Raw genomic sequence first — 144,179 nt, forward strand, 5'->3', positions numbered from 1 at the left:
GAAATCTCCCCATTTTGCCCTATGGTTTGGGAGATACGCCCAATTTTGTGCTAAGAGGTACTATGGGACAGGCAATAGTCCTACACAGTCAGCCCACAAAAGTCAATTACAACAAAGCCCTGATCATTTAGTGTCAAATATATTTTTACATAACCTTGTAGAGGGGATTAAGATCTTTAATTTGAATTAGAAATTTTGGCAATTGGAGCTTCCTAGTTCAAGATATTGCCATCTCTATAACAGGGGGTCTAGTGGACTTTACTTAGAATGGCATGCCACAAGGGAAAAGCAAAGGCCCAAGAGGACTTCCAACGTGAAATAAGGGACTCCCTTGCCTCAATGAATGGTCCTAGCTCAGCCCAAGAGAATCATGAAGACATGTTTGAAGATGTTGCCCCCAAGATGGACCGTTTGGCTATGCTTAACCATACTCTATGCGACCCGTCATGCTGACCGGCATCGAGAGTTGGAACAATGCCATAAGGAGATGGAAACCCGCCAAGATCAGTGTCATTCTGAGATGATGGCTAAGATGAACTTACCCATTGAGTGCATGGGCGCCCTCATCCCTGCCATCGCAGCCTCCTCGGCTCAGCCCAAGGAGCATGTTCCTCCCCGTGATGCCAACCTCCCTCCTCCCTTGGAGACCGAGCATAGCCCACAAGGTTTTGGTGGCACCCATGGCTTTCCCCATAGCATTTATGAGATGGGCGAGCCCTCCACTTGACATGATGAACCCATCCTTCCCTCCCCTATTACAAACCCTTCAAGCCCATCCTTGGGACAGCAGCTCCCCCATAATGGAAGCTATATGCATTCTCATGGGAATGGCCAGCAAGGGCCTAATGCAAATTTTGGGTAGTATGTTTATGGGCGACAATATGACCAAAGTTTTAGTAATAGTCAACAGATCAAATACATGTACATGAGCAGTAAGGCTATTATCACCATACGCAATATGGATAATATGAGTATCATTATGAGCAAGAGCCACATTGGTATGACCCTCCATATGGACAGCATGAGCATTATGGTCATAAGTAGCCATCTATTGTATATGAGGAGCAAGCTGACTATCAGCAGCATGTTAGAACTTTTAGTGAGCTAACCAATGGTGATGAGCATGTGTGTAGATTGCTATCTAAGGCTAAACGCATTAGACACCTTACTAGTGATACGATACGGGAACTACATGCTGCAGGCTTATGCTATCGATGTGCTAAGCGAATATCTTGTGTGTTACAACTATATATATCATCTCTCACTTGACTTGGGTATCACCTATATATACTAACTCTACATCAATATGAATCATTCTTTGGGAGCATGCCTTGTGTATCTCTCTCGTACTCTCTCTCTCTCTCAACATGGTATCAGAGCCAACAAACAAACCAAGATCAACTAGACGAGCAACAGAAAGAAGATTTCTTTGCAAATCTGGAACATAAAGAACTCCTCTTAATATTCTAGTGGATGAAACAGTCCCGAGATATAAATCACCCACTCCTTTGACTTGACAAGTCGTATCATCCGCAAGGTAAACAAACTTCTTGACATGAAGAGAATGATAATTGTGAAGCCACTGCGATTGGTATGTCATGTTTCCAGTGGCACCTGAATCAACGATGAATAGAGAACCATCATGAACATGAAGTACCTTTTCTGGAGAGATATCATAATGGACGAAATTGAGCTCCTGATGAGTATGATCATCATCAGTTGTAGTTTGTTGAACAATATAAGCTCGAGAACGTTCTTCATCATATCTGCGTTTATAACAATGACGAGATGGATGATCTGTATGTGCACAATAATCACAAGGAGGAAAAATTTTGGACGAGCGAGGTTTCTTTGTAGTAACTCCATGCTCCTCATCATATTGACGTGCCCAACAATCAGAAGCCATATGACCTTTCTTATCACAATAAGAACAATGTTTGTTAGGATAAGCAAGACGAGAAGATTTACTACCTTGATTAGGGCGTCCACCCTGCTGAAAACGTGAAGCGGGACGCTTGCGAGCAATAGCATTTCCTTACTTGCTTTGTGATTCTACTAATTCTGATGATCATAAACCTCCTTCACCTCCAAAGAAGATTGATGAAAATTTGGAGATCTATGTTGATCTTCCTATTGAGATAGAGCATGGATTCTATTCTATTGAATATGATGTCTTTGATGATGCTATGTCTGTCCAAGAGGATCCAATATCGTATATGGAAGCTATCAATTCGTCTCAAAGGGATCAATGGCAAGAATCTATGTAAGCTGAGTACGATTCTTTAATCTCCAAAGGTACATGGATTCTTACTGAACTCCCCCCAAATCATGTTCCTATCAAATGTAAATGGGTTTATAAAACCAAGACCAAAGCTGATGGCTCGTTTGATAAGTTCAAAGCACGACTTGTTGCAAAAGGTTACTCACAGATTGCAAGAGTAGATTATCAAGAAACATTTTCTCTCGTTGTGCGCTCCACAACTGTTCGTATGATTTTGGCTTTTGCAACACTATTTGATCTAGAAATTCACCAGATGGATGTTAAAACGGCTTTTCTCAATGGAGATCTTGAAGAAGAAATCTATATGGAGCAACTTGAAGGTTTTATGATTGCAGGAAAGGAGCATCTTGTATGCTAGCTTCATCGTGCATTATATGGATTGAAGCAAGCCTCTCGTGGTTGGTATATTAAGATTGATCAGTTCCTCACATCTAAAGGTTTTGTTGCATGTTTTGCTGACCCAAATCTTTACATCAAAAGGGAGGAAAAATATTTTATTATTCTTGCTCTATATGTTGATGATACTATTCTTGTGTCAAATAATATTGCTTTCTTGGATGCTATGAAGAAGCTTTTATCGACTGCATTTGAAATGGTGGATCTTGGTGAGATACATTCTTGTTTGGGTATTCAAGTTCAACGACACCGACAATAAGGCATTCTTCTTCTTCGCCAGACAAAGTTTATTAATGATATTGTTAAGAAGTGTGCACACTCCCATTCTTTCAAGCTCTACCAAGGGTACATCTACAACACGCAATGAAGAATTAGCCATTCATCAACCTTTTGCTAATCTTGTTGGTTGTCTTCAATTTATTGGTTTAAACACAAGACCAGATATTTTATTTGCAGCTAACTTTTTGGGACAGTATCTTTCTTCCCCTTCCACTATTCATTGGAGTGCTGCAAAACGTATTCTTAAGTACCTCAAGGGTACTAAGGAATTTGGTCTTATTTATCGTCGTCGAGAGGATTCTTCTTTATCTTCTTCAACTTCTCTTGACCTTATTGGATATACAGACGCTGATTGGGCAAGTTCACACTTATCCATGCGATCTACAAGTGGGAATTGTTTCTTTGTAAATGGATGTTTGGTTTCTTGGTCCAGCAAGAAACAACGATGTGTTGCGGTTTCTACAACTGAAGCCGAATATGTTGCTGCATCATTAGCAGCTCGCGAGCTAGTTTGGCTTCGACAACTACTTGCAGATTTGGGACATCCTTCATCATCTAGTACACCTCTTCGATGCGATAACCAAAGTGCTATTAGTCTTACCAAAGACTATATACAACATAGTAAATCAAAGCATATTGCTATTCATTATCATTATGTTTGACATGAAGTCAAGAAAGGTTCCATTATGGTGGAACATTGTCCCAGTGATCAAATGGTTGCAGACATCTTCACAAAAGCTCTTAGTGAAGCTCTCTTTAGCTCATTAAGACATTCACTTGGTATTTTTCCAAGTTCTTGTCTCACTGATTGAGGCATGTATCATTGTATTCAAGAAAACTTTATAGTAAATCATTTTTGTATCATAGGTATGTGTAGGGCTCGGGTTTTTCCCTTGTTCTCCCCAAGGGTTTTTTTCACTCGCAGCCAGAGACCTTTGTTTGAGTGGGGATGTTACAACTATATATATCATCTCTCAGTTGACTTGGGTCTCACCTATATATACTAACTCTACATCAATATGAATCATTCTTTGGGAGCATGTCTTGTGTATCTCTCTCGTACTCTCTCTCTCTCTCTCAACATTGTGATCATCAAGACAAATGTAGAGCACAGAATGCAAAACTTCTATTTGTATTTGAATATCATTATGCGAAGGATAGGATAGATCTTGCTGAAGACCATTTTGATGTGGGTCCAAAGAAAAACAAACTTTCATTCAAGAAAGAAGATCATGTAGATCTTAAAGATCATGCTCATATTACGGATCAAGAAAACATGTCCTTTCAAGAGACCGTTTAGCCTATACACATGTCACATATAAGGGTTGATGCAGTACATTTTTCAACTTATGCAACCCCATGTGTTATTGATAGCATCCAAGTGCAGACCGAGCTTAATCATATGATGCTTATGGCAGACTCAATGCAACAGCTAGTGGTACTAACCATTCTAGCTTTACTTGTGGATGGTAACCCAACGCATGGAAAGGATAACCACTTTCCATTTGACCCCAGTGGTAGTGCAAAGAACCATGCTTGCATGTATGACCTGTATGCTGGTGATGCTTACCATGCAGGTTATCCATTTGACTTACCATGTCGCTCTAACTTGATTGATCCTTTGCTTACTAAGCAAAACATAACTTACCCTAACTTGGCAAATCCGCCCAAGAAAGGTGATGTAACAGGATGTCTACTCATCCTCTTGCAAGTTAGACTTGCGTTAGAACCTGCCAACCCCATTCCAAGGAGTGGCAAACCTCCCTTGTGATTAAACCACAAAGCCATATGACGTTGCAACTTGTTGCACAAGTGTTGCACCTAACTCATGGGATAATTTCACCCATTGAATGGTGTTTCTTGGTCAAGGAATTATGTTTAGTTAAGATGTAGGGTTTGGGGTGTCTTCTTACCCAACCCAACCCTAATTGTACTAGGCCGACAACGTTTGGTCCCAGGGTTTCCAAACTCAATCTTAGTTTTAGTATTAGGTCGATTGATCCTTAGGGTAGAAACCCTAGATTGTTAGTGTATGGGCATTCACCTAACCCAACCATTCCGTGCATGTGGGTAGGATCCTTTAGGTTTGAGGCTCTCGACTTGGCAACCAAGTTTGATACTGGGTAGAAATTCTAACATGCTAAACCCTAGCTAGTACTTGAGGTGTTTATCATATGGACTAAATTATGCCTACACGAATCCCTTGAGGGTTAGGTGATTTAACTAAATTGGGCTACTTGTCTTGCGAGAAGGAACGATCCTTTCCCAGAGATGATAAACTTTTTCTAAAGGTGTAAATAGTTGCAAGACATCACAATACATGTAAACATGTGATTCATTACTTCTACGCACCAAAAGGTTTGCAGTAACCCTAGCTTTGCTTGCTAAAGTCATTACACATGATAATTTGGAGAATAGCTTACATAGGACCTACTAGGATTTACATCAAGGAATTATACCTACAACCTTTTGTCTAAGCATTTGAATTTCATGCTTTTGATAAGCCATGCAACCTTTCCTAAATGCAACTCTTGATGAAATGAATTTTTCACTTGACAAATATGTAACATGCAACCCTTTTCTAGATATAACATTGTTAATGAAGTTCATGTGACATGCAACATTTAATCCGTTCGACAAACATCTTCGCATGTAATGTGCAAGTCTGGTCCCATTTCCATGCTATGCAATGGACGTTAACAATTATTTCCATGTGAGTCATAACAAGGAAGTTATTGACTAAAAGCAAGATACACTTGTTCTTTCACGGGCCAAACAAGGATGCACTTAACAACTTCATCTTTTAACCCTAGGCAATATGCGTTTAGGCTTTTCACCTCGAAATGCACGAAAAGGAAACATGCTACTAAGCTCCTAAGATGGATAGGTAATTTACATTCATAACATTGGAAACACAAATCACCCAATTGCATGTCATGCATTAATTCTAGTAAATCATTCGAGTAGGAAATTTTCCACAAATGCATTTTAACTAGGCTAGGTGAAAAACATGCATAAGTGCTTCCTTTCCATGAAAGTTATCGTGCTTAACACATTTCTTTTACATGGAATTAAAACTCGTGGAACCTGGGCTTAAGGGCTTGTGGGAATGTTGAGAGCGGAATTTTGATGTCGAGCAGTGCTTAAAAATAGCCCCAAGCAGTGCTTAAAAATAGCCAAAAATTACGAATATCAAGGGAAAAATATTCAACGTCGAAGGCGGCGGCTCGATCTAGGACGATTTTAAGCGCCAAAGTGCTTTAAAGGCGCCCGAGCGACACTTGTTGATTTTTCATAATTTTTCAGACTGTCGTGCGGATTGACAAGATTTACTGGCCAATGTGGGATGTCAAGCCGGACGCCCAGGATTTTTCAGAGCTCAATTCAGAGTCCGGACGGGGAAATGGCCACGAAACCGGTCAAGATGCGAAGGGGTGGACTTATTTTTGGCCAAAGTGGGCATGACCTTTGGGAGCCCAACTTTAAATGTCACATGAAAGGAAGATGAATGAGGATGATCAAATCGTGGAGAGAGAACACACTGAGAGGCGCCGAAATTTGCGCCATCATCATGGGAGATCAAACATGGAGGCTGCAAACAATCATACTAACTGATCATACCCCCGATCTTCCCTCTCTCTGCTGATCATATTGCTTGTCTTCGCTCCTCCAATGGTGGCCTGAATGCAAAGATTGAAATCTAGTCTTTCTCTCTCCTCCCTCTCTCTCTTCTAAGGGCAGATTCATGTGGAGAAGAAGAAGAAGAAGAATGGATGGCGGATGCTTGTCCAATGAAGACCGGATTGCTCTGTGGTTCAAGAGGAATGAAGATTACTGATTGTGGGCTATCACGAGCATTAATGGCTGCTGGGAATCAGTCCCGAGACATGGCAAATAAAAACCCGCAACCCACAAAGAACGATAATCTCATTTTTACAAAGGAAATTGATGTTTTATGCAAGTGGCTTCATGAATATTTGTTCCCATGGGATGATTATGCATTATAATGTTGCTTGCTATGAGTTTGATCAGTTTATGCTCAGAAAATCAAAAAATTATGAATGTTGTGATTCGAATTAATGGTGTAAAACCTGTAAAACACGCAAAATATGGGGAAATTGGGTGTTCTTGATATATAAATGGAAAATATAATAAGACACACCAACTAAATTTGTGTTTTTGCTGAAAATGAACCTAAGGGCCACATCCCACAACTCATTTTGTATTTTCAGTCATTTAATATTGCAAAAAATATAAGAAAAATAGAGAAAATGGGAAAAAATAGGAAAAAATGGATATTGAGTGCCGAAAATTAAGGAAAAATAAGAACCATGGTTGTGGATGTATGGAGGGTCTAAAGTATGAGATTTAGCCTCATTTCGGCACTACCTTTACGTTTTAATGAGTTTTTATTGCTTTTCATACAATAAAAACATGGAAAATATTACCCTAAACCTATGCACCATGCACAACCTAAACGAGTGAGGGGGTAGAGTGTATAAAAGGTGTTTAAATGTTGAATGAAATGATGAAAAGCTTGCCGATTTTTATGTATATCATATAGATCGGTCGTTAATTAAAAATTAAGAACCTAGTAGCACGGGGTTTTCTCGGTGCTAGGTTCATGCAACGCCGCATACAAGCGATGGTCAAAATCATTGAAAGAATGCTTTTGCACTAAACATAAATGCTGATTTTTAATTGCTTGAGCACATGGGCATTCACAATTTGCATGAATCATAAAGAAGTTTAAAAGGTATCAGACAATACCTCCTGGATGCATGGCAATTGCTTTCTAGAGGAATATAACCAACGTTGAGTGAGTAAGGTTGTTCGAGCTGTAGGCTAGGCATTGGGTCTAAGGGGAAAGAAAGTGAGGAATGGTACATTCCTGGATACAATCAATTGGTACTGTGAGTGGAAATGTGTGCGAAGTGTTATATATGTTTAGCGACGCATCGAGGGGCCAATCCCCAAGATGTAGGAGAGTCGCAGTGAGGTAGCGGCAGTCAGCTGTGGGAGGACCTTCTATGTTTGTACTTCGTGCTATTTGGCAATGTGTTGGGACTCCCTCTGAGGAGTGTTAATTGGGTTAGAGTTGGACTACGAGACGTGATACAAACGCAAGATGTTTAGGAAGATGACGTGTGTGTCATCAACGCTCCTGGCCGCGAGGCCGTGGGGTTGTTGAGCGCATGATAGAGGTCCAGCAAGTGCATGAGCCAGTGCCGGCCCGTTTTAGGTCCCATCAAATGTCCACATGTATGTTCGGGGAAGAACCTCCCATGGGTGCACCTTGCATCTTCTTGGGAGCCATCATAGACGTAGTAAGTTTGGACTCCGGGTTTGCCTTCGCCCTTACACAGGAACACCCTTTTCAGAAGTGGGTTTGTTAGCTAGAATAATTGACAGTCTGCATGATAAATCACATTGATTCAAGTGCAAAAGTATGGTTAGAACTCAAGGAAAATGCCAAAAGTCCACTAGGTTCATGGGGGACCTGAAGTAATAGACTAATGTGACCAGCAAGTGACCTGAGTAGGTCAAAAAGTGACCTGGGTCTGAGCAGGAAGCAGCCTGCATTTTTCGACGCAAAATGCGGGCTGCACAACCTGACTGCAACTAGAGAGAGCTGAAGCCATGGTGCATGCTTTGGAGCATGCAAACTGAAGATTAACAGGAGCTGAAGATGAGCATGCAAACACGGTGAGAGCTCCACTTATCTGTCCATTTGGTCTGACAAAAGTGCATGGTATGACAGTCTATAAAAGGGGAAAATCTGAGAGAAAAGTATTCAGCCTGCTCTTATGCACGTCTTCTCTCATTTTGTCTACCTTATTCATGGTCCAATGAAGCCCAACTTGTACCCAAGTACTTGAGTGACTTTGGGGCAAGCAAAGGGTGAGGATTTTGAAGGTGTATGGGCTGTTATGGGCTGAAATAACTAGTCATAAATAGGGTAGCCCACTGTTCTTGTCCATTTTTATGAGCAAACAAGATATTTATGTGGTTGTAATAGAAGAAAATGACCTCTTTTCATCAGAACCTTACTCATTAATGATTAGAGGAACTTATTTATGAGTTATGCATTCTTTTTGAGCTTGATTATGGGCTAGAATTTTCCGTTTTAAAACAGGGCTGAAGTAAAGATTATGCTTCTTCAATGCATTTCATGTACCATTGGCCCAAATCTTGAATGTATTTGAAGTCTACCAACATTATACTTATTCCCTAGAGTTGAAATCCATCCATGTACTTGAAATAAAAGCCATTAGAGCTTGCATTTGATATTCATATTTGGATTAAGAATCTGAGTATATCCTTTATGTTATGGAATATGTATCCAAAAGCATTTGATGTAATCAAGATAGAGTTATTTATTCCATTCATGTATGCTAAATACATAGAAAAAGCTTGAATTCTTCTTCCACATCTGAATCATTTCTAAAACCCGGATCTTATTAAACCCTATCTTTTTCCTTTTCCTGAAATTTGAATCCCATACTCCTCTTCTGCACTAAGCCCCAGTGGTAGACCTTCAACCCTTAACACGACGACAGTGGTGAACCTGACGTAAAGGTCCACTACGGAAGAAGTCCAATGGGAGAGTCATCAAGTTCAAGAGGAGATGCCTTGCAACAGTTGGTTCGTCTAATGCAAGAAAGCCAACAACAACAATTGCAATTTTAGCAACAGTTGCAATTGCAACAATGGAGACACGAAGAAGAGCGGATTGATGCTGCTACCATTAAAGCTTTGGAAGCAATTGAAGCAATTTAAGGGGCAAAATGTGTCCTCTTTTATCCGCTTCTATACTCACAAGATGGTCTTCTTTGGAGTTCCTCAACATGCCTGGAGCCGTTATTTTGCCCGTCTGGCTGTGCATGGTCTCCAGGACCAAATTCATGGTCTTTTCCAAAAAGGCGCGTGATGGTCCATGTTCAAGAAGGCTCTTCGAGAAGAATTGTGGGAGCTTTCACTCAACTGCCAAGACCCTCGGAGCGCTTATTTTTTCAAGCGTTCCAAGCCGAGCACTAATGGCTACCTCTCACATAGCCGACGCGCCATCCATATCTACGGGTGTAGTGAGCTTACCTCCGTGCCGTTCGAGTTACCTCGTCTCCCGCACACTCCGGTAGCTCCACGATCCAAGTGCAAGCTTCAAGCAAGCTCCATCCTCAAGCTCCATGCTCCAAGCTCCATTGCCGCGAGCAAGACAAGAGAAGAGAAGAGAAGAGAAGAAGAGAGGAGAAGATGGAGAGCTTCTCCTCCTCGGTCCCTCACCCTCACACACTCACTCCCTCACACTCTCACACTCCCTCTCTCAAGCACAAGCTCAAGCAAGCAAGAACAAGAAGAAGAAGAAGAAGAGGAGAGCTACTTTTGGCCACACACAAGAATGAGCTTCTCATTCACTTTTCAACTTTATATACAAAACCCTAAATCCCTTTTGGGCGGTCATCCCCTTTTTCCCCTTTTTACATAGCCGGTCATAGCCTAGGCCCTTTTTCCCATTGTCCTTCTATCTTCCTAGCTTCCTTTCCACTGCCCGTCTACATTTACAAATTGCACGGGTGAGAGCCCGGCGCTCTTTTACAAGATTTCAGGGTGCGCCTTTTTATTTTAAAATGCGCATTTCCCCTTTTGCCTTTGCCTTGGACTTTTAAGGTTGCCCTTGCGCTTTTGGCCTTTTCTCCTTTTCTTTCTTCAGTCGAGCTACCTTTTTTCCGCCTTTGCCCTACGTCTTTTCCACTTCTTTTTGCTTTCTTTGTGTTGGGGTTAACATTACCCCCCTCCTAGACAAGTGCCAGTCCCATGGCACTCACCGTCGTAGGTAGCAGGCTGTAGCATGCACCGAAGACGTGGGTGACAAGGACGCCTGTGGTTTCCGTGGAGGAGTGTTGGTGGTGGTGTGGCAGAATGTCCTGAAGGCCTGTTGGTGGCCCAGGTGGCTGGTGGAAGGTTGTTGGAGTTGGTGGTAGGGCTATGCTGTGTTGGGGATTGCATTGATGGCCAGCACAAGTGTTGGTTTGTTGGGGATTCTGCACATGACGATTCTTCGCGGGCTTGTTGGATGGTAAGGGACAAGTATCAAAGTTGAGCGTTGATGAAGAGAAAACAACACCTTATACCTGCAATTGGAAAACCTCACCTGTGATCTCTCCTTAAGGGGTAGTGCTAGGCTTCTCATCATGCACAAGACATATTTTGATTAGTTTGGGAGACAGGTCGAACGCTAAGCAAGCCTAGAGTATTGTCCTGCACTTGAGGACCCAAACTGTGGATATATTTCGGTGCAAATATTATGTGAGTGCTCGTGCATACTTAGATATTACATAGTTAGAAGACCGCAGGCTAGTTTCTCATAACAATTCGTGGATGAAGCAAAGTTGCCCATGTGGAGAAGGAGTACGCGTGAAGGCATATGAGACATCCTTTGCATTGTGACTGCACGATGTAGCATAATGGAATACAAGGACACCATACTTTCAGTAAGCTGGAAACTATTGGACTTGCTTGATGAGTACAGTGTTTTTTTTTTCATGGCCAATCGTGCGGTGCTTATCACCACTGATTGCAATGGTACTAAGGCACAGTGCAAAAGAAAATTGTGCAAGTGGGTCAAGGTGACAGGTCTAACCCTAGGCGAGACAAGCTCCCCAGGTATGTCCTGCCCTTGATGTGCCCTGAACAATTGTGGGTGATTGTAAGGGGCTAGGGGACTAGGGACGAAGCCGGTCGACCAAGGTCACCAGACATACCTAATTTGAGGACCCCTAGGTGCTGTGCTGTGATCGTGGGTGCTTCTTATTTTTCCAGTCTTTTTTTCTTTCTTTCTTTCTTTCTTTCTTTCTTTCTTTCTTTCTTTCTTTTTCTTTTCTTTTTCTTTTCTTTTCTCTTTTTTTTTTTTTTTTTGCCTGAGTACAACCATTACAATATGTTGAGGCTATCAGCCTTTCAATGGGTTGGAAAATGTCAAGCTTTGAAGGCTCAGAAAATGAATAGGACAATGAGGATGGTGCCCTAGCCTCGCTGTTAGAGAAGCAGTTGGCGAAAGGGGGAGATACACTTGAGATATTGCAACCCTCCTTGCGGCACATGCGATGTGGGTACAATTGAGGTAACGACTGCCGTGAGCCAACTATAGAGCCTGACCCAAAAAGGGGGCGTGGCAATGTGGGCGATTGGCAAGGGTGCTTTCGGCAACGTGGCTTTGCCGCGGCTTGCTGTGGGGTTGTGGGTGTTGCGGTGATTGGCATTGAGCATTTTCGCACAGGGACCTGTATTATCCTGCATCTACTTGTCGCTTCATGAGAGCATATGCATTGTGTATGCTGTAACTATAATAAACCAGTGCAATGCAAGGAGACATCACTTATTTGAATTCTATGGTGTTGACTAGATATTTCTCACATGCGCTTGATTAGCTTTTTCTTTTGCTAAAGGCGTAGCATATATTAAACGCAGATATGATAAGTTCATACAAGTCAGGAACATGTCAACACTTAACAAGTCGGGAACACTCAACCATTTAAAACAAAAAGTCCTGGCTAGTTATCATTTGATAAGCCCCTTATGCATTATAGGCTACTCGATTTGTATGAGGCGGGGCGAGTCTGGATGGCCGGGTGATTGGGGCTCTGCTGGTGTGGGACTCCCGTGGGGGTGAGCAGGGAACATGTCGGCCAGGACATGAATGGTGTAATCTCGGCCCGCTACCGTCTCTAGAATATCTTTAAATAACTCATTAAATTCTTCTCTTTCCCGAGCTGCCCTTTCTGCCTTTGAGCATCTAGGGCCCAAGCGGGAGCTGGGAGTGCGCACCACTAGTGCTGCCACCTGTTGCACATTTCGAGCCTCAACTTTCTTGACTCGAGGATTCTTCGGCCTTAGCCCTAGGCAATTGCGCTTAGGGCCTCGCTTCTTGGCATACCTCTTGATGGTGGGCACATAGCGCTCCGGTGGAGGGGCGCGTGCCACATGCTCCCGCCTTGTGCGCAAAGCGTCTTTGCATGCTAGATCTCCATGATCCTCCATGCGTTCCGTAGCAAAAGGAAACCTGCAAGACGCACTTCAAGGGTTAAACCTTGATACAGGGTACAACTGTTTGCATGGAAGGGATTTTATTGTGGTTTATGAAGCGCATATGACAAGAAGGGGAGGGGTGAGGCATGCGGTGATTGTTGTAGAGGAATGGTCTCCATGCTGATGTTCGCGTTGCCTCCAGTCATTAGTGGATATTAGTTTATGCTAAGTCGCATGGACTGGTTATCATGGAGTGGGACAGGGTACATCCTCGGAAGGATAGACCAAAAAGGAAAGAAGGTGTATAGGAAGGGGCTACACCCTGTCTACACCATCAGAGTTGTTGGTCAAGGCCTCCTATGGCGGCAATATGGGTTGCACGCCCTTCACTTGGAGGTGGGGCTGGTCACACGACTTTCAAAAAGTGTGATGAGAGGAGGACCTGAGGAGCTTAGCCTGTCCAACCCGACTCTTCTCCCTGTGCTTGACTATCATTGCTTGTGTGTGTTGCTATTGTTTATACATGGTAACACAAAAATCAGTGTTTATTTATATACATATCTATGAATCCATGTCACTTCACGAGGATAAGAACCAATTGTAGAACTCGGGATTATACTGGAGCGTGGCACACGCATCTAGTATTCGTGGCAGCTTACTCAATACTGATAGATATTTTGCCACATCGAGTAGCATGGAACCTTGTCCGAGTCTACTGGCTATATGTAACTCCTCCTCAGTGAGAACCTTATCAAACAGAGCATTCTCTTGGCTAGTTCCAGCTAAGTCCGTACCCCGGATGGCAGTTAGCACTCGAAGGGAGGTAGGTGCCACATAGGTTGGGTCCCTCTGGGATTGCCATTTGGCCAATCGCTCCTCTGAGACTGTCATGATCTGAGCCCCTAGTTCGGCCATTACAACGCGGCTTTCGCACCAATGCGGCTCAAATTGACTCTGGCCTACTGACAGTCGCTTTAGTAGCTCTATGTCTACGAGATTCGGTCGGTAGAGCACTTCATTGAACGTGACGGTTAAGCGCAGTTCGTCAGCCTCCTCGTCAGGGATGAGTCGCATATGTTCATGCAGGAGCCTGTCGTAGTGCCTGTTAAGATGTTCTTGTTCTTCCCATGATAGAGGAAAGGTCAAGTAATCTCCAAGCTGCTCCTTGGGGATCGTGCCCACGTCCACAAGGACATAGACACGCGCGACCACTTTGAGCTTAGCCTCCAACTCAGTTAAGCATTCTGCGACACTTCTATGTTCAACGAGGGCTTGCTCGGTTGCTATCTCATGCAGAGTTCTAAGAGTTTCCTTAGGCTTTAGCATGGCTGGGGGCTCAGGCTTAGATGAGCAAGATTGGTCCACGCTAGGTTTTCTTATGCTCTTGGGGTTCTCACGTTTCTCCTGAGGTTTTGCTATTATTTCATCATGGTTCTTCTCGAATGTGACTGGTATAGATTTGTCACCCTGTTGTGACAGCGTTATATCCACTCTTGATCGATCAATGTGAGTTCTATTGTCAGTGGATAGAGTGTTGCAAGCAACTGTTGATGGCAACGGTTGCTTTGGTTTCTCAGAACACACGGATGTGTCTGGGGTTTCACCGCTATTAGGAGAGGCATCAGTGGGTTCATTGGTGGATGGACTCAATGCTTTATTCATCAGCTCTCCAATGCCCTTCATCTCCATGTTCTTGGGGTCCACAACCACCTGCATCTGTTGTTGTTTTCTCTACTTTCTCCTCTTTTTCTTGGTCAATGAAGGTGCCTCTCTCGATGACTCAGGACCCTGGGCTATATCGACCGTTGATGTGCTTGGTCGGGCCTCAGCATTTCCCTTCTCTGGTGTGTCCTTATGGGACATTGCCGTGGTTTGCTGAATAGCCTTGCCCGGTTGTGAGGGCACAACTGCTGCTCTTTTCGGGGAGTCTAGCTTTTCAACCAACTCCCTTGCGTTTGACTCCTCCGTCCTAGGCTTTAGGCACTTTGGAAGTGCTAGAGTTGCCGAGGGATTTGTTTGCGACACCTCCTCCACAGGTAAACTACTAAGGACACGTTCCACAAGGGGCATTGACACATCCAAGGGCTGTGACTGCTGTGATCCCTGATTAGAAGTAGTGGCAGCTAGTTTAGTCGGCTAGCCACCCTTGGTGGATTGCGGTGTCAGGTCCTTAGGACGATCGGAAGTGGTCGCATCCTCTGTTGCCCTTTGAGCGTTTGTAAGTGTAGATCGGGCATGAGTTGATCTGGTCACATTGGGTTGCACAGGCATATCCTTGGGCTGAGAGCTACAGATGGTGTTATGTCCCACCTCTTGGACATTTGGAAGCTTAGATAGAGATGGAGATTGGGATTGAGTAGCCACCCTTGACGACTACTGTTGTGCTTCCTGTGTCCGTTTGGCAGAAGAGGATGTAGGAGATCTAGGACTCTTAGGTGGGCTTGGCACTGGTTGAATGATTTGCTCGAGGCTATTAGACAATTGTGCCATTTGCTTTGTTGAGTGATCAGCCTTGCCTTGAGCAATGTGTCACTCCAATATTTTTGGTTCGAAACTTGGCCTTTCCTTTAGTTTTCCTCCTACGCCTCTTTGCTTTGGACATAATTTGGGCTTCTGATAGAGGTGGCTTAGCAGGGAGTTTGGGTACCCAAATCCAATGATTGCATGCATAATACCCTTGAGCACGAAGCAACGCCTTGGATATCCATCGCGGCATTGTGCTGACCCTCCATCGATGCCTGCGTCTATAAGGCTTGGACTTCTTTCGTGGTCTTCTACGATATCTGTAAGTCCAAAGCCCATCCTTGGCATTGTCTCTTGACCTTTTTGTTTCAAGCATGGCCTCACTCACTGGTCCTCGTTGTTCGACCTGTGCTTGTATCAACTCTTCCAACAAGTCCTTGCCCTCGTTAGTAGGCTTGACTGTTACGTCAGCACCTTCCTTGCCTTTCCCTCGAGGTTTGATGAGGTCACCCTTGCTAAAGGTTGTGACTATCCTCACACCCGGTAGTGTCAGGTGTATCCTCTGTACTACATAGTGAGCCTCACACTTGGTCGCCCTTTTGAAGGGTCTTCCTAGGAGGGTTTCTTTCCCGCAGCTAGCACTATTTGGAGGAACATGAAATAGGATAGGCAAGCTTTCTGTTTCAATTGTCGCAAGGATTTTTCACTTCCCCATGAGTGCTTGTGGTTGTCCCCCATAAGGGCTAATAGTTGCACTAGTCGGTGTGAGCTCCGGTTGGCCCAGTAGGGTCCATGATTCATAGGTCAAGATATTGAAATCTGCTCCTTCATCAATCAGAGCATCGATAGTATGCTCTCTTTTCGCGGTGAGTTTGACCCTAAGATAAGCAGGTGGTACTATGTCTTCATCTTCCGGGTCCTGGCTTGTAAATTTAAGCCTTCTGACAGATGCCCTTGAGTTCTCGACTGCACGACGAGATGTGGATTCTCCACTGCTGTCTTGGATCGTCAATGCAGTGCTATTCAAGGTACATCTCTCGTCAAGAGTGTCATGCCTAGTCATCTTCGCATTTGTAGCTTGCTGAAGTTGCATTCTGCTCTGACTAGACACGGTTTGAACACAATGTCTTTGTGTTCTCGTGGTGTGGCCTTTTTGCCCTTGATGGCTAGATTGGCCCATTGATGTTCTAGGGTCTCTGTTTCTCTCTGTTCGGGTATGGGCTTTTGGCTGCTCTTTTGCAAGTGAGAATCCATGCTCATGTAGAGCCATTACTTCACTAGGGTCCAATTTGGAAGACCTATCACGGCGCGTGTTTTCTCTCCAACCTACTCGGGGGAGGTGCGGAGGGGGCAGAGCCCCCTCTGTGGGGGTCCGGGGGGGCAGTCCCCACAGGGCCGTTACGGTAAAAGCCAGTTACAATTTGGAGAACCGTTTATAGCCAAATTTTGAACTAAGTGCTCTAAATTTTAGCCCAGTGAGGGATCTATCATGTGCCTTTAGCTCTACATAGCCTTCGCGGTCAATCTCGGGGTTTAGATGTGTCAAAATTTGTGTTCTAGATACCTGTTCGATTTTGACACTTTTCTGTCCGATTTTGAGATGTCCGATTTTCAGGAGTCCGATTATCAGAATCGGACGTCCGATTATGGGTTGGTCCGATCGGCCCAGTGGTCCGATTTTGGTCATGTCCGATTCTGGGAATCGGATGGCCTGGTCCGATTGTGAGTGGTCCGATTATGGACTCATCCGAGTGTCCGAGTCGGACGGATTGGTCCGAGCGGTCCGATCGGACAGGATGGTGCGATCGGACGAGCATCTGAGTCCGAGTGGTCCGAGTGTCCGATTCTCAAAATCGGACGGGTTGGTCCGAGTGCCACGTGGCACGTCCGATCGGGCTGGTCCGATTCTGGGAATCGGACGGTCCGACTCCCGAACTCGGGTGGTCCGATTCTCGGAATCGGCCCACAGCGAGTTGGTCCAAGTGCGTCGGCGGCGGGCGCGATTCCAGTGCGTTTGACCCCTCCTCACTGTCTGGTGCACACAATCACCACAAACTTTTTAAATCTGATCAGGGCACTTGTTGGAAAATATCAGACTCACCTGGAGCAGCACGAATCACCGATGCCTAGGAATTGAGGCAGCGCTTCCTCGTCCTGTGAACCAGAAGTTCTCTCTCTCTCTCACACACACACAAGGCAAACCAAGGAAATGAGGTCTGTCCTAGCCTCCCATGCCTCTTAAGGTCCTTTCCGAGCACTGCAGAACCTCACAGCTAGTTCCTTGTCCCCATCTTACCCAGAAACTTGAATCTGGTCCCCTGTTTCCCTGTTTTAGCCTGTTATACAGCAACAGAAAACCCCACTGTTTGCCTGTTTTTTTCTTCTTTTTCTTTGTTTTTTCCTACCCTAAATGCATCCAAATCACAAAATAAATACCTACACTACTCCATTCCACAATACAAATCTCAAAAAGCAACAAACCTACTTGCCAAGGAGATCGAATACCATCTTCAACCCCCTCGCTTCCTACCTATCTATCTCAAGCACCGGTTCGGAGGAAACCCCTTACTTTGATGCTCGATTCGAAGCGCGTAAGCACTCAAGGCTTGAATCCATTTGTCCCGGCAATAGAACCAAAATGTGGGAGCTTTCACTCAACCGCCAAGACCCTCGGACCACTTATTGTTTCAAGCGTTCCAAGCCGAGCACTAATGGCTACCTCTCACATAGCCGACGCACCATCCATATCTACGGGTGTAGTGAGCTTACCTCCGTGCCGTTCGAGTTACCTCCTCTCCCGCACACTCCGGTAGCTCCACGATCCAAGTGCAAGCTTCAAGCAAGCTCCATCCTCAAGCTCCACGCTCCAAGCTCCATTGCCGCGAGCAAGACAAGAGAAGAGAAGAGAAGAGAAGAAGAGAGGAGAAGATGGAGAGCTTCTCCTCCTCGGTCCCTCACCCTCACACACTCACTCCCTCACACTCTCACACTCCCTCTCTCAAGCACAAGCTCAAGCAAGCAAGAACAAGAAGAAGAAGAAGAAGAAGAGGAGAGCTACTTTTGGCCACACACAAGAATGAGCTTCTCATTCACTTTTCAACTTTATATACAAAACCCTAAATCCCTTTTGGACGGTCATCCCCTTTTTACATAGCCGGTCATAGCCTAGGCCCTTTTTTCCATTGTCCTTTTATCTTCCTAGCTTCCTTTCCACTGCACGTCTACATTTACAAATTGCACGGGTGAGAGCCCGGCGCTCTTTTACAAGATTTCAGGGTGCGCCTTTTTATTTTAAAATGCGCCTTTCCCCTTTTGCCTTTGCCTTGGACTTTTAAGGCTGCCCTTGCGCTTTTGGCCTTTTCTCCTTTTCTTTCTTCAATCGAGCTACCTTTTTTCCGCCTTTGCCCTGCGTCTTTTCCACTTCTTTTTGCTTTCTTCATGTTGGGGTTAACAAGAATTTTTTCTTGAAGTTTCTAGCCTTATGACAAAGAAAGTCTTCATTGAATGGGTCGAAAGGCCCAATAAGGGTCTAATCGCCACTGCTCTTCATCGAGAATTTGAAAGTAAATTTGCTCAACTAGATCCTAACGATCAACAAGGTATGGAAAGCCAAAAGATTGAATTATTTCTAAAAGTTGCAAATTCTTCTCTTCAAGAGAAGCTAACTGATCGACTTGAAGACCCTGGTTCTAAGATGGGATTGAAGACTGCTTGGAGTGATGTCACTGAAGTAGTTAATATCATTGCTCGAAGAGAGCCATTGCGCCTAAGATGGGGATCAACCCCTGCATCAACTGAATCCATTAAGGAGCCTGTTCTAGTTTCTCGACCTCCTGTCTCTATGGCCGAGCAACCAAGAAATTTTGATGTTCCATCTCCAAAGAAGGATATCATGGATGAGCTAATTAAAAGCATGCGGAATCTCCATCTTAATCTAACGGAGATTAATTCTAAAGTGGAAAGGCTTGATGTAAAAGTGGAAGAAAGGGAATGATCAACTGCCCAAAGTCATGTACGAGAAGGCTTCAAAAGATGCTCTATCTGGTGTCATAGCCTACAGCATGACAAGAGGGAGTGCGGTGCATTCCGTGAAGCTGAAGCATAAAAATTAGTCTTTTGGAAGGATGGTAAAATTCATGCAACCGAAACCGGGCTTCCTCTTGAGCCAAATTTTGGCAACGGTGGCATGAAGAAAAGATTGGAGGATTTGGCAACAAGAACAGCCTATGCAGTTGTTGATGCAGCAACCTATGGGCTACAAATTGAGCCAACTAATGAAATTGTTAAAGCATGTAAAACTAATGCAAAATCTAAAGTGTGGATGCAGGCCTTGGATCGCATGGAGCAAGGCAAGGAAACCAAAGATGATTTAACCACTACCAGTCAATGTATCCTAGGAAGAACCGATTGGACCAAGCCTGTTGATTCATTTTCAGCTTTTGCCCAGTTAGCTAAAATTAATAATCATGAAGCCATGATAGAAGAAAACAGAAGAAGAGATGAAGATGTTGCCGGTCCTTCTTCTTCAGGGCCAACTAAACGCGTGACAAGAAGTAAACTAGAAGGCTACTGAAAATCCATCATCGCCGGAGCTTGATATGGGAGATGCTGTTGAGATATCGAGCTCCACTCGTGATATGCGAGGGTGACCGTTGTGCATTTATGTCACCGACGTGTCAGTTGCATATGCGATTGGTACACCGCCCATGAATAATAGCTAGATGACAACTATCCTTATCTACTCTAGTTCGTGGCTCAGTTTGTATGCCACCTTAGTTAGTTGAGTTTGGTTTTGAGACCCATATATAGGGTTCTTCTATTTCTTTGTACTTGAGTTTTTTTGGCTTACACAACTAAGAAGAGAAAAACTGTTTTCAGCCTCCACCCTTGTGTGTATTCCCCCATTGTGCAAGCAAGAAAGCTACAAGTGAGACTCCTTCCTTCTCTCCCACAATCTTGACATGGTATCAGAGCCTTGTTCGTGGTAAGGAGCTCAAGAAAGCAAGCCAAGCTCGCGGTGTTCTGGTAAGAGGAGCAGTGTTGCTTTCATTTTCTGTTTTGGGAGCAGATCTCTGCAGGTAACACAGCCGAAAATTGCAAGAGTGCATTGTCTCAGGTTGAAACGCCCTTCGCGGTGAAGCAAGAGCTATGCTGCGGGAGAGGCCTTTAGCCCTTGGCGACCCTGTTTTTTTTATTTGAGGCCATTTCGGGGCCTGTTTTGGAGGCGGAAGTTTTCTGCACGCACTCAGGAAAAGGCCCAGTTTTATGCTGTGCGACACTGTTCTACAGGTCGGTGAAAAGTTACTGTAGAAATTACATCGTATGCTTGTGTGCAGAGACATTGGGAGTTACAGAACCACCCTTGTTGCCTGTTGTGCAAAATCGTCACTAGGAAGTGGCTGTGTGGTCAAATACCACTTTCTCAGTTTTGCATATTAGCCCTTGTGAGGCTGAAGCTGTGTTCTTTGCAGTGACAGAACTTTTTGCAGTGTTCTGTAATGGCGTCTGATTCTCTCTCACAGATTGTCACTGAAAAGCTTGACAAGAATAACTTCCAAGCATGAAAGTTTAGAATGACGAATTTCCTTATGGGAAAAGGATATTGGGAATTTGTTGCAGGAAATGAAGAAGAACTAGTTCTTCCTGATGTTCCCAATCAACAGCAAATGCAGGCATTTAAAGCATGGCATGAGAGAGCTAGGAAAGTTATGTACTGGCTGTCTATCAGTATTTCAGACTCTATGATTGTGCATATTCAGGATGCAAGTACGCCAAAGGAGGCATGAGATACTTTGTCAAAAATGTATAGCACAAATACGCAAGCTAGGAAAATGCAGCTCAAGCAAGAGTTGCATAATGTGCAAAGAGAAAATATGAGCATCAATGACTACCACATGAAGGTGAAGAAGATTGCAGATGCACTTGCTTCCATTGGGTCGCCAGTGGAAGATGATGATTTAGTTTCTGTGACCTTGAATGGTCTAGGAAAGGATTATGCACAGTTTCGAACATCCATTTCAGTTCGTGAAATATTTCCTGATTTTGAGGAGTTGATTGCTCTTCTAATTTTTGAGGAGCAGAGAAATGGTGGTGCATCTTCTTCAGGAGGAACTTCAAAAGAAACTGTCTTCTACTCAAATGCTGGAAGAGGTAGAGGCAGAGGTAGAGGAGGCCGATTTGGAGGCCGTGGTAGAAATCAGAATATGTAGCAAACTCAAGAAAACCAGTCCTATGGAGGAGGACATGGTAACTTTAGAGGCAGGGGGAGCCAAAGAGGTCGTGGTGGATGGCAAAGAGGCCAAAATACAAACAGTAATGTTGAATGCTACTACTGTGGTAAAATGGGTCATATGGCTAAAGACTGCTATAAAAAGCAGAATGACATCATGAATGGAAAACTGCAACAAGGGAATTATGCATCTTCTAGTAGACAGGGTGATAACAGAAATGAGCATTTGTTTATGGTGCAGCACATGAACAATTCTGTGACAAGTGTAGAAGAAAGCAATGATGTATGGTATGTTGACTCAGGTGCATCAAACCACATGACAGGTCATGCAGAATGGATGGAGGATGCAAGGAAAATGGAAAAACCAGGATTTGTGGACACTGGTGATGATACTGCACATCCTATTGTGAAAATTGAAAAAATTCCTTTGTCTATGCAGGATGGGAAAAAGAAATACATGTCCGATGTATTTCATGTCCCGAATATCACCAAGAATCTAGTTTCTATTGGTCAAATGGTTGAGCAGGGCTTGCAGGTCAGATTTAATCCTCATGGATGCTTTGTTGAGGATACGAAAAATAAAGGTCGCTTGATAGCAAAAGGAAAGAAGAAGGGCAGAATGTTTACATTGGATGCAGACATGCCTGAATTGAGTGCATCAATGTTTGCACATGGGACCGGTGTAGTTGCAGATATTGATATCTGACATAAACGCATTGGTCATGTTAATGTACAGCGACTTAAATCAATGCAAGCCCAAAACATTGTTGCAGGATTGCCTAAATTCAAGGTTGCAGAAATGCATAAGGTATGTGAAGCCTGTCAGTTTGGAAAACAGGCAAGGAAACCATTTCCTAGACATGTTCAAGAGAGTAAGAAGCCATTGGAATTAATCCACTCTGATGTGTAGACTACTAAAGCTGCATCTCTTGGAGGCTGTCATTATTTTGTTAGTTTTATTGATGACTGTAGCAGAAAAGTTTGGGTGTATTTTATGAAAAAGAAAAGTGAAGTTTTTGGACATTTCAAAACTCTTAAAGCTATGGCTGAAAAAGAAACAGGTCTGCAAATAAAATGCCTAAGGTCAGATGGAGGGGGAGAGTACCTCTCAAATGAGTTTGCAAGGTTCTTGCAGGAGCATGGCAAAAAGCAGCAATATTCATGCAGTCATACCCCACAACAAAATGGAATTGCAGAAAGGAAAAACAGGCATATTGGAGAGGTATCTCGTGCCATGCTCAACGAAAAAGACTTGCCAGATTTTTACTGGGCTGAAGCAGTTGCTACAGTAGTCTATATAATGAACAGGACTCCCACTGCAGCAATACATGGGATGACTCCAGAGGAGAGGTATACTGGTAGGAAACCAGATATTTCTCATTTGAAAATTTTTGGTTGCATTGCCTATGTACATGTGCCAGATGAGTTGAGATCCAAGTTGGATCCAAAAGCTGAGAAGTGCATCTTTATTGGTTACTCTCTGCAAGCAGAAAGGGTATAGATGCTATAACCCTTCTACTCGTAAGTTTACAGTGAGCAGAGATGTTGTTTTTTATGAGATGAGTAGCTAGTATAAACCAGTAAATGTGATTGATGATGTAGATGCACAAAATGGTAATGCTGCATAGAATTCACATCAGCAGTCACAAAATATTAGTGGACCTGGAGTGTCCTCTAGCAGTGGTTCATATTCTTTGCCATGGACAGGCAGATTGAGATCAGGAGAATCTTCTCAAAGCAATGCAGATAATGGTATGCAGGTATCACGAAAAGGAAAAGAGAAGGTTGATCAGCCCATGTTTGATGTGAATGCAGGTCACTCTTATGTGGATGGTGAATCCAGTGGCTCAGAACAGAGCATTGATGATGAGTTGGGTATCCCCTCTATTGTTACACCTGGAGTAAGGAAGACCAGGGATGTTTTGAGAGCACCTGGAAGTGAGCCTACTTTGCGTAGGTCTACCAGAGCTAGGTATCCTGTGGATAGGCTGAAATATGATGGATTTACAGCCATTCACTATGCATATATGGTCAAAGTGATACAGGAACCAGAGCCCACTTCTTTTGAGCAAGCCATGGGAAAGAAAAATGGGAGAAAGCCATGGATGAAGAAATGGATGCCTTGGAAGCAAATGCTACATGGGAATTGGTACCTTTGCCTAAAGGTAAGAATGCAATTGGCTGTAAGTGGGTTTATAAGGTGAAGCACAATGCAGATGGTTCTATGAACAGATACAAGGCAAGATTAGTAGTCAAGGGGTATGCACAAACATATGGCATTGACTATGAAGAAACATTCAGTCCGGTTGCAAGGATGGCAACCGTAAGAGCAGTCATTGCTATGGCTGCATCAAAGGAATGGTCTTTACATCAGATGGATGTAAAGAATGTCTTCTTGCATGGTGATTTGCAAGAAGAGGTATATATGGAGCAGCCACCAAGTTATGTGCATGCTGTTCATCCTGAGTTTGTTTGCAGGTTGAAGAAAGCCTTGTATGGCTTGAAGCAAGCAGCTAGAGCATGGTCTGACAAGATAGGACAGTATCTTGTCACTATTGGCTTTCAGATTTCCAAGGCAGATTTCTCACTCTATGTGAGAAAAACAGAGAAATGTATTATTCTACTTGTCATTTATGTTGATGATTTGATTATGACAGGTGACAGTGATGAAGATATCCTTCATGTGAAAATGCTATTGAAGCAAAAGTTTGAGATGAAGGATTTGGGAGAGCTACGTTATTTCTTGGGCATTGAGGTGATTAGATCACCAAGTGGGATACAGCTCTTGCAGAGGCAGTATGGATTGGACATGCTGTCCAAATATGGGATGACAGGCTGTAAGCCTATTTCAGTTCCTTTGGAGCAGAATGTGAAGTTGAGCACAGATGCAGGTGAGCTTCTGGAAGACCCTATTATGTACAGACGCATAGTAGGAAGCTTGATTTATATGACTATTACCAGGCCAGATTTGAGCTATGTTGTTGGATTGGTAAGTCAGTTTATGCAGGCTCCAAGAAAACCGTATTTGGATGCGACTAGACGCATACTCAGGTATGTGAAGTCCACATTGCAGTATGGACTATTTTATGAGACTGGGGTTCAGATACAATTGCATGGATACATTGATGCTGATTGGGCTGGTAGCATTTCTGATAGACGATCTACCAGTGGATATGTGTTCTCTTTTGGGAGTGCTGCAGTCACTTGGAGCAGCAAGAAAGAGCCTACAGTTGCCTTGTCGAGCACAGAGGCTGAGTACAGGGGTGCAGCAATGGCTGCATGTGAGGTAGCTTGGTTGCATAAGCTACTTTATGACATGCATCAGCCTACAAATGGGCCAGTTGTCATTTATTGTGACAACATGAGCAGCATACACTTGGTAAATAACCCAGTCTATCATGCTAGAACAAAGCACATTGAGGTGCATTATCTCTATGTGCGGGAGAGGGTTTTACTAGGTCTTATTGATCTAGTTTATGTCAGCACAGAGGATCAGGTAGCTGACACATTTACGAAGGCATTGGACGTAGAGAAGCTGCGCAAGTTCAGAGACCTTCTTGGTGTGCAGGAATTGGGATTGAGCTCGAGGGGGAGTGTTGAGATATCGAGCTCCACTCGTGATATGCGAGGGTGACCGTTGTGCATTTATGTCACCGACGTGTCAGTTTGCAGATGCGGTTGGTACACCGCCCATGAATAATAGCTAGATGACAGCTATCCTTATCTACTCGAGTTCGTGGCTCAGTTTGTATGCCACCTTAGTTAGTTGAGTTTGGTTTTGAGACCCATATATAGGGTTCTTCTATTTCTTTGTACTTGAGTTTTTTTTGGCTTACACAACTAAGAAGAGGAAAACTGTTTTTCAGCCTCCACCCTTGTGTGTATTCCCCCATTGTGCAAGCAAGAAAGCTACAAGTGAGACTCCTTCCTTCTCTCCCACAATCTTGACAGATGCCCCTCAGGAAAAAAAGACAGAAGAAAAAAAAAAAAGCAAACACCCCAGTTACAAGTTGCAGTCAGACATAGAGACCGCAACGGATCTTAAACGGATCCTAGAAGAAAGGATTCTTGGAAGTAGAATTGAATTTACATTAGATGAAATTCTCAGAATTGCAGAACAAGGATTTCATGATGTAATAATTGATGTAATTAATTTTTGCAAGCACTTCATGTGTATTTGCAGGATGAAGAGAAGCTGAAAACTCAAGGGATTCGATTGGAGGCAATCAAAGAATCGATTGTAGCCATAGAAGACAAAGATGAAGACATTTTATGAAGCAAAAATTGAAGAAGCCATTATAGTGGGGACTTCTCAATCTAAAGTGTAGCCCATGCTTAAGAAAGAAGCTCATCTTCACAACATGCAAGAAGAAAGTGATGCTCACTTTATTCCTAGTAGTCACTACTCCCGTACCCATTGGGCAAGGGCGACTACTGAAATCGTTATTAAGATTGGAGAAAAAGAGACTCCATACATTGCCCTTATAGACCATGGCTTGGAGATTAATGTCATGTCAAGAAGTCTCTACGAGAATGGCGAATGGCTCATTGATGTGGACCTAGGATGGCGTATGAAGGCAGCCAATAACTCTTTTGGCGATCTTTATGTAGCATGTCCTTATGTACAAGTTACTATTGGTAATGTAAAAGATGAATTTCATTTCTTTGTTCAAGATTCCTGTAGAGCTGTCCTATCATTCTTGGACAACCATTTATTTTTTAGTCTCGTTTAGAGACAAAGGCCCTTGATGATGGTTCATCATATGCTCGGATAAGAAGTAAGGATAATGACAAAGCTGTCCTTCTGTGTAAATCATCACCGGAATAGGGATCGATTGAGAGATCATCCTGTTCCTCCTAATGCCCGAGAATTTAACGGTTTTCGAGTAGCGCTGCTATAAATGGAGGCTATAGCAGTGTATCATGTCATAAAAATTTGCCTCCACATATAAAGGAGGCAAGGCCAAAAGCTGACTTGCAGGTTTTTACAGCCAATAGTGTGGGCTGTTATAAATAGTTTTCAGCCATGAATAGGGCTGAAAGAAAGTATTTGTGTCATATGGAACAAGAGTTGAAGCAAATTGATGTTTTACCTAAAGATGAAGAAATTTCAGGGCTATTTTATAGGCTGAATTATAATGATACAATGGCTGAAATTTTTACAGCCATTCATGCTGAAAATCAAGCTGAAAATCAGTCCATACAAGTATGTACATTGGATATATATGACATAATTCAAGAATTTGCAGTTTATGAAGCTTTTGGATAGCCAAACAAGGATGAAGTAAGAGTAGAAACAAAGTATAAAACAGATGATAAAAAGGTCAAGCCAATGGCTACTCCTCTACCACCTAAAAGCAAAGGACTGGCAGAAAGGGTATCCAAACAGCCAAGCCTTCGTGATCCTAAAGATATTGGTCACCAATTTACACGAGAGTCTGCAAAAGTTGAAAATTGGTGAAGACTCTTTCCTCTTGCCAGTTGAAAAGCAAATCTTCATGTAGATGTTAAAGAATCATGGCAAATCTTTTTCATTTCAGCCACATGAAATTGGTTGTGTGGATCCAAGCATTGCGGCACCAATGGTGATTTTTACGGTCCCACACATTCCTTGGAATCTTAAACCAATTCCGGTACCAAGGGCTCATTTGCCTAACTTATTGGAACTTCTAAATGAAAAGATAAAAATGTGAATATTGGAGCCATCCTCAGCTCCATAATCCAATTGATGGTTTACCATGCCTAAGAAGAATGGATCTTTGTGATTCGTTCAAGATTTACAGCCTGCCAATAAAGTCACTATTAGAAATGTTGGATCAGGGCCAATTGTTGATGAATTTGCTGAAGCTTTTGCAAGTAGAGCAATCTATTCCATGGGAGATTTATATTCAGTCTATGAACAATTTCAGCTTGCTTTGGAAAGTCGAGACATTACCACAATGAAGACGCCTCTTGGCTTAGTCCCCATGTGTACTCTACCTCAAGGGGCTACGAATTCAATAGCTCACATGATGAATGCCATGCATAAAGTATTGAGGGATTATATTCCTCAATTATCTCTTCCTTTCCTTGATGATGTTCCAACCAAAGGATGTGAAGTTCATGAGAAGAATGAAGAACTCAATGAACTTGGATGTCACAAGTTTGTTTCCGATCATATTAATGATTGTGCTCAAATCTTGTCCAAATTAGAAGAAGTCCATCTTACTCTTTCAGGTGCTAAATCTATTTTTGGAGTTGAAGACGTTCTTGTGGTAGGGCATATGTGTGGTCCATATGGCTGAAAGCCTTCTCCATCCAAAATTGATGCTATCAGCAAAATGTAGGAAATATGTACAAATGTTTCAGAGGTGAGAAGATTTCTTGGTGCATGTATCTTCTACCTTATTTGGATACCACATTTTGCTCATGTTACTGAAAATCTTTATCAACTGCTAAGAAAAGTCCAAAGGTTTATATGGGAGAAAGAACATACTTAAGCTATTCGAAAATTGAAGAAATTGCTTATTTCAGCCCCCACCTTAAAGAGGGCTAATTACTCTAATGGACAGCCTATTATACTCACAGTGGACACAAGTTCTATTGGAATAGGATGGGCAGTTGGTCAAGATGACCTTGAAAGCAACAGATATGCAATCCGCTTTGGAGCAAAGGTTCTTAATGAACGACAAAGAAGGTATGCTCAAATTAAAAGAGAGCTTTGGGGAGTAGTAACTGCATTGAAATGTGACCAGGAGTACTTCATGGGTACACATTAATAGCTGAAATAGATTACCTTCCACTTTTGGGCATGATTGCCAACTGTTCCACTCCCGACATAGCTATGCAAAGATGGATAGCTTATATTAAATCCTTAAATCCTGATTTGAAACATATTGCAGGAAGAGATAATCCAGTTGTTGCTGATATGATTTCACGTGCCAGATATAAGGATAAAGAAGAAATGATGGATGAAGAAGAGTCAGAGTCTATAAATGATGCTGTAAATGCAGGTACAAATCTGAACACAGTAAGTAGAGCTGAATCTAATGATGATTCAATAGTCAAAAATGTAGGTAGAATAATAATTACAGCAAGTACAACAGGTTGAACTGCTAAAACAAATTTTACATCAACAAGGAAGGATGAAACAAAAAAAAAAGACAGTGGGCAGCTAGTAGACAGCATGCTCAATGTTTTGTTATGGTTTGTTCACACTTTAAATAGGAATATTATGCACATGATTGGCTAAAAATTAGCCAATTTTTGAGCACTATGACAAAGAAGGAAGATTGGTCTAATGAAGAGTTCAAGAGAATTAAGAGAAAAGCTTATGGCTTTTTTCATAAAGATGGTTACCTTTGGAGGCATGCAAAAAAGAAAGGAAGGTCGCCTGTTTGTGTCTTAGGAGACAAAAAGACTCAAACACAGGTCATGCAAGAATTTCATGAAAGCCTATTGGTTGGTCATAGAGGCATATGGGGTACTTTTGCCAAAATAAAAGAGAAATTTTGGTGGCAAAACATGTATAAAGACATTGAGCATTTTGTTGAGACTTGTCATGTTTGTAAAATGTACTCTATGGTTAAGCATAGAGATGGGCTTCAGCCTATCTATCCTTTATCCATTCACTATAGATTGGTTATTAATTTAGTAACCATGCCTACAGGAATTTGGAACATGAGATATCTAGTACTTGCTAGAGAAGATCTCACAAATCAAGTGGAAGGAAAAGCTTTGACAACAAAGTCTACTCAAGCCATTTGTAGATTTTTACTTGAAGAAGTATTTTGTAGGTATGGATGTGTTACCAAAGTAACTGCTGATAGAGGAGAATTGGATGCTGATGAGGCTCGCCATTTCTTTGCTCAATTGGGAATTAATCTATCTCTTACTTCAGCCTACAACCCTGAAGGCAATGGTAAGAGCGAAAGAGGTCATCAACCAATTCTTAAAGCTTTAGCAAAATCTTGCAAAGGAAAGATGAGGGAATGGCCTAGAATGCTACCATTTGCATTATGGGCTGATAGAACTACCCATAGTGCAGTAATAGGTTATATGCTAGCTGAACTAATTTATGGATAGCCACCTATCATGCCTATTGAGGAGTCCATTGTCACATGGAGTATATTACCTTGGGATGAAGGCATGAATAGAGAAGAATTGCTGACTCTGGGCATAAGGCAACTTGAAAGAAGACCAGAAGATGTCATGATAGCCATTGAAAGGCTGAAAACAGCAAGATTAAAGAATAAGAAGAGGTTTGACAAGCATCATCGACTTCGTCCAAGAGCTATTCAAGAGAATGATTGGGTACTTGTCTATGATAGTAGCATGGACAATCAATATAATGCTCATAGAAAGTTAGCCAAGCGATGGTTTGGACCATATGTTGTAAAAGTAGTACATAATAATGCTACTTACTCTTTGGCTGAAATGGATGGTACCATGACAAAAATACCAATAGTCGGGAAACGAATCAAGCTCTTCAAACGAAGAGAATCTTCAACTTATGAGCTTGATGACTTAGATATGAGCTCTCTACTTGAAGACGAGCAGGAAGAAAAAGACTTAGAGGATGAAGATGAAGATATATCAGAAGAAGACCCTCCTTAACCTGTAAGCTTATGAAATGGCACATGCCGGAGGATGTGCAGGTTAGGAGGGGGTGAATGTCAAAGAGTTTATTGTTCATAATATTAATCATGGGATTCTTATGAACACAGAAGAACTTCACTAGGAGTTATATGAGGAATTTGCATACAAAGTTCAGTCATTGTTACCCAATAACCAACTTAGTTACATAAGTTCTTTTGTATTTAGCATTTAATTTTCAGTTGCACCATGTATATTGATGAAAAATAAGTCTATGGGAACCTACAACTTAGTCAGTTGGAAGTAATTGACAGTCTGCAGGATAAATCACATTGATTCAAGTGTAAAAGTATGGTTAGAACTCAAGAAAAATGCCAAAAGTCCACTAGGTTCACAGGGGACCTAAAGTAACAGACTAATGTGACCAGCAAGTGACCTGAGTAGGTCAAAAAGTGACCTGGGCCTGAGCAGGAAGCAGCCTGCATTTTTCAACACAAAATACGAGCTGCACAGCCTGACTGCAACTAGAGAGAGCTGAAGCCATGGTGCATGCTTTGGAGCATGCAAACTGGAGATTAACAGGAGCTGAAGATGAACATGCAAACATGGTGAGAGCTCCACTTATCTGTCCATTTGGTTTGACAAAAATGCATGGTATGACAGTCTATAAAAGGGGAAAATTTGAGAAAAAAGTATTCAGCCTACTCTTATGCATGTCTTCTCTCATTTTGTCTACCTTATTCATGGTCCAATGAAGCCCCGACTTGTACCCAAGTACTTGAGTGACTTTGGGGCAAGCAAAGGGTAAGGATTTTGAAGGTGTATGGGCTATTACGGGCTGAAATAACCAGTCATAAACCCGAACGACATGACTAGGAACTCAAAGTGTCTATATCTTGTATTGAATGCCATCTTTGGGATATCTTCTTCCTTGATCCTTATCTGATAGTATCTAGACCTGAGATCAATCTTGGAGAAGATCTTTGCACCTTGAAGACGGTCAAGAAGTTCATCTATTCTTGGAATAGGGTACTTGTTCTTAATGGTTGATTGATTCAACCCTCTGTAATCAATACACAGCCAAAGCATTCCATCTTTCTTAATTTGGAACAACACTAGATCTCCCCATGGTGAACCGCTAGGACAGATGCAGCCCTGATCTAACAGTTGCTTGAGTTGCTCCTTCAGCTCAATTGCTTCCGAGATGGACATTCTATAAGGCCTCTTTATTGTCGCATCTCCCGGCACTAGCTTGATCTCATGATCAACTTCCCTTTGAGGCAGAAGTTCTTTCAGCTCTTCAGGAAATACTTTTGGGTACTCCTTTAGCCATGAAGGTTCTTCACTAGACTCCTGATTTTGATTTAGCTTATTGAGCTTAATCAAATAGACAGGTAGTCCTTTTCTAACTCCCTTTATAATCTAAGATGCTTTGGCCAATTGAATTTTCGGCTTTCCAGGCTCTCCTTGCATTGTGACCAATTCCCCTTCATGATTTTGAAAGGAAACTTGGCCCTTTCCACAATGAATGTGGGCGTCATTAGGTTTAAGCCAATCCATTCCGAGCAAACACTCATGGATACCTAGGTTCATGACCTTGAATCTGACTGAAGTCGGCTTTCCTCCCGGAAAGAATTCCACCTTATATTAGGGGAGTTTTGAGGTCTCGAAAATGCCCTGTAAGAGATCCTAGAGAGAGAAAACAATTTAAGAAATAAAATCATTTTATAGAATTTTTAAAAGGTTTATATTTTGGTAAGTTAAAATATCAAAATTTGTTAATAAGTCATTGTCGTGATATTCTCGTGGTCAAATCAAACCTAGAAATCTAGGTCGCCATAAAGTTGGCAAGGTTGTCATAATGAAGATCTTACCTCTCCTCATTAAAGTGAAAAGTAATATTCAATTTGAATTTTGGTGGATACTCGATTGCCTCCCTCCATCGTTTCTCTCTTCTTTTTTTCTCCTCCTTAGTAATCTATTCTTTGTTTTCGTTCTTGCTTCCAATCATATCCTTAGCTATGGATCAATCACCCAATGATCTTTGTAACTCAGCTATGGATCAATCATCTAATGATCTCTGTAGCTCTCATAAAAGACCTCTCTATCATCTTCATATTGAGTTGGACAGTGAGTATGAACCAATAAGAAAGAGAACAAAATCTATCACGGTTACAGAGTCTATGAAACATATACTGAGGTTTGAAGGAAAGAAGAATATTGATCTTTGGTTAGATGGAAAGCTATATCCCAAAGATCCTAGCAGAAATAGCACTCCTCCTTTCTATAATAGCTCATCATTAATGAGGTTTATTGGTGATGGCTACAATGGATTTTTAGGTTATACACTTAATCTTGTTGCAGAAAAGGATATCCTTGGACTAGAGAATCATCTTTTGATGAAACACAATATAGAGTTGTTGCAGAAGCTAGAGGATTGTCAACAAAAAATTCATTCATTGGAAAAGTGTATCAAAGCTTATCAATGAAAGCAAACTTTATTAGGCCTTTGAAATCGACAAAGAGCTCTTAAAAATATTGAGAATCTCAAACGAGGAGGAGGAGGCTATGGTAAAAGAATCCAAGCAGCAAGGTATATTTTTTTTCACTTGAAAAATCTTAAATATGGCTTTATTTAAACTACTTGCATTGATTTGTGATGTTAATTTTGCTTAGATCTCTTCTACAACCAAATGCAAGTGAAAGAGATTCTTTAAAAGCAGCTCAGTTTTATTATCATCTTCTTCCTTCAGTAGTTTCAAATGATATTTTGGAGAAGAAGAAATTTAAAAAGGCAAAGAAACAATGCTTGGAGTCATTTGTAAAGGATCATTCTTTGGATTCTGAGTTAGTATAGAAGACACTGGATAGTATTGGTATCAGTTGAGATGCTTATATGCAACTTTTCCAGATTTTACTATCAAATATGAAGCAAGGACAGGTACGCAATTGCATACTTCCGAAGCCATTTGTGGTTAGGACTATCAAACAGAGAGTTAATAACAAAGTGATGGAGATTCTAGGTGAGCCTTTTCATATCAAGGCTAGCTTCAAGGGCAAGAAAAAGGAGGTTACATTCAATGAATTTAACAATATTTTCCTTGACTTGCCCACCCTACAATGCTTAATGATCAAATTTTATGACTTGTCAGTAGCAAAGGCACAGGGAGTGGCTAGATTTGTGATTAAACTTGATGAAAGTGAGATTCTGAAATGTAAAAAATTGGAGAGAATCTCTATCACCTTGATGAATAGAGCACTTTCGTCAGGTCATTGCAATCACTCAACATCATTTAGTGTTCAATCTGAATATAACATCTGGTGGCTAGGAGCATTTGAGGTAGATACTGAGAATTTTGATATACTATATTGGGTTTTTCATCAAACATCAATACCTAATGTTATTCAAAGGCAACAAGCAGGAGAAGAGCTATTTGTTGAAGGATTTGGAAACTACATGATTGAGTGGCACATAGCTGGTGACCTAAAGACACTCAAATGTATGTATAATGTATCAAAGGGAGCTAACTCGAGATCTCCTTGCTTATACTACATGTCACCAGCTGCAAAGTTACAATTGGAATAGAGCTCCCTCTAGGCACATTAAGGATCCACAGTTTAAACCAGTCTTGGACATTCCTTTAGCGAATGCCCATATTTGTACACTTCATGCATTTTGCAGGATATTTGAAAAGCTTGTTCATCTCTATATAGATTTGCATGGAAGCTAAAGCCATTATCAACTAGAACAGATGCTATAACAAAGGTTGAAAATTTTCTCTCTGCAATTGGTTTGCATGGTGGCAATGTTGTTATCGAACCAGATCTTCAAAAGTCTAAGGATGGTAATTGTGTCCCAAAAAAACCATCTATTGGTGGAGTGAAGGCTAGAAGGTTTCTAGGCTTTCATGGGAGACTTGGCAAGATAAACTCGAGAAATGGTGGCTCAACTATTAAATTTAATCAGTGGAAATCCCTACATAATGCAGTTAAGGATCACACTGATAATGGACAAGCTCAAAATAGAAAAGCTAAAGTTTGGGAAACACTAGACAAAGTGTTTTTTTATTGTGATAAGACTGAATGGAATGATGATGATCTCAAAGACTTTAAAAACCAATTGAACCTTTTTAAAAAGGCGATGACAGAAGCTTGGGGTGATCAACACTTTACTCACTATATGGTAAGAAGTTTGTATATGTTTGTTTCTTCATTGTCGAACTCATATAATGTTTTTTAATAACTTTCTTTATTTGTTGACTATGCAGCATATTCTATACAACCATGCTCCATACTTTATTAAACAATATGGATCTCTATCTATCTGGTCAACCCAAGGTATGGAAAAATCACATTATCAAGCAAGAACAAAATATTTCAGACACACAAGACATGGAGGTGGAAGACACAAAGCCAACAGTTTATTAGAGGTCTTTCAATGGTTATATCAACAAATTTGGCATAAATTCAAGCTTAAAGATACAACCACATCAAGCAATACATCATCTTTAGCAAGGACTATACAAATTGTTACACAAAGAAGAAAAGATAGATATTTAAATTCTTGCGCAAAGCAAAGATTTACAGAATGGTTACAAACCAAACAAAGAGTTGGGAAAAGATGGGTTTCAAGAAACCCTTAATCTTTGGCATCTTCTAGTCTGATTGTGTTGCAGAAGAGTCCTTAGTTTCAGGCACCTCAACAAGGCTTTCAGAGGAGTCCTTGGTTTCAGGTAGCTCGACAGGGCCTCTAGAGAAATCTTTTGTTTCATCCCACTCAATAAGACCTCTGTATTTCAAAAACTCTTTTTTTCGATAGCCTGGAAGAAGCTTCAAATTCTTACTATCTCCTACATAAGAGAGCAAATAGGAGCCAAGAACTCCAAAATATCCAGCTCTAGATCCACTGTATCCAGGCAAGAAGCCAAAAACTCTTATGGCTTCTTCCTTCTCCACTAAAATGATCTTGTCCAAACCTCTGTTGAAAACTTGAGATCCAATTACCTTTGAGATAGCTCTCAAAGCCATCATTGGTAGACTTGGAGAGCTTGACAATCTACTATGATATATTACAATTGTTTGATTGTTTAAGTTTCCAATATAATGGCCAAGGCTTTGATTTTTTCCAAGCTTCATTGGCCTAGAGCCCTTGGCCCTTCCAAGAAAGTTGTCCAGATCTTTAATCTCAATCTACAGAACAAACCACAACAGTACAAGATATAAGATATTTATCTATAATGCATAATAAAGTCTAACAAAAACTCAATGGGTAACTTTGAATTATATTTCATACCTTAGGGTGTTCGTCTTCTTCAAGAAGACTATCATCATAAAGATTTATTGAACTCTTGGGCTTATCATTTGATGGAGACTTCAATCTCTCTTCATACCCTACATCATCAATATGAAGTTTCTTCTGGACCTGCAAGAACTCTTCTTCTATAGGTAGCCCCCCCTTTTCGTATTCTATGATCTGATTAATACATGTATGTAAGGCTATAGAGCTATCTTGGAAATTCTCTCCCTCAACATCAAGACTTGCTAGTGGTTCTTGTTCATAACCTATAAAATTCATGTCATTTTTGCCCCAACCTGCAAGGATTGCTAAGCAATAATCTTCTCTAAGATCAAAAAAATGTTGAATATCATTTAGCAACACATATCTCTTCTTGTTGATAAGATAAGTGGGAAATGTTGGAACACATGCAAGAGGACCTTCTTCATCAACGTGTGCACTTGGCTCGATCTCCTTTTCTTCCACCATTGTGATATTGTCACTCTTGAACAAACCTACATCAAAATCTTGGACAAGTTGATTCTCAACATATTCTTGGAACATCTCCTCCTTCTCTTGGACCTCCTTATCCATACTTGCAATATCCTCTAGCTTTCCCTGTTGGTCTATAACTGGAGAAGAATTTTCCATATACTGAAGATACACAATAAATCCAACGTCCTTGTGGATCAGAAGGCATTGGTGTTGATACCTGTGGAAAGGGCAACATGTTTCTTTCTTTCTGAATTCCTCATCAATGAGGTTGAACCTGCCTAGCAAAGTTGACCTGGATGTACTGGTGGCTCCCATGACATCACTATAATGAACAAATCCATTGGCTTCCAAACCTTGCACATGTCTATCATAAAAACATCTGTACTCCTTAAGTTTATCTTCAAGATCCTCCAATAACTCCAAATCAAAAGGAACATTTAAAATTTCCCTGATATAACCAAACTTGGAAGAATTTCCAGTGGTATGTAAGAAATCAAAGAGCCTATCATCAGATGTCTCAATTATCTCCTCCTCATCCATTCCTTCTAGAGATAGCTTCCTCTTTGTCATCTTGACCAGGAAAAGATTTATCCCTAAAAACAAAGCAGAATAGAAACAATATCCAAATAAACAAGATGGAACCATGGAAAGAGGCCCCAAATTTGCATTTTTCAAGACAAAAAAATCAAAAAATGAGAAAAAAATTTAGTTGACTGGTGAAACGACGAAAATTATAGTGTCCAAGGCAAATGCCTGTGAAGAAATCGCATTTCACTAGACACTACCTTGAAGACCAAAATTATTTCAATATCTCACCAGTGAAACGCGATACTTAGCAAAATATCACTAACATTGACATTATTTCGTGTTTCACTGGTCAAAAGATGCAAATCAAGAAGAGAAACATGAACTATGAATTAATTCTATGGAAACATAGAAATTCATGATAAAATCCTTTCTGAAAAAGCTATGCTGCTTTTAAGAGATACAAAGCACATAACATCTGTAATTATTCAAGTGTTATTAAAAATTCTTTCTATATTAATCAAATTTATTTTGTTAAAATACTTGTAAAGAAAAATATTGTTACCTATCAAAGATTGTTGAACTGCTCTCCACACAGGAAGCAAGGACCTTGAAGGGAAGTCGAGACGAAATTTAGGCAGAAAAGAAGACAATGTCGGAGAAATGGCTTCGAAATGCTTTTATATTGACCGTTAAGCATGTGGTGATAGTTCCAATGAAAAAGTTTGTGTAATGATGGAAAAATAAGCGGGACCGCAAATTTGGATGAAATTTCCAATATTTTTGCATGCACGAAATGCCTCAGAATACGTGCACATGTGTCTCACTTAACACACCGTATCAAACTCCTCAGAAGACGTGCGCACTCTCTTTTTTCGAAAATACGTCACACCTGTGTTACATAACACTTTTCCAAGTAATGCTTGTACCATAGATAAAAAAATTCCGGTAAGCGAGAATACGTCACACGTGTGTTATTAACACTTTGCCAAGAACGTTGAGTCCATGCAAATTCACCGCCTTCGCCTTTCACCGCATTTCCAGCAACAAGCAGAAAACATTGCTACTCCGCCTTTACCTTTGGTGTTCCTTCCAATCTCCAAGCATTTCACTACTTCCCCAACAAAGGAAACCTTCGAGCATATTCTTGTCATTAGGCTGAGATTGTGAAGAACAAGCTAAAAAGAAGGTATGGTCTTCTGCATCTTGCTTTTCAATAACAGGCTCCATTCAATGCATTCTTTTGATACTTTTCCTTAATCCTTTATGTTATTATGAGCTTATCAGCACTACAAAAGAATTTTTTCCACAGTGGGAGCATTCCTTAATGTTGTGGAGATTTAAGGAAATCTTCAAACTTCTTCCCTAATTCTGTGGATATTTTATGTAATTTTAAAAGCTTTCCTTAGATCAAAGCTATTTTTTCTTGGTTTTGTCGATTTTTTTGCTATTCATGAGTTGTCCGGTGAAACGCAAAAAGAACGTGCTTCAAGGAGGACTCCTGTCTTAAATTCGTGTTTCACTGGACACAATGGACAACAAGTCCAGTGAAATGCGAAAAGAAGCAACTGCAAGGAGGCGCCTTGCTTGACACTCGCGTTTCACTCGACACGCTCGAGAAAAATTCAGCTGAAATGCGAAAATGACATGTCGCATGGATACCTCTTGTCTGAGACTCGCGTTTTGCTGGACATGTTGGAGAAGAAGTAACATGTCTTTTTTTGGCAGATGGCTAGGACTAAGGCAACAGCAAGAAAGGAGAAGATTAATCCTAGGGATTTAACATCAAAGATTCATCAGTCTTCAAAGCCTTAGAAGCTCTCTAGAAAGTCAAAGCCAAAGAGAAAGTTTTCTCAAAATGTCAGGTGCCTAAGGGAGATTAGGAAGGCAGTAAAGGCTCTTGACAATGCAATTCCAAAGTTGTCTTTTCAGAGACTTGTCAGGGAAATTTGTGACAAATATAGTTTGGATAGTTTCAGATGGACAAGAACAGCTCTTAATTGTATACAAGAAGCCACAGAGGATTTTTTAGTTGAGTTTTTTCAAGATGCCTATATTTGTCCTGCTCATGCTCATAGGCTCACACTCATGGACAAGGGCATGGTAATTCTTAGGAGGATAAGATATAGACTTTCAAAGGTCCTTGAGCCAATTCCCCTCACTGATGTGAAGACATTTAATATCCTTAATGTGCCCCCAACTAGGAGAAAGAAAGATGATTCTGGTCTCAGGGTTGAGGATGTCACCCATGAGAGGGATACAAGGCAACATGAAAAAGAGGAAAAAGCTAAAGAGGAACAGGCAGATAAATGGAGAGAATATAGGAGGAAAAGGGTTGAAGAAAGGGAAACAGAGCAACTAGAGTCCTTTGAAAATGAGCTAGCCACCCTTCTTGAAGTAGCTAATCCAAAAGGATTCAGTGTGTTTTGTTTCTTACCTGCTGACTTAGGCAAAAGAACTGAGGTTATCTCCTTTGATGCTGTATGTGTTCAGATTCTTAAGGATAAAAGAAGAGAAGTAATTGACAGTATTATTCTTGTTGGCCTAAGGTATATCCATCCATAATTACTTATACTTTTTGATATTTTTTTAACAATAAGATTTTTCTTGTTTATAATCACTATTTCTATGCCTTTTCTAGGTGTATAATGCATGAGTTTCCTTTGGATATACAACAAAAAATTGAGGTTCTTGATCCATCTATCTCATTCTTTATGAGGAACGAGCTTGATACAAATTTTATTGAGCACTGGCTCAATCTGATTGACTTCGATACTTTGGAGCTCCTTATAATTCCATATAATGAAAAGTAAGTGATTCAATATTCAATTAGAGTTTTTGAGATTTTATCCTACTAATTTGTTGAGATATGATTGCTTTTAGTTCTCATTGGAGCTTGATTGCAATAGACCTTGTGGACAAGCAATGTCTTTTAATCAACTCTATGAAAGGAAGCCATGGAAATGCTAAATTGTGAGTTATATTATCCAAGGGCTCCTTGATATTTCAATTCTTTTTTTTGTAAGTACTCTAAATTTCAACATATTTTATATATAGAGGTGCCAAAAGATTAATTGAAGAGCTAGAGAAAAGACCCCCTATGCCGTCTAATTTGCTTGCAACAATGCAATATAGACAAGTTGTGGTAAGTTATTCATTAAAATAATTGAAACATGAGTTTATTCTATGAACTACCATTCGTCCTCTTTATAGTTTTACTTTGTGTTAGTGGTTGCAGTGTCCCCATCAGGATAATAGCCATTCTTGTGGGAGGGTGATTGCAAATGCTAGAAGAATGGTTAACTTTGTTTATCTTAATGATGATAAACATGTAAAGGTAATATGAAAGATGCTAAACTTTAAGATAGATATTAATTGCAAATAGTCCATTGATGATAAAAATATAGTCTATTGTAAGAACAATAATGAACTAAAACTCTTTTTTCTATAAATGTGTGACAGTTTTCGAAGGATTGCTATACATCTGAGCATGTTTGGTACGTCGGAGCAAAGCTCTTGAAGTATATAATGGTCAATTGTATACAACCAACAACAGAGATTGGTGGGGATTTGCACCATGAAGGAGATGCAGTGCCTATAACCACAGAAGGCGAAGCCACAGCTTCAACACCTTCTATACCCAAGACATCAAAGAAAGGCAAAAGGACTCCTAGAAAGGATAATTCTCCAAAAAAAAAAAGCTTTGCCATATCGCCTTGTAAGCCTTCATATACAGAAATTTGCCCTTTAGCCCTTGTATATCTCATAGAGATGGCAGATAGACATCTGCTACAAAATTTGTACATATATTTTATATTGATAGTAAAGATATCTTTTCTTGAATGTCCTTGCAATGTATATTATTTTCTCTCCTTTTCGATATCTGCAAAAAATAAATTACAAATGTTTGTTAGTTAGAAAGTGAGATCTTGATATACATCTAAGTAGATATAATATGATGTGAAAACTTACTCGTTTCTTGTTAAGTTGGAATACAAAGGAGCATGGTAGTTCAATTTCTTCATTTTGTAAATCCATCCTCACTTGATGTAGCATACATGATTTTTTTATCTTTAAGATTGCAATAATATCCTCGTTGAACCAAATATCAAGATCCACTATAGGATCTTTGCTGAAATCATTAAGATTCTGGTCTAAAGCAACTAGACTACTACCAACAAAATGCCATCGACTATAGTAAAAGCTAAGGATAAAATTTTGAGTAGCAATCATATATTTGCAAGCTATAGAGTCTTGATCTATCTTACATATAATTTTTCCTTCTGTCCTTGTATCCCATCCTTCATCAACAAATTGTATGATATGATCATATGTTAGTCTCTTCACTGAAAGCATGGTTTTTGTTATTCTTATCTCCATATTAGAGAAGAAATCAATAAATATATTAATAGGCATAAATAAAGTAACTTTGTTTAGCCTACTTGAGATATTAGATTTTAGTGCTTTCTGGATCTTAGAAAATATCTTACATCTATAGCCCTCACTAGTAGCTGGACTTGGCAAAGGCCACTCAAAGCTTGAAAAATCTAGCAAAGGAAGGAGTTTTATTGATCCCCATTGGCAACGCCGCATAGGAATAACATAAGAATGGTCATAAAAGAATATTCCATTCTCTGCAAGCTCTGTCTTCTTTCTGCCTCTATACATTTCTTCTCCAATTGAACCATGTATAACATCAATAACATCAATAATAGATTCCACTGGTTGCCATTCCTCAAGATTAGAGGGATAGACATCTACAAGACAAACAAATATTATAATGGAAAAACCTAAATCATGTTCAAGAAAGGAAAAACTTTAAGAATCAAATTCTTACAATTTGGTCTATGCATTGGAAGCTTTGAAGATCCAGGTTTCAAACACAGCTCTCTATGCATGCACATGTTGGACTAGTACCTCTTTGATGCTATTCTTATTTGCTCCAAGCTTAAAATCTCGGATTCTGCCCTTCCAAGCAGAGATAAACGAGCTCTCATGTCTTTGCCTTTTTCCACATTTTGCTTGTTGCATGGTGATCCAACTACCTTTGCTAATGATAGTAGAAATCCATCTTCCATCAGTTTGGAATGAGTTAAACACTGATATGGATGTGATTTGGGAGCTTGGACACCTTGTTGAAGGTCGAATTTCTATATCCATGGTAGAAGAGAGAGATACATGCACAGAGAGAGAGAGAGAGGACTAGGCTACCATAATGGAGGGAAAAAAAATAGAGGAATAAAAGAAAGGAGGGAAAAAACTGAGCGCCATGCTTTTCACCAATTTGAATTTCGATTACATTAGTCATTATCATTAATCTAGAAACATCATTAAATAAAAGTAGCCGAGACTCTATGCCATTAATGCAAAAGATGTCATAATCACGAATATAAGAGACTAAAAATACAAATTCGTAATATTAGTATATTTATATATTTTTATAAAATGATTTTTAAAATTTTTTTAAATAGAAGTTCCGCTACGGAGGCTTTGCTCTTATTGGTCTAGAGCACTCTCTCTCCACATCCTAAAAGGCATTTTCGAGACCTCAAAACTCCCCTAATGGTAGTTTGCCTGGTACAAGTGACCTCACGGCCATTTGCCAATTCCACAAGCAAGGTAGATGCATCTTTTGTGGCTATTCCTAATCTTTTTGCACAAACTAATGAAATAAAGGAATGTGTACTACCACAATCAATTAGGGTTTTGAAACCTTTACCTTGATAAGTCGATGGTGTCTGAATTACAGAAAACTAGCAATTCAGCCCTTTCTTATGAAGGGTGGCATGGACTATTGTCTTGCGACAAGAATGATCTTTGCTTAGAAGATATGCAAATACGTTTCCTAAGAGGTGCAAATAAATAAATTCAAGATGCAACATTCCATGCAAGTATGTGAATCATAGACTTTTACTTCTATGCAACTATAAGATTTGCAAAGACCATTTCTTTTCCTTGCAAAAATCATGATGATTGACAATTTGGGGAATAACTTGCATAAAACCTACATAGATTTACGTCAAGAACTTTGCCTACAAACTTTTCGTTTAATGCAATCGAATTTCAAGCTTTAATATGACATGCAACCTTTTCTAGATACAACTTCGATAAATGAAGTTCATGTATGACAAATGTCATAAGACTTATGCTGACTTAATCCGTTCTACGGCACTTAATCCGTCTTAAAATGCAAGCATCTTCGCATGCAACAGGCAATTTCATGGTTTCATTTCCATGCAATGCAACTATTTGGACAACATCCAATGGACGACAACAATTATCTCATACGAATCCACAAGTAGAAAAATTACTACCTAAATGCCTTATGCACTTTTCTTTTCTGCGGCCAATCAAAGATGCATTTAAACAATTTCATCTTTTTAAACCTAAGCAATATGCGCTTAGGATTTGCAACTTGGAAATGTAGGTAAACCCAAATGCACGACATGCACTAACTCTTGTAAATCATTCAAGGAGATAAATTCCCAAATGTATTTCAACTTGACTACGTGAATTAGAGATATGCGTAAATGCATTCTTCCCATGAAAATTAAACATGCCTAATGCATTGCTTTAATGTGAAATTATTGTTTTAAGAACCTGGGCATGAGGACTCGTAGGGATGTCCACGCGTAAACTTGGGTTGGAGACTTCCACACGTGTGCCTTGCATCTTTTGTTTTGGGGCTATTTAGGCAGCGTTTTTTTTTTGTTGCAGCAGCTTCCCTTGGGTTACTCGAACATCCTGAAGACTCATAGTCCGCGAACTTCCTCTCTTGCGTAGGATCAGAGGCCTTGGAGGCTTGGATTTTAATTCCCGAGGAAGCATGCGTGTACCAGGCTTATGAAAGCCTTGTTAGAAGCTTCCAAGAAGCTTTTGCTTCTTAGCAGAATGACGTGGAGGGGAAATGATTGGGGAGGAGGAGATTGACAACGAGCAGGAGTACGATGATGATGATGGTGAAGGGAAGGCAGTGTGGCAGCAGCGGCACTCCTCAGCAGCAGGGCGACATTCTTGGCGATGGCGAATGGCATGGGCACAGCATGGCAGCCTTCATCTCCTCCTTCTTCCCCACATGTTCCCGCGGGGGGGGGGGAGGTAGCCCCCATGAGTTGGGCTGCATGCCACTCCCCATGCCCTCCACGTCTCAAGCTTTTTCTGACACTCCCTCTCCCTGCCATGCATCGACTGAGGGGAGAGGGTTATTATTAAAAAATTTGCACTAAAGTTATCCACTAACCCCTTTTTCCCCGTGAAGGGTGTTCCTGTGCAGCTTGCGGGTTTTAGCCTCGGCATTATTTGCACAACACAGTTGGGGTTTATTAACGCATGCACAGGGTAAACATTTAACTGTCAACTTTTTACGATGTGGGAGATTACTTAGGGGTGCCTTATTGCACGGGGTGTGCGGGGTTTAAGGTCGACTTAATATTTCGAGCGGAAATATTACAGTGTTTGTGGTTAGATAGTCTTACAATCCTTCATTTTCATGTACATGGCTTAGGTCAAGTGTACATGGTACTTTTGACCAGGTTTCTTCTAACCTAGTATAAAGAATTGTTTGTCTCTATGCAATATACACCTAAGGAGGGATTTGTTGTTTGTGCCAGTAATGCGTAATATGCATTCAAGGGATTGGGAAAATTCTTGAATTTTTAGTTAATGAGGATAGAATTATGTTGAAAGAGGCCTTATATGTGCTAGGGATTAAGAAAAATCTCTCATCAATCTCATAATCACATGTGCTACTTTTTTGGTCCATTATGCCATGGAATGATGTAGCATGCATGATTGTACCAATGGTAATGCAATCCTTATATTACTAAAACATTGTACAATGGGCAGCATACATAGGCTAGATACCTACAAAAGGAGTGGATTTGTGACCCCCAATCATTATGACATTGCATCCTAGCATGCTTGATTTTGTCATTTGAACTATGGTAGTTTGCTTCACTTGACAAGACATGATATGGTGCTTCAATCTTCATTTGCCCCTATTGAAAGGATTAGTCAAACATGTGTGTGAGGGTTGTGTACTTAGCAAAATATACGTGCTTTTTTTCCGAAAAATGAAACTATGCAAGAAAGGAAATTATAGGTAGTATGTAGTGATGTATGTGGTTTGATAAGGATCCCATCTATAGGGGAATACATGTATTTTCATTGATGAAATGATCTTGCATGGTTGCTTATGCAATGAAGCATGAATCAAATGTATTTTCTAGTTTTAAAATCTTCTTGGTCATAGTCAAAGCTTGTAATATTTGCAAATTTGTTTGCACTTTATTTTGAATAGGGGAGAAGAGTCTATATAACATGAATTCAATGCATTAATGACTGAGTAAGACATCCTCCACCAATGTCCCATGCCATTCACTCTTGATTACACACCTCAACAAAATGGTGTGGTTGAAAGGAAAGTGAGTTGATCTTGGAGATTTTAAGATGCATGCTTACTCATAAAGGGCTTTCTTAAAATTTTTAGATGGAAGTAGTCAAGTGTTCAATTTATATCCTTAATCGCTACCCCAACTAAAGCATTGGATTGCTATAAGAGGCTTGTAATGGAGAAGATCCTATGGTGAATTACATGCATGTGGTGGGATGTTTGGCATATACCTTGGTGCTATTATCACATTGACACAAGACACATGAAAGAAGGTAACAAAATAATACATTTTTGTGACGTATACTATAGAAAGCAAAACGTGCTATCTTTACCAACCCTTGAAGAGTGACATCTCACAGCTTCAACAAACTGCTTAATATCACTAAAGATTTAAAATTAGCTAAACATGCAAGTTAACCATTATTACAATGCAAAAAGCAACCTCATGTGGATCCACCAAATGTGTTTGACACATAATTGCCTTTGCTTTGAATTTTTAAACTAGAGCATAACCATTTTCAACAACCTATTGAGATAATAATGCAACAATATCCATAGCATTTATTTGTTCAAAATTGGTTTAAGTTTTAGCCCATTGATCATATAGACGATAGTGATGTAGTAGCTAAATTGAGGATTACTATCAAGGAGTCTACAACAATCTTGAGATTGCTGCTAGACACATTGCACGACATCAAGCTCCGCTTCTTAGTAAAGCAAGAGTAGTTGTCACAAGACATGGCATAATTTCCTTTTAAGATGCTATTGATGAGCTATTGCTACAGGATGCAATGAATAGCCGATTTCTTTTAAGAATGTTTCAAATAATGAGCATTGGATAATAGCCATATAGTGGAAAATGAAATCCATTAACAACAATGACACATGGGAGTTGCGTGACTTGCCTGCACACAAGCATATCACATGTATAGAGTGGGACTATAATATCAAATGCAAATCGAATGGTAGTATTGACTATTGCAAATCAAGGCTTGTTGCTAGAGAGTATGTCCAATGGCATGGGATGGACTATGATGAACCTTTGCACCTAGTTCACATATGACTCCTATAGTGTCTCATTACATTGGCACAACCTTTTGATTGGCATGTGCATTATTGTATGTGAAAACCACCTTTTTGAATGTCAAAGGTCCCACAATGAAGCACTATTTGCAAACCCAAATGAGAGTAAGGAGAATACAATGCCACTTGTTTGAAATCTATCCTCTTATCCTCATCCTTCGCATAGCATACCATGAGGGGAGAGCATCAATCACAATCCCTAGCCTATAGTAAAGCCACCTAAATCAAAAGAGAAGAAAAGTAGAATTATATAACTAAGTAAATAGGAGACTATGCAAGAGAGTCTATGAGCTAAACAAATTTATATATCCACAACTTCAAGGACTTAATGCAAACCCTAAATGACTTGAAGCTCAAACTGACTTATAGGATATGGATGGTGTGCCATCCATCTTTTCTTCTAAGCCACCAAGGACCAAAGTAATCTATATAGTCATCATTATGGTCTAATAGCCAATAGACACCGCCCCCAAGGTGTTGGGGATAAAGGTACCTCCGCCTAGCCACCCGTATATTACTACACTGATAGTCACCGCCAATGCACACTGCAGGTGGCGGGCGCCCGTCTCACCATCACTTTATTCTTTATTCTTTTAGTGACAATTTGAATAAAGGAAGGCCCAGTTACACATTGTGACTATTGGAGTTCCCATTTCTTGTCTCTCTCTTTCTTGCTCTTGCTCTCACGCCATAGCTTTCGAGTGCAAGCTTCGATCCTTCTCACCTTTCAACTGGTATCAGAGCACGACTTTTGACTCTTGAATTTGGTTCGTGGCATTCTCAGCTTCCCGTCGACTCCCCACTCGCATTGGGTCTCCTTCTTGGCAGCCATATCCGACTCCTTTGAGCTCTCATCACTCCCGGGCTTCTCGAGCACCTTCCTGGCCCCTTTGGACACCCTCAAGGCATTCACACAGAGGTATTGCTTCACTCTTTACAGGGTTTACCTCAGTTTTCAGCCCTCTTGAAACATGGCAGCCATTACACTCCCAGCTCTCATTTCATATGTGGCCTGCTCTCCCCTGCTGGAGCTTGTTTGAGGCCTTCCTTGGCTTTAACCGAACCCCTCCAAAGCTTGGCCACCATTTTTTGCAGCCCCAGGACCAGCATTGGTAGAATCATGTAGCCCTCCCATATGTGTCTTCAGCATTGACAGTCATAACAACAGCTCTCCCCCTCCATTGGCACTTGGAAAGGCTCCATTTCAGGCATATGAACATGCTTTGATGCTTGGTTTTGATGGTTGATGTATTGGCATAGGATTTGGACTGATTTAACACTGTTTTGAGACTATCATAACAGTCCACAGGCAGTTTATGACAGTGTTACACTGACATTTGATGCTATAGCTTGTTTGGCATTGTCATTTGATGCCCGGTTGGTCCCGTTTGATGCCCGGATGTTAGGGGAATGTATGCCTATTGTTTGGCAACCATTTGGATCTGATTTTGATGCTGAAATTCTCAGTTTTGAATAGTAAATCACTACTGTACACAGTTGGGCTGCAATCATTTTACTCATGTATGCTTATGCCTATGCTTTTCGGGCTATGTTTCGAGCACATATGGTGATGTATTGACAATTGGGGCTCGACATAGAGCTTGATTTTGATTCGGGATCGTTGGTTGAGCTTAAGCTTGCTTTGCAAAGCATTTGGATACTCTGTCTTGGATGTACTTATGGCATGTATGTTGCTTATGTCTAACCGGTCCTGAAATGCTTAGCCTATGCCATTACTACATGCTAGTTACATTGTTTGGAGCCTTATGATGCCAGCTTTGGTCTTGGCAGTATCTGATTGACTTGGAATCTGATTTTGGCACTGTTAGCTCTCATTTACTGAAATCTGTAATTTATTATAGCAAGCATCTATGTATGGATTGACATGGATTTTTCATGCTAAAATATTTTGAAATGATGTACTTTCACTAGTACTTGGTGGGCAGTAGCTTTGGTTACACTTTTCTCGCCATTTTCTCTCGATTTTGGTCATTTTTTGCAGTAAACAGCAAGTAGTTTTGAATTGTTTACAGTCTTCCAGCCTACATTATGGCGAGTTCGTCCACTGAACATGCTATTTTCAACATCACTAAGCTTGATGGTACAAATTACTCTTATTGGAAGAGCCAGATTTGGTAGGTATTGGTGCAAAAATCGCAAATCAAACTTTTGAGGTTGAGCGGGCATCCACCTGCAGCTATGCCAGATGAGGAATGGCTTGAGCTTGATGAGTTATGCAAGTCCACTATTGTATTATCTCTCACATAACAGGTTCATTACAATGTATTTGAGGAAGAACAGAGTACATGGCAGTTATGGGATAAAATCAAGAATCTCTATAATAAGAAAAGTCCAGCGAGTCAGATGTATTGGCTGAAGCAACTTATGGATCTGCGCATGAAGGAGAATGTGCATATGTCTGCTCACTTGAGCCAGTTCCATTATATACTCAAGAACTTGACTTCGCAGGACATCACTTTTGCAGAGGATGTCACTCCTCTTTTCTTGCTTGGTACTCTTAATGAGTCATGGGATGTATTCTGTACTGCATTATGTGTCTCTACTGCTACCTTAAAATTATCTGATATTGAGAGTGCTCTTCTGCAGGAAGAGGTTAACCGTAAGAATTTGGATGCCTCTCATGTGTCGCATGCTATGACAGTTAGAGGCAGGGATGATGGATATGGAAAGCATGGCAGTGGCAGTGGCAGTGGCAATGGCCGTGGACGGGATTCTCAGAAATCTCGGTCCGTCTTGTGGGAAGTCGCGTAGCAAATCCCATGGCAGGAATGCAGATGTTACTTGTCACCATTGTGGGAAAAAGGGCCATATTAGACCACAATGCCATGAATTGCGCAATGAAAGGCGCAAAGATGAGGGATAAGACAAGATGCAGGATAAGTCTTCTGATCGCAGCATAGTGCCTACAAAGTCTAGTGTTAAAATTGAAGAGATCAATGTTATGCAGCTTGAGGATGTTGATGATGATGATTATATCCTTGTAGCTTCTTCTAGTGCTTGGCAGATGACATAGATACACTCTATGTATGCACAGTGTTGGCTCTTGGACTCAGGTGCGTCCTTTCATGTGACACCTTGTCGAGAGTGGTTTCATTCATACCGTACTATTTTGGGTTTTGTGCGCTTGGGTGATGACAACTCTCTTGATATTGTGGGCATTGGTGATGTTAGGCTACAGTTTCCTTCTGGCAGTAGTTTTGTTATGCAGGATGTACATCATGTACTTGCTTTGACACATAGTCTCATGTCAGCTGGACAGCTTGATGACGCAAGTTATCATGTATCTTTTGGAGACTCTGCATAGAAGATCACTCCTGGCAGACTTGTGATTGCGAGAGGTGCCAAGGCTGGCAGCCTCTATCCCTTGATTGTATCCGCTTCTTACCTTGATCATGTTTTGTCTGTGGGTTCTATCCCACATGTATCTCTTTGGCATGCCCGTTTTGGCCATATGTCTTTGAAAGGAATGAAAATGCTTTCTGGTTTGCAGTACTTACCGCCCCCTGATTATGCATGTTTTGATTCACATGACATTGTCTTTATGGTAGACAGACTAGGTCTATGCATAAGAAGTATGGTAGGCCACACATGAGTGAGCCCTTGGCATTGGTACATTTGGATGTCTATGGGCCCATGCCTTTGTTAGTCTATGGGTGGTGCAAAGTATTTTGTTACGTTCATAAATGATTTTTCATGGAAAGTTTGGGCTTATCCCATTAAGCTGAAATCCGATGTCTTGGCTGTGTTTCAGAGATGGCTTGCATTGGTTGAGAACTAGTCTGGGTATAGGCTAAAATGCCTAAGAACAGATAATGGGGGTGAGTATGTCTCACGTGCTTTTGAGCAGTTATGTGATGAGCGGGGTATTAAGCGTCAATTGACCACCCCCTACACCCCTCCCTAGAATGGTTTGGTTGAGTGGATGAATAGAACCATCCAGGAGCGTGTACGCAGTATGCTTAGCCATGTAGGCCTACCACAGAGCTTTTGGGCTGAGGCAGTTAGTACAATTGTGCATGTCATAAACAAATCACCTTCTAGTGGTTTGGATTTCCAAGTTGTAGAGGAGGTATGGACTGGAAAACCTCCCTCTTATACGCATCTTCATGTCTTTGGATGTGAGGCATTTTGCCATGTGCCAAGGGACAAGAGAAGTAAGCTAGATCCTAAGAGTGTCAAATGCATTTTCCTTGGTTATGGGGATGAAGGCGAGATGGGTTACTGTCTCTAGGATCCGCAGGCATGGAAATTTATCCGCAATCATGATGTAGTCTTCCATGAAGACAAGATGCATCAACAACCTGAGAAAGTTGTTGAGATCCGCAAGGTCATATTTCAAGAGGAGTCGAGAGCTCCGGCACAGCCAGTTGACAGCCTACAGCTGTAGCAGATGCTCATGGTCAAGGTATCGGATAGGTAGTTGGATAGGCAGCAGAGCCTGCCGTGAGACGGTCTACTAGAGATAGACATCCACCTGATAGATTTCAGTCCTCGATGCATTATGTCTTGGTTACAGATGCAGGAAAGCCTTTCACCTATGATGAGGATATGCGTAGGGGTGACAATCACTCCTGGGAGAGGGCTATGCAGTCTGCGATAGATTCCTTGTATAAGAATGAGACTTGGGATTTGATTTCCTTGCCTAAGGGCAAGAAGGCTTTGCCATGCAAGTGGGTATACAAGCTGAAAAGTACCCCTGGATACCCCAAGCCAGCATACAAGGCTAGATTGGTAGCAAATGGTTTTAAGCAGGAGCATGGTGTGGACTTTGATGAGGTCTTTTCTCATGTGGTGAAGATGACCACCCTACGCTTAGTCCTGGCTTTGGTTGCTCAGCTTGACTTGGATTTATACCAGATGGATGTCAAGACGGCTTTCTTAAATGGAGACTTGCATGATGAGATTTATATGGAGTAGCCTAAGGGCTTTGCAGAACCTGACAGGGAGCACCTAGTGTGCAAATTGAAGAAAAGTCTTTATATCTTAAAGCATGTACTTAGGGAGTGGTATCATAAGTTTGATGCCTTTATGCAGTCACTCACAGGGCTACAACAGGAGTGCTATGGATCAGTGTCTTTACACGAAGAAAGCTCGTGATGGTTCTTTATTGATTTTGGTACTCTATGTGGATGATATAGATGCTCTTAAGGCTCAGCTCAAGAAGAGCTTTGAGATGAAAGATCAGGGACAATCCGCTCACATACTTGGTATGCGCATTAGACGCGACAGGCATCAGGGACTCCTCTACTTGTTACAGAGGGAGTACATTCATAAAGTCCTTGAGTGCTTCCACATGCAGGACGTACAGCCTATTGGCTATCCATTGCCTTCTTATGTGAAGGTATCAAAGGCTGATTGTCCGCAGACAGATGAGCAGAGGGCCGAGATGGCCAAGATTCCCTATGCATCCGTAGTGGGCAGTCTTATGTATGCCATGATAGCTACTCGTCCAGATATTGCCTTTGCAGCGCACCCTAACGTGGGAAACAACAAAATGGACACACACCTGAAGGTCCGGAAATACGTGGGTAGAAAATACACACATTAGATGCGTAAATACCGTGTTGTCAGCGTCACAGTATTTTGGTCAAGCACGCTTCCTTCTCTCAGTATTTTGGTCAAGCACGCTTCCTTCTTTTTTTTTTCGTAAAAGGAGCACGCTTCCTTCTCTCTCTCTCTCTCTAGCGAGTAACAAACCATCAAATGTTCTCTTCATCATTATAATTTCTTCCTTCTGTTCTTCCTCCTCCTGTTATCTTCATCATCGTCGTCCTGTTATAATTTCTTCCTCCTGTTATCTTCCTCCTCCTGTTATAATTTCTTCCTTCTGTTCGTCCTCCTCCTGTTATCTTCATCATCGTCGTCATCATCATTTCTTCCTTCTGTTCTTCCTCCTCCTGTTCCTGCTCCTCCTCTTCCTCCTCCTTCGTCGTCCTTAATCTTCGTTGCCCACCACCATTACTATGGCTGGACAGCAGGGGACCATCAACGCTCGTTTCCACGAGCACCTTACGTCGCTCAGAGAACAATTAAACCTCCGGGAGATCCGTAGCCAGGTAGCATTAATTCATGTCTACTATCATCAATAATCTCATCAAGGTCGCATGAATGATTACTCCATCAAGTAGATCATTGCAGATTAGCATCATATATTATAATTAACAGTAGCATTCGTGATCTTTCCTGTATGATGACGACGACGACAATGATGGGCTGCTACTGATCAACGAATATCGTTTTGTGACATTGATCCAGCTGCGAGCTGGCGCGTCGGAAACGTTCAGCCCGGACGTGGCAAGAGTGCTGACGGAAAGTGCTAGCAAGCTGGCCGGCGTGCTACCATCTCCAGTGGGGTTGGCCCTCCAATCGGTCCTCTTTCTAGCGGACTCCGCCCTTCAGGCGCATGACAATAAGTCATCTGAAGTGTCGCTGCACGTCCGATTCCAACAAACGCAGGAGCAGCTTCACAGGCTCGAGGGCCTCGGATCGTTGCCTGATACCATTCAAAACGAGTTTGACCGCGTTACCAAGGAGCTACTCGTGATTTCAGCGGTAGTGGATGACCTGCAAAGGACGCCTGCGTCTGGGTTTGTACTGTCCCCCTGATCTGCACCTTCATGTCAAGTTACATGGTGTCGCGCCTGATTTGTGTTCATTCAATTAGTTTCATGCAAGCCCCAAAAACTGGTAACTGTCAGAAGCAGGGGATCTGCAAATATGCTTTCTTTGTGTCACCATTTTTGATTGATCTAATGGCATAGTCTGCTAGCTGCTGCTGAGTATCTATTGGTTATTATGGACTTATGCTTATTTACTTGAATCCGACTTTTGCAGCGAGACAGTGCAAGTATGTTTGAGAGAGAGAGAGAGAGAGAGAGAGAGAGAGAGAGAGAGAGGCTCTCTAATGATATGCAATGCTAATTGTCTAATGATATGTGATGGTGACGTCGTGTTGTTTCATAGCAGATGGTGGAAATGCACAAGCTACTTGCGTGCTCTGGTATGCGCTAAATGTGATGCGCAAAAACTCCAAGGTGCTGCTGCTATCCTGAGCACGGTTTCGACTAGGATACACTCGATCTTGGACGATATAATCTCCCTTCGAGTCCAGCGCCCATCTGACAGTTCCCCAGAACTACCGGCCCATCTGGATGCAGGGATGGATCTGCGGATATCGGAGGTGATGCGGTTCCTTAGGACGAACACATCAGGGAACGAAAGTGTAAGAGTGGTGGGCCTGCATGGTCAAGGCGGCATTGGAAAGACCACACTTATGAATGCTGTACATCACCATTTGAAGCATGGTACTGTGCCACAGCGGCACAAGATAGCCACCCTAGAGGTGGGGATGACCCCACCACCTTCCACAAAATTGCAAGAGAGCCTCTTCAGCCAGCTCACTGGTGGCTCTAGACTGGAATTCTCCTCCGCAGCTCAGGGCAAATCTGAGTTGAAAAGCCTCTTTGCAAGCCACCAATCAGACAAGAAGCCAGTCTGCATCTTCCTAGACAATGTGTGGGAGTGGGAGCATCTGGAGGAGTTGTTGCCAGAGAAGCTTGCCGATGTGCTTCCGGGTGGGAGCTACATTTTGATCACTTCCCGCAATCAGGAGTTGGTGAGACGGCTGGGGCAGATGTGCTTCAAGAGCAAGGAGGAGGTAGAGCGGGGCTACCTGCATTATGAGCTGGAGTTGCTGCGGGAGAAAGATGCGGTGAAGCTGTTTCTGAAGAGCGCGTCCAAGGAAGGGGAGAGCAGGCCACTGTCGAGTGACGATGAGCTGGTGAAAACGCTGGTTCCTCTCTGCAGTGGGCTTCCTTTGGCGCTGGTCGTGTATGGTGGTTTCTTCAAAGACGAGAGCAAGCGTGTGAAAAGTCGTTGGAGACCCGTGTGCGAGAAATTGAGAGCAGCTGAGGACCTGCCGCGTTCGTGTGCAAAGGGCAGGGTGTTCGAGAAGCTCAAGGCAAGCATCACGTTCCAGAGCAAGGGGCTCCAAGATGCGTTCTTGGACATCGCTCTATTTTTCAACCGCAACAAGCACTTCAATGTGGACACTGTCAAGTATGCCATGAAGGAAGAGGACTACCTTGAGTCTCTAGTCGAGCAATCACTTGTACGTGTAGACAAGTTCTGGGGAACGAGTCGTCTGGTGGTTCACGATCTGCTGGTTCTTGTGGCCCGACAAATGGCAACGGAGAGAAGCATAGCAATTCTACCTGCGCCAACATCCGAGCATGAATATGATCCATGCGAAAATGGAATGCAGGTGTCACTGGTCAGTTTCTCATGTCCGAGTGTCAATGTTAGTAACCAATGATTTCGTTCATACTAATGACAGAAAACGAAATTTGTCGTGATTTTTTTATAGGTCCGATATTTTAATCTCCAAGAATGGGCAAAGCCGGGTCACTATCCTACCAGTTTTCAAATGAAAGATTGCCGATATCTCATGCTAGAAGATTTAGATTCAAAAGATTTTCCTGTGGACTATTTTTTCGGAACGATCATTAGGCATTGCCACAGAGTACGTCTCTTGCAGCTAGGCAAAGGTTTTTGTGACGAACCACAATTCCAGGAGCGAGTCTTTCCTTGGATAGCAAAGCTCAAAGAGCTGAAAGTTCTTTTCTTGTCGGGTCCAACCACCTTTGCCGTTGCAAGTACCCCAAAGGTATCTCCCTTTATCTGAATACTTTTTTGAGTATCTTAGTAGTTAGGTGTGTCTAAAAGTTATAATGACTAAAAATTTGAAGTCTTGCTCTGACTCATCATATGCATTATAAAAGTCTATTTAAAAGAAAATAGAATCTTGTTTTGTATCTTGTGGATGCTCCATTCCATCCCATAGGACTATGATGGAATCAAGGATACATATCCCCTTGACAAGAGCCTTGCGTTCTCTACTTATATAGGTGTCTAGATGGCCTCATATGCCAAGGAGAAATTTTAGCTAAATGGAAGAATTTTTCATAGTGATTTAGTGAATATCTTGTGGGTTATAGGTCTTCAGGTTTCATAGCAATGTCTTATCCTCGTTTTTATGAATCGGGTTTGTTACTTCTACATTGTTTGGTATTGTGGGTGAGAGCTCCATATGAGAGAGATGCCTTCCACATAGCTAGCATGGGAGGTATGAAAATTTCTTAAAATTCTTGATATAACTCATTTAAAAGAGTCTATCTAGGCGTGGACTTGTACCCTTTTTAAGTTCATCTATAGAGTCATTAAGTTTTGAGGGTGAGAGCGTAGAGGCATTGCTCTAAGAGGGATACCATAGATGTGAGGATGAGTGTCATGGAGACATGTAAATTTATCACTTAGTTTAATCAACTTGTGCACATGGGAGGTGTACATGTGAAGTGCAAGTTAATTTTGGCACAATGATAGTCCAAAACCAAAGTTGGGCAAAGGGGAACATCAGCAAAAGTTGTGACAAGTTATGTTGGATAGGTGCTAGTAGGTGCCTAGTAATAATCTTGATCTTAGACATTGAATAGGCCCTTTAAAATTGAGAATCCAAGGAGCCCAAATTTGTAGGGAGGTTAGTCTACATCTCAATGTGATATAGATTTGTGCAATACAAGTTAAAGAAATACCACAAGGGGTGCCAGTTTTGGGGCCAATCGGGTGTATGCTATCAAGGTTAAAGTACTAAAGTATTTATTTTCGATTTGTGAATTATTTGCTTCTTGTAATTATTGATGAATTAGGTCATCTAGCACACTATCCAAGAAGAAGAGTTGGCTTGATTGGAATTGATCCTTGGCTTGATTCTCTTTGTTATCCATGAGCAAAGGTAACATCTCTCTTTCTTTTTCTTCAATGGGTCGAACATTTTCTTCGTGGGTTTTTGATCCTCCTTGCCTACTTAGCTCTAATGTAGAGGACTTATCTTGCCTCTATCTCCTCTCCTTGTCTAAGTTTTATTTAACTCTCTTAAGTTCATCTTGGGTAGCAATATTTCTATTCAACTTGTATACTTTGGGCATATTTTTAAGCTCTAATGTTCCTTCTCCTTTAAGTGGTTCTGCTCGTAACTCTCACAAAAGATTTTGTGTTTGCTTCATAGCATGAAGGCATACACGACGGTCATGTTCCAAATTTCCTTCAAACTTTTCTTGACCCAGTCAAGTTTGAATAGTCCAAGGTCTCCATGAAACAAGCTAATCGCAATGATTCGGTAAATGTTGGATAGAATCAATTGGCTTGGGTAATTGTCTAGCATGACAATATCCTTAAAAACCTTGAAGAAAGCACTTACATAAGAGGTTTGTATACTAGTTGGCACATTTGCTCTATCTAATGCTGCTTTTTTGAGAGTCTCCCTTTTGTTTATTGAACCACGTGAACGATTTTTTGTAGGCTTGTCTCAACTAGGCTATGGACTGATTTAATATCCAGTCACGACTACTATTTTCTAGCAAATCACATGTCCTACCATATTAAAAGCTTCAATCAGAACGATGGGTATCTAAAAACTTGTTATGAGTCCCAAATTTAATCCCTACTTGAATAGAACAGTTTGCATGAATAGAAACCACAACAAATTCCTCTTCTCCCTCCAAGAGAACAACAATTGATTGATTATTTGCATATTTCAACATCTGAGTTACTATCTTACAAATGCTTGGAGTGGACCCTAATGGGTATTCCATGACTTCAACTTTAAGGAGGTTTATATTTAGGTCCATCTCCACAAGGATTTGAGGATGCATTTTCATGTTAACTTGGTTCATAGGTGTTTGCCCTAGAATTTAACCTAGTGGAGAAGCTATTAACTTTAAGTAAGACTAAAAGTGCATGGACATGTTTTGGTATTGCACCCACATAGATACCCTTGTAGGTTTAGGGCCATTGTGATTAAATTTAGGACACCCCTTGAATAAAGACAAGGGGAAATTTCTAAGCATCTAATAACCAAGGCTAAATTTCTTAAGTGCCATTTTCTTTGTTTCAAAAAGGAATAATTGTGCAGTAAATATTAAGCAAAGATGATCCTTTTTCACAAGCCTTCATAGTTAAACTTCATCCCATTCCTTAAATATTCTACATGGGGACTTGGCCCGTCACATATCCCAATTAAAGCTTTGTTTAGAAAAGTAAAAGCCCAATGATTAATACCATTCTTGGTGATGGTTATTTGGAGCTTATTATTTTGGTTGTGGTCAGATTAGCATTGTTCGTATAGTTTACTTCTTGGTTGGGACCAATAGCATAAGATTTGGGGATGGGATTGTTGGCTATTGTAATTAGAAGCTCACGGATGCTCTCCAATAATTGTAATTATTGCCATGCCATGGCAATAGCATAGTATGAGCAATAGGGATCGATGTTCTATGACTGATGCCTTTACTTTTTTCAATTTAGTATTGCTTTGCTTTTGTCATCTTACAATGAAGTTGCAAGAATTTCAAGGGGGAGGTTTGTCACAAGGAGGTGTATTTGTAATGCTTAGCTTTAGCATTAATAAGTTGTGCACATGTGAGGTGCCATGCAAAGTGCAAGTCAGTTAAATCAAGGTGATGGCATAAGTAACCCAAATGAATAGTGGGGGTGACATTGACCAAAGTTCTACAGATGGCTCCTTCCTGCACATCCATTGATGACAAGATCCATGACCTGATTATTACACGTGGAGTGCGGTGATGAAGGCTTGGTTTGTTTAGAAGTGGTTATGGTACGTGGTTTGCAGAGCTATGGTACGTCCTCAACAATCTTCTCCTGTTCCTTCTGATTTTGATGAAGATAATCATAAGGAGGCAATGCTTATATGGGATTCAGATGATGCCCGTGCTTATTCGGCATTACTTCGGTGTATTTCCAAAGAAGTCCTATCGACGGTCACCTCCTGTACGACAGCTTCAGACATATGGTTGAAGTTGCAATTGATGTACGAGGCTCCTTCCACCATGAGGGTTGTTACTCTCTATGGCCAGCTCCAGCAACGGAAGTTTGAACCCAAGGATACGATCCAATCATTTCTACTTTGAGTTACCTAACTCCAAGACCAGCTTCGCACTATGCAGTTTGCCCTATCTGAGGCACCTTTTGTTGGTACGGTACTCTACAAGCCATCTCGGGAGTTTGATGGAGTGGGGAATGCTTTATGGGCGTAGACATCTACCACTCCTGTTAGTTTTCTTCATATATTCTCAATTCTACTTGAGTATGAGGCTACTTTGTATCTATAGGGGAGGCTTCTGTCACATTATGGAGGTTCAAGTGAGGCTCTTGCAACTTCAGAGAGGGTTTTGATGAAGAAGAAGTCAAAGGCCTAGTGCTACCACTGTGGCAAGAAAGGTCATTTACGGAAGGATTGCAAAGAGTTAGTGGCTTCCAAGAAGAAAAAGAAGCAAAAGACGAAGCAGGATGTGGACTCCTCCGACAAGTCATTATCTGCCTTTGATTTTGACTCTGATCATCTGGCCATGGAGAAGTCTAAGACACGGAAGGGATAAGCTTCTTCGGATCGTGGGAAGGGCTTGATGGCCCCTTCCTCTGCTGCTTTCTAGCGATGGAATGATGACATCCCTCACGACTCTTCGGTGCTAGAGAGAGAGTGTGAGAGGGTGTGGTGGTGGGGCAGGCGTGTCTCATCTATATTTTTCTACAGATGCATAGAATCTAGAGAGGGATGTCTGTTACGAATCGTCCTTGTCTGGCAGTGAAATCCTAGAGTCTGGATTTGACATCTGGGTTCATGCTGGGCTGTTCTTTTCTTGAGGGGATACTTTGGCAATTCTGGCCCAAGGCGGGGATTCCATGGTACTATGTTCAGAGACATGGTTGGCAGATTGGTCTTGTATGTCCTGAGTGACATAGGTGACATAACACAGAGAGTTGCTATGATTTTTCTCTATTTTCAAGTGGTGTTGTTATGATCGACATTGACATCAGATACTCTCCGAGGTATCTTGGTGGTGGGCTGGCCACTCACTTCTTGGATATCCATGGTTCTTCTGGTGGTTCTATGGAGCCCCAAGAGAAACACCAAGGAAAAGGGGATTCTACTGCAAGAAAATCTATCTTGTAACATCAACAAGCTTTTATTTCATTCTTTTGATGACCAAAACAAAGAAGGCAGTAATTCTTTACGCAGCATCATAGTAGGTATCTCCCACGGATTTGATAGAATCAACCATAATCTTCAAGATCTTCACAGAATCCATTAATAGAACAAGGAAATAAAGGAATACACCATTTTTGAATGGAAATCAATCACATAGTATTCATCTTCCATGTCTTTATAGTTTTCTCTCTCAATCTCTCATATACAAATACACTGTTTTGATAGAATTGGCTATCTCTGGCTCTCTCTCTCTCAATAGTATATCATCTCCTCACTACAATGCTCAATAATGACTAGATCACATCCCCCACATACCAAGCTAAATCTACATAATCTGAAATTAACAGATTACCTCGTAGATACATATAAGACAACAACATGGTATCTGTTTTCACGGAATCTTCAAAGACCATATGATGTCGTACTTCTGCGTATCCGAGATGTGGAATCCACCAAAAAGGTTATGCTGAACATGGACCATTTGTCAAGGCACTTGCTTCTTATCATCACATGTAATTAGAGGGTGTCTGTCCAGATGTTGTCAGCCATTGGACATGGGTTTCAACTATATTACAGTCAACGAATGAGACTTTTACATATGGAATAAGTGGATCTTTTTGGTATGCCACTAGCTCAGCCGTACAAATACTTCTTTTCGGTATCATTGCAATGGAAATTAAGCGAAGGGCACTAAAGGTTCACACTGTTTTGGAACTTGTTCGACGTCGTTGGGGTCATGCTGTTAACTTTGTAATCTTTCAAAAATCTTGATTCAGGTCTATTCATCAGATGTTTATTCATTGGGAAGCTTTGACTGGGACTGGGTAAGAAGAATCTTGAAAGGAGTAAAAGGTATTTCCCATCACATGAATATGATTCATAGGATCATTGGATTCAGTGACTGTTCGTGTGCAGAACAAAAGTTTGCAAGGAAAATAGTTGATGGTGAAGACAATAGGAATGAATCTGAACTTTCAGTTGAGGAATACATGGAGTTGAAATACAACATCCGGTTGAACTATCCATTCTTACCCTGCATTGCGGCAGGGAGGCAGAAACAATCAACATATGTTCCAATCGCCCTCAACAATCAAGGGGCACAGACTGGATGAAAAGCTTTTCTGGGCCGCTTTATTAATCTGAAGACGAACTTAGGAGCCGCTAAAAAAAAAACGAAAGAGGATGTCGTTGTTTGGGGAAAGGGAAGTTTTCTCTGGGTGTGGGTGCGCAGAGCTGGAGATTCTCCACAATCTCATAATCGAAGCTATATGCCTCGGTTATCGACACTTCGACTGTGCAGCTGATTACAAGAATGAGAAGGAAGTTGGTGAGGCTCTTGCGGAAGCCCTGTGGCAAGGTCTAGTCAAAAGAGAAGATTTGTTCATTACCACCAAGCTTTGGAACTCTGATCATGGACATGTTCGGGAGGCATGTGAGGATAGCTTGAGAAACCTTAAATTGGATTATTTGGATCTCTACTTGGTTCATTTTCCAATAGCCACGAGACAACCTGTCCTGAGGAGAAGAAGAGCTGTCCTGAGGAGAAGAAGAGCTGTCCTAAGGAGAAAAATAACAGTCATTCTGGGGAAAATTAGGACAGTCATCTATGAGAGCATAACAGTCAGTAATTACAACTGATGATGGCATGGCAATGCTTTATGAAGAGCCGTGTATAGATGCTCATCCCACAATAGTTTTGTCTTGAAAAACCATCAAGTACCATTAGTCTTTGAACCAGACCATCAAATTATCTTGAAGAAAGAAGTCGTGATGTCCAAATTTCCAGCTCACCGATTGTTATTGCTGTTTTTTTAATGCCTGTGCATCATGGTTGATGAGAAAACATGAGATTTCAAGGCAGATTCTAAGCTTTCCTTTGACTATCCATATTCCCCAACAGAAATTATGTTTGTTCCTGATAAAGAGTGCCAGAAATCTGACTTATTAGCCACAACTGATGACTATCTCTGGGTCTGACCGATCCAGGAACAGGGCAGATTGAAGGCTAACATAATATATAAATATGGAAAATTTGAAGACTGTTTCTAACCGTAAGCCATCTCAATATCAGTAAATAGTCATCATGATGGAACTTGGATCAGAAGATTATTCACATTCATCCACTTTCTCACTCATCGATGAAGACCATACTCTTGGAAATTCTCTTTGAAATGTATGGATGATCTATGCAATCCAGAGGCTGCTCGGGTTTCTTCTTCTTGAACCTTGAATCTCTTATTGGCAGAAATAAAACAGAGTCTTGACATTATTTTCTCATCTTGCTTATTCACCTGTTTGATCTTTTATCCTGAAATTTATCAAGGTCTTCTAAAGACGCGACTTTGCTTTCACAAACCCTTCGACAACGGACAACTTTTGTTAGCAAATCAGAAGACCAAGCCCCACTCCAACCATTCTCTGGAAGATAGAGATCTATCGTTGAGAGCTTAATATAGAAGGACAACTTCTGAAATTGATAGTAAACAAAAAAAAAGGGTCGGGAGAAACATATTCTTGAAAGTGCTCAAATGTAGATCATAATAAATCCATCTTGGACTGCAATCTTTTCACTTTATCTTGAAGCAACGGACATAATGTGGTCTGTCTCTGGAGAACTGCCAAGTCCTGCTGAGATATAGAAGAGGAACATTGGGGCTTGGAGGAATGGACCGTGACTGTGCCAGTTGGTCCTGCTACTGCTTAATCTGGGAAGCTTGGGATTTCAATATATTATGAGCAGTATGCAAAGCTAACAGTTTCATATCTAAAAGAGTCTTTAACTCTTGAGCTTCTTTGGACATTTTCTCTTTCTCTTCCGAAACTCTAGTGACCTCTGAATGAGCCACTGCTAACTGAATTTTCAAAGAAGATATCTTTTCTCTCTGGGTCTCAATCATTTTGTGTTTGTTGCTTCATCTGCTTAAACAGATTGGTAAGAGTGTCTTTAGTAGAGGCTAACTCTGTGGTTGCCTTATGCATCTGGTCTTTGGATTGCATCAATTCTTCATAGAAAGAAACATATAACTATTGAACATAAGCTGTCACTGAGAGTTCAATGGAACATTGGATGTCGTTACAAAGTAAATGAATGGCATTCCTTGACACTAAACTGTTCAGTGAAGGAATTGATATTTCCAAAGAGCCCTCTCGTTTTCCCCTTAATAAATTGTTGTATGTGAGGTAGGCAGGGAGGTCACTTCCAAAGGTAGCAGGAACTGTTACTGAAGGAATGACTGGTGGAACTTTCTCTACCACACGTTTTAAGCACTTCCGCTGAATGACTAACGGAAGAGAGGAATCAAGATCCTCTATGTCAATAGGTTCTAAATCTTTTGAAGATGGAGGGGGAGGAACTTGATCAGATGGAGAAGGGGGTAGCACACTCTTCTTAAGGCCGGAATATATCAAGAAAGCATATAAATATGAACCATAAGTTACATTGGTAATATTCCCTTGGTTACTTTGACAAAATGTTGGTCTATCTTCGTAAGAAGGTAAGTATTCCAATCAATGGCAATCCCTTTTAACACCATCCTGGAAGCTGTGAAGAGCTCCTAGGACAAATAGTAAGATGGTGTTTTGGCAGGCATGAACCTGTCCTGGAGAAATTGACAGACTAGCTTCCAGAGAGAATTAGTGATCATTGAGAAAGACACTCTTGAAGTATTAATTACCTTTTTAACATCAAGGAGCTTTTTAGTCTGCTTTTGTAACAGCTTGAGAATTTCATCATTTGAGAATAACTGTCTGGCTGTAACAAAGGATTCTCCTTTATATGGAAGAGACAAAGCCTTTCCTAATCCTCTAGGTGTCAAAACCATGAAAGTATCACGAACCAAGCCCCATTTCTTATTGTATGACGTAAGAAACTCATCACATAGGGCTGGATCGTCTGGAATCAAAGGGAGTGAAGCAACCATGAAAGATGCAAGGCTAGCTTTCGCGATAGGCTTAAAAGTCAGTAGAGAAGAATAATCCTACTGATCAATGGGATATACTGAATAGGAGGAGGAGCTTGAGGCGCCATTCAGATGGAATATACACACATCACAAACATAGACAATCACAGTGAATGCTTGTAAAACAACAAAATAGCTATACAAAAGAAATCGATCAAAATAAGTACACACAGACGTAACTATTGTTAGTTACAATTTATTAATGTGAAATGGTGCTTTTAATGAAACTCGGACTGTGATCCCTAGACTTAGATTTTTAAATGCATATTCATTGATTAAAAATTTAATGTGCTTGAATCGCTTTTCTTTTTCAATGTGTGCATTTTTGTGATGATTGGTTTATTTTTATTTAAAATTAAAGTGCATTTAAAGCACACGTAGCACATGCAAAGTAAACGACGGGTTGATTTTAAGTTATTAGAAAAATGTGTATTTGACATGAGTGCGCGTGAAAAAGTGGATGAATAAAGTTCATTTTAACAATTAACTGTGGTTAAGAGATGATCAAAATAAATAAAGTATGAAAAATAGATACCTGGTAGGGGTGTGTATGCAAGAGACCGAGGGTACACTAAATAGTCCCAAATGCAAGGAATCCAACAAAAAAGCAAAAACCACTGACTTGAAAACAAAAACACCTTAGTATTTGAAAAAAAAAAGTATCAAGGCAATGTTAGTGGGATCACATTTGGTTTAGGCAATGTTGATTAGTATTTGGGTGAAATTGTTATTAGTATTATTTTTTATTGTAACTTAGGTGTTTTGATTTTGTATTTTGTGTTTTTTTGTATATTTTTTTATTTTAAAATATTTAATTTATTAGAGTATCAATCAAACCTAATTGAAAATGAAACCATCAGTCTTCAACAATGGATTTGTAATTTTTAAAAAAAAATATTTTGTAATTTAATAACTTATTTTTAAAAGTTAAAATAATTTTTTTATGAATTTAGATTAAAAGTTTATCATTTGGATTCAAAAATAATAGGATGATCATGTACGAAGGTGTTTTCAGCTTATAAAATATTCCAAAAGCAATCAAATGCATTGATGAAATTTTCTATATATTTTTTAATTTAATTTGTATTTTTAGGGATTTTTAATAAATTTTTTTCAATTTTTAGTGAATGTTAAAAGGATTTTAAATATTGTTATTTTTTGCAATTAATTCTTTATATTATACTTAGCAAGATTAACAAAAAAATTACCCAATTCACATCTCTTGCAGTAGTTATATGCATCCTTGTGGAGGGTCGGCCCCACCAGTATCCTGCTAACAGAGCCTTCTTGGTTGTTGTTTCTCCTGCGAAGTGTCCACCACATGGTTCGTCATGGCATGCTTCAATACTATACCGATTTCATCTTCTGCAACACATCTTCGCAGCACTTTATCTTTGCCTCTCTTGTACAGTGCACCGCCTAGCAAGGTGTAGGAAGTTGATTCTAACAGAAGCTTCTTCTTCTCACGGCTTGAGATGCTAGGAGGATATTGTTGAGTTGCCAGGAGGTTGGCTATGTTTGCATACCAGGGAGTAACTGTTTCAACTAGAAACAAGGAAGCATGAGGAAGGTTTGGATTATCCTGTTCCTCTCTTGCAGTTTGAGAGCCCCGTGAGAGATGATCGGCTAGGATATGGGAACGACGAGGCTTAGTGATGACTTCAAAGTCGAACTCTTGGAATAGAAGCAACCATCTTATCAGCCGTTGTTTAACATCTGCTTTGTTCATCAGGAAGGACAGGGCTTTATGATCTACATAGAACTTGAAATGTGTTGATAATAGATAGTCTCGAAACTTCTCTAGTGCAAACACCATTGTCAAGCATTCAAGCTCTGTTACTGTATAGTTCCGTTCCCTATTAGTGACCTTCCGATTTGCATAATATATTGGTTGATTTAATTTAGAGGGGCCCTTTTGACATAGAACAACACCTAGCCCTTCGACTGATGCATTTGTGTGCACATCGAACTCCTTTGTCCAGTCAAGAGGTTGCAAGATAGGTGCTTGAATAAGACACTGTTTTAGGGTATTAAAGGCTCCTTCGCAGTCATCAGTCCAAAGGAATTTCGCATCTTTTCTTAGGAGCTTGTGTAAAGGGACTGCCTTGGTTGCAAAATGTGTAATAAATCTTTTGTAGTAGCCCAAATGACCAAGAAATCCTCTCAATTACTTGAGGTTTATTGGTGCTGTCAAGGCGGCAATCTGCTCAATCTTCGCTGGGTCTGTTGTAATCCCTTGTACAGAGACAATATGGCCTAAAAAAACTCTTGATGAGACGCCAAAGACACATTTGTCGGGGTTGAGAGAAATCCCATACTCTCGGCATCTGTTAAAATATTGCTCTAGGTGTCCCCAATGCTCGCGGATCAAACTATAGACACAAAAGTCATCAAGATATATCTTAATGAAATCATAAAGATGATTCTTGAAGGCAGCCATCATTACTCGTTGGAAGGAGGCAGGAGCATTACAGAGCCCAAATGGCATCACTCTATAGGTATAGGTCCCCTATTCTGTGGTGAAGGTTGTTTTGGATTGGTCCTCTTCTGCAATTTGGACTTGATTATATCCGTTGAATCCATCCAAGAGGGAATACAGCTCATGGCCTGCCACTGTGTCCAACAGTTGGTTTGTAAAAAGGGATAGGGAAATGATCCTTCTTCGTCTTCGAGTTCAGCTTCCGAAAGTCCACACATATTCAAAGTTTCCCGTTCTTCTTGGGTACTATCACAATGGGCGAAACCCATTCACTGTTAGCCACGGGATAAATGAACTTGGCTTCAAGAAGTTTTAATAATTCAGTCTTCACCCGAGCAGAATAATTAGGATTCATATGCCTTTGTCTTTGGCTTACAGGTTTGGTATCAGGCTCTAGGTCAATGTGATGTTAGTATAGTGTGGGATCAATCCCCTTTAGGTCTTTGTACGACCAAGCAAACACATCTAAGTTTTTCTTTAATAGATCTCACAGGACCAGTAGTTCTTCTTCTAGAAGATTAAGACCCACTTTTAGGTGATGATCAGTACCGTCAGTATCCAGGAACATCTCTTGTCTTTCACCTTCCACTTCGCGGATAAATGTCCCACGGATTGCTTCTAGATAGAGGTCTGACTCCTTCAAGGGAGTAGTATCATCGTTTGATGTTCCACTAGAACCAGTGTCTTCCTTCTGAACAAATGACTCATTTGCCTGTTGAGATTGTTGGAAGGGTATCAAAGCTTTATTTGCTTCTGTGTGAGTGGCGTTTTCTTTTGGACTTAGGGATTCATCTTCAGAGGATGTGTTCAGGAATGACACATAGCACGGACCTTCTAGAAGCCGAGGCTTTGATAGCTCTGGCTTCTGTTGACAAGGAGCATCATCGTCATCTTTTCTCTAGATTGAACGGTCACGGCGACAGGAGCCACTGTTGAATTGAATTTTTATGCCTTTGATCCATTGCTTATGCAGATTTTGCATACTTTGTGGTCTATTTGTCAATCCAAATGGAACCATGGTCATTCTCTTCAACACCCCGAGATCTTCGGCCTCTGAGATCTCTATAAGGACTTCAAAAAGATCATTCACTATCAGAGGATCTTGTTCAATTGCACTTTCATAACCTGTTTCGTTTTCTTTCTCATCTTATCCATCCTCTTCCTCTGGAGGCTCTCTCTGCTTCTATAGAGACTTTGTAGGAGAAGAACAGATCTTCTGTCTCTGTGTCTGCTTCTGCTTCTGCTTCTGCTTCTACCTCTGGCTCTGGCTCTGTTTCTACTACTGACTCTGCGACTACCATGTAACAGGGATAACAGTACATCATGTTTCTATTTCGCTGTCAGAGGTGATTTTAGAGTTAATTCTAGTTGAGGCAAGAGGTATTCTCCCATAGGCAAGGACTTTACTTCCCTTGGTAGTTGACTTACAGTGCCCACTGTTAGAGACTGTGCCTCTGTTTTCTTGGCAAAGATCTATTTAACAGCCTCTTCGTCTCCTGATGTACCATCTGTAACTTCATTGGAGGAGTCAGTTATGACTTCGACGGATGTGGATCCATTGCCTTTTTGCGATCCATACAATTTCAAGACCACTTTGTTGGGTCCTCTGCCTAGGGTTAGGGTTCCTTTGAACCAGTTCGTCTTGGCCCTCGCTTCAAAAAGTCAAGGTTTTTCCAATAATAGAGGGTATAAGGTTCCATAAAAATTTGGTTTGACCACCAAATATGTCAGCCAATAGTCTCTCCGTGCAAGGGTTATTTTTACGTATGGGAGGATGCCCAATGGTTTAATTTTGCTTTGGTCCGCCAATCTGATAAGCCACTGTGTAGGTTGAATTCCTTGCAACCCTAAGTCCATTGTCACATCCGTCATTATGTTTACTGATGAATCCCTATCAATCAATGCATCTAAGATAAAGCATCCTTCAATCCATATACTAATCTCTGGGGTTCGAAGATCTAGGAAGGCGTTAGCCACATCTACTTCTTTCGCAGGTTCTGCGGCTTTGTTGGACTTTATTGTTCTTGGGGAAGCAATCCTTAGGCCGCGTCTTCTTGTTAAGATGCTTTTGAATTTCTTTTGGCAGATGGGAGATAGCATAAGCAAGTGTCGGAATGTTAAGTTAGGTTTAAAGATGTCTAGGTCTTTGACCAAGTTATATTCTTTGATATGATCCAAGGCTTCTCCAGCCTGCTAGGGAATGGAGCTACACCCATTTTCATTTTTTCTTTTTCTTCTAGTAATAGCAACATCTGCACTTCTTCTGTTTCTAGAGGTGCTTCTGCATCGTCTATCTCCTGGATCTCTGGTCATGTTTTTGGGATTGTCTCTGTGACACTATAGTGCTCTGTAATGCACTGTTTTGTCCTATACTGCTCTGTTTCTTTGTTGGCAGGTTGAACTTCACAATCTTGGTAGGAGAGTTTTTCTCTTCTTGGACAACTGGTCTCTTCTTCTTGGCGCGTGTGATAGCGGCAACTTCCAACTCTACCAAATTGGAGACAAGCCCTTGTGCCTTTTATTGGCTATCAGTAGCATTGGCCTTGACAGGGGCTGGACTTGGACAGTCCTTTGCAGTGTGGTCTTCTCCTTTGCATCAGTTGCATAAGGGCTTGTAATCTACAGATCGTCTAGGGTTTTGACAATTTGGGGAGATATGACCATTTTCTCCACACTTGTTTAAACATTCCACTTTTGATCTCTGACCACCGCTAGACTGTAGTCCTTTGTAACTTTGAGAGGGAAACCTCCTTGGACGGAAATTAGGACCAAACTCCCTAGGCTTTGGTCCAATATCATGTGTTGTCATTTTGGATTCTAGCAAGGTAAATCTTGCATTTTCATCCTTCTGTCTTCGTTCGTGCATCTCTTTCAGAGAGTAAATATCCTTTGTATGGTTCTTCCGCAAATAGTAAGAATAGAAGGCTCCAGGAATGGTTGGTTTTCGGGTACATTCAGTGGCTAAATGTCCCGCTTGATGACACTTTCCGCACCATGTATTAGAGCGCATCACATCTCTCCCAGCTTCCGTAGGGGTGGATATATTGGCTATATTCACCTTCAGCATTTGTAGGTGCTCTGTACATCCATAAGCTCTTTTTTGATACTTGCAACTGAGTTGGATAAGTAGTCCTTTAGATTTTCACCTCTTTAAGTACTTGTAGTAGGGTTTTGGGAAGCTTCTGTAATTACTGCATATACTAGTTGGGTTGATCCAGAAGGTCCTATGTTCTGGTTCTGATTCAGAGCTCCTGTTGAGACTTGGGATTGTTGATTCCAGTTGGTAGGGTTCCATTGTTGTTGAGTCGCCATTGGAGGAACTGTTTGAGGTCACTGTTGTTGTGGTTGAACCACCATTTGAGGCACTGTCGTCTGTGGTGACCACAGTGGATTAGGTACATTATACTGTAGCACTATTTGCATCTGGGGATAGAGATAGGGAACTGTCCCTGGAATTGCATTTGATGGGTATACCATTCTTGGTATGGGAGGAGATAAGACTCCTCTTCTTGGAGTCATTGACAGCCTTGCTTCAACTTCGCCATACAATCTTGCACCTTCCACTGCAGCTTGCAAATTGACTGGTCTTCTCAATTCCATGAATTGGCAAACTTCTGGTTGTAGGCCTCTGAGAAACACTCCTTTTTGGATACCTTCGTCCAAAGGATGGTTAGTCCATCTCTTCAGGATGGATTCCATTCACGAGACATAAGCTTCTACTATTTCTCCAGAGGACTGACTTAGGTTCATGAACTTCTCTCCATCCGCTCTTTAAAACCTTCACTCTTGAATTTAGTGAGAAAGGCCAACTTCAGGCCGTTCCATGTGCCAAAAGTTCTTGGTGCTTGTCTCTCATACTACTGAAATGCCGCACCCTTGAAAGTGGCGAGGAATATTGCTAACCAATGCTCAGGGGTTTTGGCATTGTTAGCCACACATGCTATCATAAATTCTGCTACATGAAGATCAGGGTTTTCATTGTACTCTCCCTTAAAAATTGGCAATGGGACTACATTTGCTGGCCTATCATCAATATTTCCAAGACGAATCGGACTAGGAAGGGGACCTTGAGTTGCTATGGGGACTTTTGTAAAGAGTGCTTTTAGGGCGTCAAAGGAGGCTTCTGTTGCGAGCTTGTTCTCAGTTGTGATTTTTGCATTCTCTCTTCTCACGTTGTCGTCGCGTTAAGGGTTGAAGGTCTACCACCGGGGCTTTAGTGCAGAAGAGGAGTTTAGGATTCAAGATTCAGGAAGGGAAAATAGATTGGTTTAATAAGATCCGGGATTTAGAAATGATTTAGGAACGGAAGAAGAGTTCAAGCTTTTTCACTATGTACTTAGTATACATGAACTGAAGGAATAAGTCTATTTTGATTACATCAAATGCCTTTGGATACATACATCATATCATAAAGGATATTTTCAGATTCTCATTTCATTTATGAATGTCAAATGCAAGATCTAATGGCATTTATTTCAAGTACATAAATGGATTTCAACCCTTTGGAACAAGTATAATGTTGATAGATTCAAATGCATCCAAGATTTGGGCCAAAGATACATGAAATGAATTGAAGAAGCATAATTTTAGCTTCAGCCCTGTTTTAAAACAGAAAATTTCAGCCCATAATCAAGCTCAAAATAAGTGCATAAACTCAAGAAGAAGCACTTCTGATCATTCATGAACAATGTCCTGAAGAAAAGAGGTCATTTCCTTCCATTACAACCATAAAAAACCCATGTTTGCTCATAAAAGTGGACCATAAGAGTGGGCTGCCCTATTTATGATTGGTTATTTCAGCCCATAACAGCCCGTATGTCTTCAATATCCTCACCCTTTGCTTGCCCCAAAGTCACTCAAGTATTTGGGTACAATTTGGGCTTCATTGGACTAAGAATATGGTATACAAAATGAGAGAAGTCGTGTATAAGAGCAGGCTGAATACTCTTTTCTCAGATTTTCCTCTTTTATAGACTGTTTCAGCATGCATTTTCGTCAGACCAAAGAGGCAGAGAAGTGGAGCTCTCACCATGTTTACATCTTCAGTAGTTGGGCCTGTTGATCTTCAGTTTGCATGCTCCATTTCATGGACCATAGCTCCAGCTCTCTCCAGTTTGCCTCAGATTGTGCAGCCCGCATTTTGCGTCGAAAAATACGGGCTGCTCCCTGCTCAGTCCCTGGTCACTTTTTGACCTACCCAGGTCACTTGTTACTGGTCACTTAAGTCTGTTATTCCAGGTTCCATGTGGACCTAGTGAACTTTTGGCAACTTTTGGCATCTTTCTTGGGTTCTGACTATATTTTTGCACTTGAATTAATGTGATTTATCCTGTAGACTGTGAATTACTTCCAGATGACCAAGTTGTAGGTTCCCATAGACTTATTTTTCATAAATATACATGGTATAACTGAAAATTATATGCTAAATACAAAAGAACTTGTGTAACTAAGGTGGTTATTAGATAACAATGTCTGAATTTTATATGCAAATTTCTCGTATAACTTCCAGTGAAGCTCTTCTGTGTTCATAAGAATCCCATGATTTATATTATGAACAGTAAACTCTTTGACATTCACCCCCTCCTAACCTGCACATCCTCCGGCATGTGCCATTTCATAAGATTATAGGTCAAGGAGGGTCTTCTTCTTCATCTTCATTCTCTAAGTCTTTTTCTTCCTGCATGTCTTCAAGTAGAGGGCTTATATCTAAGTCATCAAGTTCATAAGTTGAAGATTCTCTTCGTTTGAAGAGTTTGATTCGTTTCCCAGCTATTGGAATCTTCATCATGGTCCCATCCATTTCAGCCAAAGAGTAAGTAGCATTATTATGTACTACTTTTACAACATATGATCTAAACCGTCGCTTGGCTTACTTCCTACGGGCACTATATTGATTGTCCAGGCTGCTATCATAGACAAGAACCCAGTCATTCTCTTGAATAACTCTTGGACGGAGTCGATGATGCTTGTTAAACCTCTTCTTATTCTTTAATCTTGCTGTTTTTAGCCTTTCAATGGTTGTTTTGACATCTTCTGGCCTTCTTTCAAGTTGCTTATGCGTAAAGACAGCAATTCTTCTCTATTCATGCCTTCATCCCAAGACAAGATACTCCATGTGACAATGGATTCCTAAATAGGCATAACAGGTGGCTGCCCATACGCAAGTTCAGCTGGCATGTATCCTGTCATTGCACTATGGGTAGTTCTATCAGCCCATTATGCGAATGGTAGCATTTTAGGCCATTCCCTCAACTTTCCTTTGCATGATTTTGCTAAAGCTTTAAGAATTGGTTGATGACCTCTTTCACTCTTACCATTGCCTTCAGGATTGTAGGCTGAAGTAAGAGATAGCTTAATTCCCAATTGAGCAAAGAAATGGCGAGCCTCATCGGCATCCAATTCTCCTCTATCAGCAGTTACTTTAGCAACACATCCATACCTGCAAAATACTTCTTCAAGTAAAAATCTACAAACAGCATGAGTGGACTTTGTTGTCAAGGCCTTTCCTTCCACTTGATTTGTGAGATCTTCTCTAGCAAGTATTAGATATCTCATGTTCCAAATTCCTGTAGGCATGGTTACTAAATCAATAACCCATCTACAGTGAATGGATAAAGGATAGGTAGGCTGAAGCCCATCTCTATGCTTTACCATAGAATATATTTGACAAACATGACAAGACTCAACAAAATGCTTAATGTCTTTATACATGTTTTGCCACCAAAATTTCTCTTTTATTTTGGCAAAAGTGCCCCATATGCCTCTATGACCAGCCAATAGGCTTTCATGGAATTCTTGCATGACCTGTCTTTGTATCTTTTTATCTCCTAAGACACGAACATGCACCCTTCCTTTCTTTTTCGCATGCCTCCAGAGGTATCCATCTTTAAGAAAAAACTCATAGGTTTTTTTCCTAATTCTCTTGCACTCTTCATTAGTCCATTCTTCCTTCTTTGTCATAGTGCTAAAAAATTGGCCAATTTTTAGCCAATCATCTGTATAATATTCTCCTTTAAAGTGTGAACAAACCATAACAAAACATTGAATATGCTATTTGCTAGCTGTCCATTGTCCTTCTTTGGTTGATTCATCCTTCCTTGCTGATGTAAAGTTTGTTTTAACAGCTAAACCTATTGTTCTTGCTGTAATTTTTGTTGTACCTGTATTAACAACATCATTTTTAAATTCTGATTCTTCTTCATCCATCATTTCTTCTTTATCCATATATCAGGCACGTGAAAGCATGTCAGACTGGATTATCTCTACCTGCTATATGTTTCAAATCAGGATTTAAGGATTTAATACAGGCTATCCATCTTAGCATGGCTATGTCAGGAGTGGAATAGTTGGCGATCATGCCCAAGAGTGGAAGACAATCTGTCTCAACTATAACATGTGCGCCCATGAAGTACTCCCTGTCACATTTTAATGCAATTACTACTCCCCAAAGCTCTCTTTTAATTTGAGCATACCTTCTTTGTCGTTAGTTAAGAACCTTCGCTCCAAAGTGAATTACATATCCGTTGCCTTCAAGGTCGTCTTGACCAACTGCCTATCCTATTCCAATAGGACTTGTGTCCACTGTGAGTATAATGGGTTGTCCATTAGAGTAACTAGCCCTCTTTAAAGTGGGGACTGAAGTCAGCATTTTCTTGAGTTTCCGAATAGCCTGAGTGTGTTCTTTTTCCCATATAAACCTTTGGCCCTTTCTCAGAAGCTGATAAAGACTTTCAGCAACATGGGCAAAATGTGGTATCCAAATAAGGTAGAAGACACATGCACCAAGAAATCTTCTCACTTCTGAAACATTTGAACATTCTTCCTGCATTTTGCTGATAGCATTTATTTTGGATGGAGAAGGCTTTCGACCATATGGACCATACATATGACCGACCACAAGGACTTCTTCAACTCCAAAAACAGATTTAGCTCCTGAAAGAGTAAGATGGACTTCTTCTAATTTAGGCAGGATTTGAGCACAATCATTAATATGTTTAGAAACAAACTTTCGACATCCAAGCTCATTGAGTTCTTCATTTTTCTCATGAACTTCACATCCTTTAATTGGAACATCATCAAGAAAAGGAAGAATCAATTGAGGAATATAATACCTCAATACTTTATGCATAGCATTCATTATGTGAGCTTCTGAATTCGTAGCCCCTTGAGGTAGAGTACACATGCGGACTAGGCCAAGAGGCGTCTTCATTGTGGTAATGTCACGGCTTTCCAAAGCAAGCTGAAATTGGTCGGAGCCTAAATATAAGTCTCCCATGGAATAGATTGCCCTACCTGCAAAAGCTTCAGCAAACTCATCCACAATTGGTCTTGATCTAACATTTCTTATAGTGACTTTATTGACGGGTTGAAAATCTTGAATGAATCGTAAAGATCCATTCTTCTTAGGTACGGTAAACCATCGGTTGGAATATGGAGCTGAAGATGGCTCCAATATTCGCATTTTTATCTTTTCATTTAAAAGTTCCAATAACTTAGGCAAATGAGCCCTTGGAACCGGAATTGGTTTAAGATTCCAAGGGACATGTGGGACCGTAAAAATTACCATTGGTACCACAATGCTTGGATCTACACAGCCAATTTCATGTGGCTGAAATGAAAAGGCTTTACCATGGTTCTTTGACATCTGCATGAAGTTTTGCTTTTCAGCCGGCAAGAGAAAAGAGTCTTCACCAATTTTCAGCTTTTGTAGACTTTCTGCTGTAAATTGGTGATCAATATCTTTAGGATTACGAAGGCTTGGTTGTTTAGATACCCTTTCTGCCAGTCCTTCGCTTTCAGGTGGTAGAGGAGTAGCTACCGGCTTGACCTTCTTATCAACTGTTTTATACTTTGTTTCTACTCTTGCTTCATCCTTGTTTGGCTGGCCAAAAGCTTCATAATCTGCAAATTCTTGAATTATGTCATACATATCCAATGTACATACCTGTATGGACTGATTTTTAGCTTGATTTTTTGCATGAACGGCTGTATAAATTTCAGCCATTGTATCATTATAATTCAGCCCATAAAATAGTCCTAAAATTTCTTCATCTTTAGGTAAAACATCAATTTGCTTTAGCTTTTACTCCATATGACTCAAATACTTTCTTTCAGCCCTGTTCATGGCTGAAAACTGTTTATAACAGCCCACACCATTGGCTGAAAAAACCTGCAAATCAGCTTTTGGCCTTGCCTCCTTTATATGTGGAGGCAATTTTTTGTGACATGATGCACTACCATAGCCTCCACTTATAGCAGCGCTACCCGAAAACCCTTAAATTCTTGGGCATTAGGAGGAACATGATGATCTCTCAATCGATCCCTATTCTGATGGTGATTAACACAGACAGTTAGGAATTGAACATCTTTATCATTATCCTTGCTTCTTATTCGAGCATATGATGAACCATCATCAAGAGCCTTTGTCTCTAAATGAGACTCGGAAATAAATGGTTATCCAAGAATGATAGGATAACTGCAGGAATCTTGAACAAAGAAATGAAATTCATCTTTTACATTACTAATAGTAACTTGTACATAAGGACACGCTGCATAAAGATTGCCAAAAGAGTTATTGGCTGCCTTCATGCGCCATCTTGGGTCCACATCAATGGGCCATCCACCATTCTCATAGAGACTTCTTGACATAACATTAATTTCCGAACCATGGTCTATAAGGGCAATGCATGGAGTTTCTTTTTCACCGATTTTAATAACAGTTTCAATAGTCGCCCTTGCCCAATGGATATGGGAATAGTGACTACTAGGAATAAAGTGAGTTTCACTTTCTTCTTGCATGTTGTGAAGAAGAGTCTCTTTCTTATGCATGGGCTGCACTTTAGATTGAGAACTTCCCACCATTATGGCTTCTTCAGCTTCTGCTTCATAAATGTCTTCATCTTTGGCTTCAATGGCTGCAATTAATTCTTTGATTGCCTCCAATCGAATCCCTTGAGTTTTCAGCTTCTCTTCATCTTGCAAATACACATGAAGTACTTGCAAAAAAGCATGTACAGATTCTTCAGTTTCCTCACCAACATATTGTCTTTTTTGTTTAATTACATCATGAAATCCTTGTTTTGCAATACCGAGAATTTCACCTAATGTAAATTCAATTCTACTTCCAAGAATCCTTTCTTCTAGGATGTGTTTAAGATCCGTTGCGGTCTCTATGTCAAACTGCAACTTGTAACTGGGATGTTTGCTTTTTCTTTTTCCTTCTGTCTTCTTTGCTTAAGGGGCATCTCCCATGTCAAATACTGGTGGCGGTGGATTTTCAGCAGCTTTCTGTTGGTCTGGTTTACTTCTTGTTATGCGTTTAGTCGGTCCTGAAGAAGAAGGACCGGCAACATCTTCTTCTCTTCTTCTCTTCTTCTCTTTTCTTCTATCATGGCTTCTTGATTATTAATTTCAGCTAATCGGGCAAAAGTTGAAAATGAATCCACAGGCTCAGACCATCCGGTTCTCCCTCGAATACATTGACTGGCAGTGGTTAAATCATCATTAGTTGCCTTGCCTTGCTCCATGCGTTCCAAGGCCTGCGTCCACACTTTAGATTTTGCATTAGTTTTACATGTTTTAACAATTTCATTAGTTGACTCAATTTGCAACCCATAAGTTGCAGCATCAACAGCTGCATAGGCTGTTCTTGTTGCCAAATCCTCCAATCTTTTCTTCATGCCATCGTTGCCGAAGTTTGGCTCAAGAGGAAGCCCGGTTTTGGTTGTATGAATTTTACTATCCTTCCAAAAGACTAATTTTTGTGCTTCAGCTTCACGGAATGCACCGCACTCCCTCTTGTCATGCTGAAGGCTATCACACCAAATGCCGAGTTGGAGTAATGTTGAGTCCCACCTGGAAACTAAGATATTAGACGGTCTGTCACCCATCTAAAACCCAAGCAGATATACTACTCGGTGTTGGAGTCTAGATCTGCAAGAAAACGAAATGACTTTTGTTTGTTGATTTTTGTGCTAGCAGCATTGCAAACCACCTCCAATGCTTGGCAAAGAGTCTATACTTTCTCAATGTATCAAATATCTCTCTCACATGCTATAAATGATCTTCCCTATTCTTGCTATAGATGTGTGTCATCGAAAAATATGAGGACTGTTTTGAACAAGAAAGATTGTAGCACTTTATTCATCAATGCTTGGATTGGCCCAAATTGGCATAGCCATAAAGTGGTACAGACCTCTTTTAGTCCGAAAGGCTGTTTTGAACTCATCCCCTCCTTCATGTGTATTTGATGGTAGTCCGATTTTAGATCAATCTTCTTGAGCATTTTTGTTTTTTTTGAAGTCATCCAAAAAGATAATCAATGTGGGGATTGGGTACCTTATCTTCATGGTGCTCTTGTTGATTTCCCAAACGATCACCAAACATTGCTAAGTATACATCTCTTGTAGCTAGGCAAAGATTTTTTGGACGAACCACACTTCAAGCAGCATCTCTTTCCTTGGATAGTGAATCTCAAAGAGGTCAAAGTTATTTCCTTGTTTGGTGCAACCACCTTTCCTATTGCAAGTACCCCAAAGGTATCTCCCTTTGCTTGAATAAGGCATGCCGAATCTTATAGGCGTCGTCAACCCATAGGGAATATTTAATTGACTTTTCATTATTGCGAATAGAGCCATTAATTATGTGGTAAATTGATTAAGAACCATTTGTTTATAACAATAATGGAGAGAGATACCTTAGATTCCCACCAGCAATTTATCTTGGATTAACCATCCAAGGGTATTTGTAGTAATGGTAAACAATAGGGGGTAAGTGGGCGACTCTTCCTTTTATAAATTGGATTTGTGACTTCTACATTGGTATTGTCGGTGAGAGCTCCATATGGGAGAGATGCCTTTCACACAGCTAGCAAAGGAGGTATGAGAATTTCTTTAAAATCTTGATAATACTCATTTAAAAGTCCACCTAGGCTTGGACTTGTACCCTTTTTAAGTTCCATCTATGGAGTCCTAAAGTTTCAAGGGGAAGATCCTAGAGGCCTTGTTCTAGGAGGGGCACCATAGATGTGGGGATGATTGTCATGGGGACATGTAAATTTATTGCTTAGCTTAATCAAGTTGTGCATGTGATTGCAAGTTAATTTTGGCACAGTGATAGTCCAAAACCCAAGTTGGGCAAGGGAAAACATGGGCAAAAGCTGTGACAAGTTATGTTGGATAGGAACTAGTAGGTAACCGAGACTTTGTGTTTGCGTCATAGCATGAGACCATGCAGAAGCTAGGGAAGGTATACACATGAAGGTCATGTTCTAAGTTTCCTTCAAACTTTTCTTGACCTTGTCAAGTTTGTATAGTCCAAGGTCACCATGAAACAAGCCAGTGGTAATGATTTGGTAAATGCTGGATAGTATCAACTGGATTGGTAATTGTCTAGCATGACAATATTCTTAAAAACCTTGAAGGAAGCACTCACATAAGAGGCTAGGATACTAGTTGACACATATGCTTTATCTAATCTTGCTAGTGGTGGCAGTCGTGGCGGACCGATGACAAGTTTATGAATCCAAATCGACCTAGAATCCAGATTCGTCTCCATCGTTCTTTTAAAAGCCAGGCTGTAATTTGAGTTCTAAAAGAGATTGTTAATGCATTTTTATTTGCTAACATTTTATGCCAATACGTTTTGTGCTAATGTTTTATTCGCTAACGTTTTTATGGGAACGAAAACGTAAAACGTTTTAACTAGCACAAAACGAAATAGGCACGAAACGAGAAAAAACGAAACGTTTTAACTAGCCGCAACTCAAAAACGTTCACAACAATTGAGAGTCGAGACCAAGCGTTTCGGCACCCCCGACCATCATGCCTTGAAACGGCAGCCGAAACGTTTCGCAAGGGACCTGAAATGCCACGTGGCGCTTGACCGAAACGTCTCGCCCCCCTGTCGAGAGCCCCCCTTCTGTTTATTGAAGCATGTGAAGAATCTTTTACAGTCTTGTCCGAATGAGGCTATGGATTGATTTAATATCTAGTCATGAGTACTTCCATTCTCCAGCAAATCACACGTCCTACCATATTAAGGGCTCCAATTAGAACAATGGGTATCTCAAAACTTGTTATGAGTCCCAAATTTAATGCCCACTTGAAGAAAACAATTCGCATAAATAGAAACTACAACAAATCTCTCTTCTAACTTCAAGGAAACAACAATTGATTGATTATTTGCATGTTTCGATATCTTTGTTAGCATACTTACGAATCCTTGAGTGGATCCTAATCATTAATGGTTGTTCCACGACTTTGACTTTAGGGAGGCCTGTATTTAGGTCTATCTCCGCAAGGATCACAGGATGCCATCTAAGATTAACTTGGTTCATAGGTGTTTGCCCCAGAATTTTACCTAGTGGAGAAGCTATTAACTTTAAGTAAGGCTGAAAGTGCATGGGCATGTTTAGAAATTCCGTCCACATAGGCACCCTTGTAGGTTCAAGGCCATTCGGATTAAATTTAGGGGATTTCTAAGCATCCAATAACCATGACTAAGTTTCTTAAGTGCCATTTCCTCTATTTCAGAGAGAAGGAAGAACTAATTGTGCAACAAATATTAAGCGAAGATGATCCTTCCTCCCAAGCCTTCCAAGTTGAATTTCACTCAATTCCTTGAATATTTTGTAGGGGGACTTGGCCCATTACGCATCCCAATTAAAGCTTTGTTTAGAAAAGAAAAAGCCCAATGATTAATACCATTCTTGGGGATTGTGATTCCGAGCTAACCGTTTTTGTTGTTTATTAGATTAGCATTGTTCGTATAGTTCAGGTTGGCACTTGCAGCGTAAGCTTTGTGGATGTGATTGCTCGTTATTGGGGTTAGAAGCTCATGAACGCTCTCCAAACATTGTTATTATTGCCATGCCATGGCAGTATCATAGTATGAACAACAACAACGACTGATGTTCTATGACCGATGCCTTTACTTTTTCCAATTCAGTATTGCTTTGCTTTTGTCGCCTTGTAGTGGAATTGCAAGGATTTCAAGGGAGAGGTCTCTCATGAGGGCTTGCATTTTTAATTCTTAGCTTTGGCATTATTACGTTGTGCACATGTGAGGTGCACATGTGAAGTGCAAGTTAACTAACTCATGGTGATGATCTAAGTAACCCAAATGAATAGTGGGTGACATTGGCGAAGTTGTACAAAGTTATGCTGGATAGGTACTTATGGGGTGCTTGGTGTCAGTTTCGGTCTAGGCTATTAATTGGGACATTAAATGTCCAGTGGTGACATCGTGGGACTAGGCATCGAATAATAAATTAATGCTAGTCTAAGGCCAATTAATATTGGAACCATTAAATGTCCCATGGGATTAATACATTAATTGTGAATGGGCAATAGCTAGGGTAGGGTCAAATGGATAATTAGTTAGTTTTCAAAATTTAAACCTTGAGAATTAATTAATTAACGAAAAATATTAGATTAGAAGGCTGAGTGGCAAAACAAGCAAAACAAGCTGCCACTTATCAAAATTACCTATGGGTGAGAGCTCTTTGGGAGCTCGTTGAGGATCAATCCAGCTAGTTTGTGCATTTTGGGGGTTGAGAGAGATAGAGAGCATGCTGCTATAATAGCTGCTAGCAGTCCCAGGGCATTTCCAGCCAGTTCGGAGGTGATTGTGGAGGCTGAGAGAGACAGAGAGCATGCTGCTACAATAGGTGCCAGCAGCTCCAAGGAATTTCATCTTGCTATAGCCATCAAGAGGTCAAGGAGCAGCAGGCGACAAGTTGACTAGACTTTCCAAAGCAGAAAGTCAACATTTTGGGGCTGGTGACAGCCATCTGGAGATTCTAGATTAGTAGATGAGAGCATTTTTGCTATCCTTGATTAAGGCAGCAACCGGTCTAGGCACTTGTATGTGATAGAATTGAAAAATTTCTTCTTTGTAGCTTCCTCTCTCTCATCTTTTGACAACCCCTCAACAGTTCTCAGCCATTTCCAGCTTGGGGTAAAGAGCAATTATGGAAGTTTCTGTTGAAACTCTCATTTACAATAGAAATCAGGGTTTCCACAGCCGCCTTGGGATCTGTGCCTATTTATGAAGACCCACATACTTGGTATAGTAGCTAAAGATATTAATTTGCAGCTGATCCAAGGGGTAGTCCATTTCCAAATTATTGTGGCTGTATGCGAGGGATTGAAGACCCGATTTGAGCTTGGATTGTTCTACAATCAAGGGGAAAATTATGCCCAAGAAGTATTGGTCGTTTATGATAGCCATTGTATTGAAGATTGAAGGAGATCAGTCTATATCTTAGTGTACTTTAACCTTATAGCAAGGCAAGATACATAAATACTGCCAGGGGCACTAGTTGTTGGGGGCGAATCAGGTGCTGACTATGCAAGTTTGTCTCATCATAGCACATACGACAATGACCATTAGAATGGACCATGGATACCTTAGCGGTGAGCGATCAAGCCATCACCAAGGTGTCTTAGAGAGAACCTAATGTCAATATTACTCATAGTAGCTCCTGAAAATAATAAGGAGTCATAGTAGCTCTATTGCATCTGCAGTAGCATACGTGACCATGAGTTTTTCACCTTTGCCAGATTATTGAAGCATCCTCCTCATGTGAGCTTGAGCTAGGAGCAAATCCCAATCTTTGTTAAGTAAAACATCCCATTATGAACATGGATGCCAATCCCAACTCCACGATATCAAAACTTGCCAAACTTTGTCGATGTGGAAGGGAAGCGCCTCTTTGGGTCCTTTGTACTTGTATGCAAAGTATAGATGAGGTGCAATTGCTCCACCTCAACCACCCTCTCACACTCCCTCTTGGGCATTAGGGAGTCGCGAGGGATGATTGAATCACTAGTAGTAGAAAGTAGCAGAGAAAGAGGTAGTTATGGCCTTTCTTTTCTCTGAAAAATATGAACCTTGCTATACCTTGACCTTTGCATTCACTGGAGAGTTTGAAGGAGGATGAGGGCAGTGGCTCATCGGAAGAGTTTGTATCCTGCTTCTTCTTCTCCTCCTTTTGCAGTGAGGCTCGGTGTTAACCCCAACACGAAGAAAGCAAAAGGAAGTGGAAAAGACACAGGGCAAAGGCGGAAAAAAGGTAGCCCGACTGAAGAAAGAAAAGGAGAAAATGCCAAAAGCGCAAGGGCAACCTCAAAAGTCTAAGGCAAAGGCAAAAGGGGAAATGCGCATTTTAAAATAAAAAGACGTACCCTGAAATCTTGTAAAAGAGCGTCGGGCTCTCACCTGTGCAATTTGTAAATGTAGATGGGCGGTGGAAAGGAAGCTAGAAAGATAGAAGGACAATGGGAAAAAGGGCATGGGCTACGGCCGGCCATGTAAAAAGGGGAAAAGAGAATGACCGCCTAAAAGGAATTTAGGGTTTTGTATATAAAGTTGAAAAGTGAATGAGAAGCTCATTCTTGTGTGTGGCCAAAAGTAGCTCTCCTCTTCTTCTTCTTCTTCTTGTTCTTGCTTGCTTGAGCTTGTGCTTGAGAGAGGGAGTGTGAGAGTGTGAGGGAGTGAGTGTGTGAGGGTGGGGGACCGAGGAGGAGAAGCTCTCCATCTTCTCCTCTCTTCTTCTTTTCTCTTCTCTTCTCTTGTCTTGCTCGCGGCAATGGAGCTTGGGGCGTGGAGCTTGAGGATGGAGCTTGCTTGAAGCTTGCACTTGGATCGTGGAGCCACCGGAGTGCGCGGGAGAGGAGGTAACTGGAACGGCACGGAGGTAAGCTCACTACACCCATAGATATGGATGGCGCGTCGGTTATGTGAGAGGTAGCCATTAGTGCTCGGCTTGGAACGCTTGAAACAATAAGCGGTCCGTGGGTCTTGGCCGTTGAGTGAAAGCCCCCACATTTGGTTTCCGTTGCCAGGACCAACGGATTCAAGCCTTGAGCGCTTCGAATCGAGCATTGGAGTAGGGTTTTCCCCGAACCGGTGCTTGAGGTAGATAGGTAGGAAGCGAGGGGGTTGAAGAGGGTATTCGATCTCCTTGGCAAGTAGGTGTTTTGCTTTCTTGAGATTTATGTTACGAGATGGAGTAGTGTAGGTATTTACTTTGTGTTTTGGATGCATTTAGGATAGGAAAAAACAAAGAAAAAGAAACAAACAGTAGGGTCTTTTGTTGCTGTATAACAGGCTAAAACAGGGAAACAGGGGACCGGATTCAAGTTTCTGGGTGAGACAGGGACAGGAAACTAGCTGTGAGGTGCTGCAGTGCTGGGAAAGGACCTTAAGAGGCCTGGGAGGCCAGGACAGACCTCAGTTCCTTGGTTTGCCTTGTGTGTGGGAGAGAGAGAGAGAACTTCTGGTTCACAGGACGAGAAAGCGCTACCCCGATCTCTAGGCGCCGGCGATTGGTGCTGCTCCAGGTGAGTTTGGCGTTTTCCAACAAGTGCTCTAATCAGATCTAGAAAGTCTTTGGTGATTGCGTGCAGCAGACAGTAAGGAGGGGTCAAACGCGCGGGAATCGCGCTCGCCGCCGACGCACTCGGACCAACTCGCAGTGGTCCGATTCCCAGAATCGGACCACCCGAGTTTTGGAGTCGGACTGTCCGATTCCCAGAATCGGACCGCCTGACTGAGAGTGAGTCGGCAGACCAGTCTGGTCCGATTCCCAGAATCGGACTAGCCCAATCGAACGTGCCACGTGGCACTCGGACCACTCGGACTCCGACCACTCGGACCACCCCGTCCGATTTTGAGAATCGGACGCTTGGACCAACCTGTCCGACTCGGATACTCGGACACTCGGACACTCGGACCACCCAGAATCGGATCAGTCTAGAATCGGACGTGACCAAAATCGGACCACTGAGCCGATCAGACCAACCCAAAGTCGGACGTCCGATTCTGATAATCGGACTCTTGAAAATCGGACATCTTAGAATCGGACCAAAAAACTGTCAAAATCGGACAGGTATCTTGAACACAAATTTTGACACATCTAAACCCCGAGATTGACCTCAAAGGCTACGTAGAGCTAAAGGCACATCACAGATCCTCACTAGGCTAGAATTCAGAGCACGTAGTTCAAAATTTGGCTATAAACGGTCCTCCAAATTGCATATGGCGTCTACCATAACGGCCCTGCGGGCCGGGGGGGACTGCCCCACCTGGACCCCCGCAGAGGGGGCTCTGCCCCCTCTGCAACTCCCCCAAGTAGGTTGGAGAGAAAACGTGCGCTGTGACAGGTCCTCTAAATTGAACCCTAGTGTAGTAATGGCTCTACACGAGCATGTATTCTCACTTGCAAAAGAGCAACCAAAAGCCCATACCCGAACAGAGACCCTAGAACATCAATGGGCCAAACTAGCCATCAAGGGCAAAAAGGCCATGCCATGAGAACACAAAGACATTGTGTTCAGACCGTGTCTAGTCAGAGTAAAATGCAACTTCAGCAAGCTACAAACGCGAATATGACTAGACATGACACTCTTGACGAGAGATGTACCTTGAATAGCATTGCATTGACGATCCAAGACAGCAGTGGAGAATCCACATCTGGTCGTGCAGTCGAGAACTCAAGGGCATCTGTTAGAAGGCTTAAATTTACAAGCCAAGACCCGGAAGATGAAGACATAGTACCACCTGCTTATCTTAGGGTCAAACTCACCGCGAAAAGAGAGCATATTATCGATGCTCTGATTGATGAAGGAGCAGATTTTAATATCTTGACCTATGAATCATGGACCCTACTAGGACAACCAGAGCTCACACCGACTAGTGCAACGCTTAGCCCTTATGGGGGACATCCATAAGCACTCATAGGGAAGTGCAAAATCCTTGCGACAATTGAAACACAAAGCTTGCCTATCCTATTTCATGTTCCTCCAAATAGTGCTAGCTGCGGGAAAGAAACCCTCCTAGGAAGACCCTTTAAAAGGGCAACCAAATGTGAGGCTGACTACGCTGCTCAGAGGATACACCTGACGCTACCGGGTGTGAGGATAGTCACAACCTTTAGCAAGGGTGACCTCATCAAACCTCGAGGGAAAGGCAAGCAAGGTGCTGACATAACAGTCAAGCCTCTGACGAGAGCAAGGACTTGTTAGAAGAGTTAATACAAGCACAGGTCGAACAACGAGAACTAGTGAGTGAGGCCAGGCCTGAAACAAGAAGGTCAAGAGACAATGCCAAGGACGGGCTTTGGACTTACAAATATCGCAGAAGATCCCAAAAGAAGCCCAAGCCTTATAGACGAAGGCATCGATGGAGAGTCAGCATAACACCGCGATGGATATCCAAAGCGTTGCTACGTGCTCAAGGATACTACGTAGGTAACCAATGGATTTGGGTACCAAAATCCCCTGCTAAACCGCCTCTATCAGCTGAAGGCCAGAGTGCCTCAAAAGCATGGCATAGGAGGAAATCTAAGAGAAACTCTAGGTCTCAAGGCAAGAAACCAGACAAGATTGTTCGAAGGAAAGAGCCCCAGCCTAGCATGCTAAATAGACAGATGTCATATGTAGCCATTGAGCAGGCACAAAAATCGTTAGTGCCCAAGGAGCCTTTGATTCCCCAAGGGGAGAACAAGCCTCATAGGCACAACATTGCTCAAGGCAAGGCTGATCGCTCAACAAAGCAAATGACACAATCGTCTAATAGCCTCGAGCAAATCATTCAGCGAGTGCCAAGTCCACCTAAGAGTCCTAGATCTCCTACATCCTCTTTTTCCAAACGGACATAGGAAGCACAACAACGGTTGTCAAGGGAAACTGCTCAATTCCAATCTCTATCTCCATCTAAGCTTCAAAATGTCCAAGAGATGGGACATGGCTCCATTTGTAGCTCTCGACCCAAGGATATGCATGAGCAACCTAATGTGACCAGATCAACTCATGCTCGATCTACACAGATGAGTGCTCAAAGGCCAACAAAAGACACAACCACTTCTGATCGCCCTAGGGACTTGACACCGCAATCCACCAAGGGTAGCCAGCCCACTAAACTAGTTGCTACTACTTCCAATCAGGGATCACAGCAGTCACAGCCCTTGGCCGTGACAATGCCCCGTGTGGAATGTGTCCTTAGTAGTTTACCTGTGGAGGAGGTGTCGTAACCAAATCCCTCGACAACTTCAGCACTTTCAAAGTGCCTAAAGCCTAGGACGGAGAAGTTAAACGCAAGGGAGTTGGTTGAAAAGCTAGACTCTCCGAAAAGAGCGGCAGTTGCGCCCTCACAACCGGGCAAGGCTATTCAGCAAACCACGGCTATGTCTCGTAAGGACACACTAGAGAAGGGAAATGTTGAGGCCCGACCAAGCACATTAATGGTCGATATAGCCCAGGGTCCTGAGCCGTTGAGAGAGGCGCCTTCATTGACCAAGAAAAAGAGGAGAAAGCAGAGAAAACAGTATCAGTGCAGGTGGTTGTAGGCCCCAAGAACATTGAGACGAAGGGTGCTGGAGAGCTGATGAATAAAGCATCGAGTCCATCCACCAATGAACCCACTGATGCCTCTCCTAATAGCGGTGAAACCTCAGACACATCTATGTGTTCTGACAAACCAAAGCAACAGTTGCCATCAATAGTTGCTTGCAACACTCTATCCACTGACAATAGAACTCACATTGATCAATCAAGAGTGGATACAACGCTGTCACAACAGGGTGACAAATCTATACCAGTCATATCCGAGAAGAACCATGACGAAATAGCAGCAAAACCTCAGGAGAAACGTGAGAACCCCAAGAGCATAAGAAATCCTAGCGTTGACCAATCTTGCTCGTCTAGACCTGAGCCCCCAGCCATGCTAAAGCCTAAGGAAACTCTTAGGACTTTGCATGAGATAGCAACCGAGCAAGCTCTCGTTGAACATAGAAGTGTCGCAGAATGCTTAACCGAGTTGGAGGCTAAGCTCAAAGTAATCGCGCATGTCTACGTCCTTGCAGACATGGGCACAATCCCCAAGGAGCATCTTGGAGATTACTTGACCTTTCCTCTATCGTGGGAAGAACAAGAACATCTTAACGGGCACTACGACAGGCTCCTGCATGAACACATGCGACTTATCCCTGACGAGGAGACCGACGAACTGCGCTTAACCGTCACGTTCAATGAAGTGCTCTGTCGACCGAATCTCGTAGACATAGAGCTACTAAAGCGACTGTCAGCAGGCCAGAGTCAATTTGAGCAGCGTTGGTGCGAAAGCCGCGTTGTAATGGCCGAACTAGGGGCTCAGATCATGACGGTCTCAGAAGAGCGATTGGCCAAATGGCGGTCTCAAAGAGACCCAACCTACGTGGCACCAACTTCCCTTCGAGTGCTCACTGACATTCGGGGTACGGGCTTAGCTGGGACTAGGATACAGGGCCCTTTGATTGATAAGTTTCTCACTGAGGAGGAGTTACATATTGCCAGTAGACTCGGTCAAGGTTCCATGCTACTCGACGTGGCAAAGTATCTATCAGTATTAAGTCAGCTGCCACGAATACTGGATGCGTGTGCCACACTCGGGTACAACCCCGAGTTCTACACTTGGTTCTTATCCTCGTAAAGTGATAAGGATTCATAAATATGTATATAAATAAACACTGCTCTTTGTGTCACCTTGTATAAACAATATCAACACACACAAGCAATGATAGTCGAGCGCAGGGAGAAGAGTGGGGCCAGATAAATTAAGCTCCTCAAGTCCTCCTCTCATCACACATTCAAAAGCCGTGTAACCATTCCCACCTCCAAGTAAAGGGCATGCAACCCACATTACTGCCAGAGGAAGCCTTGACCAACAACTCTGATGGTGTAGACAGGGTGTAGTCCCTTTCTATATACCTTCTTCCCTTTTTGGTCTATCCTTCCGAGGATGTGCCCTGTCCCACTCCACGATAACCAGTCCACGCGACTTAGCCTAAACTAATGTCCGCTAATGACTGGAGGCAACGCGAACATTTGCATGGGGGCCATTCCCCTACAACAAACACCGTATGCCTCACCTCTCCCCTTCTTGTCATGTGCGCTTCATAAACCACACTAAAATCCCTTCCATGCAAACGATTATATCCTATATCCAGGTCTAACCCTTGGATTGCGTCTCGTAGGGTTCCTTTTTTGGCGGAACGCATGGAGAATCATGGAGCTCTGGCTTACAGAGACGCTCTTCGCAGAAGGCGGGAGCATGTGGCACGCGCCCCTTCACCGGAGCGCTATGTGCCCACCATCAAGAGGTATGCCAAGAAGCGAGGCCCTAAGCGACACTGCCCACGGCGAAGGCCGAAGAATCCTCGAGTCAAGAAAGTCGAGACTCGAAACGTGCAACAGGTGGCAGTACTAGTGGCACGGACTCCCAGCTCCCGCTCGGGCCCCAGATGCTCAAAGGCAGAGAGGGCAGCTCAGGAAAGAGAAGAATTTAATGAATTATTTAAAGATATTCTGGAGACGGTAGCGGGCCGGGATTACACCATTCATGTCCCGGCCGACATGTTCCCTGCTCACCCCCGTGGGAGCCCCACATCAGCAGAGCCCCAATCACCCGGCCATCCAGCATCGCCCCGCCTCGTACAGATAGAGTAGCCCATAATGCATGAAGGGCTTATCACATGATGACTGGCCAGGACTTTTTGTTTTTAAATGGTTAAGTGTTCCCGACTTGTTAAGTGTTGACATGTTCCCGACTTGTATGAACTTCTCATATCTGCGTTTAATATATGCTACGCCTTTAGCAAAAGAAAAAGCTAATCAAGCACAGGTGATAAAGTATCTAAGTCAATACTATAGAATTTCGATAAGTGATGTCTCCTTGCATTGCACTGGTTTATTATAGTTGCGGCACATACAATGCATATACTCTCATGAAGCGACAAGTGTGCAGGATAATACAGGTCCTTATGCGAAAATGTTCAATGCCCAATCACCGCAACACCAACAACCCCACAACGAGCCGCGGCAAAGCCACGCTGCCGAAAGCACCCTTGCCAATCGCCCACATTGCATGGTCCAAAACACATTCCTGGGCCACGCCCCCTTTTTGGATCAAGCTCTATAGTTGGCTCACGGCAGTCGTTACCTCAATTGTACCCACATCGCATGTGCCGCAAGGAGGGTTGCAATATCTTCAGTGTATCTCCCCCTTTCGCCAACTGCTTCTCTAAACAACGAGGCTAGGGCGGAATCGTCATGCGTAGAATCCCCAACAAACCAACACTTGTGCTGGCCATCAATGCAATCCCCAACACAGTATAACCCTACCACCAACTCCAACAACCTTCCACCAGCCACCTTGGCCACCAACAGGCCCCGAGGACCTTCTGCCACACCACCACCAACACTCCACGGAAACCACAGGCGTCCTTGTCACCCACGTCTTCGGTGCATGCTACAGCCTGCTACCTAGGACGGTGAGTGCCATGGGACTGGCACTCGTCTAGGAGGGGGGTAATGTTAACCCCAACACGAAGAAAGCAAAAGGAAGTGGAAAAGACGCAGGGCAAAGGCGGAAAAAAGGTAGCCCGACTGAAGAAAGAAAATGAGAAAAGGCCAAAAGCGCAAGGGCAACCTCAAAAGTCCAAGGCAAAGGCAAAAGAGGAAAGATGCATTTTAAAATAAAAAGGCGCACCCTGAAATCTTGTAAAAGAGTGTCGGGCTCTCACCTGTGCAATTTGTAAATGTAGATGGGCGGTGGAAAGGAAGCTAGGAAGATAGAAGGACAATGGGAAAAAGGGCATGGGCTACGGCCGGCCATGTAAAAAGGGGAAAAGGGAATGACCGCCCAAAAGGGATTTAGGGTTTTGTATATAAAGTTGAAAAGTGAATGAGAAGCTCATTCTTGTGTGTGGCCAAAAGTAGCTCTCCTCTTCTTCTTCTTCTTCTTGTTCTTGCTTGCTTGAGCTTGTGCTTGAGAGAGGGAGTGTGAGAGTGTGAGGGAGTGAGTGTGTGAGGGTGAGGGACCGAGGAGGAGAAGCTCTCCATCTTCTCCTCTCTTCTTCTCTTCTCTTCTCTTTTCTTGTCTTGCTCGCGGCAATGGAGCTTGGGGCGTGGAGCTTGAGGATGGAGCTTGCTTGAAGCTTGCACTTGGATCGTGGAGCCACCAGAGTGCGCGGGGGAGGAGGTAACTCGAACGGCACGGAGGTAAGCTCACTACACCCATAGATATGGATGGCGCGTCGGTTATGTGAGAGGTAGCCATTAGTGCTCGGCTTGGAACGCTTGAAACAATAAGCGGTCCGTGGGTCTTGGCCGTTGAGTGAAAGCCCCCACACTCGGTCCGTGCAATCCTTGCAAAGATGACTCTTCTTACCACAATGATAATGATGGGCCTTTATCTTCTTCCTTTTTTTAAGAGAAAAGTAAAAATACTATTAATGCACCTCAAAATAAAGTTTTCCAAGGCAAAAAACCAAGTACAAAGCAACCTTGTAAGGGACTTCCATATCAAGAATTATATAACAAGGGGAAGTCTATTACAAAGGTTGAGTTGTAACGTGCTTGAATGATAAGCCCTCAGTAACACGATTTTAGTGGCCCATCAAGAGATATTCCTCAGTAACGTGCTTGAATGAGGGCTTGTCACCTAGGTTTGCTTGAGTCCACTTCACAATGGAAGGTTCCGGCCGTAACCCACAAGGCTCAACTTGAATCTAGGTTCTTAGAGTAGAACAAAGTCACCTATTGGTTCATCTAGCATTGGTCTTTGAGCGTCCATTTTAGACCAGATCACCTAATGACCCATTTCACACTTGGTTCGAAGAGAGTGAGAAACGAGGGGGAATGTAATATGCCAACCCCTCTACCCATAAGCCATAGTGTTACTCCATTCCCTAAAACAACACGAAGTTAGGGTTCTACTAGATTTCCTAATTGATCAATGCGCAATTTCCTAACTAACGCAACTTTGAAGAAAAGATCTCGGCTAACTGAGACCATCCATCCGTAGGATGGATCTGTCGGGGGTTTTGTCCTCTTGCTTTCCTCGATGGTGTGTTTTAGTTATTTAATTAACCTAACACATTTATGTCGACATGTAAAGATAACTTTCTTCACTAGCCTATAGCACAAAGATTCGTTCACGTAATTTACACACAAACACAATACAAAATCAAACAAACACAATACAAAATCAAACAGCCTTTAGAAGATAATAACGATAATATATTTATCCACACCTTTTCGAAGGTGAAACACCAATCCAATATTCCGTCCCTTATATTGAGACCCATATCTGAAGCATCTAGATACTTGTGTCCAAATCCCAAGGACACAATCCATAATCCACTCTTTATCTAGTATAGGGTTTTCCAATGTCCAAAGATGCTAGGCCACGAAGGTTTTCCAACTCCATCCTAGGCCCCGTGAGCGGTGTCCAAAGCATTCATCACTTGCAAAATGTTCCACGGTGGCCTTCTCACCACTCAACATTTAGACAATGTATCGAGTAATGTAGTTTCAGGTTCCTTGCCTTTATCTACATCTTTTCCTGGGATGTGATCATGGAGGTGACCCACTTGCGCATCAGACCCTTGTCTGACAAATCCTCGGGACAAGTAAACTCTCCCCCTTAAGGGGTTCTCATGATTCTAACAAAAAGAAGGTAAACAACCTATCTTTAAACTAAAACAAGAAATCTTTTTTCATAACAAGTATACCATCTCTTCAAGACCAATAGAATTCAATTAACTTGAGAAACGATATATATATCAATCACATTTATACTTAGATTGTGAGTTGAGATAATACATCTCAAGCCTTCCCATATAACATAAATCTTCCCACCAACATGTGCAAGTCTTAACCATGCACAGTCTTTTTTTTATAGCATCACAAGGCATCTACCTTTGCATCTAGTTCAACCTAGGGATCACTTGGTCCCTTGTAGATTCATCTTATGTTTTAGGACATAATCTGGATGACTTTAGATTCTAGTTATTGTTTCACTTATTTCTAAGGGGATCTACGATTTCTTCCCTTTCCAAGTTGAGGTCCTAAGTCGTATGAGAAAAAATCCAATCCTCGTATATATCACTCACCCTTCCAATCCTCTTTTTGTAGGATGATGAGCTTTCAAAAAGGCTGACACACTTCCTCTCTTGCTCTCTCTTTCTCTCCTTCTACCTCCTCTCTCTCTCTCTCTCTCTCTCTCTCTCTATCTATACCTCTCTCCCTCTCTCTCTCTCACTACTACTACCTCTCTCTCTCTCTCTCTCTCTCACACACACACACACACACACCCTCTCTATCTGTTAGCCTGTCACTTTTAGTGTTGTTAGTCTATCATCTCTTGATTATGAGCTCCTGCTAGAGTCTAATAAAGACATGGGAGCTCTGGAATTTTATCATGCATATCTCTTGTTTTAGGCTCTTTTTTTATGTCTGTTAGTTTGATTGCACCTCTTGTTGGTCATAGATTGTCCAGCATGCCATGCCATTATTCATGGCATTTTTCTATGCAGTTGGACTGCATTTATTACAGTCCTATAGTCGGCTTGATCTTGCTCTCACTCTGAATATTGCAACAGCCAGATTTGGACTGCATTTATGTTGGTTGGCCAGATCTGGGAGACTTTAGCTATATATAGCTGGTCCCTCCACACTTTGACCATCATCTTTTTGCAGGCTGCTCCTCTGACTTTGGACACTCCATCTCCGATGCTGCTATTGCCATCATTATCTTCAGCCAGATTTCATGTCCTCATTGACACCTCGAGCTGTGTGCCTCCACACTTTGACCATCATCTTTTTGCACGCTGCTCCTCTGATTTCGGACACTCCATCTCCGATGCTGCTATTGCCATCATTATCTTCAGCCAGATTTCATGTCCTCATTGACACCTCGAGCTGTGTGCAAGGATTGATCAGTCCTGTTTGTATTTAGCATTTATTTCAGTCAATACAAATCTCTATCTTCCTTCATCTTTTTATTGTCTTCTTCTCTCTGTGTGCCTATTTCTTCTCTTGTTGCACACTCTCACATGGTATCATGCCTAACGAGAGATCACGAAGATGATTTTCATCGCAAAGACCACTCGAGATTGCCAGGCAACCCCCTCCAGATCTGGATTTGCTGCAATGCAATCTTCTTGGGACTAGGCTGTTGCAATATTAGAGTGAGAGCAAGAGAAATTGTACACAAGAGGGAGAGAGAGCTCAAGTACAACAAGAAGATCTTGCTTAATGAGTTGTTCACAAGTATAACTGGTATACTCTCCCACAATTTGAGACTATTTAAATAGCCTCTGGTTGGCTAGGGTTAGGGTTTTCCCTTGCCCTCCACATTCATTCACAACCAACTACCCTTATCCACCCTTGCATACATAGGGTTCACATGCCTATCTCTTAACACCCCCCCTCAATGCTAGAGTGGCATTGGACTATAAGATATGTTAATGTGTCCCCTCATCAAATGGGATGTCTTTATAAATCAGGCTATAAGAATGCTTATGAGTAGAGGATTTATAGATGTAGAAAAGTCAATCATCAGGTATTTTGGAGACAAAGTTGGCCTCAAATTTTACTTCAAGAGTGGTAGGACATTTACTGGTAATATGCCTTGTCCTCTTACACTTTCATTTTGTCAGGATATTTTTTACAACAGTTGCTGACAAGATGTCTCTTCTTATTGTAAAAGGAGTAGTTGGTGGAGATAGTATGAGCCAAGAGTTGCTCACGGGCTGTTGAAGTAGATGCTTGATTGGTGATGCCTTCTTTTTTATTTCTTTCCTCCTAATCTAAATAAGATCGGATGGTACTTTCCAAGGTTGGATTAGGGATATTTGTAAGAGTAGTTACAAGGATTGGGAATACCTTCTTTATAGCTTTCAAGAGAATTGCAATGGCATCTTCATCATGAATTGGGGCTTGCACTGAGGATAGCTCTGTTATGAGCCTCTTCATGTGAGAGATGAAGTTACCTAGGTCTTCTTCTTCCTTATACTCCAGGCTAAACAATTCGATCTGAAGGAAAATTTTAGAGTTCTTTCCTTTAGTGCCATAAAGCTTTTCAAGCTCATCCCATTTCTCCTTGGGAGTGGAGAGATGGTCAATGTGATGAATCAAGCATTCATCCAGATGAAGTATGTTATGGCTTGGATTCTTTTATCATCTTCTACATCAGGTGGGTTTGATAGGTCAATAACCTTGGTCCCTTTGATGAAGGGCTAGTAGCCTTGTTCCTGTCAGAGTGCAGCGGTGCGGAAGCGTAGGACTGAGAGAGAGAGAACGCAGAGAGAGAAGGGAGAGAAAGAGACAGTGTACACTGAAGATCTGCTGTATAAAGAATGCTGAATACAAAGATATACACGGGCGCAGTGCGCTGGACTGCGTGTCTCCACCTCGACGATGCGACCTGCTGTCCACCTCGAAGTCTGCTGCAGTCTGCACTGTCTGCTGTCTGAAATTTGCGAACAGAGACAGAGATCTGCACGGCACCGGTCTGTAATCTGCGACAGAGAATGAATGCCAGACTGCTGAAAACGTCAGCAATAAATAGGCGAAAATCTGCCTGGAATGGGGCGCCAAAATAGGGCGCAGCCTGATAAAAATCAGCTGCAGGCAGTCGGACTGCCACGTGGCAGTCCGACTGTGCAGCTGGACTGTGCAGCTGCTGCCTGCCTGAAAACAGGCTATGATCTCTGACACCCCCTCTCAGAGCCTGGACAGGGCAGAAGCCTGAGGGATCTGGAATGTTGCCGAAGTAGAGCCTGAGGAAGCGCCTTCGTAAACAAATCCGCAAGATTATCCTCCGTCTTGCAATACTCCACAGTGATGGTCTCATCCAGAAGCTTTTCTCGGATGAAGTGGTACTGGATCTCAATGTGCTTCGTCCGGGCATGAAAAACAGGGTTCCTTGCCAAGGCAATGCAACTCTCATTGTCACATCGCAGCAATGTAGGACGAGTCTGGGGGCACCCAAGCTCCTCCAACAGTCTCCGAAGCCACACAACCTCGCATGTGGTGGAAGACGCGGCCCGATACTCCGCCTCAGTAGACGAAAGGGCTACCGTGGGCTGCTTCTTGCTACTCCATGAAATAACACCTGCACCCAAAGTAAAGCAGTAACCTGTTGTAGACCGCCTGTGGTCCACGTCACCGGCCCAATCCGAGTCGCTCCAACCTGCAAGTACAAGATCTGACCCATCTGTCCCTGCGGGGTAATGAATCCCCAAATCAGACGTCCCCCTCAGATACCGAAGTATCCTCTGAGCAGCCTGCCAATGCACCGTCTTAGGTTCACTCATGAACCCTGCCAAGAGTCCAACAGCAAAACATAGATCAACCCTGGTGTTGAGAAGCCAAATCAAAGACCCTATCAACTGTCGATAGCGGGAAGCATCCGCCAAAGGAGAAGCTGAGTGGGAAGTGGCCTTCCAGTTCGGATCCATAGGAGTAGAGAGGGCCCGACAATCTTCCATCTCAAAAGACACCAAGAGCTCCTGTACATATCTCTGTTGGGAGAGAAAGATCCCCCTCTGAGACTGAAAAATCTCATGTCCTAAAAAGAAATGGAGTAGCCCCAAATCCGTCATCTCGAACGTCCGATGTAAAGCTGACTTTGTCTCCTGGACCTGCTGTGCATCATCACCTGTGACAATCAAATCATCAACATATAATACAAACAGCACACAACCATCCTCGGAAGTGTGAACATACAGCTGCGGATCGGCCTTGGACCGCCGATATCCCAACTGAGTCTGGAGGAACGAATCAATCTTCTCGTTCCAAGCTCGCGGGGCCTGCTTGAGACCATACAGGGCCTTCTTCAACCTGTAGACTTTCCCGTCCGAAGAACCAAAGCCAGGAGGCTGCTCGACGTAGATCTCCTCCTTCAAATCACCATTCAGGAAGGCCGACTTCACATCCAGCTGATAAACAGGCCATCTCCTATGGCCAGCCAAAGCAAGAACAGCTCTAATGATTGCCATACGAGCTGTAGGGGCAAAGGTGTCATGACAGTCAATACCTGGGCGCTGGGCAAAACCCTTAGCAACAAGGCGAGCCTTGTGCTTATCCAAAGTACCATCACTGAGATATTTGGTCTTGAAGACCCACTTGACTCCAATCACCTTCTTCTTCGGGGGGCGTGGCACAAGTGACCAAGTGCCATTCCTCTCAATAGCCTCCAACTCAGCTTCCATAGCTTTCTTCCATGGGGCGGACTGTAAAGCCTCCTTCACGGAGGTGGGCTCTCGATCCTGCATAACTCGGGACATCAAACAATAATTGGAGCACACAAGCTCCGAAGAATGCGCCTGGTGCCTCCGTGAACGCCGCGGACCATCCTGCGGTCCCCACTCCTCAGGAACCCCCTCGATCCCTGAATCACGGAGTGTGTCACGGGCCCAGCGAGGAGGAGGCCGAACCTCCCCTCGTCGTTCTCCATCAGTAGAAGACTCTGGAATGTCCACCGGTGGTAACTCCTCAAAAGAATCCGGTGGAACAGTAGACTCTGTGTCAGAAACAGAATCATAATCAAACGGCACAGGCTCCAGTGGAACTGTAGAAGGAGCCAAACTCTCCCCTGGATCTCCAAGAACGGGATGCTCCTCACCCGTTGAAGAAGCCGGAACCTCCACAAACCGAACATCACGGCTAGTATATACATCCCGCTTGACGGGATCATAGAGTCGGTAGCCTTGGGACTGGGAGCTGTAGCCAACAAATACCTGCTTGTGGGAAGCCGCTTCGAATTTGTCACGGTGAGCTTTGGGAATGTGAACATAGGCATCACACCCAAAGACCCGAAAGTAAGAAACATCTGGCTTCGACCCAAAATACGCCTCAAATGGAGTCATCCCTTCCACGGCCGAAGTAGGAGATCGATTAAGGATGTGGACTGCAGTAGCCACAGCCTCGGCCCACAGAACCTGGGGGGTCTGTCGGTGCTCCATCATGGTGCGCGCCATCTCGATCACACTGCGGTTCTTCCGTTCGAGAATACCATTTTCTTGTGGAGTATTCGTATTGGCAAACTCCTGGTGAATTCCTCTATCTGCACAAAACCGAGCAAATTCATTAGAGACAAATTCACCTCCCTTGTCGGATCGCAAGGTCTTCAACTTCCGGCCTGATCGGTTCTCCTCAAAGAGAAGCCAATCCTTGAAGTGCGAGAAAGCTTCTGATTTTAGTGCCAAAAAGTAGGCCCATATCATCCTGCTATAGTCATCCACGATCAGCATGAAGTAAGAGCTCCCACGCAGGGACTCATTCCTCATAGGGCCACATAGATCCGTAGATACTAACTCCATCGGTGAAGTAGACCGCCGCGAAGCGGTGTGGGGAATGGCATCCCTATGCTGCTTCCCCCTTATGCAGGAGACACATGGCTGCTGGCTCACCACTATATCCGGCAACCCTCGAACAAGCTGTCCCCGTGACGCCTTCCGAAGATAGTCATAGTTCAGGTGACCAAACCTAGCATGCCATAATTCAGACTGTGACTGTGAGGTAAGAAGAAGAGTGGAGAGGGCAGTGGAAAACTTCAGTTTGTAAATGCCGTTCTCCTCATATCCAGATGATAGAACCTTCCTCGATTCACGATCAAGGACTCGCACTGTAGAACTGTCAAACTCCACCAAAAGACCAAGGGAACAAATCTTATGGACTGAAAGGAGATAGTACCCCAAGCCTAGTACATGCAAAACCTCTGAAGTATGGGTGCCACCTCGTCCATCCGGAATAAGCTGCATCTTACCCCGACCTACAATAGAAACTGAAGAGCTGTCTCCAATGAGAACCTGCCCACGCGAAGGTCGCAGCTGGGCAACACCATCTGATGAAGGAGTCATGTGCCGTGAGGCACCACTATCAATAATCCACTCTGGAGATTGGGAAGCCGCCATCGCAGCATCAGAAGCATTCGGTGAAGCGTCCTCAATGACAACTAAATGTAGAAATGCAGCTGATGAGGGTGCAGCCACTGCTCCAGAATCCTTGGTTTCCTTCTTCTTGGTGTCCTTCGAGTCTTTGTCAGGGCAATCCTTCTTCCAATGGCCAGTCTTTCCACAAATATGGCATGTGGAGTCTTTGTCCTTGTCCTTCTCCTTGTCCTTCTTGGACTTGTTATCCCCCTTCTTCTTCTTTTGGTCCTTCCCCTTCTTCTGAGAGGCTTGACCTGTCAATGCCTCCGTCTTGGAAGCATTCTGTCCCTTTAGCTGTTCCTCTTGGTCCAAGACCATAGGAACCAACTCTTCCCACCGAAGAGTAGACTCTCGCCCCGAAGCAATAAGGGCAGAGTAGAATGTACCGAATCGTGGCGGCAACTGGGACAAGAGTGTAATCGCCATGTCTTCGGAGGAGATCGGCTTCCCCGCATTCTGAACCTGCATCTGTAGCTGCCTTAGCTTGTTAATGTGTTCCCTTAGCGAAGAAGACTTATTGACGGACAAGGTCCGCATCTGTACCTCCAAAGAAACCCTCTTCATTAGGGTCATCCGATTGTACATTTGATCAAGCTCCAGCCATATCTCACGAGCCACCGTCAAGTGCTCGATGTGAGCGATCACGGCTGTAGTGCATGATAGAAAGAGAAAGGATCGAATCCTGGCATTCAGTTTGTCCCAATGAGACTGGGCCCTGGCCAATTCCGCACGAGCATCGGAAGAGAGTTTGGACTCATCTCTTACCGAAGGCCGGTCAATATCTTCCTGTACCAACTCCGCCAAATCATAGGACTCCAGAATGGCCAACATCATAACGCGCCAAATGCGGTAGTTGTCGCCGTCGAGCTTCTGATCTGTAGGAAGAGCCGGTAGGACAGGCACCTTCCGGTCCATAATCGCCTGGAACTCCAGGTCCATCTCTGTAGACATCTTCACCTGCAATGCCTTCTCAAACGCAAAAGCAGCCCCCTCTGACTGAGTAGACTCAGCCTGCTAAGGCTCTTCAGCGTCCCGAAGCTTCTTCACCCGCCAGAGGCGATGAAAAAGCAAAACCTGCACTTTTAGGTTGAAAACTCAAACTTTCTCCGCGTCAAACAGCAGTAAACAGCAGCAAATCCACCACCTGTACTCCTTTCCTGTGCGCCCACACTCGTTTCAGCCTTGTTCCAAGGCGCAGCCCTCCTGTCTGCCCTTAAACGCAAAAAACGCAAATTTGTGTCGCGATGGAAACTCCACTTCAGGTTTATTCTGCGCTCAGTCAGCCCTCAAACACTGCTCTGATACCATGTCAGAGTGCAGCGGTGCGGAAGCGTAGGACTGAGAGAGAGAGAACGCAGAGAGAGAAGGGAGAGAAAGAGACAGTGTACACTGAAGATCTGCTGTATAAAGAATGCTGAATACAAAAATATACACGGGCGCAGTGCGCTGGACTGCGTGTCTCCACCTCGACGATGCGACCTGCTGTCCACCTCGAAGTCTGCTGCAGTCTGCACTGTCTGCTGTCTGAAATCTGCGAACAGAGACAGAGATCTGCACGGCACCGGTCTGTAATCTGCGACAGAGAATGAATGCCAGACTGCTGAAAACGTCAGCAATAAATAGGCGAAAATCTGCCTGGAATGGGGCGCCAAAATAGGGCGCAGCCTGATAAAAATCAGCTGCAGGCAGTCGGACTGCCACGTGGCAGTCCGACTGCACAGTCCGACTGTGCAGCTGGACTGTGCAGCTGCTGCCTGCTGCTGCCTGCCTGAAAACAGGCTATGATCTCTGACAGTTCCATCATTTTATACTTCACTAATACCTATACATATGCTTAAGATAGAGACTAATCTCCTTAAGATTGAGATTTAGTATAAAACATCTTCTAATAATGATTAGAACTAAAATCATGACTATGAATTGTAGCATTAGTGCTTACAAGCACTCATCTCATAGTGTATGTTTACAAGTCGGCTTTCTTATGAGCTTAATGATATCCACAAGGTGTGTTTGAACTTGAGTTGAAGCTTTTAGATCTGCAACAAACTCCATAGGACTTAAATTAGTAATTAAAATCACTGTTGATGATTTCAATGAGTGGAAAAATTAAAAAAACCACCGTTTACATAGTTAGGGTTTTGCTCTGTGTGAGCAGTAGGGAAGGAATTTCAAGAAACCATCAATTCAATCTCCACATTGTTAAAAATTGCACTGATCTAAGAAAACACGCAATGCTGCCTTCCTTGTTGCCCAATGTTGGTGTTTTTTGTGGCGTGCTAAAGCACCTTGAGTTGGGGAGCAACTCTCTAGAAGAAAGCCAAGTAAGATATGCTCTTTTTTGTTCTCTTTAGGTCCTCCAACAAAGGTAGATATGATTGACAGCTATGGAGGTGAAGGGATATTATGAGAAAATTGCATGCTCATGTGCACTTAGTGAGAAATGGAGTTGAAGAAAGCTTGTTGGATTAGAGATGGCTCTGATACCATGTTGCAATATCAGAGTGAGATTAAGAGAAAGTGTGCACAAGAGGAAGAGAGAGCTCAAGTACAAGAAGATCTTGCTTAATGAGTTGTTCACAAGTACAACTGGTACACTCTCCCTTAATTTGAGAGTGACCTCTTGGCTGTCTAAATAGCCTCTGGATGGCTAGAGTTAGGGTTTCCCCTTATCCACCCTTGCATACATAGGGTTCACATGCCTATCTCTCAACATAGGCAACAACATTTGGCTACATCAGACACCCTCTGCTGCCCAGGTGACAGCTCTCATGACAAGATGATAGCATATGGCTGAATATAGGTTTTTCTACTTCCTAGCGATAGTTTCTTCTCGGTGATAGTCCTTGATTGTAGGCGATAGCATCTATGTGCAGGCCATAGCCTTTCTAGTGCAGGCGGCACATCTACATCTTGATTGTAGCCGACTTCCTCTTGTTTCAGTGATGTTGATTGTCAAACAAAGCTTTTCTGGGTAATTACAAGTTTAGAATATGTCTCAATACTAGTTTTTCGACTTTACTGACTCAGAGGAGAGGCCTCTCATCATTCCTTTGAGCGACAGTGAGACTTGGAAGTCAGAGTTTCTCACTTGGACTCCTTGTTCGGAGCACCCCTCTCTTTTTCCCTTGAAGTAGGTGATTGATTGTGGATATGGACCATAGTAGCCACAATCTCAACCCATAAGGAATGGGGAAGTACCATGTGCTCCAATGTTGATCGGGCCATCTCAAGGATGGACTGATTGGCATACTCCACCACATAATTTTTAGATGGTGTTTTTGGATGGGAATATTCCACCCGAATACCTTGATCCTAGTAAAACTCGGAAAATAGGTTAGAACAAAACTCACCACCATGATCAGCTAAAACATAGCGAACTTTGAGGGAGGTTTACTTCTCCACAAACGTTGCTCCACAAATGCCTTCCACTTGCAGACATGGGAGTACTCCAACAAGTAGGGCTACAGATGACAACTAAAGTCGTCAACAATCAACAAAAGGTACTTGGCCTTTTCAAAGGGAGGCCATGCCCATCAGTATGCAAAGGTTGGTGTGAACCAACTCTAGTGGTGTAGATGCCCTCCGAGTAGCTACCTGTGGATGAGGTTGCCTATGCTGCTTGCCCTCAAGAAGTTGGGACTTAGTATGTAAATGGGAGGAAAAGGTGAAAGTCCCTCAACCATCCTTCTCCTTGAAGCCCGCCATATAGCATCAAGATTCAAATGCCCATAATGAGCATGCCGAAGTAATCCAAGCTTGTGGAAGACTAGTAGCAAGGGCTCTGAGTGTGTAGAGTCCACCGTCCTGTGTACCTGTCCAAAGAGTAGCTTCTGGCTGAAGAAGAATGTCGATCAGGCAACAAGGGAATGGTCTCCACTCCACGCACAGGCATTGAAGAGTTGTCACCAATGGTTATGGATCCCCCTCTTGATCACATATCTTGAAGCCAATCCTGGCGATAAGTCATGTGGGAAGAGGCCCTAGTATTCTCGATGGCTATTGACTATGCAACACACTCTAGTCAGGAAGTGGTATTGGTCCAATTAGATCTGGAAAAGGCTTTTGACTATTTAGACTGGTCTTTCATTGCAGAACTTATGTCTACCATGGGCTTTGGTACTCGGATGTCCCGCTTGATTTACACCATTAGTGCTGCGGCTTCTTCGCGAGTTATGATAAATGGCTGTGTTACAGAGCCCTTTGTCCTTGCACGCTCTGTGAGACGGGGTTATCCTCTGAGTCCTCTCTTCTTTGCCCTGGCGACTCATCCGGTTCTTTCGATGTTATCCTCCATGGCAGCTTCTGCTCCATTGGCCGGATTGTCTCTTCCTTTTGATTAGCACTTCATCAGTCAATCTTTGACTGATGACAACTTTATGATTTTACGTGCAGACAAGGACAATATTCGCAAAGCATTAGATGTCTAGACGCTCTTTGGCCAGGCTTTTCGTCTTCATATCAATACTTGCAAATCAGCCATTCTCAGTTGCACGGAGCCCGATTTACAGTCACTGGGTTGGTAGGGCTAGGTTATTCCCCGTGGTTCCATTGTCAGGCATCTTGGGTACCCTTTGGGTGTTGATGTTCGGCCAAAACAACTACTACAGTGGATTTCACAGAAATTGGCAGTGAAGTTTCTGTATTGGAAGTCGCAAGCTTGGCCCTTCCATGTTCGCCTCAAAGTGGCCCAGATAATTATGCTGTCAATGCTCACATATTTCTTGCCATTGCTGCCTTGGACTCCTACCACTTTGAATGCTCTCACGCGGCCCATTCGTTTCATGTTATGGTAGAAGAAATCATTGCAGGTAGGTATTTCGTGGATTTCGTGGTCGCATACATGTACTCCCAAACACTTGGGTGGGGGGGCATTTTGGATGCCGAAACTCATATGATGGCCCTTCGTTGGTCTCTTTTTCGTGCCATGTGTGTGGAGCATCACCCGTGGGCCATGATAGCCCGTTATTTTCTTGAGAACCGCGGGCTTCTGCATGGTAATACACAAATTCGAAGCTCCTGGTGGCATGTTCTTAATGCAGACTCTCGGTTTTCGAGTCCTTCTTCATCCCTGCTTGTTCACTTTGTTGGCTCCTGGCAATTGGTCCTCCAGAAGGCGTGTTGGCATCCAACGGAGGCCTGCTTACATACTAACTCTTTTCAACTGGAATTGTTGGCAGCCTCGAGATTATTTTCATGGAAAGGCAAACAAGAGCTCGGGCCAAAATTTAACCGCATGGCCCGATTGGGCTTGACTTCTGTTGCAGATGCAACCCTTGCCAGTCGTAATGTCTTCATATCGTTTCGCACTGCTAGGCGGTTTTTCTGAATCCCTCCGGGATACCATGATTTGTGGGAACAGCTTTTGTTAGTCCTCCAGAGCAAGCAACCCTTTCCTGCCCTTGTTGTCGATCGCCCTTGGCAGGATTGGATCCTGGCAGGCCGGTTGAATTCGGAAAAGGCCTCGGCTAACTAGGTGTACCATCTTCTGATTAAAGATCATCAATGGCTGGTCACTAAAGCCAATACTGTATGGGGGTTGCGGAAATCTCACTCATGGTAGAAGGCAACTATGATGGAGGGTTGGGTAAATAAGACACCTTTCAAATGCAAGGTCTTTCTTTGGAGGGTGATGATTGGTGGTCTTTCTCTTGCCTAGGCTCTTTCCAAGCTTCGAATCTCTAATGGCAATTGTTTCTTCTGCACCACCATGGTGGAAACAGCCCGTCATCGATTTATCTCTTGCCCTCTTGCTAAGCATATCTGGTCACTTTTGTCAGCGGTTTGGCAAGCGGTGGTTGGTTTCTCGCTGAGCCCTTTTGATTAGGTTTTTGTACGTCCAAAATACCCCACACCGGCACAGTTGCATATGAAGATCTTGTTCCATTTTCTTAGATACTGGGGATGTTGGCACAATTGGACCACTCGGAATGCCTTTCTTTTTGATTCGGCATTTAATGTTCCGAGACACATTGCCAGGCTTAAAGGCCTTTTGCTTTGGCAGATATATCTCATTCAGCACTCTGACTTGCTCCCTCGGGAAGACTTACTTCCCTGGCATATGGCAATTTCCACTGTGTCTTTGCCATGACTTGTGTATCTCTGTCCGGGTTTTGTACTGACAGTTGACACACACTGGCGTACAACCATCGTGTATCTTGTAATCATGTAAACTTGGTACTTTTTCGTAATTAATACAATTACCTTTTACGAAAAAAGAGAGAGAGAACACTTAAGTTTAAATTCATCTAGAAATTATAGGCAGGCGGGAGAAGCGGTTGGCAGGCGGGAGAGGCGGGTCTGGTAGTCGGGCGACCAGACAGTGGAGAGAGACGTGAGGCATGTCAGGCAGGCAAGAGAGCTGGGAGAGGCGGGAGCGAGCTAGCTAGTTAGAGGTGGGGCAAGAGTCACGACAAGCAAGCCGTGACAATATTCACGAGAGGTGGGAGTCGGGCAACAGGCGCAAGGCAGGATATGACACAATCAATGATTTTTTTATTAAAAAAAATGCCCTGCTGCTGCAATGGCCATTCCAAATAGGGAATGGCCCGAAACGGGCAGGAACGGGACATGGAACGGGCTGGAACGTTCCCCAAGCATTTTTTGGGCTCGGACCTCCCGGAATGCGTTAATCCGTTCCTAAGTGCTAGAACGGACGTTCCCTATTTCTATGCTTTGGGCCACATGATTTAGTTAGAGTGCATGGATCAGTAGGTGGGAAGAGGGTTAGAGTCATGATTGATGACTCTGCCACCCACAACTTCATAAGTTATGCACTTGTCAAAAAGTTGAAACTTCCCCAACAAAAGAGTGAGCATCAATACATTGTTCGTATGATGCAAGGTCAGGATAATAAAATATGGGATACAATAGTATCCAATTTGGAAATCGAGATCTAAGGATATAAAGATAAGCTTGATTTCTAAATTATGAATATGGAAAGGGCCGATATTGCTTTAGGGAGGGAGTGGCTATGGGGATTGGAACCATCCTTAAAGCGTAGTTATCATCATAATACACTGGAATTTGAAAGGGATGGTAAGACTTTTGTGATTCAAGGTGAACATGAAATATCTGATAATCCTTTGATGTGTTCCCTTGAAGTTCAGAAGCTGATAAAGAAAGAAGCTTGTGAGGTATACATGTTATGGTCCCTCCTTGTACAGGACACTTTTACTTCTTGTAATATAAAACAACAATTTTCTTATGTTTGTGAGTTGAATGTAAATAATGAATTAAGTGGTTTGTTAGATGAATTTAAAGATGTGTTTTCATCTAACTTACCTAGTGGCCTTCCACCAGATAGGGGTGATGGAAATCACCCAATTGACATAGATAGGGATACCCGCCTTGTTTCTAAACCACCTTACAGGCTAAGTGAAACACAGCACCAAGAAGTTGAAAGACAAATCAAGGATTACCTTGATAAGGGGTTTATATAACCCAGCAATTCACCTTGGGCTTCGCCAATTTTATTGGTGAAGAAAAAAGATGGTTCTATGCGACTTTGTGTTGATTATAGAGCACTTAATAAAATAACGGTGAAGAATAAATTTTCTATGCTCAAAATGGAAGATCTTTTTGATCAGTTACAAGGGGCAAAATTCTTCACAAAGATTAATTTAAGATCAAGCTATCACCAAGTAAGAATTAAGGCCCAAGATGTTCCTAAGACAACATTTCGTACAAGATATGGATATTATGATTTTTTGGTAATGCCTTTTGGCCTCACTAATGCACCAGCTACTTTTATGAAGGTGATGAATAGTGTGTTACGACCCTCTCCAGGACACTTTGTAGTAGTCTTCTTGGATGATATCTTGATCTTTAGTAAATCAAGAGAAGAACATTTGGAACACTTACGGTTAGTATTCCAATTGTTAAGAATCCATTTCCTTTATTTGAAGAAAACTAAATGTGAATTCTTCGCACAAGAGGTCAAATATTTGGGGCATATTATCTTGAAGGAGGAAGTCAAGATGGATCCAAAAAAAGTAAGGGTAATTATTGAATGGCCATCTCCAAGGAACCTGGAAGAGCTACAGATCTTTCTATGTTTATCTGGATTTTATCGTAGATTTATTCGAGATTATGCCAAGATAGCTTTCCAATGACGGACCAACTTAAAGGGAAAGGAAAGAGATTTAATTGGGGAACAGAACAAAACGAAAGTTTTCAAAAACTTAAGGTAGCTACTGCTACAGCTCCAGTACTATTAATTGTGGATCCCAATAAACCATTATTGGTTGAAGCTGATGCCAGTGACAGGGCAGTAGGCGCGGTCTTATTACAAGAGGGTTGACCGGTTGCTTTTGAAAGCAAGAAATTAGACCGTGCAAAACGGAATTATTCTGTTTATGAGAGGGAGCTGTATGCAATAGTACATGCAATGAAGAAATGGAGGCACTATTTTTGTGGTGCCAAACTTTTGATCTTGTCGGATCATGAAAGCATTAAGTGGCTTAATGACCAACCGGATCTACAAGGGCGTAAAGCTAGATGGGTCGAACTCCTCTAAGAGTTCGACTATGAGATAAGGTATAGAAAAGGAAAGTATAATATAGTGGCTGATGCACTCAACAGAATGCCCATCATAAATGAATTGAGTTTTACTCAGTTCAATTCCGATTTGCTTGAATCCTTAAAAGGCAAATGCCAGGTTGATCCGGCATATTTCAACATATGGGAAGCAATAGAAAATGGGGATCCAAATGGAAGAGCCTGCACTGAGGAAGAAACATCTGAGGATGTTTAACAACGAAATGGAGCATCAGGGGTTGCTCAAATGGGATTCAAGTGGAAGAATTTTACCATTGATAATGGTTATTTACTCTTCAAGGGTAGGATATGTGTCTCGAAAGATGAAGAAATAAGGCGCCAGATACTCTTTGAGTGTCATGACACACCTAGTGCGGGACATCTAGGAGTTAATAAGACTTATAGTCTTGTTAAAAGGCAGTTCTATTGGCCTAGAATGAATAAGGAAGTCCTTGACTATGTGGTCAAATGTAATAAATGCGAGGTTAATAAAGCTGAAAGATTGAAAAGAGGAGGACTTCTCCACCCATTAGAGATTCCTTCGAGAAAATGGGAGAGTATCTCCATGGACTTTATTGTCGCGTTACCCAGGACACAGAGGGGGCACGACTCTATGTGGGTAATTGTGGATAGGTTAACCAAATTGGCTAGGTTTATTCCAACTTCAGCTGATGTTAAAACATCTGAATTGACTAGATTGTTCATAGAGAACATATACCGAGTGTATGGCCTTTCGGCAAATATAGTTTTTGATTGGGATAGAAAATTTGATAGTCAATTTTGACACGTTGTATTTAGGAAGTTGGATACTAAACTTAGTAGAGCACAGCGGAGCACCCGCAAACTGATGGGCAAACTGAAAGAGTTAACCAAATCCTTAAAGATATGTTGAGAGCATATATAAGTAAAAGGTAAACTAATTGGGAAGAGTATTTACCGATAGTAGCAGAGTTTGCATATAATAGTGCCAAACAACCTTCCACTGGATATAGTCCATTTATGGTTATGTATGGGTTTCAGCCCAGAGCTCCCTATGCAATAGGACTGCATAAGGAAAGGGTTCAGGCAGTAAAGGATTTTTTGGAGGATATGAATAGTATGGTAAAATTTGCTCAAGAAAATATTAAGAAAGCTTAAGATCGAGCTAGAGCTTATGCAGATCCTCACCGAAGAGACATCTCCTTTGAGGAAGGGGAATTGGTCTATCTTAAGGTGCCTGAAAAAAATTAAAACCATGAAAACGGGACGATGTCTAAAGCTTTCACTTGGGTATTGTGGTCCTTTCACAATACTTAAGAGGGTGGGTAACAGACGAAGAAGAAATACTATTTATCAAGAATATATGGTGAAATGGAAAGATTATTCAGAAGAAAGCTCAACATGGGAGCGAGTAAGTACTTTAAGGAAAAGGTTTCCCAATTTACAGTTGGACCTCCCAAGTATTGTTTTGGAGGACGAAACCGATTCTTAAGGGGGAGGAAATGTTACATTAATGAATGTAACTTATGGGAAAACAGCACGAGAGATGATCATCCAGGAGCCTTGGGCGCCCATACGGGGTTCGGGGGGCTTAGGAATGAAAGTAGGAACAAAGCAATGCGAAAGAGAGTTATTAATTAGTACAACTCCTAAGAAATTGACAGCTGGCAACATGCTGTTCCTGAATTCTCCTAAGCATGGCTGGGTGGAAAAAACGAGGATACCTTTCGTGCTTGAAGGGAAGATAGTTGGTAGAAGACAATGGCGCAATAATTTAATACTCAAGCTTTCTCATCAAGGCTTAGGTATGAATGTGAGTACTTAGCCCTTATACCATGTGAAGGATACACATTGATGTAGAAACTCAAGATGCAAAATGCACAGATGAATGAATGGATTGGGGATGATATACTTGGGGGTTTCAAACCTCTATGTCTCCAGGATCGGGGATGAGTTGAGCTGAGAGTGGTGTTGGAGGAGCCATGAATAGCTTTGAGAGTGTGTTGTACTCATGATGGATCCTAAAATTTAGTAACAATAGTTCATTAGGCTAGATGATGATGTTGATTACAGCAGAGGGAGCAAAATGCAATCATCCATAGTCAGTCAGATGCTGGAATAATAAGTGGTGGTAAAATGTAGGACAATGGCTAAGAAATGGAGCTTTGGTGATGAAGACAGTGATATCACTAGATCATAAAGCATGTGATAGTGATGGCTTTAGCTCAGTGGCATGTGTAGGCTGAAAATGAAAAACAGAAAAGCAACTTGGAGTAGTCTGTGATAATGTTGATAGTAGATGACAACTGCTACTGAAGGTTCATGATAGGGGTTGGCTAGCAGACTGGATGAAGCTGTCCATTGGTGATGATATCCTTTAAGCAGGTGGCAGCATGTAGGAATAGTAGTCACAACTGAATAATGTCAAGCAACAGCTCCAAATGGGGGGTGGACAGTAGTGTGAGGGCAAAAATAGAATGAATCAAAGATGAATGGGATGTAACAAGAAAATAATGCTTTTTGGGTCTTTTTAGGAAGACAAAATTGGGATTCACGCACAATGTTATCTCTAGTCCAACCCTAATTTTGGTGGCTCAGAAACCAGCCCATGAACATCCCGATGCAAGAATTAACCCAGTAACATGCTCCATCATACTCCCTATGTTTTGAGCCGCTCTTTGCATATCCAAGTCCTCTACCACAAACTTCGGTATATGGCCTCTTGTGTGTCATATATCATTGTCTGCTCTCTACCAAGATGTGCATTGAAGTCTCTAGATGCAAAATATTTCCATGCTAGTGACCCTCATGATATTCTCATACATCGGCATGTATGAGCACTCTCCCAATTTACTGCACCTCAATAAGTGGGTGGAAAATTGCAAATAGCCGCACACAACACAACTCTCTTAAGTACATCCATGCATATCGGTACCCAAATGTATTGGGCCCCTGTATCGAAACCTACAACATGCATCCTACTGTCTCTTAGGTCTTGCCTATTTAAAAATACCATCCCCTTGATCCTTTGGCCTCTTGATTCAAGGAGAACATGACTGTAATCATGCTATGCTAGTGAACATGGCTTTTGTATGTTGGCTAGATGGCCTCTTGTACATCTAATTATTCTTGACTTTCAGCAATATTTGTGGGTGAGAGAGAGAGAGAGAGAGAGAGAGAGAGAGAGAGAGAGAGAGAGTTGAAAATTTTACGAAAAAAAGAGAGTTGAAAATACTAACCATTACCTGAAACAAAGTGAACTTTGAAGTGGGTTTGTATGAGCATCTATTTGCTAATATGTTAAATAAAGAATTTTGTTAGTAACTTAGTTTCTTTTAATGCAGATTCAACAACTTTCCATGCTTGGCGAGAGCGTGGCGGGGCTGCCCCCGGAGATCGGGCAGCTGACCGCCCTGAGGGGGCTGCGCCTGGCCGGGTGCGGGAGCGTGGCGGGGCTGCCCCCGGAGATCGGGCAGCTGACCGCCCTGACGGGGCTGCGCCTGGCCGGGTGCGGGCGCCTGACGGGGCTGCCCCCGGAGATCGGGCAGCTGACCGCCCTGACGGGGCTGCGCCTGGACGGGTGCGGGAGCCTGGCGGGGCTGCCCCCGGAGATCGGGCAGCTGAACGCCCTGACGGGGCTGCGCCTGGACGGGTGCGGGAGCCTGGCGGGGCTGCCCCCGGAGATCGGGCAGCTGACCGCCCTGACGTTCCTGCGCCTGGCCGGGTGCGGGAGCCTGGCGGGGCTGCCCCCGGAGATCGGGCAGCTGACCGCCCTGACGTTCCTGCGCCTGGCCGGGTGCGGGAGCCTGGCGGGGCTGCCCCCGGAGATCGGGCAGCTGACCGCCCTGACGTTCCTGCGCCTGGACGGGTGCGGGAGCCTGGCGGGGCTGCCCCCGGAGATCGGGCAGCTGACCGCCCTGACCGAGCTGCTCCTGGACGGGTGCGGGAGCCTGGCGGGGCTGCCCCCGGAGATCGGGCAGCTGACCGCCCTGACCGAGCTGCTCCTGGACGGGTGCGGGAGCCTGGCGGGGCTGCCCCCGGAGATCGGGCAGCTGACCGCCCTGACCAAGCTGCTCCTGGACGGGTGCGGGAGCCTGGCGGGGCTGCCCCCGGAGATCGGGCAGCTGACCGCCCTGACGTGGCTGCGCCTGGCCGGGTGCGGGAGCCTGGCGGGGCTGCCCCCGGAGATCGGGCAGCTGACCGCCCTGACGGGGCTGCTCCTGGCCGGGTGCGGGAGCCTGGCGGGGCTGCCCCCGGAGATCGGGCAGCTGACCGCCCTGACGGGGCTGCTCCTGGACGGGTGCGGGAGCCTGGCGGGGCTGCCCCCGGAGATCGGGCAGCTGACCGCCCTGACGTTCCTGCGCCTGGACGGGTGCGGGAGCCTAGCGGGGCTGCCCCCGGAGATCGGGCAGCTGACCGCCCTGACGTGGCTGCGCCTGGCCGGGTGCGGGAGCCTGGCGGGGCTGCCCCCGGAGATCGGGCAGCTGACCGCCCTGACGTGGCTGCTCCTGGACGGGTGCGGGAGCCTGGCGGGGCTGCCCCCGGAGATCGGGCAGCTGACCGCCCTGACGGAGCTGCTCCTGGACGGGTGCGGGAGCCTGGCGGGGCTGCCCCCGGAGATCGGGCAGCTGACCGCCCTGACGTGGCTGCGCCTGGCCGGGTGCGGGAGCCTGGCGGGGCTGCCCCCGGAGATCGGGCAGCTGACCGCCCTGACGTGGCTGCGCCTGGACGGGTGCGGGAGCCTGGCGGGGCTGCCCCCGGAGATCGGGCAGCTGACCGCCCTGACCGAGCTGCGCCTGGCCGGGTGCGGGAGCCTGGCGGGGCTGCCCCCGGAGATCGGGCAGCTGACCGCCCTGACGGGGCTGCGCCTGGCCGGGTGCGGGAGCCTGGCGGGGCTGCCCCCGGAGATCGGGCAGCTGACCGCCCTGACGGGGCTGCGCCTGGACGGGTGCGGGAGCCTGGCGGGGCTGCCCCCGGAGATCGGGCAGCTGACCGCCCTGACCGAGCTGATCCTGGACGGGTGCGGGAGCCTGGCGGGGCTGCCCCCGGAGATCGGGCAGCTGAGCAGGGGGGGTGGGGTGTACTCGTTCGATGGGGGGGCTCACCCGCAGGCACAGAATTGGGCCTCGGAGGAACTTGCACACATTAAGGACGGTCCCTTTTGGGGAGAGCAGGCATCGAACTCATACACCCTTGGTGGTAGTTGTAAGCCTTAACCAAGTGGACTATGCCCTTGAAATATATTAGAACTTACGTAACATTTTACTAATTTTTATGATCTATCAATAAAGTAACATCAAGTTAATTGAACGAGTTACAAGGTAAAATCGAGTTAGTTGAATTTATATATCTCGAAAGCTCGCGTGATTATGGATTGATTGTCTCAATGATCTTTTGATTTTTTGCTTGGAAAATCAATCTTATGTTTTATAACGGGACTTGAACCTCTCCCCTTGAAAAGTTGAGAAATGTGGTTACAAGGCTTTCATCTTCAAAGAACTCGCACGAGTCTTTATTTACATAATTTAAAATCAGATAAACAAAGTTGAAGGAAGATATTTCATGGCATTTTGCACCGCTATCATGCATTTCCTAGAAAGAAGTTAAATATCTCCCAATGTACCGTGCAAGGTGAGGTTTATATGATTTGGAAAATAGTTATGTTTGTTATACTAAAGGCTAAAAGAGTTTGAAAAGAAGATTGTGTATAATAAAGCTAGAAAATTGCATGCGACATCATTTCTTGCATACTCATTTGATGGGTTGAAAAATCCTAGAGCAAGTAATGAACTCTTTATCAAATCTTTATTTATGAGGGCAATGAATGGTGATAAAGATATATCAAAACGCCAAAATTTCTAAAGATGTGAAATGTTCCCCAAGTTCTTTACAAAATTGCAAGCAATCATACAAAGATAGATGATGGAATGGAAACATGCAAGGATGTGCTAGTTCTCTAAGCTATGTAGCTTGTATGAGATAGTAGCATAACAAAATAGAAGACACTTGTAATATTTGACTTTTGGTAAAAGAGTATGCACCTTCTTCCTCTGACTTGATGATACATTAGGTATTCTATGGAAAAGTGTTTCATGAAAGGGTGCATTGCTAGCTTTCATTGAAATCATACAAAACCTCTAAATCAAGTATTCACTAGTTTGCATAGCACAAATGTAGCAAATTGCTCATGGAGTACAATAAGAAGACATGTATGGAATATCATATACCATAATGTTGGTGGCATGTGGTATATGGTAGTGTACAAAGGACATAGGTTGTATGACACTTTTGCTATATAGCACACTTTGTACGTTTTTAGTGAGTAGACTATTAGATAGTTGTGCTATTGAGCATACATTGTTTGTGCACCATATAGAACTCCAAGTTTGAAAGTAAACATTGCAATATAAAAGAGTGTCACAATTTATAGTAGCCACAGCCACGTAGTAGTTCACTTTTGGTTATGTTACATTCATCGTGTTGCCTCATCTCTCCTTAGCGGGTTCACACTTTGTAACCACATGTACATATGTTTTAATATATTCATATTGATCTTTTATTATGTTGTAGACGAAGGTTTTTTTGTGGAAGAAGAAGAAATAAGAAGGAATTTCAACCCTACTTCTTTGTGTGCTTAATTCTTCATTGTGATTATGCTCTTGTGTTTCATCTGTCTCCCCTTTTGTTTGTTTACATTTTTTTGTTTATATCCTTTTGGAAATATAAAGAGCACGATGGTGGATCTCCAACTATACTAGAAATGATTCTCAAACTCGATGGATTGGATGACTCTCAGAAGGTTCAAGGTTTCATTCAAGCTTAGATAATGAGTACAAGACCAAGGTGAAAACTCGTGACATGTTGGATAAAAAAATATTTGTATGGGCTACAAAAGTTTATGATGTTTCATTATAGGTGAAAGGTTATACTATGAAACTCAATTTCGAAGTTATGAACATGACTATGGTAGATGTGGTCTCAGGCCAAGAGTGTTTGCACAACTTGGGTAGCTTGTTAAAATGTAGTTATGAGAAGATCATTGTTGCATTTAAGGATAATGGTGCATATTTTGTTACTAGATGAGCAAAATGTTTTGCCATCTTCTCTTATATGTTTGATTGAACTTAATTATTTAGCTAAACATAATGAAATTAAGTATATTTACTTTTGTTGTGTATTGTCTTCACTTTCTCTTTGAACAAGTTTGTGTCTTTCATTGATGATGATGTATCTCTTTAGATCGATATTCTATTAAAAACTGAATTATTTGGCCAAACATAATGAGACTAAATATTTCTACTTTTATTAGGTATTGTTTTCCTTTTCTCTTTGCACAAGTTTGTGTCTTACATTGATGATGTTGTGAGTATTTCTTTAATGGAATCTAGTGAGAAATTAAGTATATGTAGCATTCTCTCATAGACTCTTATTCTCTTTCTTGATCACATGTTCATGATAAGATGCAATAGCTACCTAAGAAATCTAACAAAATGTTTCCTCCTAGTTTTTCCATCATGCTCTCTCTTCTTAAATATATTGTAATGTATAGAATGGAAGTTTTTATAAGGAGTAAATCCATTAGTTAACCACCTTATTCAACTTATGCTAGTGGAGCTACCCACATGGAGAAGTAATCGATCGATAATATCTAACAAGGGTTTATTAACCCTAGTTCTTCTCGATGGGTTGCATTAGTATTGTTGGTGAAGAATAAGGACGGGCCCATGCATAATCTATCATGGTCTAATGTGATCAGAATAAAGAATAAGTATCTACTTCCTTGTGTTGATGAGTTGCTTAATCAACTTAAAGGAGCATGATATCTCACCAAGATTGACTTGAGGTCAGGGTACCATCAAATTGAAATACACATAGAGGATGTATCTTAAAAAATATTTTGAATGTGTTTCAACAATTATGATTTTGGTTATGCCCCTTGGTGTAACTAATGCTCTTGCAACATTTAGTCACTTATGGATGGTGTCTTATACCCACATTTGGGGAAATTTGTTGTCATTTTTCTTGATGATATCCTTATTTACAGTTGTGCTAAAGTAGAAGATTGGGAGCATCTTTACTCAGCCTTTGAGTTGCTTAGGGAGCATAAAGTCTTTACGAAGGAAAGTAAATGTGAATTTTTCAATGTAAAGGATGATGCTAAACTTGATGTTGTTAGAGGGGTCATTATGGATATGGAGAAAGAGGAATCTATGCCTAGTGTTATGATGGAAGACATTGACATGCATGTAGTCCATGCTATGAAACATGTTATTGGATAGTATATAGAGCCAAGTGCTAGGAGGAGTTCTATACTTTGCAATGAGGTTTCACTTTAGGTATCTAAGCATAAGCATGTGTTGCTTGTGGCTAGAGATGACTCTATGGATACTCCAGATTTATGCAAGGCCTTGGTGCCTTATGTGCCATCTAGTTTCATATGATCACTAGTACATATGTTATATCTTTTTTGTATACCTATGCATAGCATGTTAAAACTTTTTGTAGTCAATCTTTTCTATGTAATCTAGCTTCTAGAAACTATAATGTAACTACACGAGGATTGTGGATATCCTAGAGGGGCTCTATCCACAGTTGCTTAGTGTAGCTCATCAAGAGGTGCAAGGATTCTAATGGAACTTTAAGTCACCTATTGATAAGTCATCTTGAGGGTTCAAGTTTTGACTATGCCCAGTCAACCACTAGGTCGTGCAAGGTTTTAAGGCTTAGTTTATGACTATATAATCTTAGTCTTTGTGTGTATTCATGCTAGGTGTAAAGAAATTTTAGTCTTTGTGTGTATTCATGCTAGGTGTAAAGAAATTGATATATTGCAACAAACATGTTGTCCACAAGGAACTAATTATAATGTATGGTTTCTTGATCTTGGCATAATGAAAGATGATCATGATAGTGCATTTTCTCTGATTCTGCAACGTGTTTTGAATTTCTAATCTATTTTTTTTATTTTTATTTTTTGTTTACTATCATTTCCTAATCAAAAAAATCTTTGGGTCGAAGTATGAATCTCTATGTGTAGTCAAGTCACATTTGATATTGGCTATTATTATTGCTTTTATTTTATGTTAGAGCAAGCCAATATAATAGTGTACCACACTTAAGGACCCAATCCATGCATAGGTTATGGTGCAATTACTACATGAGTGTTTGTGCATTCCAAGGCTATTACATAGTTAGAAGACAACTTCGTGGTTTCTTTTTGCTAACAATCTAATGAAGCATGATACAAGTTGATGGGTAAAAGATGGGAAGTAATGTTATTATTGAGAGAGAAAAAAGTTAAAGAAGTATCGTCAAGAGAACCTATGGTTATAATGAGTGTATAGAGTTTATAGTCATGTTCTTATATGAACCATCAACTACTAGAAGTTGCAGTACTAAGTGATTACCAATAGTTAGTCTTATTACCTTTCCTTCTTTTAAATTGGGATATTTGAGAAGGCAATCAAAGAATTGTACCAAGTGTGATGGTCCAACCCTCAGAGACCCACTCGGGACCCCCTGGGGACCTCGTCTAGGCCCCCGGGCAGCACTAGACCCTTCTTGTAACTTTTGCATTTTGACCCCTCAACGCGTCACGGGGCACCTCAATACGTCACGGAATGCGACACGCAACATAACACGACGGGAGATTTGCCAAAGGGCCCATCTTGGGGGCTACAAGTCATATTCAAAGGTAGAAAGCATTTACAAGCTTGCTGGGCTCAATAAAGGACCATGTCACGGTGGGTGGGTGGAGCTATCAACGCACTACAACACAACAACCAAACCGTGGGGTGAGGGAGCTGTGCAAGCACCTCAAGGAGACAAGTCTAATCATAGGGAGACAAGCCGAGATTCCCTAGGTATGTCTTGCCCTTGATTTTCCCTAAGATCTCAAGGGGATTTACTATATATATATCCTCTATATCACATGTATTCAAGGTCTATTTATAAATATTCTTATATGTGAATTCTTCATGAATAAAACACACCCCTTATATTCAATTTGTAAGTAACCCCTTTATATGACATCCTTTTGTATGTAGAAATTGTATTAAAATTGTATTTGAAAAACCCCTTATATTAAAACCATGTGATATAGACATGAACTATTTTGATTCGGTAATCCAGGCCACCAGATGTATCTGGCTTGAGGGTCCCTAGGTGTGTTACTATGTATACTATCATGTGGTTTTATATTCAATGGTTGAAAATATGAGTGTACAATGGAAGAAGGAACTCAAGCACAGAGAATGAGAGACAATCTAAAAGAAATGAAGAAAAAAAATCTACATTGAATAATGAGTAAATGTTGAATATAGAAGGACCGATTAATACTTGTACGCAATCCACAGTGTCAGTGAGGGTACCAAATTAGACTGTGATAACTATAGTACCGGAGATAGAGAAAGATAACATAGTCGTAGAGTGTACTTGCCAAGGAAGGAGGAAAGAAGAAGATATATATGATTGCCAAGTGAAAAACGGCTAGAAATAGTCAAATATCCCAAAAACTAGCAGACTTGAAATTTGGGGTTAAAAATATGATTGACTAGTATTTAATGCTGGTAAAAATGCTAGAAATGCTTAGAAAAATCTCAAAAAGGGTGGACAATGCAAAAACTGCCTGGGAAACGTACAATACATTCACAATTGTGAGAAAATAATAAAATTAAACTGACAAAAGTGAATACTTAGCAGTCTTCAACTACAAAATAAATAAATAGGTTGGAACTCCATCTTAATCTTAATTTAATACGAGTGCACTCTAAACTCATAAACGTCCATTAATTTAAATATGTATTTTATGGAATCACCTGCTGTGGAGTCACCCACGTGCACATTAAATTAACATGACGCTCGGAAAGGACAAACGTCCCCGTCAACTTCTCGCACAAGGAATTCACATTGTGTACGAGCCCCGATAAATAAATATAGTTTTACAGAATCCACTGTAAAACGTCACGAAATCCACCATGGAATAAAAACTCACAGAATTCATCGTGGAATATGCTTCTTGGCATCATATCCCTGGGGTGGGATAGCAATTATCCTCAATTGCTATTAGCTCTATGTGGAGCAAGCAGTGAAGAGTAAGCACTTAGGTCGTTACTGTGTATCAAATGGGTCTCTTCAATAGGATGATTTTTAAACTTAACCAAATATCTGAAATATCTATGGCTAGTTCTAGTGATCCTAAAGTCAGTGTTTAGAATAGTTTCAGGTTCAAGGATTTCAGTTTTTTCTTCTAACAAATGAGGGTTTTCATCGGCAACGTGAACATGTAATTGGCCTCTAAAAGGTCGTAACAAACTCATATGAAAAGTATTGTGGATTTTTCAGTGTTGGGGTAATTCTAATTTAAATGCATTGTCATTGATTTTGTGAATAATCTTGAAAGGTCCATAAAATCTAGGGGCTAACTTAACAACATGATGTTTCTTAACACTTTATAATTTTCTCTTTTCAATGGGTAACCAAACATAATCATCAATTTTGAAACTCATAGCTTTTATTTTCTTGTTAGCTTATTTAGGATATGATTACTGAGCTTTTATAATCATGTCTTTGACTTCAGTAAAAATAATAGCATGCATATTGTCAATATTATCAGCAACTTTCACTTTGTTTGACAATGATGTAACATGTGTAGGCAATCTATTTTCATAAATGATTTCAAAAGGTGCTTTCGTTGTAGTTGTATGTGGTGTATTATTGTATGTAAATTGAAGTAAATGTATGTGTATTTCATATTTGGGGTTTTAAAATTATGTATGCACGCAAAAGATCTAAAATTGTACTGCTAGTAGATTCTGTTTGTCCATTTATTTCATGATGAAATGCAGATGAGAAATGAATCTTTGTACCAAAATTAGCAAACAAAGTAGTCCAAAAATTATTATAAAATTTAGAATCACGGTCAGAAATAATATCTTTTGGCAAACCATGATTAGTGAAAATAGTTTTCAAAAAAAATTGAGTAGCTTGAGATGCAGTTAATGTTTTTTTACGTGGAATAAAATATGCTTGTTTGCTAAATTGATCTACAATAGTCAAATCATATCATGATTAGCTTGGGTGTTAGGTAAACTAATAATAAAATCCATTGAAATATGTTTCCATGGTCGTTTAGAAATTGGTAAATGTATTAATAAATCATATTGCTTATCATGATGTCGCTTAACTCCTTGACAAATTAAGCACTCAGATACAAAGTTAGAAACATCACATTTCATATGTGGCTAGTAAAAATCTTCAATCAATGTATGTAAAGTAGAAATAATACCTCTATGGCCTTGATATGGGAGACAATGAATTTCGTACAACATAAATAATCGAAATGGAACAGTTCTACAACACATTTTCTCATAAAACATAAATTCATCAGAATAACACAATGAATAAATTGAAATCTTGTTATTTGGGACTAATTTATTTAAATCAGCTTAAAAACTGGGGTCTTGGTCATATGTATCTTTCATAGAGATAAGAGAATCAAAAGATATGATAGAGATATTATGGATAATTGGTTTTCTACTCAAAGCATTGGCAACAATATTCTCTTTTTTCGATTGATATTGGATAAGTGGATGAAAACTTTGAATAAAAGCAGTCCATTTAATATGACAGTCAGAAAATTGTGGCTGATTAAGGGGATGTTTGATTGTTGGTCAGTTTTGATTATGAATCCAGACCCCATTAAATAGTGTTTTCATTGACGTAAAGCTTGTACTACATCTAGCAATTCCTTATCATAGGCAGAATACTTGAGTTTAGATGGTTTTAGTTTGCAGCTAGAGTAGGCTATGGAATGTGAATCTTGCATAAGGATAGCTTCTATTTCAGATCCACTAGTATTAGTGACTACTAGAAAGAATGATCTATTAAAGTCAGGTAGTTGCAATACAGTGACATGTGTTAAGGCATGTTTTAGTAAGTCAAAAGACTTTTGTTGATTATCAGACCAATGATACAACATTTCTTTAATAATTTTGTCAAAGGCAATACAAGCAATGAAAAATTTCTCAAAAATTTTCTGTAAAAGCTAGCAAGGCCTAAGAAAGAACGTAATTCATATACATTTTTAGGTATCGGTCAATTCAAAATTACTTCTATCTTTTTAGGATAAACTTTAATACTATAAGATGAAACAATATGTCTTAAAGTATTCAATGTGGATTTGAAAAAATTCACTCTTTTCAGGATCAACATATAATAGATTCTCTTTTAATAATTTAAAAACCAAGGATAAATGTTCATAATGCTCGTTCTCATTTTTACTGAAAATCAATATGTCATCAAAGAAAACAATGACACAATGTTGATGCTTTAAAAATATGCAATTCATCGTACGACTGAATGTGGTTGGTGCATTAGTTAGATCAAAAGGCATAACAATGAATTCATAATGTTCAAATTGAGTTTTAAATGCAATTTTGAAAATATAAGGTGTATCCAATCGTACTTAATGGTATCCAGATTTAAGATCTATCTTGCTAAATATTATGGCCCCTTGTAGTTTGTCCATGAGGTCGTCTACCCTAGGTATCAAATATCTATTTTTGACAGTGATCTTATTTAGGGCACGATAATCAATACACATCCTATAGGTGTTATTTTTGTAAAAACTAATAGGATAGATGTACCAAAATGAAAACTACTGGGCCTAATGAGTCCTCGGGTTAAGAATTCTTCAACTTGGGTTTGATTTTTTTTAAATTTAATTTGATTATGTCGATAAGGTGCTTTATATGGTGGTTGAGAACCTGGTATTAAATCTATTTTATGATCTTCAAGATGCGTAGGTGGTAAGCTAGGTGGTGAGTCAATATCAAAACAATGTTTAAATTGTGAAAGAAATTGTGTATACCTAGGATGCATCTGATTTTTCATAGCTTCAATTTCATTCACCCATACTAAATAGGATTTGCTACCTTTTCTTAATGCATGTTTAGCTTATGTGTGACTAAGCAATGGAAAATTATCTAAAGTATGTGTACTATGTAATGTGATTTGTTTTTCATTAGAATGAATCTTTATTGAATGCGTGGAATAATCTATATCTGGATTAAATTTATGACGCCAAGGCATTTCTAAGATAATGTTCCTAGATTGCAAAGGCACAATTAAGAAATTTCTACGCTCAACATAATCGTCAATTTTAATTTCTAAGTCATGAACTTCTTGTGTTTCATTGTATCTAGTGCTTAAGAATGCAGCCTTGATGTGATAATGAGTCGAAATAGTATATAAATTCAATTCTTTGACTAATTTTGTAGAAATAAAATTGTGTGTGCTCCCATCATAATGTAAAACAATATTTTCTCTACCATGCACAAGACATTTCATCGTTATTAAAGAATGATGATTTAATACACTTGGTAAAGTATCTAAAGTAGTACCGATATCGTCATTGTTTTCTATGCAATTAGGTATTTTTTCATGGTCTTCATCTTCAATTACTTCCAAGTAGTTGATGTGAACATTTGGCTTTTTGGATTGATAATTCACCGCTAGATGTTTAGGTTGATGGCACTTGTAGCGGACTATGGGTTTGGCTTTGGAAACATTATTGGTAATGACTGGGAGTTTAGGAATGTTGGGATTGGGCTGGAAAGATGGCTTAGGATTTTGATTTGTGTTTGATGGGGTAAAGCAGGGGGTCGTGTCCAAGATTTACGGAAAGAAGATGGAACAAAGCGATTTTGATTGAATCTTCGAAAGTTAGAATTAAATTGCTTTGTACCGAAGTTACCATTAGTTGAGAATTGTTGTGGTCGCTTCTATCGTCCTCGAATTTTGTCTTTAGCATCGTGGGCCAAAGAAATTGCATCCTCGAGAGTCGTTGGCTTGAATATGTTTATCTCCGCATAAAAGTGACCAAGCAAACCAGATGTAAACTTGTGCTTGTGGATCGCCTCAGGTATATCTTCGAGGATTCAAAGTTGCAATAAGGCATTTGAGAAATGCTTGGTATATTATGAAATAGGCTCACGATCTCTTTGTTGCAGAAGATCCGACTGTTTGATTACTTTTTCGTGGAATTGAGGTGGCAGAAAATTCTACAAAAATTTCTTTTGAAAAGCCTCTTAAGTAGTGGAAAAATCAATACTTCTGCAGACAACAGTCCACCATAGCGATACTTTGTCCACTAAATGGTTAGTGACACACTTGAGTTTGTCTTTTTTGGCATACTATTCTTCATGGAAATAATCATCAAACTGATTGATAAAAGAAAGAACAGTCTTTCCATCATGTAGCCCATTAAAAGTACGCAATTTGAAATTTATTTTACTTATCTTGGCTTCTTTTGGGATAGATTGTGTTCAGAGTATCGCATTGATCGTACGTCGTATAACATATTCGGGTTGCGGCTCATCTTGTTCGACAGTAGATCGTTGAAGAGTGGCCAGTTGAGTTTGCAAAGTTTGATGTGCTCTTCGTTCCTCTTGAAGCTGCATCATAATTAGGTCCAATTTTTGCTCCACCATTGGTTCCAGTAAATCACCTTCGGCCATAAAATCTTTCATATTTTGATCAGTCATTCTGCAAAAATTCAAACAACCTCACACACTCGAAATCTTGTTAGCGGGATGAGTGTAGCTCAAAGTCGGATTTACAAGGCTTGCTTCTCTTTTTTTTAAAAATGGTTTTTTTTTTAACTTTCTTTCTCCTTTTTGCGGGTATGGAATTTGATGAATGTCTTCTTCAACGAATACTTTGCCCATGTAGACTGCGTATAGCAATCTGTTTGCTGAAAATTCTCTTTGTCACAGCGCGGGTGTGAACAGAGGCTTCCAAGGAGTTATAAAATCGGTTCAGGGTTGATTCAGTGGGAACTACTGCTATGGAGAAGATTTAAGCTTGAAATTTTGAAACTTTAGTATAAGCTTAAAATCTTAAGCTTAAGCTTTTAAAGAAAAAGCTTTGAATAATCGTCTGATTTGCGACAGTACAAGAGGACATTGATGCCGAAGTCATCACCAGGGAGTACATGCTGCCGCCATGGACGTCGAGTTTTAGAAAAGCTTAAGCTTTTCTTAAGCTTTTTAAGATTAATAAACTTAAACTTAATGAAAGTTTCTTCTTTGTTCTCTGTTATATCCAAGGGACTTATAAAGGATCTTTCCGGGTGGTCCTCCATCAGTAGAGAGTGGTCCTTTGCATTCTAATAGCACAACAGGGGGTTCTTCACCACCAAGAACACGTTGGTATTGACGGATTGTTGTGAGACTAACTGTAGAGCCCATTTGTTCTAGGAGCTTCGCCTTCGCGCGAGATAGTAAGTGATTGGAAGCCATTGATCTCAGCTTCCCTCTAATGCCACTGGTGCAGAAATCGGATGTTGGATGCGTGCGTAGCAAGTGCCAGAAAGTCCCCAAGAACAAAGAACTCTACTTTAAGCTCAAAAATCAAGAGAATAGACTTGTACGACATGAGGCAAAAAGACCAATTGGGTACAATCTCCCCCATGCCTTGTGTAAGCGCTTCACAAGACATGTATTTATAAATTTATTCATCTCAAAGCTAAAAAATAGCCCAATTTTACAAATAAGTATGCTTTAGCTTTTGTGTTTGCTTTTGTCCAAATAAAGAATAAAGCGGTTGGGCGGTCCAAGAGTCGGGCTGTGCCCAAATACAATGTCCAATAATAAAATATCTAAACCGTGCGTCCATGCGCATACAAAATAATAAATATTTGTAAAGTGCTTCAATAAATAAGCACGCCTAAATAAATATTAGTGTCACGTCTTTAATGATAAGATGCACGCCTATAAAAAATGATAATTTTTTCTAAGTAATTTAAATACACGCTATCGCCCAGTGCTTTCCAACGCCACCGTTGCTCTACACATCAATTGAAGCATTCACAATTGTTAGAAAATAATAAAATTAAACTAACAAAAGTGAATACCTAGCAGTCTTCAGCTATAAAATAAATAAATAGGTTGAAACTCTGTCCTAACCTTAATTTAATACGAGTGCACTTTAAGCTCATAAACATCCATTAATTTAAATATGTATTTTACGGAATTACTTGCTGTGGAGTCACCCACGTACACATTAAATTAGCATGACATCCAAAAAGGACAGATGTCCTTGTTAACTTCTCGCACAAGGAATTCACCTTGTGTACGAGACCCAATAAATAAATATAGTTTTATAGAATCCATCGTGGAATAAAAACTCACAAAATCCACTATGGTCTCACGAAATCCACCGTAGAATATGCCTCCTGGCATCATAGATAGCCAGACCTCCTATACTCACCTAAATAACCCCATGGCCTTGCGGCCAAGAGGGTATAGACACTATGAACCGATTTATCAAAAGAATGCATTTGTAGATGGAATCTCTAGATTGTAAATCAAACGTGATGCCCTTCTCGACTTCAAGCAGAGGGAGTATCTAAACATATTGGTACTCTAGATTGTAATCCAACGTGATGTCCTTCTCGATTGTAATTCAAGCAGAGGGAGTACGTAAACTATTCCGTGTTATTGTATCTCTTAATACTTAAAATAAGAGTGAAGCGTATATGAAATGCGCAACAAATAAATCAAATTTTGAATCATATTCAACACATAAAATCCCCTCTCTTTACCGTTTAGAGTTTTACTTGCAATGGGTAGATTGAGAGGTGTTTCCATGTATGTTTTTGTATTGTATTATAAAAAAAATAAGCATGTATTAAAACATACAAATGAGGTAAATCAAGGCAAACCCTTATGCTTTACCTCCAAATATATTTGTACAAATATACCCCCAATTTTTATACACAATTTTTTTTTATTTTTTGATCTCAAAATCATATTGTTGGTATTTTTTATTTTTAATATAAAATATTGTATTAAAAATATTATTTTTCTTAAAACACACATTTCAAGTTTTTAAAAAGTAATAACTCACAATTACATATACGTTTTATATTCTATGATCCATAGCCCTTAAATACATCACAATTAAGCTTCAAACAAATTTTCATCACATTTGAATAAGATTTGTACAATTACATGTAAAAAAATTTTCAAATTCTCATTAAAAAAAGAGGCTTATCGCCATTTATCATGTTTCGGGTCTCATGAATTGATTTTATGGACAGTGATTGGACCCACCATTGGTTTTCAAATAGCGTTGGTCATCACTCCTCAGTGTCGGCATGATTTCACAACAATCCGATTCAAGACAAGACAATCGATCTCCATTCCGATCTTCTCACAAGAATTCTCGCATGAACATCCTTTGGAGAATAGAAAGGGAGGAGAGAGAGACTGAATTTGTATCTCCATAATCAGGCTATCATTTTCAGAGCCAAGAATGGCAACATGAAGTGAAAAAATCGAGGAGCATCTTGGTATAATCAGTTTATATAGTTCTTCTTTGCCTCATAGGCCCCCCTCTCCGTTTTTCATGGCGTCGTGTCAAAATGGCACCTTTTTTTTTCACGCTGCCTAAAGAAATGCCGTTATTTTTGGGCACTTGGTTTATAAATGGATTTCATGGACTTCATCACATTATCATGGATGTATTACTTTGTGAGAGTTGGGCTCACTCCTGTGCACATTGTATTCACCACTCACAATTGTATTTATTGCACCCACAAGTGTTGTGTGGGTTGCACACATGTATTTGTGATTAGAATATCTTAGGCTTGGTCTAATTAGGCTAACATTGAAGCATGCAATGATGACTGACTGGCCTAGAGCCCACAAAGTGGGTAGGATGTCCAAGAGGGGCACAAACCCTAAACGTAAAACACAAATGATAGGGTAAGAAAAAACACAAAACATAAAAAAGAAACAAAAACAAAAACACACAAAAAAACTCAAAATCAAATCTCAAACACAAAACAAAAACTCAAGGTACTCTTCTTGTTGGGCATGTCGTGTAGCAAGGTTGCTTGATTGCTTTGCCCTCATGGGTGGTTCCATACCACATGTTCATGATTAAATGCAAATAAAATCTATTGCTTACCCTCGTACTTGTCTCATGAAGCTCTTGTCTTGTTGAGGTAGAGAAAGAAGTGTAGAAGGTATAGAGGGATTAGGTGAAAAGAGTAAGAAGAAGAAGGTAGAAGAACATGATGATAGAAGGAGAAGAAGAGGAAGATGATGAGAAAAAGAAGAAGAGTAGTTATTTTTTTGTTAAAAAAAGAAAAAAAAACAAGATTGGTATTAGGTGTTATATATATATATATATATATATATATATAGGCTCTCTCTTTCTCTCTTTGTGTTGGCTCTCTTTCTCCTTCTCTCTCTGTGTGACGACGACAGGCCGGGGTGGTTGGACAACTGGTAGGTTGCGCGACATCTGGTGGCAGCATGGTGTTTGGTGGCGACGATAAGCTATAGTGGCGGTGCAACGTGACAACATGACAGGGGGTAATTTTTTCTTTTTATTTTTTATTTGTTTTCTTTAAATAAATGGTTCTCCCTTTCTTCTTACTCCCTACCACTAATACACCCACACACATACATAACACTAACACACCCGCATATATAAACACACACTAACTCTCACACACACACACACACACACACACACACACACACACACACACACACACACACACACACACACACACACACACACACACACACACACACACACACACACACACACACACACACACACACACACACACACACACACACACACACACACACACACACACACACACACACACACACACACACACACACACACACACACACACACACACACAAATACACAAACTCAGACATAGACACACACACATACTAATACACATCTTAACACACCCAAACACTAACACACTTACACACATAAACACACACTAACTCACACCCAAACACACACACACACACCACACACACACACACACCCCGAAACACACACATTGATAGACACATAGACACACATACACACAATATACTAGCACTCCCAAACAGAGACATGAACACACACTAACATTAACACACATATTCCAATACACTCATAACCACACAAAGACACACACATTAATACCTCACTCAAAAACACTCACTCATACCACATCCACTTACTCATCCACGCACATTCTTTCATACTAATCCCTCACTCAGACCCACTCACTCATCCTCACTCATTAGTTATCCATCACTCACTCACTCGTGCTCATCCCTCACTTAGATTCACTCACTCATCCTCACTCATTAGTCATCCCTCACTTGCTCATACCACATCCACTCACTCATCTACACACCCTCATTTACACTCATACCTCTACTCACTCATTAGTCATCCTATACTCACTCATACCCATAACACTCACATCTTACTTATCCTTCACTCACACACTTCCATCACACCCACACTCCCACACATCCATCGTATCCTCTTACTCATCCACACACTCATACTCTTACTCATCCATCACATCCTCTTACTCACACCTCACTTATCCCTCACTCGTACTCACACTCACACTAACCAATCACTCACACACTCACTCACACTCCCGGTCACACACATAGTATGCCTTGAGGCTCACTCATAATTGTCTTACTCACATTCTAAATTTGAACCCCTTGCTTTATGTAGAGTGCTACTTTTACTTGCCATATTGTCAGCATGACATGGTTGTGACACTTTGAGGAATTGCTTGAACCCCTGCACATTGCATTTGAAAGGAAGAAAGCTTGATTTCACACCTTGTGTTTCTTTTAACCTTGAAAATGGAAATGATGAGAAGAATGTATTCTATTTGACCCACATTGCGAGAACCCTTAAGGTACTTCCCAATTCCACTCAACAACTAAACCAACAACACACAAGGAAAGTCCGAAATATTAGATCCATCACTCACTAAGGACATAGCCAAGGCCTAGGCTAGCCTCTCACATTGATTTAGTTGTATGTGCTTGCAAAATGGCAAGGTGATCCTCTCTCCTTCTTAGGAGTGGAACCCTATCCCCAAAACTCTTCCTGTCCAAACAACTCTCACCATGGATGAAGCAACATTTCTCGACTCTCTTCCACAAGATATCCGAGAGTCTTTAGATAGCTATCAACTAGTTGCATGCTTTGATCATGCTTGACTCTCCCCCAACAGACCTTGAGGAAAAACTTATGGCCCTTAAAGATCAAGGAACTAGTACTTTTAGAAGATCCTTGAACACACCATGGATAGAAAGGAAGAACTTTTGAACATGAAATCTGAACTAGATGGGATCAAGAACATGTTGTTGAATGTGCGAATGTTAGGATAATCCATTGGCACTCTAACTAACCTCCTCCAATAGAGGCTCTTTGTTCACACGAATCTGCTCATTGTAGGAGCTTATATGGCACAAACACGGCTGCTGTGACTAGGATGTGTAACACACCTGCCTAGTGAGACCAAGCCAATGTATCCCTAGTGGCCAAGCAAATTGATAAGTATCATGTTGGAGATGACCCATACAGCTTCATAGAGCAGTTCGAGAAAGTTTGTGAGGCCAATAACCTTCTAGGAGATGCCAAGCAGGCTCAAGCCTTTAGGCTTTGCATTGGTGAGAAGGGTCATACTTGGTTTAGTGGCCTTAAGCTGAGAAGGCTTCCTTCGCAACCCTCAAGATTCTCTTCATTATGCGAATCATAGAGGCAAGCTATGGGGACAATTTAATTGTTCGAATCATGAATATTGAGCAACACGACGAAGAGAGCATGCGATACTATGTGTCTCGATTGAAAGGCCTCTACAAAAGAATCCCATTAGCTGAAAAACCATGTGGCTTGATGCAACCATGTGAGACTCTTGCCTATTGTGGCCAATCCGGTCACATATCCACACGATGTCCGCAAAAACAAGAACAACTAAATGAGAAGGAAGCTGATCAAAGGTGTCTTGAGTGTGGAATCTGTATTTCGATTGCTCAAAGCAGAAAGCTACCTCTAGCAGAGCTATAGCACCCACTGTTCCCTTGACTCTCTTTGTAGTTGAAGTGCTGAAAGACGAGGATGTGATTCCCATCTCGATTAATGCCATTAACTTGAGTGCAAGCTAAGCAAGGTGGTGTTAGTATCCATGGTCTAGCTCTAGCTATTGGCTCTACCATTGGCAAGAAGAATGCAAAGAAGAAAACCAAGCATGCTACTCTCAAGCTCAAAAGTGATGGGGAGTCCTCAACTCCTGTAGTTGCTTCCAAAGGTGCAAAGCAAGCTACATTTGCTCCACATACTAAATTGAATTGGCCAAAGTAGATGAATACCATGATCCGAGCATCAGTTCAAGTTGATTAGCAAGGTTAAGAATTGGGTGGAAGAGGCACAAGTTGAAATTAGGACCAAAGAAGCCAAGGACAATTTAAAGACACCTAGCATCGATAGCACACTTCCCTTGGCCTCCATAATTGGCCCTAGTACCTTTGGAAGATGTGCTACTGAGCTTGGCACACAAGAGCCTGCGCAAGATTAGCCAAGAAAGTTCCAGTATTAGGAAGAAGACCTTGGGCTTTTAGCCATCTGTGCCTCTATAAGTGTCTCCATCCCATTGGGCATGCTCTTCAAGAACAATCATGCCATTTGGACAATGTTTAAGTTGTGGATTGATGGAAGTAAGGAAACCTAGCCTATTGCAGACAATTGAACCCCTCCATTGCCTAGCTCCCCACTGACCCCTATCCTTGGTGCTCTTGGAGTTTCTACATCTGGGGAGGGTGTTGAACAATATGCACTTCTACCTATGAAAGCATTCAGTGATTCCATGAGAAGAGGCATTATATATAGCGGATCTTTTGTTAGTAGTAATGTGAATTAGGCACAGTCCTTCAGACGTGGGGCAACCCTTTGATTGAGCATGTCCACTTTAATCTCATTGTTGCCGATGGTTCTAAGGTGCACCCCCTGGCGGTGTTAAAGGATTGGCCGATGAAGATTGTGGGTGTCAAGTTCTCTGTCACATTTGTGGTCATGAAAGGAGTTGACTATGACCTCTTGCTTAGCCGACCATGGATGCATAATGCATGACTCATTGAAGATTGGGGCAATGGTCTAGTCTTTTTTGGAAATTGTACTGATGTTGTGTATATTGAAATGTATAGTTGGAAGGCTACCTCAATCGTTGACTTGGATGCTCTTTCTAGCTTGCTGTGGGGTTATACCATTTGTCCCCCAATACAGAATCCCTTGAGCAAATATGTTCCATGCCTAGAAGATGAGCAGGATTGGCTTCATATTCTTGCTACCGTGGATATACCATTCATTGAAGAAAGAGAGTACAGAGAAGCTCACAATGTCTCAGTCTCAACACGGACTTAAGAAAGCCCCTGTAAACAAGCTTGATATTCCTGATGCACTTTATTTTGTGCCCTTGTTGATGATGCATGTTGGCCCATCATGAACATCTAAGCCATAGGGCTTTTGTGCACCCACTGATAGACTTGAACTCTATCAACTCCTCTCATTATGGTGACCAGCCCTTCAAGAACGTGGGCAAGGCTAACCTATTTCTCTTTGAAGAGATCTTAACATGTCTCATTTGGCATTGGACTAAACTACATCAGGTTTTGTTCAATTATGATAATCACCTTTTTGTCTCCATAATGCCCCCTGATGACTTTCACATAGAGAAGGATAGTTACTGTGAAGATAAATTGACCGAATATGATAGCATTACATATTCTAACATAGACTATGGCTCTGATGGATGAACAATTGAACAAATCACAGTTGACCAAAAGCCCTCCAAACACCTCACTTTTCACATTGATGCTCGCCTGGTCCGTGTTAAATTTGATTTAGAATGGTTGGAGTACCTAAAGGCCATGGATTACTCTCGACTAGAATCCCACACTTTTGACCCCACCTCCAACCTTGTCTATTTACTACCGAGCCCTTAAAAGACATACCTTTTGCTCCACCAATTTTAGAGGGGTCTGATTTTGAGTTCAATGCTAGCACTGGCTTGGATCCTGAAATCCCTCAGTCTACCCCAGATCCATGCTCTAAGATGAAATTGCAAGTTCACTTGAGAACGAAGCATTTTAAGCAAGCTTAGAAGAACCTTGGCTTTGCTGCTATAGGCTCACAACGTATGCCCCAAGATCTCCCTAAACACTTTACTAGGTTCAAGAAAGGGGATTGGGTTGTCATTATGCTTGGTGCCAAGCACCAGGTTGCAACTAGTGAATCTATTAAAGGCCCAACAAAAGTCAAGAAACTTAACTTGACTAAGGAGGGGGAAACACCTAAACTTGTCTTTTTTGCTGAGGATTTAAGCAAGGATGATGAGGAGGCACTCATCTAATTACTCAAGGAGTTCCATGACGTTCTTGCCTAGAACTACATGGATCTCAAAGGAGTGCCACTTCAAGTACTTACTCACACTATTTCCATGTGGCTAGATGCTAAACCTGTCAAATAGAGGCCGTACCCCATGAATCCTCACTATGCTCAACATGTGAAGGAGGAATTTGACAAATTGCAAAAAGTAGGATTCAGTTATGAGATTGAGCATACTGATTGGGTATCACCCATTGTTGTGGTACTAAAAAAGAATGGCAAAATTTTCATGTCTCAACTATAAGAAGGTCAATGCAGTGACCAAACACGATCACTATTCGTTGCCCTACATAGATTACATGATTGAGAGAGTGACCGGGAAGAAGGCTTATAGATTTCTTGATGGATTCTCTGGGTACAATCAGGTTCAGGTTCATTGAGATGATCGACATAAGACTTCTTTTGCCATGGAATGGGGCATCTTTGCTTACATTGTCATGCCATTTGGGCTTACCAATGCACTCGTCACCTTTCAACGATTGATGTGCACCATCTCTAAATACATGTTACATAAGTGGCTTGAAGTCTTTGTTGATAGAGAGGTGGAGTTTTGCCTCAGAAAAGTGCTCAAACTTTGCCAAAAAATATGAATTTCAAGGGAAAATAAAACTCTGTCGAAGGCGGCAGAGGAAATTGGGTCAATTTTAAGCCGCAAGCAACATACAAGTTTCAAAATCACTTTAAAGACTCACCAAGTGACGGTTGTAGAATTTTTATAATTTCTCAAGATGTCAGATGGGACTTGAGGAAATGCCCGGAAGTGGGGGACTTTGAGATGGACATCCAATAATTTTTGGGAGTCAAATCGGAGGTTGGACACAGAAACGGGAGTGCCTGATGTCAAGACCAAAGGAGCCAAGTGAAAAAAGGGCTTAAGGGGGTGTGACCTTTGGGGCCTCCACCCCCAATTTTTCACATGAAGGGAGGGACCATTTTTTTTGACGAAAAAAAAAGAGTCCATGGCAGCAGGAGACGACGAAAAATGGAGGGGGGGGGGGGGGCTATAATGCATCTCCCACCTCAATATAACCCCATAATCCAATCATACCAGCAAGATACAGAAGATCTCTGCTCCGTATCACCGCCCTCTACTGCTTCAATGGCTGCCCGGATGGTCCGTTGTGAATCTAGTCTTTCTCTCTCCTCCATCTCTCTCCTACAAAGGGGCAGTTCTTGTGTGTGAAGGGAGATGAAGCCCGGGTGGTGAATGCTTGTCCGGTGAGGTACCGTATCACTTCTGAGTCAACTTGGGGCTAGAGATGGATGATTGGAGATGGGCTGAGCATTATTAGTGGACTATTCCGCTATATCGAATCCGGCTTTAGAAACCTGCAACCATAAAAAACCCAGTAACTCTATTTTATAAAGGAAAAAATGTTTCTTTTTGAGGTTTGGTTGGCCAAATGATGTTTATATTGGATCAAAATTGGTAGGAATGTCATTTGTTGTATGTTTGATGATTCTATGTCGGAAAAATAAGAATGCACAATGCTATAATACTGAAAATAATTTTCTAAAATCCAAAAAACATGCATTTTACAAAGACAATGGAATTTTTTGTCATTTCGGGTTTGATAAAAATGATGCATGAGGGATGAAATGTGGAAAATGAGTGATTCTCAAATTTTATAATAAAAAAACTAGAAAAACGAGTAAATTCTCTATTTTCTTGTTAAATAGATATGACAAATAGCTAAAAAAGGAAAAAAATAAGAATTTTGTTATAAAAATCCAAAAATTTATGATTCATGTGGGTGGTTGTGTGACAAAGCTGAGGCATGGGGTTTAGCCTCAGACCAGCTTTGTTTATGTGTTATAGTGCGTGGTTTTACCACTTTATGATGAAAATGACACACAAAATGAATTAATACACCTATGGAATGCAAGATCACATAAACGGTAGGGGAAAAGAGGGTTTATGGAAGTATTTAGGTGCTGAAAATAATGCAAAGACTAATATTTTGTTTATGCACAACATATAAGACGAGTCAAAATTAAAATTAAAGAGGCTAGTAGCACGAAAAAAATTCGGTACTAGTCTCTAGCAACACCTCACATATGCATAGTTGGAAAAATCATTGAAAGGCTGGTTTTGCACTCCACTTTGCTGATTTTTTAATGACAAAATGCTTGTGCACAATAGGCATCCACATTTACATTTTGCATGTCATATGGTACAAAATCTTGGATGCATAGCACTTGTATGCTGAACATTGACCAACGCTGAGAGTGTTAGGAAGTCTTTATTATAGATTAGACGCGAGGGGTTCCTTAGGATAAGTTCACTGAGGAAATATCAACTCGGAGATCGTTTGATAAATCAAAGAGTGGAGCTTGTATAATTGTTCTTTATGTTGAGATAGCGCGTCAAGGGGCTAATTCCCGAGATGTAGGAGAGCTGCAATGAGGCCGCGGTGTTTCAGCCGTTCTATGTATTTGATATGTGGTATATTATACTAATATATATGGGATCTCCCTCTAAGGAGTAGGGAATGCAAATGTTGGACTGTATCCTATTATAAATGCAAAATCGATATTAGAGTTCAGTGTAGTGTGAGCCTTAGACACTCCTAGCCGCGAGGCCATGTGGGGTGTCTTGTTTGTCTTAGAGGTCAGGCTAGTGCTAGAGAGCCATTTTGAGGCCCGTTTTAGGTCCTGACAGAGGTGGCGCATTTACCCGGAGCTACCTACAAGTGGCGGTTTCTGTGCCTTGGTCGATTGGAACCTATACCCTAGTGTATGCCAAAGATTAGTGAGCTAGACTCACAAGATCGTCAAGTAGAGCTCCAAAAGAAAGAGAGGGCTGAATGAGATAGATGGCGGGATGAGATAAACCAAAGATACTCTTCACAAAGGAGTGGCCCAATAGCTTTGCAAGGGCGGGGTTTTCATAATCCTAGCTCGACACATAGTCCATTAGGGGGATCAAGCTCCAGTTCTTTCCCTCCTTCAATCAGTCCCTCCACTTCGAGTGGACGTCTAGTCTCGGTTATTTGAATATCTATAGTAGCAACAAATCCAGTTGTCACCATGGAGGCACAACCCATTGCCATACCTACTGGAACGGCGGATTTTCCAGCTCTAGGTTTCCCCCTACCCATCTTCAATGGGTTAGTGGGAGGAGGATATGGAACTGCACATTAAAGTGTTCCAAAAGTTGATGTTCAACTGTCGCATCCAGGATGAAGGACATCTAATGATGTTCTTTAATATGACTCTCAAAGGAAGAGCTGCCATATGATATTGTGGCCTAGAGACCTGAACCATAACCACCATCAATCTATTTTTTGAAGCTTTTCGAAGGGAGGTTTCCCTTGTGAAAGGGGTGGTCAATATTGACTGCGTATATTAAACGTGACACATCAAGAGCCACATGAGGATATTCGAACATACACCAAGAAGTTAAAAGAGGTTTTTCCCAAATTGCAAGCCTCTATCCCTATCCTAGCAATTGCCCAACTGCAATATTTCTTGCATGGTCTGGATTTCAATATCCAGTTGTAGTTGAGTAGTGTCACTTTGCCAGATGTAGACACTACCATTAGACGAGCACAAGAAGTAGAATCCTGACTACAAGTGGCTTATTCTTCTCGAACCAATATTAATATGTGTTTGGTTTTTGGAAATAATTTGGCATTGGCCAATGGCAATGGAAATTAGGGAATAGCTACGACTAACCCAAATATGAGAGGAAGCATGGTTCACAGTGTGCCTTTATTGCCAGCTCCTCCTAGTGTGACTATGCCGATGGCTTCGCTGAATGTTGGAGGCCAAGTATCAAACCCTAATGTTGCTCCTATGAATCAACACCACCAATCAAATGGTTAGGCCAATGGAACGACGAATAGATGATCATGGCTATGAGTCGAGTGCCTCCAATGTCCTTGGCAAAGTTAAGGGCATGATGCACTACACTGATATGATTTTTGAACAACATAGAAAAATAGCTCTTGATGTTAATTTTCTTTAAAAATAATAGAATCTGATAGGGAGTTGATGCCCTAAATAGGGTGGCCTATTAAGATTTAGTTGCAAATGGTGTGGTGGCCAACATTACCCTCGAAATTGTCCCAATGTCAAATGTAATATTTGTGGGAAGTCCGCCATTTAGCTGCCACCAGTTGGAGTAAAATTGGCTCTCTCCAACAAGGTAGGAGCCAGCTAGGTCCCATTAACCATCGTGCGCAAGGAAACAACCTTCAACAAGATGTTGGGCCGAAGCAAATCCTTCAAAGAGGTAAAGCTACTGTAGAGGAGCTACTTGGTGGCAGTGGGGTTAGCCTTATTGAGGCTTTGTGGGTCAATGGGGTTGAAGCCTCTAGTCTACGAGCTATTACAAGAGATCAAAAGGGTAGAGAAGTTGACAAGGACAATGTACCACCTGTCGATGGAAACCCTAAACAAGATGATAAAGGGACGCAAGTCCTTAATCCTGATAGGGAGGGCGGACCTCTAAAGCCCATAGAAAGTAAAGCTGACACCAAGAAGGATAAGGAGTTGCCACGAAGGAAGGCAAAAGTTAAGAAGGAAGTGCCAAAGACGGTTCAATGACCAAAGGAAAGAATGGTCTGGCATGAGAAGAGAGCCCTAGCGAATTATTATGAATTTGATTTGGCAAGCTCTCTTTGCGAAGTTAGACTAGATGTAAATCTCTTGCAGTTGATTAAGTTGTCTCCTGGAGTACGCAAAGAATTCAAAAAGATATTGTATATTGGGTATATCATAGAACCTTTGGATATAGCACGAGTAGGAGATGATTGGTTTGAGCATGCAGGAAAGCATTGCCCAAGGGTTGCAGCCTACGTTGATGGAATACTAGTGGATCATGCTATTGTAGATATGGGATCCTTGGTAAACATCATGAGTTCAGAATTGATGGAGAGGCTAGGTCTTGCAATTCAAAAGGATGCCTCCATGATTTTTAGAATGGATGATCATAGTTTAAGGCAACCTGAAGGCTGCATAACTAAGGTCCACATCACTGTTGCAAATGTAGAATGCCTTTTGGACTTTAGGGTAATTAGATTTGTAGGGCATCCTAGCTATCAAGTGTTGCTAGGTAGACCCTGGATCTTGCAAGCAGACTGTCAAGGGGATATACTCGTCGGTCGACTGACATTTGATAGAGGTGCCCGACGCATCATAATTGATGCTTATCCTGAGTCTCCTCAAAGCGAGAGATCTCCTCTATCCTCTATAGAATTAGAAACATTAGAAGATGTATCTGCTAGTGAGACGTTATCGAGTAATGAGTCCAAAGAAGGATCTAGTACCAAAGACATCTACCAAATAACATTGAATGAGCCGATAGAGCCTCAAGATCGTATAAGAGATGCAGATGTTATTGAGTTGGACCTTGGTACGCTAAATGATTCGCGGCCAATCAAATTAGGATCCATGCTTAGTTTAGAAGAAAGAGAGGACTATGTGTCCCTATTTCAGGAGTTTCCTGATATCTTTGCTTGGAGCTATGACGAACTTAGAGACATTCCTTCTAGTTTGGATGTGCATACCATTCCTCTAAAGGAAGGAGGTCAACCCGTACGTCAGAAAGTAAGGCGCATGCCTTTCGAACTAAGGTACGGGCTATTCAAGGAGCTACAGAAGTTGCGAAAAGTAGGTTTGATTTTCCATGTTCAGCATACTTAATAGTGTTCACCAGTTGTGATTAGGAAGAAGAAAAATAATCAGATCGGACTTTAGAGAGCTAAATAAGAAAACAATTAAGGACTACTACCTATTTCCCTTTATTGACCAAATTTTGGATCAATTAGCGGGTAGGAAAATATATTCGTTCATGCTTTATTTTGCAGGTTATAACCAGATGACAATTGCAGAAGAAGACAAGCTTAAAACAATGTTTATTACGATTTTTCGTACCTTTGTGTACCATGTGATGGCATTTGGTTTATGTAATGCACTTGGTTTGTGGCAACGAACAGAAAATAAGACCTTTGGTGACATTTTCCCAAAGGATTTGAAAGTATTTATCGATGACCTAAGGGCAGCCACGATAAGAGAAAGGTAGTTGATCATTTTGCGGAAGTGTTTTGAGCATTGAAGACAATTTTGCATAGCTCTTAATCCACGGAAGTGCATATTTGGAGTACCTTATGGGCTATTGCTAGGCCATGTGGTTAGTTCAGTAGGGATCGCGATTGACCCTGAGAAGATCAAGGCCATAGTCACCATGAGTCGGCCGTGCACTCCGAAAGAGGTGCATAGCTTTCTGCCCCATCAATAGGGTATGATCGGAGGTTTATCAATGTCTTGGTAGAATGAACATTGCCACTAACAAAACTATTGTCCTTTAACTTTCTGTTTGCATATTATGGAGTGATGCTTGTAAAGTATATTTTGATGATGTGAAGTAGGAGCTAGTAAAAGCACCTAAAAGGGGTGAAGTATTTTGTATATTTTTAGCAGCCACCATGTATAGTATCGGCTGTTGTTTGTTCCAAATATGGGAGGAAAAGTGGTACAATCCGATAGCCTTTGCTAGTAGTCGAAAGTTGGGCATATCAGAAATCAACTACACCTATATGGAGAAGTTGTGCCTTGCGATGGTATTTGTGACCAAAAATTTAGGCACTACATTCTCTATGAGAAGGTTGTATTCTATACAAAGGCAGAATGTCTTAGATTGTTGCTGAACAAGTTACAGTCGTTGATCGTTTAGCAAAGTTGTTAATCACTTTGTAGGATTTTGATTATGAGATTAAGAGCAAGCCACCGAAGCTAGAGGGCATTGTAGAATGTCTTGTGGATTTCAGAGAGCTAAAAGAGATCGTGGTTGAAGGAAGCGACATGGAAACACTGTTTAAGATTGATACGACTTCTATTCCCTCCTGGTATGCTGCTATAATGCACTATCTATCTACAAGAGAGGCTGGAGCTACTCTATCAAAATTCGAGAAGAGAAAAATTAAACATCAGACTTTAGAATTCACGTTAATCGTAAGAACACTATATTGGTAAGGGGTTGATGACATATATCACCGATGTGTTATGCCTAACGAGGTTCCATGCATTTTGGAAGAGTGCCATGACTCTGTTTGTGGAGAGCATTTTGGTGGACGACTGATGGCCCCAAAAACTTTAAGAGCCAGATATTGGTGGCCGTCCATTTTCCAAGATGCATTTGAGTATGTTAAGCGATGCGATACTTATCAACAACATGACAATAGGGAGAATAGAAAGCAACCACTTACTTCGGTTATGGCTATACTTCCATTTGAAAATGGGACATTGACTTTGTGGGTCCTATTACTTCGTCATTCACTACGCAAAAGTGATATATTATCACGGTGATTGAGTATTTTACAAAGTGGTCAGAAGCACAAGCGACAAGGAAGGACGATGTAAAAGAGTTTGCTCATTGCCTATTAGAACAGATTATATGTCGATTTGGTCCGCTAAAAGAATTAGTATCAGATTGTGGAACCCATTTCCTAAACAAGGTGATTAAAAGCTTGACTGAAGTGTGGAAAATTAAGCATAATAAGATGACTCCTTATAACCCGTAGGCAAATGGGTAAGTTGAAACTCGGGGGGGTCACTCATGAATATAAGTATATATAACGTGAGTTCAAAATAAGGGGTTTTTGAAATGCCATTTTTATATATTTTTTACATACAGAAGGGTGTCATATAAAGGGGTTACTTACAGATTGAATAGAAAAGGGTTGTGTTTTATTCAAGAAAAATTCACAGATTAGGATATTTATAAATAGGCCATGAACGCACGTTATATAGAGAATATACATATAGTGAATCCCCCGAGAGTTGAAAGTACTAATAAGCAGCTTGTGGGTATTCTATCAAAAATAGTGTCTGAGAAGAAACATGATTGGGGTAAAAAATTATTTGTGGCAATGTAGGCGTATAACATGATGTTTAAAAACGAGCCACTGGCCACATCTCGTTCAAATTAGTTTATGGGGAGGAGTGTGTCTTTCCCTTAGAGATTGAGTTGCCGACCATAAGATTCACAATCAATCATTCTTTGGATAATGAGGAGGCCCTATTCGAGTGTTTTATGACTTTGGCCCACTTGGATGAGCTCAAATTGCAGAGTCTATTACACAGGAAGTGACTAAGCATCGGATGAAGCAGCTACATGATTGAAAAGTAAAGAAATATGCCTTTAAGAAGAGGGAGTTAGTTCTTTATTATGATGCACGGAGAGAGTTGTTTCCAGGGAAACTTGAGCCCAAATGGGGTCCCTACAAGATTATAAGAATAGGGAAGAATAAATCCACGGCATTACTAGCTGATCTTGAGGGAGTGGAATTTAAAAATAAGATTAATCTTAATAAGATTAAACCTTATTATATCTAAATGTACTAACGAAATAAATGCCTTGTAGGTCAATATTAGATTGATCAAGAACCTACAAGATACGAAAGAGGTTGATGGGACAGCTGATTCCTTATTTGGAACACCCATACTTGGAGCAGAGATACCATAAGGGGAAGCTTATCTGGTGGAGTAAAGGATATAAAGTGATTGAGTAAGAGGATGGATCATTCGCTTGGGAAATCAAAGTCTTCTGTCATCACTGCTTACGAATCTTAACAAGCATCCCTGTTACGTTCAATGAAGAGGGTGGGATGGAGCCTTCTCTACATCCTCTGAACATGCTAAAGTTTGATTACCATAATTATACAAGTAGAGTTGATGATGGCCGACTGTGTGAATCCATTGTGGATGTACACAATGTACTTTGATGGAGCGTCTAGGGGTCCCAACAAGAAAGGGAGTATAGGAGTAGTCATTAAAGATCCTCAACGTTGAGTCGTAATGAAATTAACAATTTATCTTGGGGTTGGATTTACTAGTAACATGGTGGAATACAAAGCTTTGATCATGGGGTTAAATATTGCTAAGAAAGATGGTATCCATCAATTGTTAGTCAAGGGGGATTCCCAATTGGTATTGAACCAACTAAATGGGACATACACAGTGCAAAATCCTATTCTCTCTATGTATTATTGCACTGCTATGACAATGATCGATGAGTTTGAGAGAGTATCTCTTCAGTTGGTTCCACGTTATTGGAATCAGTTTGCAGACTCATTACCAAACTTTGCTTATGAAGACATTATCTTTAACTGTGGTCCTAGTTTGGATATCTCCATGGATGATGAGATAGGACCCAATCGATTATAGGGGCTTTTATTAGAACATGCTCTATATGGCAGGCGATGGTTAGTATGGGTAATGCAAAGGGTGGGGCTGAGACCCATTTGTGTTTATTATCTTGGACCCATAGACTGGCTAGACGACATGTTATGCATACACCTCTTGATATTTATGCAAGAAGGATGGGTCATAATTTGATGCATTTAGTTTAGGGAAGGAGCCTGATTTTCTCCTTGGGATGGAGTATCTTGTTGTTGATTAATAAGATCTTCCAAGGGGGGATGTATATGAGCTGGTTTGCTTGATTTCTTTAGGCCAAGAGGGCCAATTTCTTTAAGAGTTTTAATGCTTGTTTATTTAGACCAAGAGAGCCAATTATTTTGCAGTGAAATGTGCTATTTCTTTAGGCCAAGAGGGCCATATGACTATTTGGTGTAGGTACGTTTAAAGGTTTTTTGTTTTAGTGATTGCATCATACAGATTGACGAATTCACTAGAGGGAGCCTTTGCTGTGGAGGAGCTTCTTGTGGCCATTCTAGGTAGTTTCATCCCCTTTCTCAGTCTTTTTTCTTAAGCAAATAAGGATATATGTGTACTCGAGTTACTCTCTTTTCATTTATTGGGGACCGGAAATCAAGGCATGAAGTCCCAAGTTTAGGTCAGGTATGTCTGAGGGTGGCGGGCTGAGTAGTCGTAGCCTCCTGCAAAGGCATTGTCAAGTATTGAAAGACATGTTTTAGAAGGCAATGCTAGTGAGCCTATTCTGCTAACTTGCTAGGCGGTCGTTCTAGGAGTTTGTGTTAGTTGTAAGGCAGTTAGAGAAGCCTGCCAAAATATCAAAAGAAGGGTAAATCCTGCATGTATCTCGAAATGTCCATTATGGAGGTGTGTAAAAAGGGATTCTGAACCCTATAAAAATAAAAAAGAAAAGAAACAAAAATCATTGAGTAGTTGTTCATTGCCTTGCGAAGGCTTGGTAGGTTCTTGGGGATGAGTCAGACCCTGATGCCTTGTCTTCCTAGGGGTGGCATCTAGCTGAACAAATAAAACTAATGAAGGTTGGAGTGAAAATAAAAGTAAGCATCAGAAAAGGATTATGTGTCGCCTTGCGAGGGCTTTGTAGGTTCTTGGTGGGTACCGAGATAGGACATGAGGCTGATGCCCTGTTCTCCTTGGGTCACTATGCTCAGCTCCCTCCTTTTTACATGCCTAAGTATGAAAAATAAAGGCCTAAAAGGAAAATGTACTAAAAGGAAAATATCTCTTGATCAAGCTATAGGAGTCCTTGCCTAGGAGGAGCTCCTGGTTGAGTTGTCCTCAGTTCAGTAGGTAGTTCAGATCACCACTTAGGATGACCTCTCTGATAGTTTTTTTTGGCTTGGTCGTGTTGGAATAGGTGGTTAGTGACTAGCTTTGGGCTTTTTGTCAGATTGTGCTAGATCTACTCCTCATTGATTTCATGCCTTGGTTTTGATAGGGGGTAGGGTGAGAGCTGTAATGTGGTTTGTTGCGTATTTTCTGTATCAGCTTAATGCTCTTTGTGGTTGTGTTGATGTGCAGATTTGTTGTGGGATTCGATGGGCTGAGTTGCCCTATCTCGTGGTCGCCAATGAGTGGTGGATTTTTACCCCAAAAAAGTGCTCAAATTTTGCCAAAAAATCCAAATTTCAAGGAAGAATTAAACTCTGTTGAAGGCGGCAAAGAAAATCGAGTCGATTTTAAGCGACAAGCAATAAATGAGTTTCAAAACCTCTTAAAAGACTCACCAAGAGACAGTTGTAACATTTTTATAATTTCTCAGGATGTCAAATGGGACTTCAAGAAATGCCTAGCAGTGGGGGACTTTGAGACGAACATGCAGTAATTTTTAGGAGTCAATTTGGAGGCTGGATGTGGAAATGGGAGTGCCCAAGGCAAAGACCAAAGGAGCCAAGTGAAAAAAGGACTTACGGGGTAGAAGGGGGTGTATTCTTTGGGGCCTCCACCCCCAATTTCACATGGAAAGGGAGGGGCCAGTTTTTTTGATTAAAAAAAAGGAGTCCATGGCAATAGTAGACGGTGCAAAATGGAGGGGGGGAGGGCTACAAGGCATCTCCCACCTCAATATAACCCCATAAACCAATCATACCAGTAAGATACAGAAGATCTCCGCTCTGTATCGGTGCCCTACAATCCTCCAATGGTTGCTCAGATGGACTGTTGTGAATCTAGTCTTTCTCTCTTCTCACACTCTATCCTGCAAGGGGCAATTTCTGCGTGTGAGAAGGGAGATGAAGCCCAGGTGAATGCTTGTCCAACAGTGTGGCACCAGATCACTTTCGAGTCGACTTGGGGCTGGAGATGGATGATTGGAGATGGGTTGAGCATTAATGGTGGACTGTTATGCTATCTCGAATTTGGCTTTAGAAACTTGCAACCATAAAAAATCCGGTAACTCTATTTTATAAAAGAAAAAATGCTTCTTTTTGAGATTTGGTTGGTCAAATGATATTCATATTGGATGAAAATTGGTAGGAATGTCATTTGCTATATGTTTGATGATTCTATGTCAAAAAAATCAGAATACACAATGCCATAATACTGAAATAATTTTCTAAAATCCAAAAAATACACATTTTACAAAGAAAATGAGATTTTTTATCATTTCGGGTTTGATAAAAATGATGCATGAGGGATGAAATGTGAAAAATGAGAGATTCTCAATTTTCATAATAAAAAAAACTAAGAAAACCAATAAATTATATATTTTCTTGATAAATAAATATTAAAAAAATAGCTAATAAGAAAAAAAAATATTTTTGTGTTATAAAAATTGAAAAAATGATGATTCATGTGGGTGGTTGTGTGACAAAGTTGAGGCATGGGGGTTAGCCTCGAATCGGCTTTGTTTATGTATTATAGTGCATGGTTTTACTGGTTTATGATAAAAAAGACACACAAAATGAATTAATACACCTATGCAACGCAGCAACACATAAATGGTAGGGGAAAAAGAGGGTTTATGGAAGTGTGTACGTATTGAAAATAATTCCAAGACTAATCTTTTGTTTATACACAACATATAGGACGAGTCAAAATTGAAATTAAAGAGGCTAGTAGTACGAAAACAATTCGGTGCTAGTCTCTAGCAATGCCATATATATGCGTAGTTGGAAAAATCATTGAAAAGCTGGTTTTGCACTCCACTTTGCTGATTTTCTAATGACAAAATGTTTGTGCACAATAGGCATCCACATTTACATTTTGCATGCCATATGGTACAAAATCCTGGATGCATAGCACTTGTATGCTAAACATTGACCAACGCTGAGAGTGTGAGGAAGTCTTTACTATAGATTGGATGCGAGGGGTTCCTTAGGGTAAGTTCACTGAGGAAATATCAACTTTTGGATTGTTTGATAAATCAAAGAGTGGAGCTTGTACGCTTGTTCTTTATGTTGAGGCAGCGCATCAAGGGGCCAATCCTCGAGATATAGGAGAGTTGCAGTGAGGCCACGGTGTTTCAGTCGAGAGGTTGCCTCTTATGTATGTGATGCATGGTATATTACACCAATGTGTATGGGATCTTCCTCTGAGGAGTAGGGAAGGAAAACGTTGGATTGTGTCATCCTATTACAAATACAAAATTGATATTAGAGTTTAGTGTAGTGTGAGCCTTAGACGCTCCTGACCGTGAGGCCATGTGGGGTGTCTTGTGTGTCTTAGAGGTCCGACTAGTGCTAGAGAGCCAGTGTCGGGCCCATTTTAGGTCCCGACATTGACAACCTCTGTGTCCATACTAGTTGAAAGAGCACTTAGTCAAGCTTTGCCTTGTCTTTGAAAGGTGTCGAAAGTATCAGCTTTTCCTAAATCCACTAAAATATCAATTTTGGGTAAAGCATGGCATTATTCTAGGACATGTTGTGTCCAAGAATGGCATTGCCATGAATACAACCAAGATCAAGGTTATTATGGAGTTTCCACCCCCCATCAATCCGAAGGGTATTCAATGATTTCTTGGATATATTGGCTATTATTGACACTTTCTTCTAAACAATGTTGCTATTGCCAAGCCACTTTATAAGATTTTGGTTGTGTGGGAATGGACTGTAGAATGCTAGAATGCCTATGAGGCCCTGAAGAAGGCTCTTATCTTTGCACCCATTTTACGAGCCTCAAATTGGACAACCACATTCCATGTTCATATTGATGCATCCAAAATTTCCATTGTTGTTTTGTGCCAACCCGGTGAACATAAGTTGGACTTTCCGATGAGCTTTGTAAGTAGGCAACTCATTGAGACCGAGATTATTTCACCACTGAATGGGAAGGTTTAGCAATGGTTTATGAAATTAAGAAGTTTTTGCATTATTTGCTTGCCATTCCCTTCACATTTTTTGTTGATGATCGAGCTCTACTTTATCTTGTGAACAAGGCATGCACTATAAGTAGAGTTGCCACATGGTTGTTGCTTTTTCTTGAGTTTGATTTCTTTGTGGTTGTGTGGAAAGGAAAGAAGCATTACATGGCAGATCACATGACTTGATTGAACAATGGAGAAAAGGAAATAGACATTGATGATAATTTATCCGATGCCCATTTGTTTTGACTTTAACAAGAGGCTCAATTGTTCAAGGTCGATCTCACACCCCATTGGGCAGATGATATCGTTGCTATTTCAGAGAATGGAATTCCTAAATGCCCCATTGAGAAGGCTCATCTCACTCACTTGTTAAATAAGACTCAACCCTACCAAATGATTATTGGTCAAATTTATCGGCTAGGGCAAGATAGTCTCCTTCGACGATGCATGTGTTAATATGACATGGAGCGGATACTATTAGAATATCAAGCTCATATTATTCTCCTATTAGTATGTACGATCGACATTAGCTATGTCCAACTGTATCAGCAAGTGTGGGACATTAAATAAGTCGGTGGTCTTAGATCCAGTG

General features: G+C 41.6%; 1 protein-coding gene across 2 annotated transcripts; it reads left to right on the forward strand.

Moving 5' to 3' along the window:
• The first annotated feature begins 51,710 nt into the window (after positions 1 to 51,710).
• Positions 51,711 to 112,538, forward strand: LOC148022110 (uncharacterized). Of its 2 annotated transcripts, none has more exons than XM_087697744.1 (5): positions 51,711 to 52,095; positions 52,295 to 52,626; positions 53,006 to 54,302; positions 54,405 to 54,704; positions 109,161 to 112,538. In XM_087697744.1, the coding sequence occupies exons 1-5, from the start codon at positions 52,003 to 52,005 to the stop codon at positions 111,030 to 111,032; spliced, it is 3,894 nt and encodes a 1,297-aa protein (XP_087553870.1). In that variant the 5' UTR covers positions 51,711 to 52,002; the 3' UTR covers positions 111,033 to 112,538. The 2 variants fall into 2 exon arrangements, with proteins under 2 accessions (XP_087553870.1, XP_087553869.1); XM_087697743.1 differs by having other exon boundaries at positions 51,712 to 52,095; positions 53,006 to 54,311.
• The last annotated feature ends 31,641 nt before the right edge of the window (positions 112,539 to 144,179 follow it).

The sequence above is a fragment of the Lygodium microphyllum genome, chromosome 17, assembly GCF_053477565.2.
Source record: "Lygodium microphyllum isolate KBCC chromosome 17, Lygodium_microphyllum_v1.1.10, whole genome shotgun sequence".
Lineage (NCBI taxonomy): Eukaryota > Viridiplantae > Streptophyta > Polypodiopsida > Schizaeales > Lygodiaceae > Lygodium > Lygodium microphyllum.

Coding starts and splice junctions, on each gene's coding strand:
- LOC148022110 (XM_087697743.1), top strand. CDS start 52,003: ATGGCTGGACAGCAGGGGACCATCAACGCTCGTTTCCACGAGCACCTT. Junction 52,096..52,294: donor TCCGGGAGATCCGTAGCCAG/GTAGCATTAATT, acceptor ACATTGATCCAG/CTGCGAGCTGGCGCGTCGGA. Junction 54,705..109,160: donor CCGTTGCAAGTACCCCAAAG/GTATCTCCCTTT, acceptor CTTTTAATGCAG/ATTCAACAACTTTCCATGCT.